The 115788-nt window shown below is 53.1% G+C and overlaps 2 protein-coding genes and 1 long non-coding RNA gene across 12 annotated transcripts; 2 read left to right on the top strand and 1 right to left on the bottom strand.

Annotated features, from left to right (window-relative positions):
• The first annotated feature begins 23850 nt into the window (after window positions 1-23850).
• Window positions 23851-37857, top strand: Bgn (biglycan). 4 transcript variants are annotated; one of them, XM_026412793.2, is made up of 9 exons: window positions 23851-23964; window positions 24485-24617; window positions 32680-32931; window positions 33250-33362; window positions 33906-34119; window positions 34748-34858; window positions 35002-35095; window positions 35197-35335; window positions 36704-37857. In XM_026412793.2, exons 3-9 carry the CDS (start codon window positions 32691-32693, stop codon window positions 36899-36901), a joined length of 1110 nt encoding a protein of 369 aa, XP_026268578.1. In that variant the 5' UTR covers window positions 23851-23964; window positions 24485-24617; window positions 32680-32690; the 3' UTR covers window positions 36902-37857. The 4 variants fall into 4 exon arrangements, with proteins under 4 accessions (XP_026268578.1, XP_026268579.1, XP_026268576.1 ...); XM_026412794.2 differs by having other exon boundaries at window positions 23867-23964; window positions 24465-24617; XM_026412792.2 differs by lacking the exon at window positions 24485-24617 and adding an exon at window positions 30675-30803 and having other exon boundaries at window positions 23888-23964.
• Window positions 37858-44985: 7128 nt separating this feature from the next.
• Window positions 44986-114608, top strand: Atp2b3 (ATPase plasma membrane Ca2+ transporting 3). Of its 7 annotated transcripts, XM_077794050.1 has the most exons (24): window positions 44986-45216; window positions 62690-62878; window positions 63295-63628; window positions 69363-69560; window positions 69671-69928; window positions 70364-70489; window positions 71125-71250; window positions 74149-74190; window positions 75980-76144; window positions 76749-76963; window positions 77570-77812; window positions 78331-78572; window positions 83363-83597; window positions 86977-87156; window positions 87280-87367; window positions 87827-87933; window positions 89129-89320; window positions 91352-91565; window positions 91860-92071; window positions 93409-93516; window positions 95802-95984; window positions 96772-96910; window positions 100305-100371; window positions 100685-100763. In XM_077794050.1, exons 3-23 carry the CDS (start codon window positions 63421-63423, stop codon window positions 100349-100351), a joined length of 3528 nt encoding a protein of 1175 aa, XP_077650176.1. In that variant the 5' UTR covers window positions 44986-45216; window positions 62690-62878; window positions 63295-63420; the 3' UTR covers window positions 100352-100371; window positions 100685-100763. The 7 variants fall into 7 exon arrangements, with proteins under 7 accessions (XP_077650176.1, XP_077650180.1, XP_077650177.1 ...); XM_077794054.1 differs by lacking the exons at window positions 96772-96910; window positions 100305-100371 and adding an exon at window positions 111256-114608 and having other exon boundaries at window positions 100685-100798; XM_077794051.1 differs by lacking the exons at window positions 96772-96910; window positions 100305-100371 and adding an exon at window positions 111256-111372 and having other exon boundaries at window positions 100685-100838.
• Window positions 95838-108773, bottom strand: LOC113199735 (uncharacterized). Its single transcript, XR_003302983.2, has 3 exons — window positions 108483-108773; window positions 106053-106150; window positions 95838-96023 (listed from the first exon to the last, which is right to left on the bottom strand). It is a non-coding gene; the product is annotated as an uncharacterized LOC113199735 (long non-coding RNA).
• Window positions 114609-115788: the final 1180 nt, after the last annotated feature.

Raw genomic sequence — 115788 nt, 5'->3', positions numbered from 1 at the left:
GCTGGCAAATCTCCTTAAGGCACCCTTCCCCCCTCCATATGTTGGCTGCCTAGGGCCCTTTTGGAAGAAGAGAACTGTAAGAGGCTTTGGTTATGAAGATTTTTTTTTTACTCCTTTTCCCTTCTCTTTCTGGTTTTGTTTTTCTTCCTTTCTCTTTAGAAAATTTCATTTCAATCACAGCCCCAGCTCAGACATTCAAATTCTTGTGGGTTTTTCTGTGGATCTTTCCTAGGACTGGGGAATTTGGCGGGAGAAAGCACGGCAGTGTGGCCGCCTGCCCCCGCCCTCCCCATATCCTCTGCTCCTGAGGATAGGGAAGAAACCAGTCCCTGTGTATTCTGGAAGAAAATCTCCCTTCTCCACCCAGTTCCAGGGAGCCAGTACACTAAGCAGACCTTTTCCTGACTCAGCAGCTCTGTCTATGGCACAGGGTGGGGCATGGAGGTATTGACAGGGTCTGGAGGGGCCAAGACCATCCAGAGAGGTTATGGAGGCCATCCCCCTGCATGGAGAAGCTGCTGTCCAGCCCATGGAGATGCCTGCTAAAGACAGGTTGCCCCCCCACCTTACTCAAGTCATAGCACCTCCTGGGCATCCTCCACTGGAAAGGCTGGAGAGAAACTGGTGTGTGAACAGAAAGAGTGATGGGCCTCTCAGAGAGGGGAAAAGAGCCCAATAGTAAAAGCTTCTGGAAACAGACTCAAGCTCAACACAAGGAAGCACTACTCCCAGGAAGCACAGTCTACATACCAGCTAGCTGCCTTGAGAGGGAGGGAGCGCCCTGACTTGGCAGGTTTGTGCACCTGGGCTGGTAGGCCCATGGAGGGAGGGAGCAAGGTGGAGGGGTGGATGCTTGCAGTGGAGGAGAGAGTGGGCAGATCTCTAAGGGGCATTCCTGCCAGAGACTGTGGATTCTGTGAGGGAGGGCTGCATGAGTCAGGGGCCAAAAATGGGGCTGAAGGCCCCTTTGACCTGCAGGGGGAGGCTGAGCTTTGCAGGCAGCAACAGCCAACCTCCTGATTGAGGGGGAAACTTGGCCATGGGTCCCAGCAGGGCCTTAGCCACGTTTCGGTGCTTGGCAAACAGGCTGGAAAATGAGAGCAGTTGACAGGCACTGGCCCACAGTGCTGGGGATGGGCTGGAGGGCAGTGGAAGAATGTGAGGCCCCTCTGTTTGTGTGGTGGGCTCAGAAATGTATGGCCAAGCTGCCGGGTTGAGAATTAGCCTGAGTGCCTTGGAGCAGCTGATCATCACAGGAGGCTTGGAAGGCATCAGCACAAGAGAAAGTCATCAAGAAGTCATGTCTTTAGCAGCTGCCCTCACGGTCTCCTGGTGGAAGACACTGAAGAGGAAGGTGAAGTCCTCTTCTGCTGCAGCCCTCAGGGGCTAGAGTTAGGCCTGATGAAGAGCTCCCCTCCTGAAGATGAACAGGCTTCACAGTGCTGTGAGAGCCGAAGCAGCAGAAGCCTTGCACCACCCAGGCTCATCAACACCTGGCCCAGAGCCAGGAATCCCAGGCAGCTTTCAAGGGGCCAGGAACCAAAGCTCCCTTTGCGTGCACTTTCCCCACCCCTGGGGTTCCCTAGTAAGACAGCAAGCACCAAATACAGGCTCATGGGGGAGCTTGTGGGGGAGGGGATTGAGAAAGAGAAAATACTTCAGAGGGAGAATTCAGTTATGGGATGAGAAGTTGTGGGACTCGCAGGTGTGGGCCTGCCATCACTATAGCTGGGGAATCTGGTGATTTCTGGTCCTAGCTCTGGATAAATAAGACTGTCAAGTCTGGAGCTGACTAAAGTTCTGGTGACTCGAGACTGTGTCCACCTTGGGAGTCTACTGGCACATGAGAATGGGAAGGCTGCCATTGGACCTTGACCTCCTTTTCCTGTCATATCTAGTATCTATGCTGGGGCAAAGGCAGCTTCCCAAGGGGAGTCCAAAGCAGTGCCACCCTAGTATCCTACAAGAATCTTTCGTAAGCCTCTTGCCCTAGCCTCAAATCTTGAATTCAGGGGTGCTCAGAGCCAAGGAGATGCCACCCTCACCTGCCCTCACCTGGCTACAATTTCCTACAAGAGCACATTCAACAACCCAAAACTCCAGTGGGATCCCAGCCCACTCCCAGAGCCAGCATGGGTCCCTAGAGTCTGTCCACTTTTGGTCAGGATACAGACAAGCCTGGTTGTGTGGGCTCAGTGGAACCAGTGGATGGTACCTGGCCTGCATGCATCGGCCTGGGAAGAAAGGCAGGGGCAGGGGAAAGGTAACCACTAAGGTATTCATTCATTTTCTTGTCCCAGGCCCTATAAATGGGGAGACAGGCTGGGCCTCTGGGTATGTTTGCATTTGAATGACCCCCCCCACCCGCCGGTCTTCACCCCACCCAGTACCCCACCACCCACACTCCCTCTTTGCCTTGGTCCTGGTGCATGATGGGGTGGGGAGTGGGGGACATGCCGGGGACATCTGGCCGCATGTGTGCAGGGCTCAGCCTGGGCAGGAACGAAGGAAACGGCGGCGGGAGAGCCCCCTCCATGGGGAGACTCTTGGGTCTAGACGGCTTGGCAAGGCCAGCAGGGCTGAGTCACATGTGTCTGGAGCTGGAGAAGCGGACGCCAGGACTGGAACATGAACGTGCCCGCTCTGGAAAGCCAGGCCAGGCTGGGGGAAGGGGTACTCAGTCTCACCTTCTTATATCTAGTGCCCTCCCCAGCCCAGTCTGAGCCCCAGTTTGTGCCGGGCCTCTGTTCCTTGTCTGAGACTGCCTGAAGGAGCAGGGCAGGACAGCTTTCACTGGGAGTCAAGTGGAGCCCACGTTTTTTGGCAGGAACAAACTGGAATTTCTGTCCAGGAAGAAGGATGGGAAAGTGGTCCCCATCTGGACCACACGCCAGCTCCCTCCACCCAGCCACACGGGCCAAGTGGAACCTTTGCCCCAAAGCCCCTCTTGTGCATGCTTCCCTCTCCAGGTCACTTTCCACTGGCACCCTCCCCAAGGATGCCCACACCCCAGCAGCTGAAGGCCTAACAGTCCATATGCCTCACTCACCTCCACTATGTCTCCAACCATCCCTGTGCCAGCAGAGGTGCTGTGTTCCTCTGTGTCTGTTCTATGTCCACCCCCAACCAGGTCTCAGGCAGGGAAGCCCCAGGGTAGGTCTGAACCCAAATCTGCTGCTGTCTTTGGTGCTCACAAAACATCTGCCACAAAATTTATTTAATTGGGACCAGATCTTCTGAGGTTTTGATGGCACTAAAATGAGATGTGTTTCCTCTTGGGAAGGATCATAGGCAACAGGAAGAGGGCATGGAAAGTTTGGCTTTTTCTTCTCAAAACAGTAAGAAGAGAAAGGTCCCCCATACCTGTATTGCCATAAAACATAGCTACAGGCACATGTACCCGGGGACCTGCCCACATGTGCAAGTGAAGAATCCACATCCATGTGAGACATACACTCAAAGTTTGGAAAGCTTGAGGATGGGCCTGTTGCCCCTCTCTGGGGAGTCCTAAAAGTTGTGTCTCACTCTGCCCACTTCCCCCACCTATGGCCTCCATCCAGGGCCAGTTCCTCAGGCTGTCCCCTGAGCTACTCAGCAACTCCTCACTGACTGCTACCTTCTGCTCCCTGTCCCAGTGAGTCTGTGCTCCACCCTGCCACCCAGGGACCACTTTATAATAGAAGTCAAATCCTGCGACTTCTGGAGAGCAGCACACACAGAGAGGCTTCTTGTTTCTTTCAAGGGCAAAGGCAGAGGTGACCAGCCACCCTTTAACACTTTACTCTGGTGGGCTTTTCTTCCCCTCCCTAGTCTCGACCCCTCATTTAGCCTATTCCACCACCCTGGTCTCCTTGCTCTTTCTCAAATCAGGGCCCTCCTTTACTGGAGCTCTTTTTACAAGACTACATCTTCTTCATTCACATCCCTGCCCAAGGCACTTTCTCATGGTCCTTATCTGATCCTCTGACAAAAGTGTTCCTCCCTCTAACACTATAGCCAGCCTCTTTCTGACGGAGTCCCTGTGCTCTCACAGCCAGCATGCTAGAGCTCAGGAATGTTCCATAAGCAAGAATTCCATTCTCTAGTCTTCTCTTGATGAGAGGGGACCTCTCAGCTATGCAACTGTAAGGAGACTTAAAGGACAAAAAGCATTGCTTTGTCATCTTCCCCACTGCCAAGTTGAGTGAGTCCTGACTTACAGAGGGTTGTATGTACTGGTGAGCATGCTGGCTGCATGGAAGGGAAGGGGCAGGAATTCCTTCCTTGCCCTTAGAATCCTGGGATTATACAGCTAGAAGTGATCTTGATCATCTAACACAGCTTTTTCTCTTTGCTTGTTCTCAGATCCTAGAAGAGCCCATCTCCACCATATTGAGAAGGGGAGACTGAAGCACTGAGCAGGAAAGCTTGCTCCTGAGATCACATGGCCAGTCAGTCCATGGTGGAGCAGGGAGCCCACAGCTCTTTCCAGCAACCCCCAGGCCTCATTCCTAGTTCCTGGAAAATCCCAATGCCCCTCCCACCCTCTGCTCCAGACACCGGCTCCAGGATCAGTGCTGGCCTGGGGCCCTGCCTGGCTCAGTGGAGTCCTTCCGCAAGTGAGCTCTTGAGGAGAGGCGAGCTGGAGAGGGAGGGCAAGACAGAAACTTGCTGGGAACCTCTGTTCTGTTAAGGCCCCCCATGCCCTAAAGGCTGGCTTTGCTCTGCGGGGGTTCCTTCAAAGTCCCAGGATGGTCAAGGTGGCAGGGCCCCCTGAGACCAGAGTAGGTGACAAGCATACCACTCACTTCCCATGTGCACACCTAGGTGGCCACGGGGTCCCCAATCCTGGGAAAGGGCAGCCAGGACAGGGCTCTGTGGGAGCTAGGGAACTGAGAGCACCCCAGGCTCCATCCCCTCCTGCCTAGGTGGGTAAGAGGAGGGATTCCTTCTTCTTCCAAACTGGCTGTGCCAGAGAAACCTGGGAGCAGGCTTCCCCCCCCACCCCCAGCCCAGCTAATGGGAACCAGATGGCAGGATGTTTAGTCAGCGCCTGGGGAGCAGTGAGAACAGGGGAAATGGGTAGGGGGCCAGGATTCCAGAATCCATCCCCAGTCAGGGGGAGGGGCAGAGCCAGGGCTCCCATAGCAGGGATCTCCAGCCCCCGCCCCCAGACCACCTCTAGGCCCACCTCAAACAGGGTCCCAGCCCCTGGCTCAGGCAATAACCTGGACCGGGAGGCAGGAGGCACATGGTGACTGAGTGAGCCCCACCCCCTCCACGTTTTTTCTCTGTAAAATGGGAGGTTGGTGGTGCTTAGTCTCTCAGGCTACCTGGGCAGACTTCACTCTGTCTCAGACACACCTCAGGCCTCTCTTGCCTAAGTGCTTCCCACCCCTGGCTTCAGCAATGTCCCCCCATCAGGCAGGATGCTGGGTCTAGGCCATACTATGTCACCCACAGGGTGCACAGTCAGACAGTGGCCTCATCCCTGGCTTCCAAGGCATTTGCTCATTCCCCAGACAGTCCTTGTTTCTGCTCTGTGTGTGGCTCAGTCCCAAATTCAGATCATAAACCAGAGCCCTGCATGGCAGGGGTGGGAGGGGCATCCATGGACCCTGCATGGCTCATACATGGCTGTCAGCTGGTGTGGGGGCTCCTCTGGGACAGCAGCTCCTACGTACCCCCACCGCCTTCTACATGCAGTACATCTGCTGTTTCTCAGACCTGAGTGGGTAAATATTGAGGAACCCGATGAGTCTCCCCTTGCCGGAGTCTCCTCACCACCTCGACTCGCTCCTGCACCCCTCCAAGGTCTCACACACTGCCCCCAGGCCTGAGACAGAGACTCAGACACCCAGACAGAGATGGAGACTGTGGCCTCTGCCCCTCCCCCTCTGCCTCACCCACAATTAACTCACTTTTTCAGATTGCTTCCAAACATAAGTCAACACTGGACAGAGCTGTAGGAAAAGCTTCCTCAATTCTGGCCCCAAAGAGCCGAGCTGTGGTAAGCTCAGTGCTTCTTGCCAACTCCTCCGCCTGCCGCCCTAGGATCCAGGACTTGGTGTGGGGCTGGGGCCTCAAGGACACCCTGGTTGGTGTCCAACCCCAGCCACTGGAGCAGAGACTGCTGGCAGCCCTCCAAGGGCTATTTCTTTGCCTCTTATTCTGTCACCTGCCCATCTGCCTCCACCTAGCCCTCAGTCTAGCCTCCTTTCTGCCTGCTTCATGCCATCCTGACCCACGTGGGACCCTTTGATCCAGTGTATAGAGGAGGCATGGGAGCATCAGGGGAGTGTGTGAGGCAGTAGTCACAACTGGGACCTGGGCCTCTTGGCCAAGAAGTCTGGGGGACATAGGCAGAGCCAGGTATATGCAATTTGAATGGGGGTGCCACAAGACATACAAACTGACCCCCCCCAATTTACAGAGGAGGAAATAGAGCCTAGAGGGGAGGGAATTGCCCAGAAGCAGGCAAAAAACTAATAGAAGAACCAGGAATCGGTTCTGTCCCTAGGCAGGCCAGTGCCTAGGTAGTACGGGGGCCTTGAGGGCCAGACGGGCCATGTTCATAGCCTTCATTCTGCCCATGTGTTCTGTTTCCTCTGGGATTGGGAGTCCTGCTACCTGTGGCATAAACCCATGAGATTAGTAGGTTCTGTAGAAGCCAGGACCACCATTGCCTAAGTAGCCCTGTATCTGCCCCCTTTCCAGGGGACCCAGGAGGCCCCTGTGCCTCTCCTTTTCCAATGGAAGTATGACCTGGCAGCCTGTGGTGGGCATTTTGCTCTGTGATGGGCCTCAGAGGCCTGCTGTGTGTGGAGACAGAAGCTCCATTCATGGGGGCCACTGGGCCTGGGCCAGTGGGGAATCAATGCAGGTCTTACAGAAAAGGCACAAGAACTCAGGTCCAGGAAAGAATCGGTCTGTCTTTCTCCTCAGGTGAGAGCAGGGGACACAGGGGACTTGGAAGCAAGGCCTGGGGAGGTGATTGTTTGGCAGAAGGGAGTTTTCCAGGGGGAGGGCTTGGGTAGGTGGGGATGACTCTCAGCGCCACAGCCAGGACCAGAAGCTCAGGGAGCAGCACTGTCACATGCCATCCAGTCATTACTCTGTGTGTCCCTGTGACTTGTCCTTCTGTGGCCACCATTCTGCATCTCCATGCCCTCCACTGGCTGCAGGGCCTGCCTACAGGGGCCATGAAGGGTGTGATGCTCCTCATCCTGGCTCTTTGGTTGGGAAGGGTGCTACTCTGGAGGGGTCCTGGCCAAACAGGGGCTGAGCCTGAGAGACCCCATGGTTCCATCAACCCCTGTGGGCCTGCCTCCCCTGCAGCTGCCGCCCAGGTCCTCTACTGGTGAGTAGGTAGAAAGCTGGTCCCCTTGAGGCTGCCTAGCTGGTGCCCACCTGGCATGCTCAAGCAGGGCTGAGAGGAACCTGTAGGCCCTCAGAGAGGCCTCCCTGGCAGGCAAGAGGGGATTGCAGACTCTGGGAGGCCTTGTGCTTACTGCATAGGATGTGGCAAGGAAGGGGACGGCTGGAAGAACGGATCAGGGTTTGTTGGGTAGGGAATTTATCTGGTTGCCCCAAGACCTACTGGGACCAGGAGAATTTGGGGGGGGATGAAAGGATAGGCCTGGTTGGGTGGGGTGACTGGTGCTCTGGGGCTTCAGTGACTCAAGGATGAGGGTTATGGGCACAGCCTTTGTCTCACAGGCTTGTGGTTGATGCTATGCTTTGATGTTCCTGCCACAGACCTAGACACAAGGCAGGGGGGGTGGTTGGGTGGGTCCAGGCCCTTGCACCATGAAGACAGAATAGTACCCCCTGCTGCTGGGCTGTAGAGACAGGAGAGGCCCCAGAAGGTATCACTCCTTTTAAATGGCCAACAGTCCCTCAAGGTGGCCTCTGGGCTTGCCTAGCCCCCAACAACCTCTGCCTCCCAGCAGGTACTGGGGCTGCCACCTCCAAAAGCAAACTGTGCCACGCAGCTGCATTCCCTTCATCTTCTCAGATCCACATGTGAGGCCCCTGCTCACCACTGGGTACAGGGCAAAGGGGGCATCAAGGCAGTGCCCTGCCAACACCCCCCCCCACATCTTTAGGAGGTACTGAGATAAGTAAGGGGAGGTTGGAGCCAAGGTCCCCTGATCAGGTGGAGGTCCTCAGCCTGAAGCAACTGGAGCTGTGCTAGGCCCAGCCCCTATGAGCTGGGTGGTGGGAAGCCTGTGCCTCATCCCAGTGGTCTTGGAGAGCCATAGCAGAAAAGAAGTGCCTCAGTTCTGACCTGCTTGTAACATTGGGAAGCACTCTGATCTCTCTGGTGCTCCTCATGAGAACAAAGGCAGAGCGAGGCCGAGTAGAGAGGGGGTTGATGGGCTAGCCTACCACGGATACCCCACTTGAGGGGAAGGAGGCAATATCCCTTAGCCACACCAGCCTACACTGACTCCTTCTGCAGGTCAGGAGCTACCCATCCCCAAGAATGGCAGCCCTGACAGGCCTAAAGACTGGCACATGGACTGGCTGCAGGCTTGGCCATGCCCAAAGAGAGAGCCCACAGAGCCCCCACCCAGCCCTTCCCTCCGACTGGAAGGCCCCGGTCAAGCCAGGGATGACTCTGAGTAAAGGGTCAGCCCCAGTGGCTTCAGGGCAGGAGTGGGGTCAGAACAGGATGCTAGACACCAAGCAGGCTCAGCTCCAGGTTACAGCTGTCATTAGGGGTGAGAAGTTTAGGCTCTTGCAGGCCAGCAGAGCCCCTGAAATGCAAGAAGGGACAATGGCTACAGAGGAGGTCCAGTATAGGAAGGCAGGAGACTGGGAAGCCATGAGAAGGGAAGGAGCCTGAGGCCCAGGAGGCCTCCCAAAGGTAAGGAGTGGCCAGGACAGATGGTGCCCAGATGGGGCCTACTGGGAATGGTGGGGCCACCCAGGAGTATCCAAAGTGGCTGAGGTTTTGTCCATTCTCCACCACATCATCAGCCACTCAAACTCAGGGGTCAGGAGGGGAACCCTCCAATGTCATGTCCCCTCTCAGCCTCAGTCACTGGCAAGACCTGCCCCTCAGTAGATCCTTGCCACTTGTGACCAGGCCAAAGTACTATCTTTTCCTCTAGGAGCCTCCCACCAATCCCAGCACCAACAGAAGGACCACAGCAGAGGCCAGGGCAGCAGCAGCAGCCCCTTGGAGACCACAAGCCATGGGCAGAAAAGGCCTGGGCTTGCAGACTTGGACACCATGAAACAGGCCATGCCCTCCCTGCCAACCTCGTGCCTCCTGGCCCAGACAGCTATAGCTGCAACAACATGAAGATGAAGCATGTCCCTGCCCTGACTGACCCCAGTCTGACCACATTCTACTTGGCAGGTGAATGACCCCTCTTCCAGGTTTGTGAGAAGGTAAGAAGGACTCGCCTGGGTTCTTGTCCTGGTGAGTCCTAGGCCACTGTGGCTGCCTCACTGCACTGAGGATAGTCCAACTCCCTGTGGGTCCTGGTTGGTGGCGAGAAGATGCCCTGACCTGGGACAATCAGAAGAGTTGGCTTCTTCAAAGAAGTGGCAGGTACAGAGGGGAGGGGGCAGGGGCATGGAATGTGTCTGGTCCTTTGTGTGCACAGAAAATGAAATTGCCAAGATCTCAGCCCACACATTCCTGGGGCTGCCCAACCTGGAGTGGCTGGCCCTAAGCAAGAATAAGCTGGATACCCAAGGCCTGCACCCTCATGCCTTCAAGGTGCACATGACTCTTCTACCTAATCTCTGGGGTAGCCCGGTCCTAGAGACTCTCAGGTCCTGAAATATGTTCCTCTGAATTGGTCTTCTGGGTGGAGCTGCTGGGGGTCAGGTTTGAATGAGGCACTGCAGTGGTCACCCAGCATGGAAGGCTCTCATGATTGGGGTATGTAGTCTATAGCTGGGACTGTGGGGAGCAGCACAGACCCAGTGCCTCATGAAAGAGTAAACGATACCCCCAATAGGCCTGGTTCCATTGAGAACTGGGAAGCCACAGTGCAGTCAAATCGGGTGTTGTCATGTTCATCAGCCACCCCAGTCCCTAGCCCAACCCTTCTCCCCTTCCCCCAGAATCTGATGTGGCTGAAGTACCTGAACCTGGACAGGAACTCACAGTCCACAGTGCCAGCTTGGCCTGACTCCCAGCAGGAGCTCCAACTCAATGACAACCTCCTACAAGGCCTGCAGCGCAGCAGTTTTCAGGGTGTGGTCAGACTCTAAGGGTGGGGCTGGAGGAGCTAGGCCTGGGAAGCTGTGAGGCTGGAAGGCTGTGAGGCTGGGAGACTGAGGAGATGTGCTGGTAAGAAAGCACCTCAGGTCACTGAGCTTGTCTGTCTGCCTTGTAGGGCTCAGCCATCTGCTGACACTGGAGGTGGAAGGAAATCAGTTGCATGATAGGGACATCTCCCCTCTGGCCTTTCAGCCTCTGCACAGCCTTCTCTACCTAAGGCTGGACAGGAACCTACTGTGGACCATCCCACCTAGCCTGCCAGCCTCCCTGCAGGTGAACTGGAGCCTCAGGATAGGGAGGTGACATCATTACAGTCCAATAACCACAGGGTCTGAAGAAGGGCATAGTGCAGCCCCTCAGGGGAATTTTTACAATGAAATTCACAGGGCTTTGGAGGCAATAGGCCTCTCCTCAGCCTGAGTTAACCTTCCAAAGCCCAGAGTTGGACCCCCTGGAGTGCTCTGGACATATTGAGCATCCCTAAGTAAGGCCCATATCCTCTCTAAGCCACACAGATTCCTGAAAAGGTCACTACCATTGGTGGTACTCTCTGAGGCTGTATCATGGGGACTCCCAGAATCCTTTGCATGGATATCCAGGGACCTGAGAGTAGCCAAGACGATGGCACCTGGATCCCACAGATGGGGCTGGGTGGAAGGGGGCAATGCTAGTAGGCAATGGAGACAGCCAGAACCAGAACCTGGCTGAGCCACCAGTGAGTGGCAGGTGGGCCCTCACGCTGATCTCTGGCTGCATCTTGCTACAAACCTCATTGAGGAGGTGACAGAGAGTGTGCTGAAAGGCAGCCACAGCCTCAGCATGCTGGTGTTCAACAACAACAGGCTCCAGGAGGACCAGCTGGCTCCCCGTGCTTGGATAGATCTCCCGTGAGCACTCAGAGAGGAAAGAAGGGATCAAGGAGAACCAAGGGGGAAAGTAAAGAGGGTAGTATGGAGCCATAAAGTCCAGGAGAAGCCAGAGAAGGCCTGAGACACCAAGAGGGAAACTTGTTGCTTGGGCCTGGTCTTAGGTGGGTCACTCAGGTCACCTCCCTCCCTGTCCTGTAACTATCTGGTCCTCTGAATTGTTGCCAGCTTCTAAGGCTTTCCCTCCGGCTCTCCTGCCCAGACAGCCAGCCTCCCTCACAAATCCATGCCCAGATCTGCCCCAGCCAGTACCCAGGAAGCCCACCAGAGGCAGTGGCAGCAGACAGAGTTGGCCTAGGGTTAATTTAGCTATGAGGTGACAAGGACAGAAGGGACATGGAAGGGAAGGGGCAGGGCAAAGAGAAGAGTCTGTTTTCTTATGGCTGCCATCACAAAGCACCACAAACTGGGTGGCCTGAAACAATAGGAGTGGATTCTCTCCCTGTTCTGAAGGCCCCAAATCTGGAATCTAGGTGTTGGGGTGCTGTACTCCCTCCCAAGTCACTAGAACAAAATCCTCCCTTGCTTCTTTCAGCTTCCAGTGGCCCCCAAATTGTTCCTTGGTTTGTGGCAGCATCACTTCAGTCTCTGCCTCTGTCTTCATTCTCTTCTGTCTCTTACAAGGACACGTGTCTTTGGATTTAGGGCTCACCTGGGTAATCCAGGATGTCCTTCCTCATCTCCACATCCCTACTTTGACTATATCTACAAAGACCCTTTAGCCATATAAGGTCATAGTCACATGGTGTGGGGAGACATATCTTCTGGGAGCCACCATTCACTTCACTCACTACAAGAAATGTCTAGGATGACTCCCCAGATTTGGTGTGGACAACTGGGTAGGGGGTGCTGGCACTTACAGGCCTTTCCCAGTGACCAGAGGCTGCATGGTTAAGGAACCAGCACCTGGTCTTGGGAACAGTGGGGAAGGCCGAGAGAGGCTGAGTGCCAGGTCACAGGCTGAAGAGGGTCGGGTGACTACCAAGACAGGGTGGGGCTGGAGTGGGGAGGGGAGGTGGGGGTCCCCAGACAGTCCTACCACCATTCCCCGAACCAGAGCCTCCCGCCCTGCATCCTCATGTTCCAGGAAAAAGTTACCAGGACGTTTGGGTTTAATTATTCCTTTTTCCTCTCCCCCTCCTGCCAAGGGGGCAAAGGAAAGCAGACAGCAGCCTGGGAGGGGCCGCCCAGCCGAGTTCCACTCCTGCTGCCTGCCTGCCTGCCTGCCGCGGGGCCTGGGCAGGGGGCTGGCGGCCAGTCAAGCCCAGGCAGCACAGCCCCTGCCTCTTCTTGACTCGTCTTTTCTCTGCTGGTGGAAGGGGAGGGAGCTATGGGTCTGCAGAAGCGGAGGCAGGGGAGCTGCCCACAGGGCTGAAGCACTCTCTGCTTCTACAAACATGCAGGATCTAGGTTTTTCTCTCTGCTGAGGTCAGGGCCTCAGGGGTCCACCATGGAGCCACAGGGGGGCTCACAGTGACCCTGCAGATGGTTTCACTCTGAACTTCATCATCAGCTTCCCTGCATCCCTATGCACCAGTGGACACTGAAGTCTACATGATCCCTCAGGGTCCTTCTGGGAGCCTGGTTTGTCTCTCCCTGTCCATCTGCCTTCTGCATGGCTGATGATAAGACTGGCTGAGGCCTGAAGAGGACAAGAGGAGAGAGGGAGGGCTCTGAGGCCTAGGATGTAGAATAGGGGGTTGGGGGGTAGCAAGGCACAGAGGGAGTGGAAGGAGTGGGAGAAGAGTCTGCTGTCTCTGCAGAGGTTGGTGTAGCTAGCCCTGCAGAGACAGAGGAAAGCCCCACCCAGTTCCCCTCTCCCTAGGCTTTAGATGACAAAAGGTGAAACAGAAGCCACACAGGGTCAGGCCTGACTCAGAGGTTGTTTGAATCCCTGCTGTGGAGAGGTCCAGGTGGCAGCTTCCATCTAGGGTCAAATCCCCAGGATCCTTTTGGGTGTGGGCCCAGGATCCTGATTTGGAGTTTTAGTCTCTGGAGCTCTTGCAGCTGGGCATGGCACATTTGAGCCACCAGCTCCCTGCACACCTGTGTCTTGCTCCACAGAAAGTTGGGGACCCCTCCACCTATCCCATAACTGGCTGGTGCACGTCCCCCCTTCAGGCCTCAGGGCCTACAGTGCTTGATGCTGCATCACAGCCTCATCGAGTGCATCTCTGGCTATATGTTTGCACACATGAAACCGGGCCTGGGGTTCCTGCACCTGTCCCACAACAGGCTTTGTGCTGATGGTGTCCATGGCATGTCCTTCCATGGCCTGCGTGCCTCTCTGGCAGAGCTGCTGCTGGACCACGACCACCTGCAGGCCATCCCGTGAGGCCATCTGGGCCTCAAGGGTCTGCAGGTGCATGTGCCTGAGCCACAATAAGATCAGGTACGGTTACCTACCTGTGACTTTCTACCCGCAGTCCCCACCCCCAGCCAGGGGAGGAAGAGGCGGCCTTATGCCAGGAAGTCTTTGGCCTTATGTCAAGCTGCCTTTCAGCTTGGCTAGAGTGGTCTCCTCACCCACAGGCCTTAGAAGCCTAGGAGAGGCTGAGGACAGGAGTAGGGTTTTCACTCCCTCCCCATAATCCATCCATCAGTCCATTTTAGTTGTCATGATTGGAGGCTATGCCCGTGACTGCCAGGCCCAGGCAGCCAAGGAAGAGGGCTGTAATAGGTGAATCTGGACAGATTTAAGCCACATGCACTGGCTCTCCAATGTCCATGAAGTCCCTGAGCCATGCCCTAGATGCTGCTTCTTTGGCAGGGGCTTCAGAGTGCCTGGTTCCCACCTGCCCTCACTAGGATCCTGCAGTCCCTTGCAACTGGCCTCCCTTGCTGTACCTGAGCAAAAACGTGAACAATGGAGGGCAGGGCTGCAGCCCAGAGTGGCAAGAGCAAGGGCTGGGGTCTAGTCTCAAGTGTTCAGCTGGGTCGAGGCCAGGAGGGAGTAGCAACTGCTGCAGTGTCAGGAGCCCGCCTGACCTTAGCCCCGGGTTTTGGTCTCTAGGCCTCCATCGTACCGCTCCTTTCTATGGGTCTCTCTCCTTCTCTCTCTCTCTCTCTCTCTCTCTCTCTCTCTCTCTCTCTCTCTCTCTCTTTATTTTAATTGTAGTTGGACACAAATACCTCCGTTTCTAGCCAATCCCTAAAAAACAAATACCAAATGTCTTCTTTGATATAATGAGAGCAACTAAGAACAGAGCAGGGAGGAAGAGCAGGAAGAAAAGATTAACATTAAACAGAGACATGAGGTGGGAGGGAAAGGGAGAGAAAAGGGAAGTTGCATGGAAATGGAGGGAGAACCTCATTGTTATACAAAATTACATATAAGAGGTTGTGAGGGGAATGGGAAAATAAACAAGGAGAGAAATGAATTACAGTAGATGGGGTAGAGAGAGAAGATGTGAGGGGAGGGGAGGGGGCAGAGTAGAGGATAGGAAAGGTAGCAGAATACAACAGTTACTAATAGGGCATTATGTAAAAATGTGGATGTGTAACCGATGTGATTCTGCAATCTGTATACGGGGTAAAAATGGGAGTTCATAACCCACTTGAATGTAATGTATGAAATATGATATGTCAAGAGCTTTGTAATGTTTTGAACAACTAATAAAAAAAGAAAAAAAAACAAATACCTCTGTTTTATTTATTTATTTATATGTGGTGCTGAGGATCGAACTGAGGGCCTTGCACATGCTAGGCGAGCACTCTACTGCTGAGCCACAACTCCAGCCCTCTCCTTGTCTCTTTTTGCATGGTGCTTTCCCCTGTTTTGGGGACTCTTCTCTCCCCTGATCTGCCTTGCTACCCGTTAACAGTTATGTGCCCCTGAATTCCATCTGTGACAACATGTGTGGCCCAGGACTCCAACCTCATCTCCACACACCTGGAAAACAACCTCATTGATCAGTGCCGCATTACGCCCACTGCCTTCTCTTGCAGGTGACAGGCATCAGAGCATGGTCCTCTAGCCCCAGCAGGGGAGGAGGGTTCCTAGCCCTGCCTTACCCACCTTCCTCATACGTACACTGCTGATTATGTGGGGAGTCACCAAGGGCAGGCTCCACTTAATCTTTACAGACTAGGAGAAAGATCCACTTCTCATTGACTGATGGAAACCCCTTCACTTAGCAAATGTCCCAGTGGAGGGCAAGAGGTTGGGGAAGCATTGGTTTGTACTTGAACTAATAAATGAATTTCATTGAAGCCTGAGGCAGGCCTTCCTCCCTCCAAGATTTAAGCTGTAAGTGTTGGCTCTGCAGTGTCCATGGAGTTCCTGGGCCATGCATTAAATGCTGCTTCCTAGCAGCGGGTTCAGAGGACCCGCTTCCCACCCACCCTCAACAGGGTCCTGCAGTCCCTTGCAATTGTCCTTCCCACCAACTGAACACTCTTATTCAGCAAGCATCCCTGTTCTGGGCCAGGATCCAAAGAGTGGGTTCAACTGTCATTGCAGGCTAGTGCAGAGGCCCACGGCTCCTGTCTTTTGTCCTAGAGGCAGTAACTACTTTGAGGAACCAACATTGCTTCTCCCTCTCCCACCTTTCCAAGTCGCAGGACCCTATTTCTGTCCTCCCATGCATCTGTAACCCCACTCAGCCTGCAAAGTCCCCAGGGCAGTAACTCCAGCTCACAGACAAGAGGCTAAGGTGTGGACAAGTCCAGTATCTTGCCCAAGGATGTACAGCTTGCTTGCTTGCTGTGGGACCAAGTTGTGCCCCAGTGTGGCCTGGTGCCTGAGAAGTATCCATTCAGTAATTATTGGAGACAGAACCCTGAATCTATACAAGACCCAGACCTTGCCCTGGGAACTCGGTGGTCACTGCTCTCTGATTAGAATTGCCGTCTGTCTGAGCAAGGTTAGCCTGTGGTGCTAAGAACAAGAGTCTCTGACCTGAGGACAGGACTGGGCTGCTGTGCTGGATAGAGACCCCAGTCTGCAGCCCTTGAAAGCACAGAGGTGGTTGCCCTGTGCCTGTGTGAGGGGAGCCACAGGGGTGGACTTGAATCCCTGGGTCAGCTTCTACAGCTCATGATGCCAGGTGACAGGCAGGCAACTTGTGGTGGGGAAGGGACCAGTGCCTGCCTTCAGGGATGTGGATGGAGGAAGGGCACAAAGATGTGCACTGGAGGGACCACACTGCCACTGGCTCCAGCTGGGCTCTGTGCCTGGGAACTTTATCTTGCCTCTGTCCCATTCTGTGGCTGATCCGCCCCTGCCCCCGCCCCCAACCCTCTACCTCCACCCCCACAAGAGTGTTCTCAGTAAAGAAAGGGCCAGACTCTGGCAGGGGGCGGGGAAAGGCCTGGGAAGCTGGTGGAGTGTTTGCTTTGGACTCATCCCTGCATTCCTTCTCTGGGGCCTGGGCCCACAGATATGGCACTTCCTGTTTGGGCTGGGTCGGAGGTCAGCAGCCCTCAAGGCCCTGGCCCTACTTTCTCATCTCTCACGACCCCTACTCCCTGGCCTGGGGGCCCTAGCCCCTGCCCCTGTCCCTCCTGCTCCAGCCTCCTCCTACAGCCCCCACCCTCTTCATAGTTCAGGCCTGGAGGCACAGGAAGTGTGGGTTGGGCAGCTCCAACATCCTCTCCTCCCCATTCTTACCTCTGCTGAGCAAATGAGGCCAGGAAGACTGCTGTGTGCAGGGGCAACCTGGCCCCAGGCCCCGCTCCAGACAAGGGGGAAAGAAAGGGAGAGAGGAGCCCCTGCCAGGTAGAGGAGGACAGGGGGCAGGCACTCCATGGGTGGTTCCTGGGCTGATTTCACTTCTCAGATGGCTTGTCCTTGTGGCTGCTTTCCAGTGGCAGAGCCCAGGGTGGGGAACACTCCCTCTGTGACTATTCCCATTAAGGGCCAGCCCAACTCCCAAGTGCTCACAGAACTGGCTGAGGACTACCTAGACCTGTATTGTCAGTGACAGCCCAGTTTCTCACTTGGCCCTGAGTTGGGAAGGGGAAATCAAGCCTTTATGTCCTCAGGTCATCATTAGCTAGGACACATAACTAGGGAATATGGGGTACTCTGTCCAGTCCAAGAGATTCCCCAAGAGAACCAAGAGGTCAGTATGGGGGTGAGTCCTAGCAACTAGGGGCCAGGGGCTTCAGTCATATTGGTGGTGTTGATAGGGTAGAGGTGACTGGGTTCGGGTGGTGAAAAGGGAAGCATTCATCAGTACCCAGATTGAGATAGGGACACCAAGATGATGGGGCAGTGGGAGTGACGATAAGAATAGTGGGGACAAGAAGAAGAAAGGGGTGGAAAATGGAAATGGAGAGTCATGCATTCCTTGGGATGGGGCCTGTGTCTCCTGCTAGGGACCTCAGCAAGACCTTGCATCTCCACTCCACTTCTGGCCCCAGTTGCAGAGTCCTGTAGTGAGTTCCTCTCTTATACCCTCTGGCAGGGCAAGCCTTGCTTAGGTATCCTCCTCCAGAAATTGTCCCAGGAAGGAATGTCTAATGTGTTGTGCCCTATGTCTCTACCACCATGCAGTCTACACCCATAGGAATTACCACCATGGTGGCCATACAGGGACAACCTGGGACATGCTGGTGAGAGCAGGAGATAGAAATGCATTAGGCAGACAGGGTTAAGCATTCCCTCCAGGAGTTTATGAATGGGGTACACAGGTTGTGACCAGTGACTCCATTGGAGCCAGAAGGTATGGGCAGGAACTTTGAGCCAGACCCTGAGTGAAGTGGTACATGATCCATGTCCTGTTTGGACAAGGGGCATACAAACACCAGGTGCCCTGGTGTGACTGGACTCAAAGACCAACTTCTTTAAAATCTCTAGCCCTTGGTCTTCCAGATCACCTAACTCCCCTCTAACATTATTGTATAAACCCCTAGACAGTAGACAACCAGCAGCAACCCTCCTTGGGACCCCTCCTGCTGCAGGAGCTTTGCCTACTTTCTATTTCTTCAATAAATCCTGTTACTTTGCTCTCAACCTTCATGTCCATGGATCTCATTCTTCAAATTCATGAGACAAAGAACCCACAGATCCCTGTCTCTCACTGAGATGTTCAGCCTTCAGGCCAGCACTGGCCTGTGTCAGGCACCTGGACCAAAGACTGCTCCAGGTTGGAGTCATGCAGGGCTCAGGACAGGGCCAGAGCCTGACCTCTCCCTGCCCCTACCCAAGCCTCCTGGTCCTGAAGGCTGCAGGCAGAGCCAGGCAGTGTTACTGGGATCTGGCCTTAACCCAAGGGAAGAGCACAGGGTCCTGGGGTGCCTCCCAGCCTCTCTCTTTACTTGTCGGCTTTGAAGGCCATCCACAGAGGCCACGGCACAGCCCCTGTCCACTTTCCCTCCTCTGGCCACGCCCCAGACCAGGTCTCTAAAGATAGCTAGACGCTGGCCAGGCCTCCAAGGAGCCCCCTTCAGGCCCTGAAATTACAGCCCTGGTGGCCCATAGGGGAGAGACGCTGTGTGATTATGTCCTCAAGGGAAGGTCAAAAAAAGCTCCTGGCGTGGAGACTGCCAGCTTTCACCAGCCACGCCTGGGCCATCAGCACTGGGAAGCTTCCAGACACTAGAGGCTCAGCTCACTTGCACCACCTCAGCCACCTCTTGGGCATGTTGGCATGAGTCTTGTCCGTAACTGCCCCCCAATCCCCACACCCAATAGGTCCTCCTGGATATCTGTTTCATGCTGCCTTGGGACTTCAGATCGTCACTCAAGGGCCACTCAGCTGGTGGCAGAGCTACCTTCTAGAGTCTGTAGGGGGTGTGGGCAGCAGGCCTGGTCACAGCCAGCAAGCTGGGAGGGAGGACCAAGCAAGGCTGTGAACTGGGATGCTCTTGGCAACATTGCTGTCTTCAATGTGTCCATGGATCTCATTCTTCAAATTCATGAGACAAAGAACCCACAGATCCCTGTCTCTCACTGAGATGTTCAGCCTTCAGGCCAGCACTGGCCTGTGTCAGGCACGTGGACCAAAGACTGCTCCAGTGACCCTGATGTACCTGTGACGTGTCCCTGGCTGGGCTTTTGTCCTAGAGGCTGAGGCATGAAGTGATCCTATGGGAGGGACTCCTGGCTGGGCTGGCTTTGTAGGGGCCCATGTTAGCACAGGGTGCTAAAAGGCAGCCCCTGGACATAGCCTTTTCTGGAATCCCTCCCTGCCCCTCAGTCCACTATATACATTCATTCCACTTGGTCACCTTCTTCGGGCTTGGCTTTGTTTGTGATCTGGCAGCATGGGGTCAGGGCTACTGCACTTCGGACTTGCTCACTGTGGTTCCCACTATTTCCCAGGTTTCCCCTCTATCTCTGGCCTTTCTCTTCACGCTGTCAGAAGAGATGTGAAGGAGTCATGTGGAAGGTTCAAGAAGTAGGTGGGGCCAGCTGGACATACTCAGAAAGCAGGACAGAGGGAAGCTGGGAAGAGACACAGAAGGGGATTAGCAGAGGGTCCCTGAAGCTCAGACCTGAGTGATTCTTCTTTCCAGGCTCCTGAAAATTATGGGACAAGTAGCTGTATGGGCTGGAGATCTTGTGGGGAGCTCTCTCTGCAGCTGTCACATTTGCAAGGGGCTTTCCACACAAAGGGCCTGCACCTTGGGCTACCTCCCAGGCTTCCATGCCCTGTTCTCCAGGGACTCATACCAAAGCCCAACTTTTTGTTCCCAAAGGGGACCAGAAGGCTCACAGCCTTCCCTCTGGGTGCCCTGCTTCTTTCCTGGGCCTCCTCCTTCTAGCTTTGAAGTAAGGGCAGAAACAGCTGCAAGCCAGCTGTGGGGGGACAGGCTGCAGCTGACGCCAGGCCCTTCTCCACACACAGGCCAAGGGGATGGCAGCTGGCTGAGATTCCCCTGCCCAGCAGAGGTAGTCTCCCCTCCTCTCAGTTCCCTTTCTCTTGGCCCTTGCTCCCCCTCAGATATGGACTTTCTGCCCTTGCCTTGTCCTCCCCTCCCAGAACCTTCCCCATACTCTTCCATGAGTGTGGGTGGGCTGGGGGAGCAGTTGCCCAAATGGGCTGGAAGAACTGACTGCTCAGAGCAGGAACCTGGGGCAGGAGGGGTAGGACAGCTTTCCCTGAGAAACCAGAGCCAGCTACCCAGGACTGCCCTCTCCACATGTCTGAGGGGCTGGGCTCCTTTTCAGGCTGAGAAGGCTGAGTCCTTGGCTCTGAGAGTGAAAAGAAGGGGCTTCCTGGGCTGATAGGCAGGCGACTGGTACCAGCAGGATGACCCGACCTTCTCTAATCCTCTGGGGAAATGTCCAGGGCTTCAGAGGGCTGTCCAGTAGTGTCCCACAGTCATACACAGGACATGCTGCAGGGTTATGGGCTCTGCCTTCCCCACCCCCCTGGCGCCCTGTCTGCCACTGGTTCCTGGGGAGCTAAGACAGCTGTGCATTTTGGCCTCCTCAGGAGCCCTGGGGGCCTCAGGAAATGCCTGTTCTTCCTTCCTGCCTTGCCCCCAGCGCCTGCCCCCTCCTACTAGCCCTGGGAGGCCACAGGGCAGGAGGCTGCTTGAGGCTCCACTCCATTAGCCAGCAAGGACACACTGTTTCTTGTGCACTTCAGCTAGGATCCAGGTTGCTCCTGCATTGCAGAGAGTGGAGGCCTGGGGAGGGGTAGAGGGAGGAGGAGGGGAGAGAGGCAGGCCCAAGGACCGAGGTGCTGCCTGGCTGGTCTGGGAGTGGCCCCCAAATTAGAGGGCCAGGCCGAGTGACTCAGTGGGCCCTGGGCTGGGCATGCAGTTATAGCTTATTGCAGACTGCAAACCACAGAAACAAGAACCTTCCAGGCACAAGAACCGTATTTACAGCAGTATTGCCCCCAACACATCCCCCAAATGTGAAGACAAGCTACAAAGGTGAATATGTGTCCCCCATCCCCAGAAATATGCCTAGCTGAGACCTGAGGGTCAGGTCTTAAAGGGAGACAGGACAGCCACTGGTTAGCTTTCTGTTGAACTACAGGGCGTTCTCTCTCTGCTGCTCCCCACACCCTCTGTAAGGCCATGTTCCTCTTCCCTACTGTCCATGTCACCTCCAGGAAGCCTTCCTGAGTCTCTGGTGCTGTATGTGGCCCTGGCAAGGCCAGAAACAAGAATGCCCCTGTCCTTTCCTCGTGGCACACAGAGCCCAGCCCTAAGAGTCCCAGGAGGGGGTAATGGAAGCTCCTTCCAGGACTTCCACTGCTCCCTGACCACTTTCTTCAGGGCTGTTTTACCCCCACTGGGGCTCCTGGAGGCCAAGGCTCTGAGTAACTGCTCCAAGAGTCCTAGCCCCCAGAGCGGTACAGAATGAGGCCAAGTGGTGCCATATTTGATAAAGAACTTAAGTATAAGCATCTCTGAAAGTAGGTGAATCTTATATATTTGTTTATTCTTTTAAAAAATAGCTTTATTAGCTGGGCATAGTGGCATGCTCCTATAATCCCAGGTGGATCATATTTGAAGCTAGCCTGGGCAATTTAGCCAGATCCTGTCTCAAAAAAAAAAAAAAAAAAATTTAAAGGGTACCAGGCAAATTGGTGCATGCCTATAATCCTAGCAACTTGGGAGACTGAAGTAGAAGGATCACATGTTCGAGGCCAGCTTCAGTTCAGCAACCCAGCAAGGCCCTGAGTAACTTAGAGAAACCCTGTCTCAAGATTAAAAATAAAAAGGGTTTTGGATGCAACTCAGTGATAGAGTGTCGCTGCCTTCAATTTCCTATACCAAAAAATCAATCAATTAATTAATTAAAGGCTGGGGATGTAGCTTGACAGTAGAACATCCTGGGTTCAATCCTCAGTACTGAAAAAAAAAGTCCAAGTTGATATTTTTTACTCAGTAATTATATATTCTCAGTTATGAAAGCATCACTACAGAAACTTCTAGAACATTTTCATCACCTTAAAAAGAAAGCCTTTAGCTGTCACCCCTATCTTTTGCCATTGTCTGCTCTTATTGAGCAGATTGTTCTTATGTGCCTTGGACCCCCCTTTGACCTTTGCAGCCTGTACCCCAGTCTCTGCTGACATGTGTAGCATAAATGAGTACATATCAACAGTCAAAACGTAAAACACGGGGCTGGGGATGTAGCTCAGTGGAAGAGAGCTTGCCTCGCATACTGGAGGCCTTGGTTTCCATCCCAGCACCACAAAAATAAAAATGTAAAAGAAGCCAATCAGCAGGCAGACAAACCAACAGCCCTGGTCTGCAGGGAAAGTGATCTTCAATCTCTTCCCAGCCCAGACCCTGTTTTGCCCACTTCACTTCGTGGCCTGGCCAAAAAACTTCTTACAGATGGCATTCCAGTTGGGCCCTGCACTGATGCTGGCTCCAGGCAAGGTCCTCATGAAAGCATCTGCTTGGGTCTTGGGACTTTCAGACCCCACCCCATAACTGAGTGACAGCATTTAGGTGGGTGGGAACCCTCATCCCTCACCATAGTCCTCTCTACAGTGGACCCCCACCTCTTCACCTCTGTCCACTTGGAGCTTGTCCTTTCATTCTTCTCCTCTCCAATTCTCCTCTTGCAGATTTCAGAGTTGCTTCCCGCTTTGAGTTCTCACTCTAAGACCTCACTGTGATGTCTCGGAAGCTGCTCTGGCAAGGAGGGGATGGGACATGAATGGACAGGGAGTAGATGTTGTGCTGGGGACTTCCCTAGCTAGACAAAAGAAAAGCTGGACTCTCTTGGGCCCTCAGGAAGTGGCTGAGGCTTGGCGGGCTGAACAAGTTAGCCCCTGAAAGTGACCAGAGGAAGTGCCCCCCACAGAGTGGTTATCACATCCTAGGGGGCCTGCAGGGATTGAGCAAGAAGATGACTCTTCTCTGAATCAGCTTTCCCACTCTAGGGAGGCCGCCAGCAGGCTCCTGCCTGCTGTCACACAAAGAACTTTGCCTCTTTTTTGGCAGGGGGGGGGGGTGTTAACCCAGAAGCACTTTACTACTGAGCCACATCCCCGGCCTTTTTTATTTTTTATTTTGAGACAGGATCTTCCTAAGTTGCTTAGGGCCTCAGTGAATTGATGAAGCTGGCCTTGAATTTGTGATCTTTCTTCCTCAGCCTCCTGAATAGCTGGGATTACAGGCATACCCCACCATGCCTGGCCCATAGCCTCTCTTTGAGGAAGGAAAGACTGAAGTTGCGGGAGGTGTACAGAGTGCCTGGGAGTCTAGGTCAAGTTGTTCCAGAAATCCACAGGAGCTCCTTCTCTGATTCCAGAGAAACCATTTCCTTGTTGCAGCCTGGGTTGCAGGAGGTTCTGGGCAGGCTCAGGACAGAATTCCAGGGGCCACTGGTCTTGCAATCTGAGGCCATCTCCCCACCATCCCCCTTCCATTTTTCTGTCCTCTCCCTTTCCTCTGCCTAGGGACATGCCAGCACATGCCTCAGTGTCCCTATCTGGTCAGCAGAAAGTCTAACTCTCTGAGGTATTGCCTACCCAGAGATGCCAAGGGTCCTTGTGTGAGTGTGTGTGAGTGTGTGCCCTTTCACAGTGTGCCTGAGGCGGGGGCTGGGGGGTCGAGGAGGGGGGTGCAGCTAGCCCAGCCGTCTACAAGAAAATTGCTCCCTTTGAAGCTGCCAGGGGGGCGGGAAGCCTGCGCCCTCCCTCCCTCTCCACGCCACCAGCCCCCTCCCTCCTTGCTTCCCTCCCCGCCCCCTCCCCGCTGTCCCCTCCCGTCGGCCCGCCCGCCCAGCCTTTAGCCTCCCTCCCACCGCCTCTGTCTCCCTCTCTCCACGAACTGCCCAGGAGTGAGCAGCTGCTCTCAGTCGGCTCTGCCCGACAGACGCACGGACGGCCCAACATCCCAGCCCACCAACTAGCCAGCCCGTACCTGGCTGCTTCCCCTCCCCAGGTAGGGCCCCACGCCAGCCCCACGTTGTCCCCACTATCCTGTACTGGCCTTAAGCTGCTCTCCCTGTCTCATCCCTGGCTGTGCTGTCCCCTCACCAATCTAGAGATGTCTGCTGCTTCTGCTGTCTCAGCCTAGGGTCCTGCTGTCCTCCCCAGTGTCCGTGGATCCGCTGCCCCCTTACTGCCCTCTCTTGCCTCCAGGGCACCCATGGATTTCCAAGGCACCCACTTCAGGATCCTGGTCCACGCCCCTTCAATGCCACCCCGCGGCCCCCTTGGTTCTTGTCCCATTTCTGCCTCTTCTCCCCACCTTCTTCCAGGCACCTTCCTCCCACCCCTTCCCTTCCCTTGCCCCTGCTGACCTCCTTCAGCGGCTAGGCTCCATCCATCTCTGCCTCTGGGTGGGGGTGGGGGTGGGAAAAGGGTGCTTCCCCTGGCTGCCGCCTGCCTGGAGCATCTCTGAGGCCTGGCTGGGTGCTGACACCCTGGATCAACCAACAGCTCCATCCCTTTGCTGCAAGTCCCAGGCACACTCTCTGGAGCTTTGCTTCTGGCCTGGAGGGAAAGGACCTCAGACACCCACCAGCTCAAAACCGGAACTCCCCACTGCCGGAACTAATCCTTGGTGTGGGTCTAGGAGACTCAGTTTCCCAGGTACAGCCCAGTCACCTTGCCCAGGTAGTCCTAGCACAGCACAGGCTGGTGTCCTGCCTCTACTTCCTCTTAGGCAAGGTGTGGGTCCATGGAGCCACAGCTATTGTGGCCCTGAATGGGATACCTGGGTACCTCAGAGAGTCAGAGGCACAGAGACAGAGAGTCCTGTCTGTGCCCAGAACTCTCTTGGATTGGGACACAAAGTGGGTAGAAGACGGGGAGGAGAGAGAATTTGGCAACTGTGTCATGTTCCCTGGGGAAGACCTGGCTTGGGTTCCCAGAGGGGCCTTCCAACGAACTCAGGAGAGAGAGCAAGAGAGAACAGAGTCATCTGTGTGTCCACCAAATTCTCTGGAAGGTTTGGAAATGAGAGCACCCCTACCCACTGCTCCATGGGTGGGACTTGTGCCGTGGACTCGAAGCAGGAGGCCCAGGGCCCCTCAGGGCAGGGGTGCAGGTGGGGAGGAAAGGGCAGATCTTGCTCAAGCCAGGGACATTCCTCTCCAACAGTCTTCAAGGGCAGGTCCACTCTCCTGGCCACACAGGAAGCTCAAGTTCTGACCTTAGGAAGCTCCTGCTGCTGTGCCTTTCCTTTCTCTGGCCTGCCAGCTCTCTGCTCCAGAGTGATGTTTGGATTGAGACAAGCTGGGGATGCTCCATAGGTGCTGGGAAGGGACCTGTATCCAGAGGTGCATGTGAGCACCTCCTGGTGACATGGAACTGCCTGTGCCACCCGCACCCTGGGAGAGCTGGTGGGCAAGACAGAGGTGACTTCATGTGGAACATGCCCATGTAAGGCTGCTGTGGGTCACTGTGGGTGAGCCTTTGAGGGCAGGCCTGTGTGGGAGTATTGACAGGAAAACAGAGATGCCTCCAAGCCACTAGGGCTGGGTAGCAGTGGTTGGCTTGGCCAGGGAGCAGAGGGGGCGCCTGTGGCCAGTTGGGCATGGTAGCATGGCCTCCCTGGGCAACCTGCACATAGGCAAGACCTGTCCCTGGAGCACACTGCTTTGGCACACTGCATGAGGCTGGGGCCAGCCTTCCATTGTGTAGATATGGAGTCTGTGCCGGACCCACAGAGGAAGGATGCCAGTCTCCAGCCATTATGCAGGGTGCCTTGCAAGCATTGGCCCAAACTCCTCCCCAGCCCTTCCAGTCCTAGGATATTGGATTGAGAACAGGGAAGGACAGGAGAAAAAGGGATATTTTCAAGGCAAGAAAGGGTTTCTTTCAGCAACATTCCATAGTCAAACAAGACCATGGAGTATCCCTTCCAGAGACAGCATCAAGTCCCCAGAGGAGGATTTTTAATGAGGCCACGCTTGAGAGTTTGCATCTGGAGGCTTCCCAGAGGATTTCTAATTCCTTGGCACTCTGCAGGGTGGGGAACAGGGACAGAACTGCACTCTAGTCTCCCTGCTTCCTGAGCCTACCACCACAGTCCTTCTCACACCCTGGAAAGACAATACAGTACAGACAGTCTATCCCAGGAGTCACTTGTCCTTAGTCTTATGGGACTTCCCAGCATGACCTCCTCTCCAACAGAGCCTCAGCCTCAGGGGTCTCTGATGATGCACTTGCTGGAGCCCCTTAACTTGCTTGCTCACCCCCTGACAGCCTTAATTGTTAGAAAGGTCTTCCCAAACCCATCATGACCCCTCCCACTCCTCCTCGTTAGTCACCCCAGGGCCAAAGAGTTTGGTCCCTGCCCCAACTAACCCATCCATCTTCTAGGCTGGCCATTGTATCCCCAAACTCCTGGCAATAGGCCTTCTCTGTGCACCCTGAGACCATGGTGGAAGGAGGACCTAGCAACACGAGGATTCATTCACACTGAGGGGCTGAGGGTGGTAGTGGCTCTCTTTGGGCACCCAGTCATGGGCTAAGGGGTAGGTGGGCCAACCTGAGGTCCTGCAGGCTCTGGTTCTGCCCTTCCTGTGCAGTTGAGAGCTGAGGCTTTTCTGTTTTGTCCCCCACCCCTCTGCCTCCAGAGACCTCCTGTCCCCTTATGCCCCACAGTGGGCTGAGGGAAGCCAGGGGCCACACCACCCTTGGCCACCCACAGTACCCTTTCTGCAAATCTCACAGGGACAGTGGGGGTGATGAGTAGAGGGGGGCAGGAGTGGCTCAGACCTGCTCCATGTTCAGGCCCTCCTCCAGCCTTCCAGAAAGAATGAGCTTCCCAGCCTTCTCTGGGGAAGGCATGGGGCTTGCTGGGCCACCTCTTCTGGGATGGGAGTTGTGCTTTGTCCTGGAGTGTATAGCCAAGGGGCTTCCAGGGCCTCCTTGGATACCTCTGGGATGCCAGGTGACACCCACCTTCTTATTGCTCTGGGTTGGGGCAGACCCTGGGGTGGCCATGGAGCAGGGAGCCTTCTCCCCTGAGCCCACCAGCTTCGGTGTTTCCAGATACTACAGAACACAACCCTCTGACTCCCCCTGCTCAGCTGCAGTTGCAGCCTGAGGGGCAGGAGGCTCTCTGCTTCTGGCCAGGTCCACACCACATCGCAGACATTCCCAGCCCAGGGAAGACACCGCCCCTCCATCTATGTGGTGGCTTATCTCTCAGATTTAAAGTCTTGGGTCTCTACCCAGCTTCCTTACATTGACCTCTTCAGGTGCACTACATCCTAACTCCCAACTCAGCAGACACCCAGCCTAGGCTGAGCAGGGGCTTGAAGACGTCCTGTGATGCCCCAAGTTCCCAGATTCTGAGTGGGGTGACTCTTGAACTTGCCTCTGCTTCCCCCCGTCTGGTCTCCAGAGGGTCAGCTGGCCAAGACTGAGGCCTGGGTAACCACAGGTTTGGGATTTTGTGAACAGTTCCACACAAAAGAGGGGTGGAGGGAAAATTCAGGCTGGGGCTGGCAGCCCTGTCCCTGGGGCCACTTTTATCCTCTCAAAGTCTGAATCCCTGGGAATCTGCCATGACTGTGTTCCCATGGGCTTGAGGGGATGCTGAGCCGCAAGGAGGCATTTGTATGCCGGACTCCAGCAGCCCTGGGGGCCTGAAGATGGGCAGGATCCTGGCCTCCCTGGCTGGCTGAAGAGCATTGGGTCTTACATCATCCAGAGTCCTTAGCAGATAGAAGGGGACCCAAATGCAAGGGAGGGGCTGCAGAAAATCCCAGGCCCAGAAAGAGAAGGGGTTCCCTGACTCCAGACCCAGGTGCCTGGCTGCTGTCCTTTTGCAGAAGTGCATCCCCGCAACATGGGCAGGAAGACACAGACAGATAGAGGAGTCCTGGATCTATTTCCTCATTGTGTGGCCTTGGCCAAGAGATTTTTGGTTTTGTTGTTGTTGTTTTGTTTTTTTTTTTGTTTTTGTTTTTGCTTTTTGGTTTTTTTTTTTTTTTTGGTACAGGGTGCTAAACTCAGGGGCACTTTACTACTGAGCTACATTCCCAGCCCTTCTGTTTTTAATTTTGAGACAGGGTCTTTCTAAGTTGCCCAGGCTGACCTCAAACTTGCCATCCTCCTGCCTCAGTCTCAAGAGTCAATGGGATTATAGGCATGCACCACAGCACTGGGATAGGCAAGACTTATGATCAATAGTGGAGAGCAGTGGCTAGGTAAAGAAGTCACTTGCATCCCTACCCCACTGCTCAAGATTCTAACACATGATAAATAGGAGTCCAAATTTCTTCAGTGAGTGAGAGATGGGATGGCATGTGGCCCCGGTACAGAGGGACCATAAAACTAAGGACCCCCCAGCTGACCAGGGTCATCTGCTACTGAGTCCTTTCCAGAGGTTTCTTGGCAGGGTACAGAAGGAGATAGAAAGTTAGCCTCTGTCACCTACATTGGGGTAGAGTCTGTCCATCAAATCTGCCCAAGTACAGGTCCCAGCTCTGTCCAGTCACTGCAACAGTGCCAGGGCCACATCAATAAAGAGCTGCCCCACAGCTATGCTTGGGCATTTGCTCCCCTTGCAGTATAAAGGGCATGCTGGGGCAATGGCTGTGGGTTCAGGGTGGAGCCAGGTGCAGATGACATGGAGTTCAGAGTCCCCCCTCTGGCCCCAGCATCCACATATGCACACCACATGGCCTTTTGACAGACCCATGGACAGCATACATCCCTTCTGTCTGGTTGACACTTAGCATAGGCTTGATTTGGCTGGTGTAGGGGTTAGGTGTGCTGGGACCAGGGAGTAGGCCAGGTGTCAGCTGGCTGGTCGAAGCTGGACCCAGATGACTTCAGTGACCAGAGGGGAAGGAGGAGAGGTGCCCAATGTCACCTGTCTCCCTCTCACCTCTTTCCAACCATGTAGTTCTAGGGGTCCAGCAGGGCTGTGTGAAAGGCAGAGTTCAGGTCGGGTTGCTCAGTGGAGCCAGATGCCCCAGGCTGAGGCCACAGAGACTCCATCCGAAGTCTGCTCCTTGGCAGCTGCCAGCCACACATCTGCAGGCAAGCTCCAAGCACCCGCCAGACCTCAAGCCCTGCTCCCGCCGCCCTTGGCCTGGTCTGAATGCCTGGCACAGCCCCTCCATGTTCTCAGAGGCTGCCAGCGCATCTTGTTTGGCTGTGACCTGGAGCAATCCTGCATGGAGGACTGCACTGGCTTTCAGAGGGGCAGACAAGGAGGGCCCTATTGTGGTGGCGTTGCAGGCTCCAGGAAGCCCAGCCCCTTCCCTCTCTCACACCTGCGGTCGTCCAGTCAGGGCTCACCACCATGAGCACTTCTTTCCTTTGCTCTGAGGAGGTGGTGTCCAGCAAACTCAGAGCATACTTTGATGGGGCTTAAGGACACACCCAGGGAGGCTGATGAAAGGAAACCACCAGTGGTGGTGGGGAGGTGGGGATGGGAGGAACTTGCTGGGGGTCTCACAGTTCTGCCATGGGAGGCTCCAGCTTCCTGGGCTATTGCCTGCCTGTCTCCTCGATGTGAATATGTGGGGAGAAGGGAGGCAGCCAGACACATCTACAGCACCCATCACCACCATGGCCAGACCCAGGATTTCTCCCTAGGCTCTCTGCATGGCCCACTTGTGAGTCAGCCAGGCCCAGGCCCCCACCTATAGCTGAGGGGCAGGGGCAGGGCTGCTTCTGGGCCGAAGGTTCAGCACCTGGAATCACCACAGCCAGGCTCCAAGCCTCAGGCTGAGTGAGCTGAGTGACTTGGGAGAAATCAGTTCCTCTCTCTAGGCCTCAGTTTTCTCATCCATAAAACGGGGATACTAATTGTGCCTGCACACTCTGGGGTCCTCTGACTGTGTGAGGGTCCTTTGCCATCTCCTAGAGACTCAAGGTCTGGCTTGCCTCCTTCCCTGTAGAGTTCTGGGCCCTGAGTCTGGTGCCAGTTCTCTGAGGGGAAATGAGGGCTGTGCTGGGAAGGCTGCCCGGCCCCCACCTCTTTAGCCAGGAGCCAAGGAAAACCAGCCAAATGTTGTCTTGCTTCTCTTATAGGGCCTTGATGTGCAGGCCTCCAAGCCCTTTGCTCACCCCTTGGGGTAGCCTTGAGCTGGAACTGAGGGGCAGAGGGCTGGGCTCTTCCCTGTACCCCTTTCTCAGCCCTTTGGGGACCCCCAGACTTACTATGACATCAAGCACTGCTGCTCTGAATTGGTGAATTTCATCTAGGGCCTCTAATCCCACAAAACTGGTCCCATGAGCCCACCTGTGCCCCCAATGGCCAGAATTTCCCAGTGCCTATCTGTCCTCTACCTTGGTGGGGACTCTCCACCTTTCCCAAACTGCCTGTGAGGCAGACTTAGAACCTGAGTATCTGGAAGGAGTCTCAAAAGAGACCCTTTCCTTGGGGTCAGGGGGTGGGGGTCCAGGCTGGCCACAGGTTGGTCATCTGCTACTCCCCCACCTCTGCTTTGGCAGGGCTAGACCATCCTACTCCCACCTGCCCAGGTGGACTGGGTCCCAGAGCTTCCCAGGGCTCTGCTGGGCATTCCAGCCCTGACTCATCCCCCTGTGAGGTAGCAGTTTGGCAGGGGCAGTGAGGAGGGGCTGGGGCAGCTCCTCCTTCTTTCCCATTCCATCTTGTTCCCCTGCCTTTAGCCTCCCCTTCCTGTTCTCTCCCACTGCTCCTGCTTCTCCTCCCAGCCCTTGGAGTCCAGCAGCACCTGGGCAAGGACTCTGCGCGTGGCAGCAGGCACAGGAGGCCTTGCCCAGCCCTGCCCTGCCCTGCCTTGCAGGCTGCAAACTGAGGGAAAGAAGGGGAGCACGACTTAGGTAGGCGAGCTCGGATCTTTCTATCTACTCTGGGGCTAAGACCTTTGGGAGAGGGGGCCATCTCTGGGGGCCTCTGGGCAGCCTGGGGCAGGCAGGCCCTGGGGTGAGAATGTGGCTTGAAGGAGCAAGGGAGGCTGGTCACTCCTTTAGCAGGGCACTTCCTTCGACCCCAGGGATAAGCACCAAGTCCAACTCTCCATGTGAGAGAAAAACTGGGCTAGACCTTGGGCTCTTCCCCCATTGTGTGACCTGCCGGGCTCAGGAGGGCTGCACCACTCCCTCCCAGCAGCAGCTGCAGCTCTGATCTCCCTGAAGTCCCTTCTGTCCACAGGTATGGATCCAGGCCAGGGCCAAGTCATGCGAGCCCTCAGGGAGATACATGCCTGTGCCTGTGGAATGTTCGAGGAACACTGTAGGGCCAACAGGACAGACCTCCATCCCACCTTTCTCCTGGCATAGGTGCAGCAGGAGGTGCAGTGCTGGCACCCAGCCAACCAGGCCAGGAGGACCCCACGCCCCTGGCCTACTGGTGGCATTGACTCCAAAGGAGCAGCCCCCAGCCATGGGGCCTATCTGGGAAAGCTGCTCCCCAAGAGCCTCATACCTTTGCAACTAGCATCTAGACTCAGGCTTACCTAGCCCTGTGTAAGCCCCAAACAGTGCTTCTCCCTGCTGGATTGGGCCCCAAGTGAGGGCCTCCTTGGACTGGAACTGATTCAAGTTGGCAGGCGGGTCCTGGTGCTCAGTTGTGCTCCCTGTCCACAGATGCACCCAGCCAATCCTAGAAACCCAAGCCTGGAAGACAATCAGGGCTGACATATTTATTCCCATTTAACAGATAGGGAGAATGAGGCTGAGACTCAACCTGGGCCTTTGCCAAGGAGTCATGGCAAGTGGGGTTGTAGGAGAGGTGGGGGCTCTGGTCTTTTCCTCTGGGGTGTGTTCCAACAGGTACATGGGGGGCAGTGTCTGATGAAAGAGGAAGAGGCAGGTAGATATGGGTCCAGAGACAGGCTCAGGCAGGGTAGCTTCTCCTCCACCTCCACCCAATTGCCTAAGCCTGGGGGGTCTCCAGACAAGCCTGACCCTGCCTGCTACCTTGGCAGCAGCCTACTCCTGTCAGGGGCCTCTCCAGGATGCCAGGGCCATGGACACAAAGGAAGGGCAGGGACAGATCTGGGAGCCACAAGCTCTGTGGGACAAAGTCCTGGGGAGCAAAGGGAAGGGAAGGCAGTGTGCTTTCTGCCTCACTCCTGCCACCTCCACTTAGCGCTGCCCAAGCTTCAGAAGACACCGTTTCTTTCTCTAGCTTGTTTCCCATCTCTTGACCTCTGGATCTTGTCAGAGAAATGTGGGCATGGTGAAGGGGGGCTCAGGCACAGAAGGAAATGACTCACGGTCAACTAATTTAACTAACTGCGTCCAAACTGCTGAGCCCCAAACTCCCTAAAGGAATTGGCCCTGGCAGCCTGCAAGGCCAATGGCTAGATTTCCCTTTGCTTCCTCCACTTGACCTTATTCACCACCCCTCACCACCCAAGGCAGGTTCTGGCTGACTTAGTGGATGGGTGGGAGCCATAGATCCACTGATGGGAAGGCATTTCATCTTCCAGTGAAACCAAGTCCTGCCTGGAAGGAAGGGGGGCAAAGAGGTGCCCTTCTGGCCAGTGTGTACCCCCATCCTGCCATGTGCTGTCCACACCCCCTCAGTCTGCTATCCCCTCCTCAGGTCTGGTTGTCTGGTGAGGGATGGGGGACACCGTGCCAACACATACACACATGACGCTAGCCACTGGTGCTGGGAAAACAGGCAGGAAAGGACTCCGAGAGTGGTCCTGGTGCTGATACATGGCCCTTCCTTGCCCTTGGATCACAGGCACACCCACCATGCGGCCCCTGTGGCTCCTCATGGCTCTGCTGGCCCTGAGCCAGGCCCTACCCTTTGAGCAGAAAGGCTTCTGGGACTTCACCCTGGACGACGGGATGCTCATGATGAATGATGAGGAGGCTTCAGGCGCTGACACCACCTCAGGCGCCCCAGACCTGGACTCCCTTCCACCCACCTTCAGTGCCATCTGTCCTTTTGGCTGCCACTGCCACCTGCGGGTTGTTCAGTGCTCTGACCTGGGTCAGTCCCTGGGCAGTTGGGGTGGGGAGTGCAGAAGGCCCAGGCCCAGCCTGAGAGCCCCTACTAAAGGAGATGCACATGCATCCTGTGGGACCCGTGGGGATGGGAGAGCCTGGGGGATCATGACATGAGTGCATAAGGAGCAAGCAGAGATTCTGCAAGCTCTGCAGCCTGCACCCAGAGCCTGTGTTTGTGCCAGTATCCGTGTGTGTGTGTGTGTGTGTGTGTGTGTCCCCTTGATGTCCCCACCCTTCCACACCAGCCATGCTAGAGAGTTGGGTGGCTCTATGATCACATTGTTGATGGTGCTGGCTCCAGGTCTGAAGACAGTGCCCAAGGAGATCTCACCTGACACCACACTGCTGGACCTGCAGAACAATGACATCTCTGAACTCCGCAAGGATGACTTCAAAGGCCTCCAGCACCTCTATGTAAGCCCCACCTTTCTGTGGAATGGGAGGGGTCATGAGCTGTGTAGCTAGAGGGTATGTGTCAGATGGATGCATATTTGTGGGGATGTGACAGGGTACTGGGGATGCATGGAATCCTGAGAGAAGTCAAGCCAGCCATGATGGGAGCTCCCAAGGTCATGGGTCATGGGTTGTGGGTCATGTGTGTGTGTGTACAGGACAGGATCACTCAACTCAGTTCCCTTTTTGTCTAACAATTTTCATTTTATTTGTTCCTCCAAGCAACAAATAAAGAACAGATTTAATGGTAGCCAGTGTGATAATGGGGAAATTGATGTGCAGAGAAATAATGACTGTGCTGGGCATTAGTTGTGCCTGGGATTGGAACTGGGCCTGCGTGTTGGCTCTCACCCTGCACTCTGCCCATGAGTACAGACAGAGCTCCTTGAGACCAAGCCGGTTCAGACACCTCTCAAGTGTCATAGCAGCAAACTGGGAGGAGAAGAGGAGGGTAGTTGGGGTAGGAAGCTGGGGCATTCACTTCCATCACCTGCCCTGCCTCAGGCCCTTGTCCTGGTGAACAACAAGATCTCCAAGATCCACGAAAAGGCCTTCAGCCCCCTGCGGAAGCTGCAGAAGCTCTACATATCCAAGAACCACCTGGTGGAGATCCCTCCCAACCTGCCCAGCTCCCTGGTGGAGCTCCGCATCCATGACAATCGCATCCGCAAAGTGCCCAAGGGTGTTTTCAGTGGGCTCCGGAACATGAACTGCATTGGTGAGTTCAGCCCTGGCCTGTGACAGACCCAAACCTGTTAGCACTGATAGCAGACAGAAAGGAGTCAGAGGAAGGAGCCCTCTTCCAGCCAGAGTAGCTGGGTCCTGGGTCCAGTGCAGCCAAGTAGGGGGCCAGCAGACCTCACAGAAGCTCCAGATATTTGTCTCAGAGCATGGTGAAGGAAGACTGGGGGTGGCTTTAAAGGCTCAGCTCAAGAATCTTGAAACAGTTGAAAGTCCAATGTATTTCTTGGTGAATCACCAATTTGGGCAATCACTATGGCTAAAGAGAACATGGAGGGCGACTGGGCTGGCAGAGGAGAACTGAGAAGGGTTTGGGCATGGAGGGGCTGGGGAGCATTTCAGGAGTCCTGTCTTCATCTCTGGGTCTCCTCCCTTTCTGCTTGTTTCCGTGCTTCCAGAGGGCAAGGCCAGGGCCAGGGCTCTTGGGGCTAATGGTATTGAACAGCTAGGAGTTTGCAATTAGCCAGATAAATTCATGGAACACTTTCAGGAAAGGGTAGGGAAACTGGCAACGTGCAGATCCATCATGCAAGACTGACCTCAGAAGCCCCAGTGGTGCCAAGCATCACTAGCTGGCTCCAAGGCTGAGAGGGCCTCTCTCCTAGAAATGGGTGGGAACCCCCTGGAGAACAGTGGCTTTGAACCTGGAGCTTTTGATGGGCTGAAGCTCAACTACCTGCGCATCTCAGAGGCCAAGCTGACCGGCATCCCCAAAGGTAGGAAGGTGACCCTTCCTTTGCATCCTGCTTCACCTTCAAGAACACAAATGGGGTGGGGGGATGGGACTGAACCTGTACAGTCTGCACATGCATTCACCCAGCATTGGTGTACATCTTCGAGCACCCTCTTTTCTGGGCAGATCTCCCTGAGACCCTGAATGAACTGCATCTGGACCACAACAAAATCCAGGCTATTGAGCTGGAGGACCTGCTCCGGTACTCCAAGCTGTACAGGTGGGACTGGGCATGGGGCAGCATCAGAGAACCCCCAGCACCCTGTTCCATAGTCCATATCCACTCCAGCTTCTGAATACCTCTCATTTGCCCATCTGCAGGCTGGGCCTGGGCCACAATCAGATCCGGATGATCGAGAATGGGAGCCTGAGTTTTCTGCCCACCCTGCGGGAGCTGCACTTGGACAACAATAAGCTGTCCAGGGTGCCTGCGGGCCTCCCAGACCTCAAGCTCCTCCAGGTGAGAGTTGGGTTTAGGAAGCCCCTGGGCATCAGCTTCTCTAAGACTTGAGTTGGAGTAGTGTCCCATGTCTCCAGGGCTGTCTTTAGGCTCCCTGCCTCCTTTTGGGGGGATCCAGGGTACAGAGCAGGACAGGACCTGGACATGCACCTGGCCAGTCATTTCTGCTCTTTGGGTCCCATCTCCTCATTTGGGAGGGAGAAGTCCCCATTCTCCCTCCCTTGGCAACAAACCCCCTGTTTGTTCTGAGACTATGCCACCCTCCATCTGTAGGACCTCTGTCCCTATCTTGGCTTCCAGTCATAAGGGATAACCTGGTCTTACCCAGCCCTGCTCTGCGTTTAAAGCTCTTCCTCAGCCCCATTCAAAATGGTAGGAGCATTACCATCCCATGCAATGAAGCCCATGCTGGGCTGACTGTGCCCTCTAGTGGCCGGAGACCTCTTTGTCACCACTGGGCTCCTCAGTCAACCTTCTGGCCTTCCTTGTTCAGCTCTGCTCCTCCCTAAGAAAGCAGCTTCAGGGATGGGCTAGGGGAGGCTTCTGCCAGAGGGCAAATGCTGCTAAGGCCTGGAGGAAGGGAAGGGGCACCCTGAGGCTCTTTCTCCTCTCACACCCCATGGGAATCTGGAGTGAGTGGGTGCTTTTCTGGGGACAGGTCTGGAGCCCGGGGAATCCAAAAAGAGAACCATTCCACCTTTCTTATACACACACACACACACACACACACACACACACGTATATATTTTCACACATATATGTGTATATATACATATATATATTTATAGATGGACACAATACCTTTATTTTATTTATTTATTTTTATGTGGTGCTGAGGATCAAACGCAATGCCTCACATGTGCTAGGCAAGCACTTCACCACTAAGCCCCAACCCCAGCTCTAGCACCACCTTTCTTGCATGCACATCATATCAGGATCAATTGTTGATTCCTACTGCCCCGCTCCACCCAACACAGCCCCCCATGACCCCTCTGGCCCAGCCCCCAGCCCCACCCCCACCTATCCCCATCTCCCACTCACCACACATGAGCCCCTCATGATGGTCACACATCAGTGCCTAATCCTGACCAACACCCACCCAACATATCCAAGCCTCAGTTTCCTTCTCCCATCCATGGGGAGAATCCCAAACTGGCCCTGAAAGGGTGGTGCAGACATACTACAGTGAGATGATACCTGGGAAGCAGCTGGTGGGACTCGGCATGGAGGCAGGGCCCAGCCCCTTCTGTGTCTGCCCTCCATTTGGCCTTTGACCCACAGCACCTACCCAGTCGAGCAGACTGTGGAGGGTGGCCTGGGACTACTGGGCCCTGACAGCACACCTCTACCTCCTGTCTGTGCCCCCAGGTGGTCTATCTGCATTCCAACAACATTACAAAGGTGGGCGTCAACGACTTCTGCCCGGTGGGCTTCGGGGTCAAGCGGGCCTACTACAATGGCATCAGCCTCTTCAACAATCCTGTGCCGTATTGGGAGGTGCAGCCAGCTACCTTCCGCTGCGTCACCGACCGCCTGGCCATCCAGTTTGGCAACTACAAAAAATAGAGGCAGTGGCAGCCACCACGGTGGCCTTGGTTGGGGTCTTTGGGGAAAGCAGCCAGATGTCCCAGAAGGGAAGGCAAAGCAAAGAAGCGAAGCCTCACATTTGGTCTCCAACCCTGACTCACTACCCCATCACAGCCTCTTCCTGGCTCCCAAGCATGCAGGTGGACATAAGGCCTGGCCCCCATCACCTGTCATTCAGCTCCTGAGCTGCCCTGCTCACCCACCATGGCCACTCAGAGGCACCCCTATAAAGCTTTCTTGTTCACCTTAAAACCCAATGATTGGAGGCTCCAGCCCTAGGAAAACAATCCACGGATTTGTGGGGCAGGAGAGGTTAGCAGGGATGGAGACAATGGACTCTGCCACGGCCACCACCCTGTCCAGGCTTACATCCTCCTCCTCCTCCCCATCTACTTCCAGCCTTCCACCTCTCCTGGGCTCATCTATTGCACTTGGCCTCTGGTGCCCCCACTTCAGCAAGTTCATGGCCTATCCATCCCAGTTCCTTGCTCTATTGGTCCCTGGACTAGTCCTCTCTCTCTCTCTCTCTCTCTCTCTCTCTCTCTCTCTCTCTCTCACACACACACACACACACACACACACACACACACACACCCTGACTCTTCCCTGGGCTGTCTCTTCTTTCCATTTCAGGCCCTGCCCAGCCTCTGCCTGGGATGGCTGCCTCTTTCACTGTCCTACTGAGGTCTTGCCCCCAGATTGGAGGAGGCTGGAAGGTCAAAACCAGGAAGGTGGCCATGCTCCACTCTCAAGAGCCACCAGAGTCCTGAGCACCAGTTTTCATTGGCTCCCACCTCCCCGCAAGATAGTTGGGTCTCCTTCCCTCACCTCCTGGTCCCTGCCGCAGTGGGCTGTGAGCAGTCACACCCAGCTCAAGGAGGGCTGCTTTTGAGGTTGGTTGTCTTTCAATTAAAGAAACACTGTGCAATAGGGCTCTGTGTGCCACTGCTCTTGGGGCAACACTGGGGACCAAGCAGAGAGTAGAGACATGAGAGACTACCTCTGCCATCTCCCAGACTCTGCCTCTCAGTGTCCAGTCTGAGCTTCCTCAGAAGAGGGTCCTCCATCACCCTTGGGTCCAAGGCTGGAAACATAGGCCTCAGGCGATCAGGCAGAAGGCCCAGGGGCAGCCACTTCCCCTCCCTTCTCTCTGTCCTTAGGCCAGGCCTGCCCTTCGGAATGGAGCATTTGTCAAGCACGTGATGTCTGGGTGGCACCAGGATGAACCTTCTCCCACCAGTAGGGGAGTCTGGATATTCAAGAAGGACTGCCCATCTGTTTCAAAGAGTTGGGAGATCAGAATATGCTGGAACTTAACTGTTGTCAGGGCTGTGCTCATGCTTGGGAAGATCAGAGGGGAGAAGGCATATGGAATCAGGGCACTATGCTGGGGTGCTCAGTGTGCTGGCCTGGTCTGGCTTCCCATCCAGCACCCCCATAAATCCCATTGGGTGCCAGAAGAGCCAATTTCAGATTGCAGTGCATGGGCCCTGGTTCCAGAGACAGGGTCCAGCTCAGAACCAGGGTAGCCTGCTCAATGGGGACACAAGGCTGCCCTGGAAAAGGACAGTCCCCAGAGCAATGCCCACTTGGAAGCTTGCCCAACAGGTTGAGGTGGCCCCAGGCTAGGCCTGCGGCTTTCCCTCTGTCCTACATGAGGGGCCTCCCACTCATCTGGCAGGAGCCAGAGCCTCCCTGGGTAACCACGGGCAGCCAGGAAAAACAGAGCAGACAGGGCCTGTGTGAGTGACAGCCCAGGAGAGGCGGAGTCTAGAGAAGCTGGGCAGCGTCTTGTACAGTGCCATGCCCTTATGCCTGGCCTGGCACTCGGGACACCCAGCGTCCCCAGGTTTCTCCTTTTTGGGACGGGAGGCGCCGCTCAGCGTGGTGGCCCAGCGATAGAATGTCACCCGGCAGCATCATAGCACTATTCTGGGGCATGTGCTCCACAGCCCGGCAATCTCTGCTGAGCTGGGCATGCACAGGGCAAGGGCACTGGCTGGGGGCCAGGAGCTAGGGCCTCCGTCAAGTCTCCACCCTGGTGGGGAGGAGGGGCAGTCAGCACCGGGACCCGGCAGAGATAGAAACATGGAGCCTTCAACCTGCTTCTCTGTGGATGTGTTTGTAGTGCAGGGTCCACGTTCTGTGTGTCTACTATAACCCCTGGGATCTCTATTTTCTTTTGCTGCTGCCCCCTCAGTCTTCCTAGCTTCCCCTTTCCTCTGTCTCCCTCTCACCTTTATTCCATCCTCTGTGAGTCCCAGCTCAGGGCACAATGGGGCAGTGGTGTCACGATAAGCTTGGGGGACAAGTTTTACAGAGATAGCAAGTGCAGAGGAAGGCAGCACCTATACCAGAAGCCATGAGCTGCTCAGGCAGGAGCCCTGGGTGAAGAGGGCTGCACCCCATAGGGTTTGTGGGCCATGGTAGAGGGGAGGCTCCATTCTCAGATCACCACAGTATAAAGATGAATCCCTCAGCTTCTCTCTACTACTAAGTGTGTTGCACACCATTCGACTATAGTAATTTACTGAAAATCTACAGTGAGACCAAGGTTTTCCCTGTAAGCCGGCAGCTTCCCCCACACATGTTCACATTCACGCTGCTTGGAAAGTAGAGTTGTGTTCTGGTCCCTGACTATGGTCACAGGAAGTCCCAGGGTAACAAAGCTCCAGATAATGTGCCCTGAGCTAGTGGGGCAAGAAAGGTAGAGAGCAGGGAACAAGTTCCAGTCCAACTTTTGCTGGAGTAGGAGCCTATGGACTTGGGGACAGATTAGATATGGAGTGAGAGGAAGCAAGTGGGCAGGGTGTGGGTATAGGACCACCAGGTTGGTTGTGGCACACTGGTGCCTAAGTCTCCCAGCAGGGCAAGAAATGTTGAGGAGAATAGGACCGTGAGGAATAGTGCCTGAGGGTACAGCTCAGAGCAGGGCCCAGCTGGGGCAGCCATTGGAACATGTGCATGCACACACACAAGCACAGAAATACACTGATGCACACTCATAAACATGTGTGCACACATGAACACTCACATGTATGCACACATGAGCACAGCACACACAGGCAAACCCAAATGAGGGGTCTAAGAGAAAAAAAAACAGGCATGAACACAAAGCCACATGTACACAAGCACTCACACACACAGGCACACATACAAGCGTATGCAAACACATGTGCACATGCATGCATAGAGAAATGTGTGTGCAAGAACACAGAAAAATGCAAACACGTACACGCACTCACAGCACACATGAGCACACACACAAAAGCCCTCATGGCAATGTCATGTGAGCTGCTCACTTGGGGAGGGCTGCTCTGTGAAAGGGGTGGCTGCCAAGGAATGGCCTTTGAGGGGCATGGGGCAGGATAGGGGAAACTTCCAAGCACTTACTGGGCCCTGCCACATCCAGAAGGTCAGGTGCCTTCTGGATGTGGCAGGGCCCAGCTGGAGCCTAAGCCGAATCCACTGCTTGGGTTTAGGCAAGTCAGGGCTTGTCAAGGGGCAGCCAGCCAGGTAATCCCAGGCCTGAGCCCAGAGGAGGCAGGGCCCCCTCTGGGACACAGCCCTTCCTTAAAGGGCCTGAGGGAGCCAAGGTGGAGGGGCTGCTCTGAGACCTTGAAAGATAGTGTTCAGTGTTGAGTGTTCATCCCCTGTGGCTGCACCCCTGCACCTCTGACTCAAATGGCTGGTCTTCAGGTTTGCCCCCATGGGTTCCAAGCTCTCACCTCAGGAGGATAAGGGCCACAAGGAGAGGCAAAGCCCCGTCCATTATGGACATGCGGCACAGGGCCCATTTCTGGGGAAAGTCTTTGTCTCCCTTGGCTTCTGGGAGGAGCACAAACCCCCTGCAGCCCTGAAGAACCCGGGGATGCCTGAGTACTGAAGTTGTGCTGGTTCCCACTATACAAGGGGCAGCCAGGGCAAGGGGTAATGGCCTGAGGACTGAGCTGGCCCCCAAGCCTGGAGCCTTGCAGGCAGCTGTGGTGCCAAAGGGCCATTGTGTGCGCACACCCCCCATAGCAGACCAGAGCTTTCCAAAACTCCCAGATGTGGAGTCTATTGAGGTGAACCAGGCTGGGAGGCAGGAGGTATGCAACAAGCAGGGCTCTATAGGATGGAGCTCCTTGGTGTCCAGCTGGAGTTGCTGTGATAAATGACCACAGACCAAGTGGCTTCAAACATCAGGAATTTATTTTTTCACAGTGCTGGGAGCCTGAAATAGAGTCAGGATGTGGGTAGGACTGTGCCACTCCTGAAGTCTAGGGGAAGACCCTTCCTTCCTTTTCTAGCCTCTGGTGACTCCAGGTGTCCCTTGGCTTGTGGCTGCATCACTGAACCTCCACCATCACAGGGCTTCCTACTCTGGATGAGTGTGAAATCTCCCGCCTCTCTCTTATAATAACTTATTATTGCATAAGGGCCTGTCTGGATAATCCAGGATAATCTCCCCCCTCACGATCCTTCACTTAATCACATCTGCAAAGACCCTATTTTCAAATGAGGTCACATTCCACTTCTGGGGTTGAGGACATGGACAGATCTCTTGGGGCATTTTCAGTCTGCCAGACAGGGCTGCAGGCAGACATTGACCTGGTGGTCCCCGGAGCTTTCAGGGAGAGGGCTGTGATCTCAGCCATGGAGAGAGCAGGGGTAGTAAAGAGAGGGCCCAGGCTCAGCCAGAGGGCCCTTCACTTCTAGGCCAGGCCAAGGAGTTGCTGTCCCAGAGGAGGCTGTGACAGCCACACCAAAAGTGGCAGGAGGAAAAGCAGGCAAGGAGGGGGCATGGGAGGAGGGGCAGGCAGCTGCAGGGCCCACAGAGAGGAGGAGCCTTCTGGTGACAGGGCAGTAGCTGAGGTTGGGGGCAGGGGAGTGAGGGCTGCAGGCAGTGAAGTGAGTCCAAGGAAAAAGAGAGGGGGCAGGGGCATAGCAGGCCGGGCTGCATGGGGAGGGACTCAGGTGAGGGTTCTCTGGGGGTTTTCTTAGGCTGAGGTTGCCTGAGAGGAACCATTGACAATGTTAGAGGCCTAAGGTCCCTGAAGATGCAGGTCCAGGGCACAGTGGGGGTAGGTGCAGGACCAAAAAGAGAGAAGGAAAAGAATGGGGGAGGGTGTAGGGAAACAGGGAGGTCTGGGCTACTTGGCCAAGTGGTCTGTCCCTATCACACCTCCAGCCTCAACCATGGGCCTCCCTGGGGTTGGCTCCATAAGTATTTCCAATGCAGAGGACAGGGTGTGGTATAAAAAAGAACTTTCTAGCAAAGTGCCCCAGCCCACCTCTTTAAAAATGGAAGAACTAGGATGGGGCTGGCCTTGAACCAGGGTCACTAGTGACAATGGCGCAGTTGGTCTGGCACCCAGGCCTCATTCTCAGGCCTGGGTCCTCCCTTTTGGTCTCAGGGCCCAGGCTGGGGACCAACCAACTGGAACTACAAAAAGGAGAACATTAGCTATTTGAGGACCACAATTTCTAGGGACTAGGGACTTCCATGCTACCTTGTTTCCTGGTCATCTGACCTTGACCTTGGTGGAACTCATCACAAAGTTGTATAGCATGGTTAACTCTTAACTGTGCCAGGCCAAGGCAGTATCCCAACTCAGAGGAAGAGGCAAAGAGGCATCAGTAGGTGATCCAGCCTTGGATTTTTTCCCCCCAACTTGCTTCTTCCCCTGGTAAGAGAGGCTCTGGGCCAAAGGGCATGTTCATTGAACTGATGGCCGCTGTCCTCATGGGGGACATAAGTACTCAAGCCTTACAAAACAGCTTGGAGCTCAGTGATCAGGACAGACTTCACAGGCTGATGCCAATTTTCCCATATGGACAGCAGCCATCAATTTAATAAACATGCCCCCAGAGTGATCAATATGTTCCCTGGTCCCTGAGAGAATGCAGTGACACAGCCCCAAGAGAGTCTTCTCTGGTTTCTGCTCTCACAGTCACTTCCAAGCCTTTAAGTGGAAGTCTCTCCCTCCCATCTCAGCACCCCCCTCCTCTCCATAGGGGCCCTTTCTGGTGTTCTATCCCACTCCTGTCCTCCCAGAGCTGCCAATACATGTTTGCTAAAGGGCAGCCAATAACTGAGGGTTTTGTCATCAGCCAGAGTGTACCCCTTACCCAAGGGATGGTCCTGCTGGAGCCACCAGAGGAGGCTGACTCATATGCCTTTGCCTACCTCCTCTCACTCTGGAGCCAGGGCCTCAGGACAGGGAGGGAAGGACAATGACCCCAGGGAGCCCACCACACTGTAGAAAGCCAAGAAGGGGGCACAACCTGAACGTGCTGGAGGAGGGAGGCCCTGGTCCCCCAGGACATGCTCTTGTACTCAAAGCTGTTCTGTCCTCATGAGGGGAGTGGGGATGGCCTGGTGCCCCATCTCCTAGCCAGGGGCAAAAAACCAGTTTCACAACCTGTTCCAGGTAGCATCTAGTGACCCCCCTGAGCTTCACTTCCCCAACAGGAATGTGGGGTAGTAAGAGGAGAAACTGAACAGTAACACATAGCTCAGAATAGGTGCTCAGGAAGATTGGGGATCCCTCCATTTTTTTTTAATGTAAATGTGTGTGAGAGTAAATGAGTATGCCTGAGCCAACATGTGTGAGTGTGAGAGAATGTCTGTAAGTGTGTGTGTCTGTGTGTGTGTCTGTGTGTGTGTGTGTGTGTGTAAACCTCTGCTCACACTGAGAAGTGCCAGGGGCTTGGCTCTGACTCCCTGCAATGCCAGTGCTCATGGGCTTTCCACAGAACCAGCTGCTTCCTGTGGGAGGGGGCAGGCTATAGCAATTGTGACTGTCCTCTGGCCCTTGGGGTGGGGAAGCAGTATCTTTCTGTCGTTGAGATATCTGGCACAGTGACAGCTCCTCAAAAGAGGCGTTCCCTAGCTCCCAGCACAATCTTTTGTTGCCCCTGATCAATGGATCAGTGGTCTCCCATGGCCCTTACCAACTGTGTGGGCAGTCAGTCAGCCTGCCACTACCTTTTATGGAATCCTTGCTGTGTCCCCAGCACCCAGACCAGCACACAGGACACCGTAGGATCCTCTGTATCCTCCCACCCTCATGTGTGTGCACACGGGGGGGGGGGGGGGGGAGAGAGAGAGAGAGAGAGAGAAATGCTGGTATGCTGCCTAGGGACAAGTCCCTTCCCTTTTCCACACGCTCAGCCTCAGCCCCATCCTGGGTCCCCAACCTGAGTATGCCCACTGCTCACAGATCACAGCAAAGACCGCATCTGGGGTCAGAGGACTCTGCTGTCACTGGAACTGGGAAGCTCTAAAGACTAGTGGCAGAAGCTAGTCCCAGGGACACACACTTTGGTGTATTTGCCCATGTATCTGAAGGTATATGTCAGTTGGGACAGGTGGTTGTCTGCACTGCAGTTTCTCTGCGTGTCTGTCGCCACTTGTGTCATCAGATGTGTGTGGCTGGTGTGTCTCTCTGGATGTCCATCTGTGTTCAGTCTCCCTGTGTGTCCTGTAAAATGATGTTCATGAGATAACCTTCCTGGGTCACAGACTTTAAGAATTTGTTGTAAGCTCCAGCTTCTTTCTGGGAAAGCATTTGGATGACTGCACTCCCAACACAGACAGTGTCAGAGGACCAGCAACCCCTTGGAGTCCACCTGGGGCTCAAGGACCCCATGCTACAAGTCAGTTCACCCAGCTCCATGCCCCATTTTACTGTTGGGAAAATGCATTCAGAGGGCAGGGGATCTTGAGAGGCAGTGGCAGCCTGGACTTCCAGTCGCATGCTTGGGGCACTTTCTCTGTACTTGCAGGTGGTGGTAAGCGCCCCCAGTTTCCAGCTGATCCCACCCCCACTGGGCCAGTGCCCATTGGGGGGGCAATGTCAGGCTAGGAAGGACGGGCAACCACTCGCATCCTGGGGGCAGAAGGGCACGCACTGGACGCGAGGCTCCAGAGCCCGGTGTCCCCTGCGCGGTGCACCGGTGCACCGCCCCCCGCGCCCGCTCCCTCCTCCCTCCTCCTCCTCCTCCTCCTCCTCCTCCTCCTCTTCCACCGGCTCCCTCCCTCCCCCACCCTCTCCCTCCCTCCCTCCGCGCTCAGAGCTGCGGCTGGAGCCGAGCGCGCCGCGTCGCCCGCCGCCGGTGCGGAGCGTGGGGAGCACTCGGCCGCAGCCGTCGCCCGCCGCGGAGGGTGCTGCTCCGCGCCGCTGGCCAGGCCGCCCTGTGCCCGGGCCTTTCCGTCCTTGGAGCGGATTGTTGCCCGCCGGGCGCCCGCCTAGAGCGACAGCACTCGCCAGAGCTGAGGCCGCGGTGGCGGCTGTGCCCATGCCCGGGTAAGTGGTGCCCCGGGCGCACGGGCGCAGGCGAGGTGGGCGCGGGCGGGGGCGGGAGGGCAGCCCAGCAGGTGGCGCGGCTGCAGGTGGGGGGACGCAGGTCTGCTGCTGAGGCACCTGCGCCCAACGTCAGGCCTGCGTGTCCTTGCCGCACCACGGCCGCGCGTCACCCCGGGGCCCCGAGGCTGGCAGGCAGCGCCCCACACCCGCACCTTGCGCCCCGCATCCCGCGCGCACGCGCATCTGCGTCTGGGGAACAAGGCCGCTGGGGGCTGCGGGCGGGGGCTCAGGACTAGCACTGCCAGGGGCGCCGGGCCTGGGCCAGGAGCCCCGCCGGTGAGCACGCACCTTCCAGGAGCCTCGCGGCACCCCTCCCCCCCGCCCCCCCAGCGCCCTCACACTGTGTCATCTTCCCCCTCACACGTTCCCACACTGTCCCCCTGCACGCCCACATAGCTACCCAGCCGACCCCGCTGCTGGCATGGACAGTGCCTAAGGCAGGCGGCCCCTGGCCACACTTGGGTAGTGCCTTCTCCATCCCCCCCCCCCCCCCCCGACGATTGTTTCCCCCCTTCTCACCTGTGTGACCTTGGCCAGAGGGCTTCTGCATAGGGGGCCTCAGTGTTCTGAAAAGTGAAAGCTCCAGGCGTGGGGTTCTGGAATTCTGAGCCGCTGGTGCAGCATCTCCTAAAGCCTGGGGAGACCCACCCCTCTCTCTAGGACCTGGTCTCCTTCCTTCTGCTGGCTTTCTGCAGGGCTTAGTGGCCTGACCAGCCAAGGAGGAGTGGAAGGTAGGGTGGGGGGCCTGATGCCTGGGCAGAGCAGCCCAGGAAGGAATCTTGGAGAATCCTGGGAGAGGTTTAGGAGAGAGTGTGCAAACACCACTTGCTGTCTTACCTGCTCCAAGGGCAGTCCCCTCCACTAGATGCTTGCCACTTCCTGGGCTGGGTGGGGGAGTGAAGCCACCCCATCTTTCACAGATGAGGCCTTGGGGCTCTGACCTAAAGTGAGCCCCTGCCTATTGCAGGATTAGTCCAGCTTGTCCCTAGCTGGCTCCCATCTTCATCTCCCCTGGCTCCCTACAAGGACTTGAACGTCGGCTTGGAAGGTGCCCCCTGCACCTACTCCCCTCACTTAATCCACTAGCACTGCAACCCTCAAGCACAGTCATGACTTCTCCCTAGTCTATGAGCATCTTAAGGCAGGGGCTTTCTCTTAACCTGCATGGGCTGCTCAAGTGCCCAGCACAGGCCTGGCAGAGTGGGCAGTACTTTTCATATGGCACATTCATGACCTTGACCTCACTGAATCTGTAGACTCACCAGAGAATAAAGGCAAGGCCTGTATTTTTGTCCCCATTCTTCAGATGAGATGCTTGAAGCCCCAAGAGGGGTGGGAACTCAGCAGTGCATTGAGCACATGGGTGGAGGCCCCTTCTGTCTTGAGCAGGTGGCTGGGGCCACTCCCATGGACTTGGTGGGGAGGTATCCTAATAAGAAGCCAATCCCCTTCCTGAGCACCTACTACAGCCGCGCGTGGTTCTAAACATGTTCTTGGACCTCCATCTGAGTCTCACCTCAACCATATGTGTGAGCTGCTGTTCTCATTGGCCCCCTTTTCACAGATGGGGGAATCAAGCCCAGGTGGCTTGTGAGGAGAGCTAGGATGCAGAGGAGAGGCTGGGAGGCTGCCCAGGTCCCTAAGGGACTTGGCATAGCAGAAGGACCAAGGGTGAAATTACCCCTTGAGTTTGCATCTGAAGAGTGAGCCAGTCGGAAGGGGCTGGGCTTTGTGGTCCCAGACCATTGATTGTCCCTGCTACTAGCCTCCAGGAGGGGGAGGGCCAAGGACACAGCTAGTCTTGATCACATCAACCTGGTGCATGCCCAGCACTGCCAGGTGGTTTGAGTGAAGGGGCAGGCATGCTCTGGCACAGAACAGGGGGGAAGGCATGCAGATGGAAGTGGGACGGGCGTGGGAGGGGGCTCTGCACACAACCAGAAGGAGAGCCAGTCCTTTGGGGAAGGAAGCCCCCAAGGCTGAACGTGCTAGGGAGCACTCCAACAGCAGGCAGCGGAGATGCTGTAGCCAGCCCCAGGGGCAATAAGGGGAAGAGGAGGCTTGTAGGAGGCATCTTGGGCTCTAGTGACAGGATCTCTGGGGTTTGGTGCCAGCTCTGTGCCTGATGGTCTTTGTGACCTTGGCCAAGTCCCTTCCCTGCTCCAGATCTAGAGACAGTGGAGGTGTGCCCTGCGGACTCTGCACTGACATTTCAGGATTTGGAGCTGGAGCTTTGGAGTGAGGCTGAATCCTTCCCAACCAAGCAGGAGAGGCCAGGTCTGGGAATCAGTGAGCACTCTCTAGTCCAGTCCAGACATGCAGCCGGAGGGTGCTGGGGTCAGCTGTAGAGGCCTCTCTGAGCATGACTTGTAGAGAGGGGCCCCATGCTTCCTGGTAGGGGACAAGAGTGCCCCCGGGGCCCCAGGGCTTCTGAGAGCTGAGCTCAAATGGGACTCTTGGAGCCAGCACAGTCAGACCCAGCTTCTCTGGACATTTGCACCTCCTCCCCCACCTCATAGAGCAAGTCATCAGCACACCTGTACTCCCTTCTGATCTTACACTTATGGCTCATATATTTCATTGATGGCTGCTATCTGCATCAGAGTTTACCCATAAAGTAATGTCAATCATGACAGTAATAATAACAGCAGTCACCTTGTGCCATACTGGTTTAAGTTTTTCACAAACATCTCCTCACTTAATTGAAACAATAATCAAATGAAGCAAGTGTTGGTATTATCCGCATTTTACAGCTGGTCACATGAGACCCAGAGAAGTTAGAGAGTTTAGGTAATTTGCTCAAGGTCGCACAGCCAGTAGGTGGTAAAGTCAGGATTGCAACATAGCAGTTGGGCCCCTGAGTCTGCTCCCTGCCTGTAGCCACTTGTTCTCTAGAAGTTTGTCTCTAGAAGTGTGCTAAACTTGGCAGAAGGGGGCATTATGCACTGGCTGGAGCTGAATGTCCAAGGAACCCTGCTGGGGTGAGGCTAGGGATTCTTTTGAAAACCTTGCAGCTCAGAAGCTGAAATACCAGCATCCCCACCCCCATCTTCCCGCTGAAAGATCAAAGGTGATTTCTACCCATCCCAAAGTAAGCTCCTTCAGGGCACCCCTAAGAAGTAGCAGTTCATAGATGGGGACCTGGGCTGTGACATGAGGCAGATCTTCAATGTAAGCACCCATGAGCCCCACCAGTGCCATCTCTGTGACTGCAGCAAGTGCCCCAGCAACACCCCAGGCTAGGCATGGCAGGCAGAGATCTGGGCCACGCAGATGGCTCCTCCCTGTCCCCTGTCATTTCCCAGCTCCTCACTGTACTTCTCTTCCCTGCCCTGGCTAGGCTGGCAGAAGCCAGGCCAACCGTGCCTGGCTGGAAAACCCTCCCCTGCCTGAGCACCTTCTGTTGGGTGGGTGGTGCTGGCAGTGGGCCCGGAAGCAGCCTGGGGAGAAGGGTCTGAGCCACACATCACCAGGACAGAGGGAAGAAGGCTCTCAGATCTGGGGGATTTTGGGCATCTGGACAGCGCAAGGTTGAGAAGGGGATAAGTCCAAGGTCACAAAGCTGAATAAATGGCAAAACCCAAACCAGAGCCACAGGGCATGGACAAAAACATTGAGGCTCAGGGGCTCTTGGGGCTGGTGGGAGGACTCTCTGTGAGCACAAGTGGTTTCCAGAGACTTAGGTCCAAATCCAAGTTGTGCAAAGAGGTCCTGAGTCTGCTTCTGTTGTGCTGAGGTGGGTCCCTCAGCTCAAATGAGTTCTTCCTTGAGCCTATGGTCTTAAGGCACTTTCCAGAGCTGCATTGTCCTATGTAGTAGCTATAGCCACAAGTCAGCCACAACTTAAAGTAAAATTACAAATTTTGTTCCTTAGTTGCATGACTATATTTCAAGTGCTCAGTATCCACAGTGGCCAGTGGCCACCATATGGGATGGTGCAGGTAGAGAATTTTCCAAAATGTACTATGTATGTCACCACTTCAGTGAAAATAAAGGGTTGATTCCTCCCATGGATCTTGAAGTCACCCTCAAGGCCACTCTCCTGTGGCATATGGTCATTGATGGTTTGAATTTGGCCAGCCCCCATGGTCAGGCTCCCCTAGGTAATCACCCAGAAGAGAAGCCCTCAAGGAATTCTGGGTGCTCGTGAGCATTTGAAAAAGTGTCCTGTGATTGGCCAGGCTCTGATCTGAGCATTTGACAACTGGGGGAAACAAGGTGCTTGGGTAAGTTGCCTTTCAGAATGAATGTACCCCCTCATCAGAATGTGGCCTGCCATGCCAGGGTCCACATCATATGGGTGTGATGACCACTGGGGATTCTGGCCCTTAGTTATTCAACCAGATTTATAAGGGCCCATGCCCTGTATTAGTTCTGTGTATACAATGGAAAGGAAAAAGCAAAATGTACTTCCTGCAGCAAAGGAAGTACACTTTGCTAAGTGTTCATCTATGGCAACCAAATACAAGTGCTGGGGTCAGGAGGATGCGTTGAGACCATGAGGCCAAGCAGCGTCTTCTGGGACTCAGGCCCCCACAGCACCTTCACTGGCCCAACAACCCAGATTCAGCCAGACAGTCCTGACCCCTTACTCCTCAATGGCCACATATGGCTGGTGCCTGCCATATCAGACAATACTGAGACCTTGCACAGATCCTGAAACCACTCCTAAGCCACTCCCCCATGGCACCTTAAAAGGGAATAGGTGAAGGAGTTGCAGATGCCTCAGGGAAGCCCGTCCATCCCCTGGGGAGTCTGGGGCTGGTGGGAGGACTCTCTGTGAGAGTCAGTAGAGCCAGCGCGTTGGCATCAAGATCCAGAGTTGTGCTCCCCAAGGGCTGGCCCAGATGCCCAGACACCCATGGAGAGGGAGGCATCCTTCCAGGCACAGCCTGACAGGCCATGGGGATGCCAGGCCTGGCCTCAAGCTGACTCCAGCAGTCCTCCCATGTCCAGCTTGGTCCTGATTAGGTCCTGCCATGTACCCAACATGCTGCCAGAGCTTGAGAAAGAGCAGGGAAGAGTTAGGGCTGGGGTGTAGCCTCGGAAGCGGCCCAGGTCACCCCCCCCCCCAGATGGGCAAGGCAGTGTTTTTAAAAAAATAATGTTGATTTCTTCCTATTAAAAATAGGAAGCATTATAAAAATAATTCTTTTACTGGAAACAATGGCACATGCCTATAATCCCAGACACTAAGGAAGTAAAACAAGAAGATTCCAAGTTCAATGCTAGCCTGGGCAACATCGTGAGACCCTATCTCAAAATAAAAAATAAAAAGGACTGGGGATATAGCTCTGTGATAAAACACCCTGGGTTCAATAGCCAGCATCAAAAAAAAATAATAATGATGATGGTGATGCTCTTAACATGCATGCTCTTTATAGAATACTCACACAGAGACGTCAAAAACATAGAACCTCCCCCAGTCCAATCCCCAAAATGTAAGCTACTGTTTTCGTTTTATTGAACTTGTTTCTGCTCCCTTTTCTTTGCATAACCTATTTATTTTCACATTACTGTAATTATACCATGGGCTCAATTGTGTAATCTAGTTTTTACTTCACATAAGCATTTTCTTTATTAATATAATCCCTTCCTAAAAGAACATATTTTACAAAATGGATGTAGTTTAATTATAGTTCAATTTTTAAAAGATTATGAAAGCAGTAAATACTTATTGCAAAAATGAAGAATGAACTTGAGTCGTGCAACGAAGAAACTCCAAATGATCACTCACTCATTTGACAGTTATTTATCAAGCACCCAGGCTATATCAGGGCAGTTCTCAGTAATTACAATTTTTAATGGCTGAATAGTATTCTCTCAAGAGATCCTAATTCACTTAATTATTTGGCTATTTTTGGAAATCCAGGCAGTCAAATTTGTTTCGCCCTTATACACAAGGCTCTGCTAAGCATCTTGGTGCGGAACGCTCACCCTGTCCTGAGGAGAGTACCCAGACACAAGACTGTTCTGCCAAGTCACTATCCAAAGGGGCTGTTTGAGTGTGCCAGAAGGACTCGCATATGCACCCTTGCCAGCATTAGGTATTACAATCAAATAACCTGCCATAAGTATCTAGGTCAGCAAATATCTCCTTTAGTTTGTGTTTCTTTAATTGCAAGTGACGGTGAGCATTTTTCCATGTTTATAAATTATATCTTTTCTTTTAAGTGAATTACCTGTTCCTATACCCAATTTACTGATGACTTAGTGTTTCTCCTTTGGGGCTGAATGAACTTTAGACATGAAAAATAGCAACAATTTAATATCTTTGTTGCCAAAAAAAAAAGCTTAACCTCTTTGTTCTTTGACTTTTCTCTCATGTAAAAGGTAAACATTTTTTGTCACAATGTCTTGTGGTTTCTTCCATTGCTTCTGGGCTTACAAAATCCCTTATGGAAATTTTTGTGCTTTCCACCTGTGTGTGTGCATATGTCTGTGTGTAGTTTGCATGTTTAAGATGTTTAAATCTTGAACCCAGCAGTCAGCAACTTCTTTTGCAAGGGCCAGACAGTAAATATTTTCTACTTTGTGGGCCACATGGTCACTGACTCAAGGACTAGACTCTGCCTGAAAGCATGAAAGGAGCCACAGATAATAAGATACATAAATGAATGGGTGTGGCTGTGTGCCAATAAAACTTTATTCACAAGCACACTGGCTGCTGGATTAGGCCTTTGGGCTGTAGTTGCCAAACTGTTTAACTCAAAGGAGATTTGTGTTGGGGAAGTATGAGGTGAAGGAGGTAAGGTGTGTCCTTTGCCACTTGTCCCCATTTCCTTAATCAAATTAGTTGTCTCCTGGAGGAAGGTCCCCCTTCCTCTCTCCTCCCAAAATCAAGCACTCTGGACATCTTTGGAGTTCCTGAGCAGCAGGAACTCCAAAGTGTCCCCACAGGGTCAGGTGGCAGCTGGCTCAGCAGACCCTGTGTGTTTGCCCAGAGTAGGTAGGACAGGCAGAGGTGATGGCCTCTTTGCTCCTCTTTTAGGGAGGTGCTGAATGAAGGTGTTTGAAAAAGAACTGCCACATCTTTATTCGACTCACCTGGGAACCGTCAGTCCCTGACTGTCTCAACTCTCTGAATTCTTTGCACTCTGGCATTTTTGACACAAACCTGAAACCGGGTTAAGACACGCAGAGTGGCAGGCTTGTTGCTGAACCAACATTTGCACGGATGGCTGGCCAGGGGCATGATGGTGGCACAGGGCATGACAGAGAGGGGAGGAGCTTTTTCTCCAGATTAGACCAGCCCTGCTGAAACCACTGATGCCCTCAGAGCACAGCAGGACAATATAGCTAGCCCCACTTCCCTGGCAAGGCAAGGGTTCTGGGCCATACCCCAGGCCTCTGATTGCCTCGTCAGTCACAGGGGACCTTGCCTACCTGCTCTCCCATGGGCCTCATCTACATTTCTCTTGGGAGAATCCAAAACCAGACATACCATATTTTGGTGTGAAGTCACAGGCCTGGGAGGGATGGCTGTGACCCAGAGGTAGCTGGTCTGGGCTCCTCTGGCTCCTGGGGTCTCTGAATACTGCTGTAAGTGGGAGGCAGAGTCTGTCCTCTGTGCCCCTCCCACCCAGCCTAGTCTCCCTCACAGCCTGGGACTCATCTGCTCACAACTCAGTGACTAGCAGTTGGGCCTTTGCTCTTAGAAACCTCTGCCCTGAAGAGCAGATCAAAAGTGTCTCCCTGTAATGTGTCCTTTGAGGCGAAGGGTAAGAGTGGGCTGCCCTAGAGGCTGCTGCCCAGGATCCCTATCCTGACAGCCCCCAGAGAGACTCACATGGCTGCACTTGTAGGTGAGACAGGGTGGCAGGAGAGGGTCCGGGCAGGGCCAGGGACTGTTTCCTGTGGCCCTGCCACTCTCCCTAGGAGGAGGAAACAGCTCCACAGCGCTATCATCAAAGGTGAGGCTAGGGTGACAGGTCAGGGTTTCCCCCAGAGGAGTGGACAAGGTATGTGTGCTGTAAAGAGGACCCTCTAGTGTTCTCATCCACAGTCCTTGCTGCACTCTCTTCCAGCTTCCCAGAGAGGAGACTTTTGTAGCCACTTCATGACCCACTAACTCCCCCCAAGCTCTTGGTCTCAGACGTCATCTGCTCATGAGCACACAGAGGCTGGCAAGGGAATCTAGGAGAGGGATGAAGCTGGGTATGTGATGGGCTGTGGGGCTTGCTCAGGGAAACACTCAGACCCCACATTGGTGTTTCATCATGACATGAGATGGAGCCCCCCAACCCTAGTCCTTCTGGGTACCCCAGACCCTGCATGAGCTTTGTGGTGCAAAGCTCAGTCTGTGTGATTCAGATGGCAGGCAGACCCTTGGCGACCTTCAGGTCTTGCCATTGCAGCAGTTGGGGTTGGCAAGGATGCTGGAGCAGGTCTTGGCAGCCTTTCGGGTGACCCTCCCTGGGCTGCAGCTTCTGAGGCATCCTCTTTCGGGGGCGTTGTTGGCCACTGGCTCTTCCTCTGTTGCTGCATTTGACAGCTGGCATCTGGCCTTGGTTAGCCTGGAGAAGTGGCACCAAGGTTTTGTTGTGCTAGTTCTTTGTGTCTGGGTCACAGAAGGGCAGCAAGACTTGTCTCCCATCTTTAGCCTGAACTGGACTTTTCTGTCTCCACTCCCTGCCTCAGCATCCTTACTCATCCCCTTCCAAGAGTACCATGGTTAAGGACTTTTCTAAGGGCTCAGAGTGGCCTGGTACCAGGGAAAGTGAGCTTCCAGACCCCCATCCTGTGTGCTCAGAGTTCCATATAGTTCACCTAGTGAATTCTTTCTCTACTTTGTGTTGACTTTCTACCATCAGTCAGGTCACAAAAGGGACTCAAAGAGGCTAATTTGCAATCAGTTGAAGAGAGCTGGGGACTCACACAGCTCTAGCCCCTGACCTTATCTCCAATGAATGTCCCCAGCCTGTCCTCTCAGACCTCAGACTGTTTCCAGAAAACAGCAATCACCTCCCCCTACCACACATACCAGGCTCACTCTGGGCCCTGTGGAGCCCAGGCTCCCAGAGGACCCAAGTGTGAACTGGTAGTCTCCTTAACTAGTCACTGCCTGTCCTGACTGGAAGGACTTAGCCTATGGCCTGTAGCCCCCCTGGCCTCCAGCTGTCTGTAATTTCCTTAATTACCTGTTTAGACCTTGGCGGCTTCCGTCCTTGGAGCTGACTGTGGGATCAGAAGCTGGCAGGGGCAAACACCGTGGTACCTCGGACAGTGCTGGGGACACTTGGGTACCTCTTATCCTAGCCACGTGATCTCTGGCTTCAAAAGGCCAGAGGACAGGGACCTGGCCCTCTTGGAGCCAGACACAAGATCTTGGCCCCTTTGTGAGCTGGCGTCTTCCACAGAGGCCAGCCACAGTGTTCCTGGGTCCCCTTGCCTCTCCTGAGAGCACAGACTGGCCAGGGCACCTCTGCCATCAGGGCAGGAGAGGCGTGGGGCCAGCGTGTGCGGAGCGCGTGCGGGGGCGGGGCACGGGGCTGGCTTGGTCTCCTGCTGCAATGCAGCTCTGCCCGCATAGCTCACTGTAATTGGATAATTAGTGTCATTACGCTTCCTGCCCATCAGCTTCTCCAGCTCCTGCTCCCTCGCTCTCCCTTTCTCTAGCTCCCGCCTTCCCTGGCAGAAAACAAATGAACGTTCTTTCGCTCCTTCTGCATGGAGTCATGGCCCCAGTAATGATACTTCAAGGCCCCATCCTGAGTGGGGCTTCCAACTTTTCTCTGGGGCCCAGGGCCACCCAGCACTGTGAGGGCCACCTGTGTGGGAGTTTTTGACTTCTCCCTGTCCTAGGTAGCCCAGAGTGAATAAATGGAATGTTCTAGCCTCACTGGTGGAACCTGGCTCTGCCCTATGAACTCTGGGATTCGACTGGTCTAGGATTCAGAGCAGGCAGAGGGAGGGGAAGGTACAGTGAAGTGACCCAGAAGGGATCACATGGCCAGGCTTCTCTGACTCCAGCGCCTGCACTCCCAAGCCCTGAGGTTTATAGGAACAGATTTCCTGTCCAGTCACTTTATTGAACTCTTTTTTAATTGGTTCTAATCATGTGTTCATTGCTTTCTGGGATTTTCGGGCAGTTACTTGGCAGAGGAACCGCATAGAATCCTCTGCAGCCAGACCACCTGAGTTTACCTCAGCCTCTGCTCCTTGCTGCCTGTATGTCCTTGAGTAAACCTCTTAACCTTTCTGTGCCTCACCTGCTTCAACTCTACAGTGGGCATAATCATTCATTGCCATAGAGGCCTAGTGTAGTGCTGCCCTGGGCTTCAGGGCAGACAGAGGGAGGGGATGATGGGGTGACCCAGGAGGGGAAGCTGGACAGGACTAATGGACTCAACAAAGAACACTTCATGGCTGGTCGTTCTGGCACACGCCTGTAATCCTAGCTTCTTGGGAGGCTGAGGCAGGAGATCACAAGTTCAAGGCCAGCCTCAGAAACTTAGTAAGACCCTGCCTCAAGATAAAAATAAAAAGGGTTGGGGATGTGGCTCAGTGGTAGGAAGCTTGCCTAGAATACACAAGGTGCTGGGTTCAATCCACAGTACACCCCACCCAAAGAGCAGTGTCATGGTTCCTTTTCCTGGAGGCTCATACCACCCTGTACACAGAGCAAAGTGCCTGGTGGGGCTTGTTTGTTTTTTGTATTGTAGTAAAATACACCACTTAGGCAGATAGTCCAGTGACATAAAACTCATTCTCATCACTGTGCAAGCATCTGCACCATCCCTCTCCAGTCTGGGTTCATCTTACCAAACTGAAACTCTAGTGCCCCTTCCCCCAGCCCCTGGCACCCACTATTCTACTATCAGTCTCTGTGATTTGGGCTATTTTAGGGACTTCCTAGGAAAGCAGAGTCAGACAGTATCTGTCCTTTTGTGCCTGGCTCTTTTTGCTGAGCCTCATGTCTTCAAGGGGCATGTGCATTGTGAAGTGTCAGAATCCCCTTCCTTTTTAAGGCTGAATGATATTCCATTGTATGAATACACACAGTGTGTTTGTCCATTGATCTATCCCTGGACACCGTAATGCTGCTGTGAACGTGGCTGTCCGAGTATCTGTTCAAGTCTCTGCTTTCACTTCTTTTAGGGATGTCCCTAGAAGTAGCACTGCTGAAGGCTATGGTAATTCGATGTTTAATTTTTTCAGGAACTGCCATACGGCTTTACACAGTGACTGCATCATTTAACATTCTATGGTGGGGCTTTCTTTTTTTATGATGGGACTTATTTTAACTGAAGAATTCGGGGCCTCCTCAGAGCCTCTGAAGGCAGACAAATGCATGGTCTCAAGCTTGGCTGGGCATTAGATATCCTTGGGGATAGCTTCCCACCCTACCCCTTCAGGATGGGCAGCTCTGGGCCCAGGATCCTATATTTTTAAAGTTCTCCAAAGATGGGAGGGGCCTATGCAGGGCTGGCATGGACTGTTCTAGATAAAACTGAAGTGCTTGGCCATCCATTAGATGTTTACCTACCCAAAAGCAAGGGTGGAATTGGGTAATGTCCCTGTCTCTGTCACCTCCAGGAATCTAGACTTAGGTTTCTCTGGATTCCAGAATCTTGCTTGGCTGGACCCTTGGTAGCAGGGACTCTGAAGTCTGTGCATGTGTCTTGGTACTGGGTGTGCAGGGCCCCTGTAGGGTGGCTGGCCAGCCCCTAGTGGATCTGCCAGGTGCCCTTGTTGCGCTTGCAGGTCCCCAAGGGACTGCCTTGCAGGGGCAGAGCTTTAGGTAGGTGGGTGGGTGTGTGAGTGGGGTGGGGGCACTATGGTGGCAGTTGACCCTTTTCTGTTGTTATTGTTTTTGCCCAAAGCTGTTCCCTACTCAAGAGCCACTTGGCATGTGCACAGATTGTACCAGGAACGGGGGAGGAAGGAACGGAGCAGCAGGGGGCGGGGGAGCCTGTCCCTTTAAATCTGTTTTCTCGGTTTTATTTCCTTCTCTTCTCCCATCCTCCTCCCTCCACCAGAGCAAGTGGTGGGGCTGTGAGGGCCCAGAAGCTGCAGTGACGGTGCCTCTGAAATATTAATGAGGCTGTTCTCTGCCTGGCTCCTTCCCTCCCCCCTCCTGGGCTGCATGCAGGCCTCGTCCTTGGAGCCCTCCTTGCCCCTCCCTGGTGGTCACCAAGGTGCAGCAGGCAGAGGGGAGGGGATGGGGTGGGCAGGAGGGAGGGGGCCTTTGGAGGGGAGGGGAGGTCAAGGGTTAAAGGAGTTTCCCTTGGGGTACACAGGCCAAGTCTGTACCTGTCCTGACCACACCAGGTCCAGGAGAAGGCAGGGCAGTTACTAGTCAGGGTCCCCTCCTCCCACACCTTCTCTCCAGTTGCTCCCTACCTGGTTTCCAAAGCCCACTCCAGTCTGCAGGTGTGCTGCTAAGCCAGGCAGTGGGGAGGCCCTGGATGTGTGACTATGGGGCCTGGAGCTGGGCATCTAGCTGTCCCTCGGGCTTGCTCTTTCTCTCTCCATTCCATGGGGCCAGGTTCATATTAGAGGTGTCTGGAGGTGGAGAGAAGCTGGGACTGTTATTTCAAGGAATCCCCGTGTGAGTCACACAGCTGAGTGATGGGCACTTCTGGAAGGCAAGCCTTACTTGGTGGGTCTGCAGGCAGATGCTGATGGGCAGTTAAGGAGGGCTCGTGGTAGAGGGCATGTGCCTGGCAGGCTCCCAGGCCTTCATCTCTTGCCTGTGAACCTGCTCTGCTTCTGCTTCCTTCACATCTCAGGGTCATGTCGTCTTGGGCCTGGCCCTGGCATCAGGACAGTGGAAAGCCCCAGGTAGCAGAATCTGACCATTTTCCTCAGGCATCCTCCCTGTGGACTAGTGCAGGGGTGGGATGTTCTTGTTGGTGAGGACCCAGTGACTACAGAGCAATCTGGGGCTGGGACTTCTTGGCTTCTAGCTCATGCTGGTGGCTAGCTCCTCGACCCCAGGGGAGGCAGCAGCTTTTGGTGGCAAATGCCCATTATGGGCATGGGGATACATGCCCACACGAACTTGGCTGGTGCCAAGCAGGTCTGGCCCTGGGGCTGTTTCCAGACTTGAGAATGGGATGAATTCTAATGCATTTTTGAGCTCTGACTTGGGGATGGTGGTGGACTTCCTCCCACCATTCACTGTCCCCTCTGAAGATGAGGCCAGACACCCCACACAGAGCAGGTGATCAAGGGAGTACTGCCTGGGTCTGCTGGAAAAGTTGCTCAGGGTGTCCCATCCTGGGTGGCTGTGACTCACTTCAGGCCACATGGAAGGCATGTCCAAACAGGAACCTGAAGTTCGGCATCTGTGACCCTCAGGCAGCCTCAGTTTCCCTGTGTGCTATGGGTATCTGTGTGTCTGCTATGAGGGCTGTATGTAGGCATTGGCAGGTGCTGGGATCCCATAGACACTAGCAGCTCAAAACTCCATGTTGAGAGTGAGATAACAAGAGCGGAGGCTGGGGACAAAGGTGTCCCTCACTTGGGAACTTTACAGCTCCTTGGAGGGCAGCCCAGGACCTTAGGGGAGTCTAAGGGGATTAAATCAGAGGAACTAGGAGGTTCCCCAAAGCCTCATTAGAGATGGTCAGAGAAAGACATCACAGGGACCCCAGGGTTTTGGTTTGGGATGTGCACTGTTTTGCCCTGAGGGGGAGGTGAAGGTGTCTGGGCCCCATGAGGGAAGATTGTAGAATGCATTTAGGTGATGGGTCTGGACTTAGGTTACATCCTTCAACAATCCTCTGAGGTAGCAACCTGTTGACAGTCACATAGTGAGGGTGAGGTAGGCTAGGGAACCCAATACAGGTCTCTGTCACTCCACCCCATGATGCTGGCCAATTTGTGCCAGGATGGAGCAAGTGCCGGAAGGTCCCAGTGCCCCTCTGTGGAAGTTCTCAATTCAATTAAGCCAATTAAGGTCTGAAAGATGAAAGAGCCCAGAAATGGTACGTTCCCTGCCCTTTTGGTGCCTACAGGCCGTTCTCGGCAACCAGCCCAGGCCGGAAACTCTGTCAGGTCTGCAGAACTGATAGGCCTGGTCACTTCTGTTCTTGGCCATTTCAGTGATGCCTGTTGTCCTTATTCAAACTGACGGAGGCCATTTCTCAGGTTTACAGAGACCTAGAGAAAGAAGAGTATATGCTGTTTGCTCTCTATGGTAGCCAACAGTTACTCAAACATGGACCTCACCTTGACTGATGGCTCCTAGCCCATGGCCTATTAAGTTCATAAAGACAAGGTGGGTAAATGTGAGTGCCCATCCCAGTCTGCCTTACCCCCATTCACTCATTCCTCAGCCCTGTCCCCAGCTAGGGCTGACCACACAGTAGACTTCCTGCCGACTCAATAACCACCCATCTCAAAGAGCTAATGACTTGGAAAGTGGGAGAAACAGAGTCACCAAGTATTGGTGCTGAGCAGAGCAAAATAGGAATTGCCATGGGATTCTAAACTCTGCAGCAATCAATTTTGGCTGGAGTATGAACTGGCAGAGATGTTTTGGAGAATGTTCCACTGGAATTGTGAGTAAAAATAAAAAAAAATTCATTGGAGGTCAGCAGGTGGGGATGGGAGAGAAAGATGTGTGCTCAAGTCTCAGAGCGGTGCAACTGTGGCAGAGTGAACAGTGGCCATAGGTAGGCTAAAGTGGGGCACAGTGAACAGGCAGGGCGTGGGGGCAGGAAAGGATCCAGAAGGTGCTTTGAAGGAAGTAGGCCCTTTGCTTGATGGAACTGGGGAATTGAAACAGGGAGCATGGCAGGACCAACATGTTTTGTTCTAGAATGATGGTGCCTGAACAGGGGAAGATGGTGACTCAGAGCAGCATGGTGACCAGTTGCCTGATAGGGCAGAATCTCTCTGGCTGCAGGGAGGGGACACAGCTTGACCTCATCAGAAGCTCTGGCCTTGCCTCTCTGTTTGGTGTCCTTACCATGAATCACCACTGGCCTAGTCAGCCACAGTGATGACAGTACACCAGTCAAGAGCTGCTCAAGGACCTGGTGTGGCTCTGCCTGGGCCGCTACTGCTGCTTAATTGAGGGCATGACCACACTGGGCAGCAGGGGCAGGGAGTGGAAGGATAGACATAGCCTGGTCAGAGGAGGGAGAAGTAGAAGACTGAGTAAAGGCCCCACACCTGGGTAACTGTGCCTGTGGCCTGCAAGTGCTTGCTCTGAAGAACAGGAATTTCTGTTGGGCTCATGCACCACCCAAGAGCCCACCCACTCAATATACCATTCACTCTGTCCCCTGCCCCGTGGTCCTGTAGGTACTCTACAACCCCCTCTACTCCTCCAAGTGTGTGAAGAGGCTGAAAAAATGAATGCACTCCAAAGGAACAAAATGATCCATCTTTCCTTTTAGAAACTGCCCATGTAGTGTCCCTAGGCAGCTCAGTTGGGGACATTGGCTGGAGCCTCCAATACACATGGGCCCCATTGTTTGGGTCTCTCACAGCAGCCCTTCCTGCCTGGGGCCTAGGAAGCTAGCTCCGGGATTTTGTATTGGTGTAAGCCAGTGCCTATGTGGATGAACCAGACCTGTCTATTCCTCAGTCTAGCAGCCAGCAGGCTGGAGGTGGCAGGGATGGGGAACAGCCCAAACCTTACAGATGCTGTGTACTAAGGTTGTATGGGGCACCTGGAACTCAGCTCAGAGAAGGGAGAGGAAAAGGCACACCTGGCAGACAGAGGCATTGTCCTAAGCCAAGTTCCAGGGCAGGGGTAGGTGGAGGCAACCTGAAGACAAGGAGTGCAGGTATCAGTTGAAAGCAGCCATCAGTTGAAAGCAGCCATCGCTGCCTTGAGCTGTCAGAGGCAGCAGATCCAGCTTCCTCTGGCACAGCAATTTCCCTTGGTCAAACCCTAGTTTCCTTCACTGACAAAAAGGAGAGTGGTTAGTGCCACCACCTCCTAGGTGGCTGGGGGTGTTCACAGGGCACTCCCGGGAAGAGCCCACCAGGGGCTGCCTGGCTTCCTGTACTCACATTGCTTGCCCTGGATATTCTTGAGCTCAGGGCTCACCTCTGCTGCTCAGTCAAGCAGAAGGGCCTCAGCCCCTCCCGCCACCCTTCCACCTCTCCTCTTTGTTTTGCCTCTTTCCAATTTTTTCTCCCACATGTCCCTTCCTGAAACTCTGTGGCTCTTGGCTCTTGAGCCTGACCTTATCTCTGTCACCCTGCTTGTTATGTGCCTACAATACAGAGAAGGAATTAGCTTAGTCTTGTAGACCCTCTGCCCCCACTTACACATGCCCTTGCTGGGCACACATAGATGCTCAGTAAATATTCGTCAGACGATTGGCTGGAGGAATGGGTGGGAAAGAGATGTGTGGGAGAGGGGGAGGATGGTGCAGGCATGTGTCAGTCATGTTCCCACATCATCCGGAAGTGAAGGCTTCTCCTCATGGCAAGTGTCTAGAAAGTTAACACCAGGTGTCCAAACTTTTCAGTTGGGGATCACTTGGGATAGGCATTTTCTGAAGCAGATCCCCTGACCTATGGCTTCTTTTGGATTTCTCTTGTATGGGCTGGGGCACATGTTGGAACATTGTTTCCCAGAAACTCTGGTCTTCTCCCCTGAGGGCTGTGGTACACCACATAGGGGCTAGTAGGATCATAGGATTGTAGGATGGAGCCTGCTGGGCTCTAAGAGGCAGGAGCTGTCCTGAGAGCAAAGGCCATGAACTTGCCCCACTCCCTTGCCTTCTCAAGGGCCTTTTTGCCTGTTTTTCAGGGGTCTGTCATCCTGGGTGGTTCTAGATCAGAAAACTGGAGCTTCCCCAAAGGTGAGGTCTGGCCCAGCTGAACCTTGTCACCAGGGGGGGCTCTGCTGATGGCAAGGCCAAGGCCATGTGCACTGGACTAGTTCAGTTCCAGGAGGATGTATCACATGATCTTGGGGGATGCACCCTCTTATGTGCAGACTTCTAGGAAGAAGATATAGGAAAAGTGAAGTCAGGGAGGGCTGTGACCCAGCCGAGGAAGGGGGCAAGCCCAGGACAGCCCAGTGTTCTCACCAGCAGTTCCTTGGCTGAGGAGAGGGGCACTGGTGTGTAGGGGACAGTATGAGGGATGACAGCCTCATGCTGTTCTCAAAGGGGGAAATGGTGTGCAGCCTGGCAGTGGCCTGGCTGCTTTGAGTGTGGAAGACCCCAGCTCCTTACTGTGTCCTCAGGAGGGAAGCGTGTTGGATGAGTATGGATAGCACTGTGCTGGGGGCAGGGTGTTGGCAGTCACCAGTGACCTGTGGCTGCTCTGGCCTTTTTCCCATGTGCCTTTTCCTGGTCACTTCCCCTTTACTTCCTTTATCCCTTCCCTCTCTCTCTCCCTTCCCTTCTCCCACCCTCTCTCTCTCCTTCCCCCTCATCTTCCCTCTCTGCTCCCTCCCTCTGGGCCTCCTCCTTTCATCCCTCCTGGCCCCCAGGTACCCTCAGGGCTACAGAAATACCTTGTGCACTAAGCCTTGACCTCGAGCCCAGCTGTCCCCGTCCATGGCTGGGCCTACTCTCAGGAGCCTTGCACAGCCCCAGGCCTGAAACTGAGTCACTGAGGCTGCACCAGAAGACCACCGGGATTTATAGCATGCCAGCTGCACCGGGCGAGTCTTAATCAGGCAAGAGCAGGGAGTGAGATGGGGGGACAGGCAAGGAGTTGACCATGGGGCACAAATAACTTACCCATACTAGGCAGGACTGGCCACTGTCAATCCCAATTCACTGCCTCAGATGGGTTTCCAAATGGATTTGGGGACAACAACAGCCTCTGTGCCCCGGCTGGCCAGTGCTGTTGTCAGGAAGGTCCCTGACAGGAGGCACTGACACTTCTTCCATCCTTACCTGGGCAAGCCCTCCCAGCTCTGGGTGCTCACAGTGGGCAGAACTGGGGGTGGCCTGGTGGGTGGGGCCTTGCAGGGCATGAGGGTCCCTGATGCAGCCTGGCTTATACTGAGTAAAGATTTATAGAGTATGTTCTGGAAGACTGGACCTTAGTTCTGTCTCAACCCTTGGCTTCTTCTCACCTCCTCCCCAGGTGTCCACACTAAACCATTTTCCCACCATCACCACACCTTGCCTGGCCACTGGGACTGCAGGTGGCCACCTATTCCCATCTGTGGCTGAGCTGAGGCTACTTCTGTGAGAAGGCCCGACAGATAGGATGGGTGATATGGCCAACAGCTCCATCGAATTCCACCCCAAGCCCCAGCAGCAGCGGGAGGCCCCCCATGCGGGCGGCTTTGGGTGCACATTGGCTGAGCTGCGCACCCTCATGGAGCTCCGAGGGGCTGAGGCACTACAGAAGATCCAGGAGGCCTACGGAGATGTCAGTGGGCTTTGCAGGAGGCTGAAGACCTCACCCACAGAGGGTAAGTCCCTCTGGCTGCGTGGGGCCACAGGGGAGACTGGGGACACAGGGCCCACTTACTCCTGAGGATGTGGTCAAGGGATCCATGTGCCCCTGCAGCACTTCCTAGGGGGGATCTGTGGAGGGGAGGCCCAGGTGACCCTTGAGGAAACCAAGACTAGGACCCTGAAAGTGCCCTCCTCTTGAGCAGGAGACACTGTGCAGGAGGTGCTGTTGTCCTTGAGTAACCTGAGTCCTAATGTGTGCGTGTGGCCTCACCCCCTCATCTACAACCCCGAATCAGCTCTTCTCCACCTTGTAGAGTAAAAGGGACAGATAAGAACAGTATGAGGTGTACACACACAGGCCAAGGGCCCCAAACTGCATCCCAGAAAATCCCTTCCAAGGAATGAGGCAGGGCTAGGTGGCTCCTAGTTGATAGAGAAGGAAACACAGTCCCTAACTGCATTTTGGAGGATTCCCTGTGTGCTCATCTCTAATGTTCAGTTAAGGAAGCCAGAATAGGTGGGAGGGGTGTAGGGTACAAGTCTTCTGGGACTGAGGTTGCAAGGGGATTCACCCTGGGAGAGAGGAATGGCCTAAGGATGGCACAGGGCTATTGGAGTCTGGTGGGAAGGGATGGCCAAAGCTAGGGCACAGTAGGCCCATAATGCTGATTGGAAGTGACAGTGGTCACAGGCAGTCCCAGAGAGGCAGTGCCACAGTGAGCCTCTAGGAAGCCTAGTGAGAATCCTCTAGAAGAGTCTGGGATAGAGACCTGACTGCCATCTTGGAACCCCACCTCCCTTTGCGGGAGGCAAAGCTCTGTCATTCCCTGTGTGGCCTGCCTCAGCCCTGCTGGGGTCTGCCACGAGGCAGGGACCACCCAGGAGCCAGGCACAGCCCCATATTCCAGGAGCTGGAGCACTTTCTGGTCCAGCTGGCACTGGGCTGGCAGGGTTGCCAGGGCTAACCCAGCCCAATGCCAGGCCTGCTCCCCAGCCAGCACTGATTGATTTCATCAGCTGCCTGTCTCAGTGGCGGCACCTTGGCCCACCCAGTGCTGCTATCCCTGGCTGTCACCCTGGGTTCCTCCTACTTTCTGGCACCCCCGTCCCATCCATCACCAGGCCCTGCCCACTCTAGTTTATAAATCAATCCCTTGATGCATTCCCTCCTGACCATTGCCTCTACTCTGGTCTAGGCATGGCCCATCACTTCCAGCCTCCTTGCTCTGCCCTCACCCCCCACTCAGACTTTAGGGCACAAATAGGATCCTGGTGCTGTGATCTCACCCTAGCTGGGCTTCAGAGAGCTCACTCTGTCTTCATGGGCCCAGGGGAAAAGCAGAGGTAGAAGGAAGGAAGCCCATAGGGCAGGTGAGGAATTCCATGGTGGAGTAGCCTCCCTGGGCCACCTAGGTCTCCCTGTACCCATGGACACCCTGTCCAGCCTACCGCACGCACCAGCCTGGAGCAGCATGCTATCAGGGCAGATGGCTGGGCTCTGTGCCAAAGGATCTCATTCCTTCCCTCCTCCTTGCCCACCCCCCTGAGGACTTGGGGCCTCAGAGGAGGCCAGAGTGGAGGGCCATTTAGCCACAAGGGCTCTGGCCTCTCCCAGATCAAAGGAAGCAGATGGGCTTCAGCTGGCAGCTCTTCCCTCTGCCCGTCAGGCCTTGTTAAATATTTAAAATGTCAAGGCCCCTGGGAACCTTCCTGATTCTGCCACAGAGCTCAGGAACTTGCCTGGTGTCTGAGGAAGGGGTGGGTGTAAAGAAGGGCAGGTGTGCAGGTGGGTGGCCCAGCCCCTGACATGCTTCTGAGCACCTGTGTCCCTGTAGCCCCAATGGAGGGAGCCACGAGGCCTGGCTCTTCTTCCTGCAGAATGAAGCAGCCTGAGAACCAGCCCCTCCTCACAAGCTGCTCAGGCTTCAGCTGTCTGATGCTAGGAGCAGGTGTCTCTCACTCCCCTTGTCCCCTCAGCCAGGCCATGAGCCACAGGAAAGCATGAAGTTTTCAGTAGGCCTACTGGATTGGCCAAAAGTTCTCACCCAGGCTCAACAGCTCATTCCAAATCAGAGACAGTGGCCTGAGCTGTAGGAGGGCTGGCTCCACATCAACCCCCTGGCAAGGTGGGAAGATGTGGGGGTGCCAGGAGGGGCTTTATGGGGAGGAGGGAGGCCAGGTAGGTTTGTGGAATGTTGGGGGAGAGGGATTGTGACTACTGGCAATCAGCACATCAATCCACTGCCTTCTCAGTCTTTGTAGAGATCCAAGGGGCTTCCAGAACCTGTCCTGAAGAAAGCTGCTCATGTTTGTCAGAGAACCTCAGTGATAGACTTTGTAGGGGTACTTGGGCCCCATGCCCTCCCCTGTCTGGTCTCCACAGGCAGTCATGGGAAGGAGGGGGCAGATTAGCTGAGAGCCAACACGATGTGGTCCTAATCCAATTCTGATGGCATCTGGCCTCTGCTCTGGGCAGACGGCCCATCTGTGTCCATGCCAACCAGCAGGCCCCTGCCCCCATGCCCTGGACCCAGGCTGCCCTAGGGCCTGCTGGGCAGGCATGTGCTCAGAACCAGAGGGGCCTCAGCTGCCTCCACCCCCAACCACAATGAGTATTGTGGCGGCAGCAGCAGCTGTTAGGACCCCCAATCCCACAGGAAAGGGGCCAGTCTGAGGGCAGCTGCTGGTTTCAGGCAATGGGAGAGAATTGCTGCAGTAGCAAGGGCAAATCAAGGCCAAGGGCAAGGTGGGGGAAGGGGAAGGGACCTCCAGGAAAGGGGCTCAAGGGCCCACTGCCCTTGGGGACAATCCAGGCATGTGCATCAGGACAGCAGGAGACAGACTCACATGGTGCTTTGGGGACCTACAGGCTTCGGGGGACTTTGGTCTCACTCTGGAAGCTCCAGGCCAGGAGCAGTAGAAACCCCAGGTATGTGGGAGGCTCCTGCTGCCTTCCTGGGGCATCTCTCATAGTTCCTATAGGTAAAGAAGATAAGGCCCGTCCAGAGTGATGGACATGTCCCTCAGCTAAATCCCTGGCCTCAGTCCCCTACCCTACCCAGTCCCCTATCCTGCCACCACAGAAGCTGAGGTCTGGATTTTCTCCCAGACGCCCTACTGGAGAAGCTGCAAGCCTTCTGAAAGAGGCCTTTGGCCCTGGCAGAAATCTGAGCCACCAGCTGGGCCCAGGCGCCATGAGGCCATGAGAAGAAAGGCAGGGACAGCTGTGGCCCTTCTGAGTGGGAAGGACACTGTGTGGCCATCACCTAGCTGGGTGGACGTGCCAAGGCTGTGTAGGCTGCGGCTTTTGCTCTTGTTGGCCCTTCCATCTCGAATGGGCCTCACCCTGCCCCTTTGCAGAAGCCCCATCGTCAGCACTTCTTGTTCTCGAGTCATCTGGGGCTGAGCCTTCCTAAGCTCACTGCCCAGTGAGGGCCCCATGGACCGGATGGCCCTTCTGCTCACCTCCTGTCCATGCAGCAGGTGGCAGGAGTTAACGCCAGACACTCAGGGCCAGGAGCCATAAGCTGCTGTCTGTCCACCAGGTGTCAGTGTGGGGTTGGGCATTGGGGGTGCAGCACTAAGGATTTGTGGGAACTCAAGGAGGGGCTGGATCAGCCTGGACTGAGAATCCTGAGGGCTAAAGGTAGGTGGTTAAATCATCTTACCTGCCTACCTCTGAATAGGTGTGCAGGCTCAGAGGCCCAGGGCTTGGATGCCAAGCCTAAATGGGCCCAAGGAGACTTGTGTCTCCCAGCCCACAAGAACTTGCTCAGGGTGTGGAGGTAGCCTGAAGGGCTCTAGAGCCATGAGTGGAGTACCTCTGAGCCCCTGGGCCTACATCAATTAAGGAGCTTCAGCTGCTTAGGACTGAAGGGGTCCCCCACCAGAACTGGTTCCCTCCCCTCAGTGTCCTTTGCCTGCTGATAATGTGCCATTATCACGAATAACTGATGATCTCCCAGCATCCCCACCTCTTGTCTTTAGGGATGATGGATGACAATTGGACTAGGAAAGGTAGCTGTCATTGTGAAGCCAAGGCCAATGGTGGGGCTCCTAAGAAAACTAACTGTGGCTCTGCCCATAATTCAAGTCTCCATGTGTGCACACAGGCTCCCAGTTCTAGAGGAGGCAGTGGGAGTCCACGTCCTACCCTTTAACCTGGACTTAAGGTTGGCACTACAGTCAGGCTCTGGGAGAGGTGTCCTGGAAGCTCAACATCTGGGAGGCTCCCTCAACCTGACCTGGCCTTCAGTCAAGAACTCTGACTTGGAGCTGGGGTTGTGGCTCAGTGGCAGAGCGGTTGCCTGGCATATGTGGGGCACTGGGTTCGATTCTCAGCACTGCATATAAATAAATAGACAAAATAAAGGCCCCTTTTAAAAAAAAAAGGAATCTCTTTAAAAAAAAAAAGAACTCTGACTCATGGGCTCAGGCCCCTTTTCATCTCCACCCTCGTCTGCCTCATTGAGACTGTGATGGGCAGGGCACCTTCCTCCCAAATGATGAGAAGCTCCCCACCCATCCCAGCCCAGGGGCCCAGGTCCCCAGGCATGGCTGAGCATATGATGCTGCCCACCATAGTGAGGTCAAGCAAGGCTTTACCACTGGGACTCTGGCTTTGCTTCTCCCTAGTCCACCCTGTCCCTCAACCTGGTTTTCTGGGTCTCTCTCTTCATAAGCCACTATTGGTCCCCCTGTCTGCACCCAAGAACTTGCATCTCCCACTAGTTCTCATATTCCCCCTCTCTGTTCCTTTCCTAAGAAACTTCTGGAAATCAGGCTTCCACTCCCTGTTTCCAGTGGCTGCTCTGTCCTCCTCAGCAGTTGTGATTCCAGAGATTCCCATATCCCTGGGCCCTGGATGTGCATGTGCTCCTGGTTGCCTCCATGCCCTGCTCCCTTTGCAAGTTAGGCTGTGAGACCTTACATTCTCTGGGACCAGCAGACCATGGGAGTAGGGTTATGGCCAAGGCCATTGGCTTTTCTGCTCTTAGGATGTCCATGTCCCAAAAGCACATTTTCATCTTATAGACCTATGTGGGGCCCAGTGACTAGTCTGCCCTGAAGAAGATAGGGAATCCATGTTTGGAGCTAGAGAGATCTTTCCTGACAGGAAGAAAGCCCTACTTCAGAAAGGGTTCTGGTAACTTCTTTGACATCCAGTTGAAACCAGGCTAATGTCACCCACACCCCTTTGACTGGTAACCTTCCCATAAACCCACTGAAGCTATCTGGATGCTTACTTTTCCTGGGGAGCTGCTTGCTGCTCTCTTATTCCTGTTTCTGGGAAACCCTGGTCCATACTAGGCCCTAATGGGCCCCTCTGTGCTTTTCACTTGTTGGGCATTAACCATCAGTTTCTTGCAAAGCCCCACTCAGAGACATTTTGGATGGAGCACAAAACAGCACAGGTGCCCATTTACTCATGTGTGTATCAGGAGGAAGCTGTAGCCCCTCTACCTGGCCCAGCATTCCTTCCTTAGACTGGGTTCTCTCAAGCTAGCTGTGGAGAGCCACACACTCACTCCCACGTGCTTGGCCCCCAAGGTCTGCAGAAAGGCTCATGGTGCCATGTCTGCACAGTTCCTGCCTTCTACAACCGTAGAGTTTAGAGGGAGAGGCAGCCCAGCCAGAGACCCCCAAAGCAGCAGGTCAGGCAGGGCCTCTTGGGGGTTCCTAGGACTAAAGGTGGCCTTCTCATCCTTTCCCTCTGTGTTTCTGCTGCCCTCCTGGGACACTGTGCAGGACTGGCGGACAGCACCAACGACTTGGAGAAGCGCAGGCAGATCTATGGGCAGAACTTTATCCCTCCCAAGCAGCCCAAGACGTTCTTGCAGCTGGTGTGGGAGGCCCTGCAGGATGTGACCCTCATCATCCTGGAGGTGGCCGCCATCGTCTCCCTGGGCCTCTCCTTCTATGCACCCCCTGGAGAGGAGAGTGAAGGTGAGGGGAAGGGCTCTGGGCTGGAAGGAGTGGAGGCAGGGTCCTAAGACGTCCCACCTGGGCTTGGCTCTGTAACTTCTTTTCCTCTTCCCTTCTCTCCTTGGGCAAAGCCTGCGGGAATGTATCCGGTGGGGCAGAAGATGAGGGGGAGGCTGAGGCTGGCTGGATCGAAGGGGCTGCCATCCTGCTGTCTGTCATCTGTGTGGTGCTTGTCACGGCCTTTAATGACTGGAGCAAGGAGAAGCAGTTTCGAGGCCTGCAGAGCCGCATTGAGCAGGAGCAGAAGTTCACAGTCATCCGGAATGGGCAGCTCCTCCAGGTCCCTGTGGCTGCACTGGTGGTGGGGGACATCGCTCAGGTCAAGTATGGTGAGTGTGCCAATCTTCACCCACCCCACCAAGGAAGCCTGACTCCCATTTGCAAGAAGCATGGGCCACAGGACACCCCCAGTGCAGGCTGTCCCCAGTACACAGGTGCTTTCACCCACAGGGGGCGTGAGGCAGCATGGAAAGGGAGTATTAGAGATGCAATCACACCCCAAAAAGCAGACTGTCTCCACATCCCCCCACTACTGCATGAGGGAAATGTTGACCCTGTCCACTGCAAGCTGGACAACATGGCTAGTTGTGGGTGGTTCCTTCCCCCACAAAGGAGGAGACTGAAAGAAGAGGGATTTTGACTCCCTTGACCACCTGGCCCATCATGTCTAGAGGGACCTTCCCTGGGAGAGCCGGGAGGAGGTGGTGGGGAGAAAGGTCCCCTAGACCCACAGCCTCTGGTTCTGGCTCGGGGCGGACCTGTAGGAGACCTGCTGCCTGCCGATGGCGTGCTCATCCAGGGCAACGACCTGAAGATCGATGAGAGCTCTCTGACAGGCGAGTCGGATCATGTGCGCAAGTCAGCTGATAAAGACCCTATGCTGCTTTCAGGTAAGGGCTGCCTTCCCAACCAGCCCACTGAAGTCAGCAGATTGGAAGCCATTTGGCCCAATATCCCCATTGAAGCCATTTGCCAGACTCACCTCAAGGAGGGCGATTTCCCTAAATAGGTTTTCCAGTTCGGGGGTCTGAGGACTGCACCCATCACAAAGCCAGAGTGGGCCACTGGAGAACTGATGGTGGTACCTACAGCCACAGGGCTCCAAAAGACCCTTGGTAGTCCTGAATGGGGAGGAAATTTCATGGGGATCAAAGTAGCACTTCTCCCAAATCTAGACCTTCAAGGAGATCCAAAAGAGGCAAGTGTTCCTTTTCCAGAAGGTTCTGACTTAGCCTAGCATTTATCCCAAGGGGAAATCCAGTGTGAAACTGGACAGAAAGGCCAGAGCCCCCTGGTCAGAGCCCCCTGTGAATGGCTCACCCATGTTTCTGCCAAGTACCTACCCCTCTGGGCCTATGGGTTTCCTCTGAGCCACCCGAGGATTTGGGTCAATACAGCTGTAGCAGCCTCTGAATGATGAGTTCTTGCTTCTGGGATTCCTTGGGAACCCTCATGTAGGCACTGAACATGTCTCCCACCAGGTGGTGCAAATCTCTGTCTCAGTCTCTCTGTGTTGCTGTGTTAGGCACTCATGTCATGGAAGGTTCTGGAAGAATGGTGGTAACGGCCGTTGGTGTAAACTCCCAGACAGGCATTATCTTTACCTTGCTTGGAGCTGGTGGAGAGGAGGAGGAGAAAAAAGATAAGAAAGGTAAGGCAACCCTGACTTCTAGTTTCTAGTGCTGACAGGGACAGTGGGACACTGCTCTTCTTCTTTGTCTGCCTATCAGCAGTCTCCTGCTGGCCAGTCCCAGGCTCCCAGGAGATCCAGCCCTCAAAGGATGACAGGCTATGTCCTCTCTTCTGATTTTTCTTGGCAATCCTTCTTCTAGGGTTTTGTCCCCAAAAGTCAGCAGGCCAGGGGCCCCTCCAAATCTGTATAAGGGCAGCTTCCCTGGAAGGGCTGCTTTCTGAAGGCTTTGGAAGGCGCTGCCTGGACAGGAATGAGGTCAGAGGGATACAGGGCTAGACTCGTTGGCTTCACTGGATGCTCTAGGAGCTTAATGACCACCCTCAGGGTGCTCAGCCCTTATACCCTTAACAGTGAATACACAATAAAATGCCAAGAATTGGGGGTCAATACAACAGCCAGGGAAACAGGGGTCATGAACTCAGAGGTGGAGGACTCTTAAGCACAGCAAAGAAGACATAGTAGAAAGGATAGGATTTCTGAAAGAACATTCAGGGTCACAGGATGCTGGGATGGGATAGGGGCAGGACCAGATCACAATGGGTGATGGCCCTTGCCCTAGGGACAGCAGTGTCAAAGGACAAATAACTTCAGAGAGCTCAGCTCCAAAGTGGTCGTGTCCTCCCTAGCACAGAGCTAGTCTGCTGCCCTGCAAGCGTGGCCAGAGTCTCCTTTGGTCCTCAGTCTAGGGCCTATAAGCTATGGAGTTGACCTCTATACTCCCTGACCCCCTGGATCTTGGCACTATGGATCAGGCTATTCCCTTCTGTAACTCTGACCCACATCTTTTTATCACTCCCTTGGTTCTGGCCTGTATTCACCCTCAGGCCTCTCCTGTAGCCCAAACCAAGTGGGGAATGGAGATTTCTAGATTGGTGCCTCCCAGCTGAGAGAAGCCACCTGGGCCCATCTACAAGTACAAAGGACCTGCACTGTGGGGAGAACTCTGCTTCCTGTGGGAAGCTCCAGCAGGAATCTGGGGCCAATGACCTGGAGAAGGGATGATTAGTCTTAGGCTGCCAGAGCCAAGAAAGCAGGTGAGACAGGTCAACATAAGGAAGAATGCTCTATCAGCCTAGTCGTGGGCCACCTCTTGAAGCTCTCTGCTCATGGAGGCAGTGACAGAGGAGCAGCATGAGCTGCAGTGGCCTGAAAGCTTTCATGGACCATCTCCTGGCCACCTGGGCCTGTGTGTCCCATGTGGGCACCTCCCTGCTGCTACCAGGCCAGGCCTTCCCTCCACCACCTCATGTTTGCTGTACTGAGGCCCCTATCCCTGTAAAGCTAGTTCAGAGTCCTCCCCTAGTGAGAAGCCTAAGGGTGCACAGGCAGGTAGTGAGCCCAGGCCTCATCTGGTCTGGGCTGGCCGAGGCTGGAGTCCCTAGACCTTTCTATGTAGAAGAACAATTGACTCTGCCTTGTGGCCTCTTGGTCCCAGCTGATTAGCAGGGAGTCCCTTTCCACATAGGGCCACCTTCCCCCTGCTAAGGTTCTCTCCCTTGGGCTATTGGAACATATATTTCCTAGTGTCCCCTGTGGTTCCTTTGCAGAATCCTGGCCTCTTGCTCTGTCCCTTAAATGTTGGTGTCCTTCACTGCTGGGTCCTAGGCTCTTCCTCTTTGAACATAAACAGACCCCCTCCAACCCCTACCAGGACCCTTTCTCCCACTCTCTTCAGCACCAATAGGCTGTGCAACTTAGTGGCCAGAGCTTCTTTGAGGAGGGGTACCCTGATGGGCCCTAAGGGGGAGCAGCAGCCACCATGCCCAATGTCTCCCCCCTCCTTGCCTCATTGACTCCCTATGAGTCAATCAGTCTGTTGGGCATACTCCAAAAGTGCCCCCTGTCCACTTGCTGCCATTTGCCTTTTTAAAAATATTTATTTTTTAGTTGTAGTTGGACACAATACCTTTATTTTGTTTATTTATTCTTATGTGGTCCAGAGGATCAAACTGAGGGCCTTGCACATGATAGGCAAGCACTCTACTGCTGAGCCACAACCCCAGCCCTGCCCTATAGTCTCTCCTTCCTTTGGGCCCTCACAACCCCAGGGCTTCCAGCAGCGCCTGCCCTTGTTGTGCTGTGTTATCATCTTACTGTCATCCTATGTCTATGGGTGTCTCTTTCCCCTCCACCTCAAATATCTCCCTTACCTCTGAACTATCCTCAGCCTCCACAGGAGCCCTGGACAGAGGCCCCAATCTATGTTCCACCTCTGGATAGAAGGAGGATCTTGCCATGCTTTTTGGGGATCCCAGATCCCAATCCCCCTGCCTGGGAGCCACCTAGCACCTTGTCTGTGTCCCTGGATCCCCAATGACATGAGCTATTTTGTGGTGACTGATAGATCAAGTCCCTCCTGCCCTGGTCAGTTCCCCTCTGGATTGGGGCCAGCGTAGGCATGGCCTCCAGGATAGTCCTTCTAACTGCCACCTACCTCATGCAGCCCTCAGGTTGGTCAGCACTGTGGAAAGGCCCTTCTCAAGACAGCAGTCCTTTCAGAAACTTCCCACTGCTCTCCCATGTGACTCAGGAATCATCCAGTCTGCCTTCAAGGCTTCACTGTATGCCTGGAGTCAAGGCCCAGTGGGAAGCCCTGGCCCTGGGTTTTGTGTGGTAACCACATTCTGGGAGGTGGTGGCAGAATGAGCCTGGAAAGTACAAGGTATGGAGAAGGTCTCTCTGTGGGCAGCATCAGGGCCACCAGCAATTAGGCGCATCCTCCTCCCGCCCATCCCATGTGGTTCCAGGCTGCACTGTCTGTGCTCCAGCTCTGCCTACTGTCCTGTGCATGTCTGTTTGTCTTGGCCATATGGATGTTCTCAAGTCTCCGTGTCTGTCATTCCTCTTCCATTGTAGGAAAGCAGCAAGATGGGGCGATGGACAGTAGCCAGACCAGAGGTAATGTGTACTCAGTGCTGCTAAGGGCAGCTGAGGAGCCTGGGGGTTGGGGCTGGGTAGAGTGGGTTTGCGGGAGGGGCCACCCACCAATGGAGCAAGAGCAGCACCAAGAGACCAGGTGAGTGAATTCAATGGTCCTGCCCTGGCCTGAGAATGGAGGAGCACCCCCTAGGGCTGCTCTGAGCCTCCCATCCATGGACACTTCTGGAAGCCCAGACCAACCACCTAGATGTTGGCTAGCAGACACCTGAGCTATTGGCCATTATGCACCTGAGATCTGTGCATAAAGATAATCTGTGATAGGCACCCTGGGTCCTCTGGCCAGAGAAGGAACCTGATATACAGAGAAGTTGACTTTCCCAAAGCTCTGGTCCTGGTCCTATGGGTTTCCCATGTCAGCTTCCTTCTGACTGACCCTGTGGGCCAGGGTGACAGAGCAACCCTCCAATGGGCAGAGGCCCAGCTCTCCTCTAAGCCCTGAGTCCCTAGTGGGCTCTGGCACTCTGTGGCTGGTACGTGCCTGGTTGTGAGACACTGGAAGAAGTAGCTGGACAGCAGATGGCATCCCAAGGAGGAGAAGCAATGGCAGGTCAAATCAGCAGTCAGTTCTGGGTATTGGAAGTGTGACCTCAGGAAGGTCGTGGTACAAGAGATGGACCTTGTCGAGGAAGTATGGTGTCTACTCACCCAGAGACCTAGGGACTGAGACTGGATCAGATAAGCCAACTAGAGCTGAAAGGATGATTGAAGTTGGGAGGAAATTTGGGGAAGGGCTATGGGAGCATGACAGTAGTTGGGGTACAAGGATAGAAGTGGCCCAGCTGGGCAGGACTTGGCATATCCCTGAGGCTACTGAGAGGAAGGTGCTATGGTGAGTGGCCTTGGGCTAGAAGGTGGGGAGGGGGGATACAGAGGTGATGGCTGTATGCAAAGAGCCCCATTGCATGGGAGACAGAGTGATGGGGGATAAAGACAAGTAGGGAACCCCCAATTGCTGGGTCAGTTAGCCCCTCCCTGCGGAAGAGTGAAGGTAGCAGGTAGAGTAGACATGATTACTTTGGGAATGCAGCTGAAGACCCTGGAGCTCAGGGAGTGCGTGAGGCCAGAACTTGGCAGAGAGGAAAATGAGGAGCCCCGGGGTGGGGACATACTACCACCATATCAAGTACAGCAAGGATGAGGAAGGAGGGGGAGGGGAAGGGGAGTCCTCTGCTCCAGCAGGGAGGCAGGGAGGCAGTTGGAGGGTCAGAAAAAGCTTGCCTACTGCAGCCCAGGGAGCATACGAGTGGGAGTAGACAGACTGAGCAGGGGTGGCTGGGATAGGAGGAGGGTCCACCAGGGCCCCTAAGCCTCCCAGTGGAGCAGGGAGGTGGCTTGTACACCAGTGAGCAGATGAGTCAACCTCAGGTTCTGGAATATTCCTTGGACCACAGACCTCTCCTCAGGTATTGAGATTTGGGGCATTCCAGGACTGGCCACCTGTCTGTGTGCCCAAGTACCTTGTTCTTGTGTCTGTCCTCCCTTTCCATGAGAGAACCATTTCTCTCTCCTACCTAGCACAGTGCTGGAGCTGTCCAGCCACCTTAGGAGGGTCTGACCTTAGGCAGCAATATGGGGGAGGTCAATAGACTCCCTTTTGCCATGTTAAGCTTGGGATTATATAAAAGAACCCACAGTGAATTTCATTTCATTTTGTATGGTATGGCATGTCTTCCCCTGTGATAGCCCCTTGTAGCTCTTTCATCCTGGCTGTGCCCTAACCTTGGCCATGGTATTCCTCTGTGTGCAGCTAAAAAGCAGGATGGGGCAGTTGCCATGGAAATGCAGCCCCTGAAGAGCGCAGAGGGTGGGGAGATGGAGGAGCGAGAGAAGAAGAAAGCCAACGTGCCCAAGAAGGAGAAGTCAGTTCTACAGGGGAAGCTCACAAAACTGGCTGTGCAGATTGGAAAAGCAGGTAGGGACAGCCAGAGGTGGCAGGCCAGGGGCCACCAATCATGCATAAGGGACCCTGGGATCCTGGAGATGGAAACATGACATGTAGAATCAGGATGAAGAGATATTGCAGGTGGTATGGGCCAGGCAGCCAGAGGCCAGCTAGAGCCATCAGGGTCTGGCCCAACTTTCCCCAGTGAGCATGGATTCCAAACCCTTCCCTAAGGCCCAAATCACAAGCTGACCTGTTACCCAGCATGCTCTGCCCATGGCATGGTCAAAAGGCAGCCAGCAGTATCGAGGGCCTACTGGCTGGAACTCTAACTTCTGAGGGTGGGCCAAACCTAGCCAGTCCCTACAGCTGTGCCTCTCATGCCTTTGGACATAGGCTCTCTGTTCTCCTTTCCACATGTCTTAAGGGACTTGACCAAAGAACATCTCAAGCTCTTATGCAAACAGGCCTTTCTCTGCCCCCACTGAGCCATCCCCCCAGCTGTTTATCCCAAAACTCAAACCAAATCTGCTTTGAGTGTCCCTTACCTCTTCTTCCCTCTTTCTCTCTCTTTCTCAACTATGGTGGCCCTCTTCCTCCCCAACCCTCTGTGGCCTCCATCATGACCGGACAGGGCTGGTGATGTCTGCCATCACCGTCATCATCCTGGTCCTCTACTTTGTGATTGAGACCTTCGTTGTGGATGGCCGGATGTGGCTGGCAGAGTGCACACCCGTCTATGTGCAGTACTTCGTGAAGTTCTTCATCATCGGTGTCACTGTGTTGGTTGTGGCTGTCCCTGAGGGCCTGCCTCTTGCCGTCACCATCTCCTTGGCTTACTCTGTCAAGGTAATAATAGTGTTTACAGTTGTGGGCTTTCAGCAAGCACCTGGGCTGCATTGAGGACTAGGGGAGGTTGGGTACACCTTGGGGAGGAGAGAAGGCATTGAGTGGGGACCAAGGGGCATCTTTGCAGATCTGTTGACACAGAGGGACTTGCTGTATTCAGGGGCGTTCCCCACCTGGATCCCTGGGCACAATGAGATAAACCAGAGAGCAAGTGGGTGGTGAAGTAGATCTGAGGGTTAGCATCTCTGGGTCACAAAAATAGAGAGGCCAGAAGGGTTAGGAAGTGAAGATTCCAGTACTGTTTGTGGAGATGGGAGCAGGGAGGCACTGGGACATGAGAAGACTATGGGCAGAGCATTCGAGAGTCAGGATGGCATCAGGGAACCTCAGGGCCAGTGGGTAACCTGAGAGGGGCCTCTGAGAAGATGAGCTCTGAGGAGAGTGACTGCCTGAAGTCTGACTGCTAGCTCTTTGACTCATAGGCCAGTGCTGATCAGGGGCTGTTAGTACTACAAGTACATCATATTTGTGTTGACCATTTCTTGTTCCCCTTAACCTGATGAGTGAACAACACAAGTGTCCCCACCCGATCTATGCCCTTTACAGAAAATGATGAAGGACAACAACCTGGTACGCCACCTGGATGCCTGTGAGACCATGGGCAATGCCACTGCCATCTGCTCAGACAAGACGGGCACGCTCACCACCAACCGGATGACTGTGGTCCAGTCCTACTTAGGAGATACCCACTACAAAGAGATTCCAGCCCCCAGTGCCCTGACCCCCAAGATCCTTGACCTCCTGGTCCATGCCATCTCCATCAACAGTGCCTACACCACCAAAATACTAGTGAGCTGGAGCAGGAGGGCAGGCTGACAGAGCTGCTATGGGACAAGGGAAGGGGCTGGGCTGGGGTGTGGCATGAGCTATCCTGAAGAGCTGACTATACCCCCTTAAGAACTTCTGAGAGGCTGGAGGCCCCTCAAAGGTAGAGCACAGGCTTAGAATGCATGAGGCCCTAGGTTCAACTCCCAGCATCACCAAAAAGATATTTTTTTGAGCAGAGTCTTTGGGTTCACCCTCCTCTCAGTCCCTGACATGACAGGGTGCTCTGGCTACTGGGTGGGGCCTGCAGCTTCTAGAAGACCCTTCTAAGTCTGGTGAATGATGAGAATCCTGCCTGCAAGGGGTCACTTTGCAGCTGGGGCATGGCCCGTCTAGTCCACATAGTCAGGGAAGCAGTCCTTTGCTCCCCTGACAACACACCCTAAAACACGGTAGCCACAACTGGGCAGGAGCCAGGCCCCGGGGGCAGCATGGAGGGTGCTCTTGGCCTCGGTGCCATCTTGGCTCTCCTCGCCCTGCAGCCTCCAGAGAAGGAAGGCGCTCTCCCACGCCAAGTGGGCAATAAGACGGAGTGTGCTCTGCTGGGCTTTGTCCTGGACCTGAAGCGGGACTTCCAGCCTGTGCGGGAGCAGATTCCAGAAGATAAGCTTTACAAAGTGTACACCTTCAACTCAGTCCGCAAGTCCATGAGCACGGTCATCCGCATGCCTGACGGCGGCTTCCGCCTCTTCAGCAAGGGGGCTTCGGAAATCCTGCTCAAAAAGTGAGTGGGCAACAGGAAGGAGCCAGGGGCTGGGTGGCTGGGGGCCAGTTTAAGGGTATATACAAGATTTCTTGTTTTATTTTTGTAGCAAAATAGACCTAATATAAAACTGACCATTCTCACCTGTTTAAAGTATACAGTTCAGTGGCATTAAGTACATTTACAATGTCATGCAACTGTTACTACTCAAGTTCACAAACATTTCCATCACCCCATAAAGAGCCCCTGACTCACTAAATAGCTACTGTCCATCTCCCCACCAGTCCTGGAAACCACTGATCTGATTTCTGTCTCTGCCTATTTTGAACATTTCATATAAATGGAATCCTGCAACCAGGTGCAGTGGTGCATCCTATAATCCCAGCTATTCAGGAGTCTGAGGCAGAAAGATGGCAAGTTTAGGCCAGCCTGGGCAACTTGGTGAGAACCTGTCTCAAAATAAAAAATCAAAAGGTCTGGGGATGTTGCTCAGTGGTAGAGCACTCCTGAGTTCAATCTCCAGTATTGCAAAGAAAAAAAGGAAATCATGCACTTTGTGGCCTTTGTGTCTAGCTTCTTTCAAGGTTCATCCATGTATCATAATTTCATTTCTTTTTGATGGTTGACTAATATCTCATTGTGTGTATAAGATCAATTTTGTTTACCCATTCATCTGTTGCCAAACACTAGGATTTTTTTTCTACATTTTGGCTATTGTGAATAATGCTGCTGTGAACAAGGTTGTGTTTGAATTCACATTTTTTAAAAGAGAGAGAGAGAGAGAGAGAGAGGATCTTTTCTTTTCTTTTCTTTTTTTTTTTTTTTTTTTTTTTTGGTAGATGGACACAACACAATGCCTTTATTTTTATGTGGTGCTGAGAATCGAACCCGGGTCCCGCCCATGCTAAGCAAGCGCTCTACCACTGAGCCACAGCCACAGCCCTTGAATTCACATTTTCAACTCTTTTAGATATATCCTATTTTAGTCAGCTTTCCATTATAATAACAAAACCTTAAGCTAAATCAGTTTATAAAGAGAAAAGGGTTGTTTTGGCTTATAGATCTGGAGGTTTTGGTTCATGATCACTTGGCCTCATTGCCTTTGGGGCTGTGGCAAGACAGTACATCATGACAGGTATGTGTGATGGAGCAAAGAGTCACTTATTTCATGGCTGGGATGAGAAGGAGAAAGAAGAGACCACAGTCCCACAATCCCCTTAAAGGGCATGCCCCAAGGACTTAATCCCCCCCCCCACTAGGCCCTACTTCCTAAATTCCCACCCCTCCCAAGAGTGCCAAGCTGGGGACCAAGCTTTTAACACATAGACCTTTGGAACACATTCTGTCCCTAACCCCCCAGTGGCTCATGTCCATCTCCCAATACAAAATGCATTCAATTCTTCTCCATGAATCTCCAGAGTCTTAACTATTCCCACTTTGCTTAAAAGTCCAAGTCCAAAAAAATCTCCTCTGAGACTCAGGGCAAAATCTTAGCCAAGAGCCCCTGTACAATTAAAAAAGAAAGTTACATTCTTCCAAGATACAATGACACAGCGTAAGCATTCTCATTCCAAGATGGGGAAAATAGGAAAATAATATGGAGGGTCTAGACCAAAGTAAGACCAAAACCCGGGAGGCAAATCCTAAATCTCCAGGTCTGGTGTCCAAAGCACACCACGTTAGTATGTGGCTCCCAAGGGCTTGGTCAATCCCATCCTAATAACTTTGCTGGCTGCTTCCCACAAGGCCACTGTCTTGAGCTAGCTTTACATACTGTCTGCAATTTCCTCTGAGCATTCCTAGCATCCTCTAACTTCATGGGGTCTCCATTACAACATGAGCTTCATTCTCATGGCTCCATCATTGCTCTGGCAGAGACTGCCTGCAAGGATGCCAATGCTGCCACACACTGCCTGGCTCCCAGGCTTTCCTTTGAAATCTTGGTGGAAGCCTCCATGACTCCATAACTCTTGCATCCTGCATGCCTTCAGAACCAGCATCACCTGGATGACACCAAGGTCTGGCACCAGTGAGAGCTGTATCTGGGCCCACTTGAACCATGATTCTAGCTGCCTCTGACTAAATACAGAGAAATAAATTCCAGGGAGATAAATCCCTAGTCACTTTTGGGTGAGCATGGCACCCTGGGGTTTTCTTCTCCAAAGACTCTGTCCTGGAAATTCTTTGAAACCAATTTACAATTCTACATTTCTAAGCATGAGATGCCACTCCATTTCTGCAATTCCCTCTAGGCATCTTTCCTATTATCCACTTGGCTTCTTTTTAGTTGCACTAGCAACCACATCAGTACCCTCTTTGGCTGGAACTTTACACGAACTTCTTTTTTGGCCAAACAGCAAGTTTTGCAAATCTATCCACTCTATTCCTGCTTTCTCCTGATTCTCACAGTAAATTTAGCTAAAAAGGATGCAGGAATAAATACCCATGCCATATCCTGAATGCTTTGCTGTTTCCTCCTTCACATGAACTAATTTTTCACGTTGAAACTCAGCCTCCCACAGAGTCTCAGGACATAGACAAAATGCAGCCAAATTCTTTGTCATAATGTAAAAAAGGATGGTCCCCTGTACCATTTCCAGTGGAGTCCTTGTTTCCATATGAAACTTTATGAGCACAGTCTTTACTGTCTGCATTCCCTTAGCATTCTGGTCCTCTGAGCTCCCAGGAGAATTGCCCACGAAGCTGTGCTTATAGCATTCTGGCCTTTCCCTAGCCTGCTCCTTCAAACTTTCCAAACTCCTCCCACCCATTCTCAATGTTCTTCCACATTGACAGGTGTGATCGCAGCGAGGACCCACTTCTTGGCACAAATTTTCTAGGCACCCTGCAATCCAGTCAGGTTGTCACTAAAATTAACCATCATGTCTACCTAGGAGTGCCATGCTGGGTCATATTATAACTATGTTTTTTTTTCCAAATTAACTCCATAATTTGATGTTCCAAGTAGCTATGTAGAAGAATTCTAACTTCTCCTCATCCTTCCAAATACTTGTTATTCTCTCGTTTTATTGTTGTTATTATTATGGTCATCCTAGTGTATGTGAGGTGGTATCTTATGGTAGTTTTGATCTGCATTTCCCTAAGGACTAATGCTGTTGAGAATTTGTTCAAGTGTTTAGTGACCAGTTTAAGACTTCCTTAGAGAAATGTCTATTGAAGCCCTTTGCCCATTTTTTAGTTGGTCTGTTTGTGTTCTTATTACTTAGTTTTAAGAGTTCTTTATATATTCGGGTTATTAGATCCTTATCAGGTATCGGATTTATAAATATTTCTTCCCATTGTGTTGGTTCTTTTTACTATTGAGAGTATCCCTAGACTCATGATGTTTTAAGATTATGATGAAGTTCAATTTATCTATTTTTGCTACTGTTATTTTTGTTGGGTTTCTTTTAGAAGTGATGAAAATGTTGGAAAGTTGACTGTAGCGATGCTTGTACATATCTATGAATACACTAAAAATCATTGAATTGTACACTTTAAATGGGTGAATTGTGTGGTATGTGAATAAAGCTGCTTAACAAAACAGAAAGAGGGAGCATGCAGCCTTGCGTCCAAGAACCCTTGCTCCCCCTGTCCTTTCTCAGTCTATACACTTTCCTTTGGCCTTGGCCTCTCTCTTTTCCCCATTCCTTCTGCCCCACCCACCTGGATCCTCCCATACTTCCCCCATGGGAAGCCTAGGGTTTCTTGCACCCCCAGGCTCAGCCTGCCCACTGTTCTCAGCAGACCTGATCACCAGGTGAGCCCCCAAATAGTCCAGGCACAGACACTGCAACCCAGGGCAAAAACCACATCCTCCCTGAAGCCCTGATGGGTTGGTAGTGGAGGCTGGACTTCAGGGCCTAGACCTCTTTCTGTGCTTCTCTTTTGATGGCCACTGTGGCTGAAAACCCAAATTCTATAGCAGAGCCTGAAGTCCAAACCTGACTCTACTCTTTGCTGGCCATGTGAACATGAGCAAATTACCTCCACTCTCCATGGCCACCACAGTTTCCCCTGATAACTTATTTCTTGGGAGTGTTGTGAGAATGACATAAGTGAATCCGTGTTCCTAGGAAGACATCAGTCTGTGCTAGCTCTTGTTATCATTTCCTTCTGTTTTGACAGCCAGTTCCTGCTTCATCAGTGTCCCTGTAGTACCTACCTCCTAAGCCCATTCACTTTTTCTATCACACCTGTCTTTAGCTGAATCCTCCCAGTCATATCTGTTCTGAGAAGCATCTGGGGCCATCAGAGCTTGGACTGAGATTGCTGCTTTTCCCATTCCGTGGTTACAACTGATAGTCTGTGGCATTTGGGTTTTCCTGATGATCTTCCTCCTTGTCCTGTGGAGTCCATGGGAGAACTGCCATAAGCCAGGAGTTCCCACCTGCCAACTGGGGTCTCTCAGCCAACTCTAATGTATGTGTGTCCAGGGGCTGCTGGAAAAAATGACCCCAAACCTGCTGGCTTAAAACAACAGTTCTGGAGGCCAGAAGTCCAATGTCAAGGTATAGGCAGGGCTGTGCTCCTTCTGACAGGTATAAGAGAGAATCCTTGCTTGCCTTTCCCAGATTCAGGTGGTGGCTACAATCCTTCATGCTTCTTGGCTTGCAGCTACATTACTCCAGTCTCTACCTCTGTTGTCACATGGCCTCCTCCCTTGTCTGTGTGTCTCTGTGTCCTCTGCTATCTATATAAGGACATTGGACACTGGCTAAAGTCCCACCCTATTCCACTGTGACTAGTGCTGCTTCCTCTTGTTTTCTCCCTGTCTCTACCTCACTCCACCACCCCTCCCCTTGCCCCAGGTGCACCAACATCTTAAACAGCAATGGTGAACTCCGAAGTTTTCGTCCTCGGGACCGGGATGACATGGTGAAGAAGATCATTGAGCCAATGGCTTGCGACGGCCTCCGTACCATCTGCATCGCCTACCGAGACTTCTCTGCAGGCCAGGAGCCTGACTGGGACAACGAGAATGAGGTGGTGGGTGACCTCACCTGCATAGCTGTCGTGGGCATTGAGGATCCCGTACGGCCTGAGGTAGCCACCCCTTGGTAACTGCTTCCTGGACCTGAGGTGTCCGATAGGTGGAGGGCCAGCCTTTTCCCACACTTAACCTCCACGGTGTACTTCAAACACAAGCATGCATGGCAAGAGCCACTTTCTCCTCACCTTCCCAGCTGTTACACCTCTTACTGCATAGTTACAGGTAGAGCAAACCAGCCACCTGCTGAAGTGCAGAAACACTGGATAAGGTGGCCAATGGCAGAGACTTGGGGTCCTCCTAGGGTCATGGCCATTGCACCCCAGATCACTCCCTCCTCAGTACACTTGATCTCCTTCCTGGAGGCTCTTGCCCTTGACCCACACAGAGATTCTGGGCTGCCCACAGGAAGCCTCCTCCTTCTTGGTCCTGGGGCATAGTCAGGCTTCACCTCCTACTGGGTGAGTGAGTGCAGCAGTGAGATCTTCAAACCTCACCCCCAGCCCCCTGCAAAACCAATAGGCTCAAGGGGATGGTGAGGGAGAGGGGGAGCCAGGGATGACTGAACTGGGAAGCCTGACTGATGCAGGTTTGAGGGACAGGGTGGACCATTCTTAGTCAAGGGTTTAGTTGGATCCAAATGATATTCAGGATATCCTCATGAAAATGTCAAGTAGGTCAGTGGCTATAGGAATAGAGAGCTCACAGCAAAGGTCCTGACTAGAGAGAAATTCCAGGAGCATCATTGTATGGGTGACATCACCGGCACAGTGTGCACTGCAACAGAGGCCAGACAGGGAATAGAAACTTCAAGGGCCATGTGTCTGAAGCAGGCACAGAGGAAAAGAGGGTGAGTTTGCCCAGTCATGGCCTTGACATTGGGAAGTCATTAAAGACCTTGAGCTGAGCAGGTTCCATGGGATGGCTGCTTTTTATTCTTTAAAAATGGGAGATCCTGCCAGGATTGTGGCTCAGTGGTAGAATGCTTGCCTACATGGGTGAGGCCCTGGGTTCAATCCTCAGCACCACATAAAATAAATAAATAAAATAAAATAAAGGTATTGTGTCTATGTACAACTAAAATTTTTTTTTAAAAATGGGAGATCCTGGAGAGAGGCAGAGTCTGGGAGGGCCTTCTGTCTTCACAGACCCTCTCTATTGCTGCCATCTCATGTCAGAAACCTGAAAACATATTTGTAGGAGCTGCAGTGGGGTGTGGGGTGACAGGAGAGGAGAAGTTTCATGCTTTGGACCATGGACCAAAAAAACTCAATTCAGAAGAAAATGCCCAGTGGCCATGGATCATTATCAATAGAGCAGCCCTGCATTCCAAGAAGAACCCAGTGTGAACTGGCATTAAGGTGAGCTCCTAGGCCTGCTGCAAAATATTTTTATGTAAGTTTTCATCTCAGAAAATGTCAAACAGAGGCAAGTTGTGGTGAGGATATAATAAAGGCCCACCTTCAGTAGGTGCCCTGGCAGGTTAGGGAGAGGCCACCCCAGGCTGGGCATTGGCAGAGGGGCCCAAGGAATCAGAAATGGCTCCTTTTTGGCTTGAGCGTAGCTTTAGATAGTCCAGGAGGCAGGTCACAGTGACAAGGTCATGTGGGAAGGCCATGAAGATTCTCAGGGAAATGGGCTAGCCAGGTAGTAACCAGGAAGAGAGCACAGAGGGCCCTGTGAATCCCTGGTGCCAATAGCAGGAGGGAAGGCACATGGGCCTTGGGTAACCCTGCTGTGGGCTGTGCCTGCAGGAAGCTTGGTGTGTGCCACCTTAATGACTGAGCAGAGCCTGACAGCTCTTCCACTGTGCTGCCCACCCTTGAGGAGGAAGCAGGGAGTGCCACTGAACAGATGACAAGGGAAAACTGTCCCATGAGAAGGGGGTCACCTTATAAAGAGGGACCTTCCTGCCTCCTGGTTGGGACGCTCAGAGTCCCAAGACTGCGTGAAGGATCTGGCAGCCCAGCCTCTGTCTGCAGCTCCCAGCTTTCAGGTTTGTCCCAGCCACTTGGTGGCAGCAGAGGAATGCCTTCCAGATGCTCCAGGGACAGGAGCTGCCTCATTGCCTTGCTGGGAGGGAAGTTATTTCCTGGTAACGTGGTCTTATTTCCTGGCACACCAAGGTCCTCAAAGAGCAGAAAGTATCAAGGGGACACATCACAGGGGGATGCTCAACATTCCTGGTCACTTTTAAGGCCATTTCCTTCAGGGATCATCAGGTTTCTCTGTCACAGCCTGAAATGGGGGCCCCTCTATTCTTGCCCCCACTCTCTCTGGCTGTTCCCAGGCAGCTCTGCCCCAGTCCCCCACAGCCTGACTCTTACTCTAGGATCCCTACACCAGAGGATTGGGCCACATCTGGGCCACCTGCACATCCTTACATCTTTCCTCCTTGGACTCTGTGTTTGTCCCAGGGAATCCATGTTTATCCCATCAATGCTCTGGATGGTTTTTCCTTTCTGTCACCCCTCCCTGCCAGTGCATCTGTCGGACCCTATCTTGTCTGCTTCCTTCCCCACTGCAGCCTCAGGGCCTGAAGAGCCAGTACTTCATTGGTTTGGGAAATGTCCTTTCCATCTTCCTCTCACTGGAATGATGCCATGACCTCCTGGCTCGTCTCCTGGCTTCCCACTTCTCAACCCTCGTTTTGCACTCAATGCTAGGGGGGTTCTCTTTCTCCTTGCCTTGTTCCAGAATTGAATATGATATTTGGAAATGAAATCCATGCTTTATAACCAAGCAATGTTCCGTTTCCCCCAGCAAATAGATGATGTAAGGCCCGTATCTCTAAGAAAAAGATTAATGCCCAGGCAGTAAGAGAGGAGCCCAGAGCTTAGTTGCAGTTCTGGCTGCTTCAGAGTAAGCTGACTCTGAGTCCTCACCCTGAGTCAGGGTCCCAGAAGGATGGGCCTGTAGCAGGCACTGCTAGCCACAGGAAAGCCAGTCAAGTAGCCAGGGTTGGGAGGCCCCTTTCTTATTTTTCTTTAGAGTCAATGTCCCTGCCCTGCCTGCTGCCTGGTGACCTGGACTGGTTCTGCTCAGCAGCCCTGGAGCTCAGTTTACCAGCTGGAAAATGAGGTTAACAGCTGGGTAAATCTTATGGCCACCCAGGTACCCCTTCCAGACATGAATATGATGGTGTTGCTGCACAGCATGAAAGATTCCAATGGCTTCTCCCAGCCCTGCTCACACCACCAGGGCCTGGATCTGAGTCATTGCTGGTCCCTGGTGTAGGTAGGCTGAGGATTGAGGGAGGCACCCGCCTACCATGGGCTGATCTCTATGCCTTCTCTGGGCCCACCCTCCACAGACACCTTGCCTGGGTACACAGGTTTGGCTTAACTACTAGCTCTGGATGTTAGACCCAGCACAGCCCAGACACAAAATAAGTTTTGCCTTACTGGCTTTGCTTTCTCTTCTTGTCTCTTGCAGGTCCCTGAAGCTATCCGCAAATGCCAGCGTGCAGGCATCACAGTTCGCATGGTGACTGGAGACAACATCAACACGGCCCGGGCCATTGCAGCCAAGTGTGGCATCATCCAACCAGGAGAGGACTTCCTGTGCTTGGAAGGGAAGGAGTTCAACAGGAGAATCCGCAACGAGAAAGGCGAGGTAGCTCCCTGCCACCTTAGTCCCAGTTTTGACTGCTTCTATGACCTTCCTTCCCTGCCCTTTTCAGTCCCTCCACTAGCCCTCCACCCACCTTACCTGTATAGTATCATGTGCTTCCCCCAGATAGAACAAGAGCGGCTGGACAAGGTGTGGCCCAAGCTGAGGGTGCTCGCCAGGTCGTCTCCCACCGACAAGCACACTCTAGTCAAAGGTAAACGAGCTCACTCAGCCCCTTCCTGGGGGCAGCATGGGTGCCCAGGCATGTCCTATCATCTGCTCATGAACACCTCAAGTCATGTTCCCATGTGGGTCTCCAGGGCCTGCTTATGAAGCCAGGATCCTGCTTCTAGAAACTTGTGTATAGAAAATACCCAAGCAGGAGGAGCCCACAGAGGCGGTCTCCTTACTGGAGCAGATCAAGAAATTGAGATCCACAGGAGGGAGACATTAACCCAAATCACACAGCACCGGCTCCCTCTCTTCTACCAAATGACACCCCCCTCACCACTGCCTGATGGGCCAGGGTGGGAAGAGAGGGACTTGACCCACAGGTGCCCAGGAGCACAAGGACAGCCTGCCCCACAGACGCCTTGGCAGGGCTCCAGGGGGACATGGTGTCTCCATATCTACAGATGGCACTGGCCCTGCCCTGCCCCATTCTGTGTTCCAGGGATCATCGACAGCACTACTGGTGAGCAGCGGCAGGTGGTGGCAGTGACTGGAGATGGCACCAACGATGGGCCAGCCCTCAAGAAGGCAGATGTGGGCTTTGCCATGGTAAGTCACCCAGGACCAGGCCAGTCACCTCAGCAGATGAGACCTTGAGTCTCGCAGACAGTAACTGTGCACTAGAGAGTGAAATACTGTGTTAGGGCAGGTTACAGTAGGATAGAAAGTTCTCTCACATCCTAGCACTTGGGCCTATATGAGCTCTGCCTCCCTTAGGTCTCAGTTTCCTTGGTTTGTTTAAAAACATTTGACATGATGACATTTGCAGTGAAGTGGGGCATCACTGAGAAGGGGAGTAGGCAGCAGGGGCTCATCAGTGATGGGCCCTGCCTGCCATTGCCCGCTCCTAGTCCACTTTAAGTGGATTCCTGGACCATGTTTCTAAATCATACACTTCCTAAATTGCAAATATGGATGCATGTAGGGAGTGGGGAGGATTTGATTGACAAATGCCTAAAAGTTACCTTCTCATTTCTATGACTTTCTAGTAGAATTGAATTATTTTCTATACTTGTGATTAAAAGTCCCTAGTGGGGTCTCCCTCTGTGCTGCTTTCCTGTTGCTTACATAGAGCTGGTTCTTCCCTTCAAACCCCAGGCCCACTGAGCAAGGAGCCTGCAGGTACTACCCACAGGGCTCTGGGCTTGGCCCTGAGGGCAGAAGCCTGGCAAGCCCTATCCCTACTCTAGCAGAAAGGAGCACCCTCAACTCAGCCCACATTCAATGCAGCCCACCAGGGGCCCAGTCCACCCCCTCCGGGCCCCCAGACCTGGAGGGAAGACCAAACTGAGCCTCCTGACAGCAGGTCTCACAGGGCCAGGCCTGAGGTGGAACGAGTGAGGGCTGGGCAGTTTTGCACAGGTATAGCCACATCTGCATTCTGTATTGGAGAAGCAAGGACCCACTGTTCCATCCAGGACCCCCAGGGCCTACTTAGATAATCAGTTTCTATAGAGTACCAAAGCAAACAGAAAGCTGGTGAGTGACCCTGTCATCAGCATCCTCTGAGTTTAGGAGCAAACTCCCTGTACTGTGACAGGCAATGACTCTCAGAGTATGTTTATAGCACAGATCATAATGGATTAAAACGAGTGCTGTTCCTAGCTGGGCCAACATCATTTGGAAGTGCAAGACAGAAAACCAGCCCACAAGGGCTAGGTGGTCAAAGGGGGCTGAGGGATGGACTCCATGAGCACTCTGGTTTGGACACTCATGGATTCTGTGTTTGTGTGCCATCCTCCAGGGGATTGCAGGAACTGACGTGGCCAAGGAGGCCTCTGACATCATCCTGACCGATGACAACTTCACCAGCATTGTCAAGGCAGTCATGTGGGGCCGCAACGTCTATGACAGCATCTCCAAGTTCTTGCAGTTCCAGCTGACAGTCAACGTTGTGGCTGTGATTGTGGCCTTCACAGGCGCCTGCATCACTCAGGTGGGCAGCACAATCCTGTGGAAGGTTTCTGAGGGCAGAGGCTCAGGCTGAAAAGCTCAGGCTTAAAGGCCAGGTGGAAAGCAAGTATTTTTTTTTATTTGTTGCAGATTCTTTTTAATTGAAATCAAATTCACATACCCCCAAATTCACCATTTTAGGTACACAGTTCAGTAGATTTTCTAGTATAATTACCGTGTTATGCAACCATCACTTGTATCTGGTTCCATAGTATGTTCATCAGTCCCAAAGGAAACCCTATACCCAATACAGTCACTCCCTATCATGCCCCTGGAAATCACCAGATCAGTGCTACCTAATACTATCCTTTGTTTTTAACATCTCACTGAGCACAATTTTTTTCAAGATTCACCCATGTTATAGTCAGTACTTCATTCCTTTTTATACCTGAATAGTATTTCATAATACCATCTGTGTATATATGCCACATTGTGTTGCTCATTCATCAGCCAGTGGACTATTGGGTGGTGCCAGGTTTCTGTTCTCACGACTAAAAGGCTCAGGGGTCACTCTAGTTAAACTGGGCTAACTGGGCTGCACGAAATAACCCCACAAGAGACACAAATACCTTTTTCTTTGGGGTCGCTGTGACGGCTCCTCTGACCTTAAGGGTCCACAGAAAGAGAGCGAGAGCAGGCGCTGACCCTTTTATTGAGAAGAAGCTATTCAAATGAGGCAAGGGGTCAGGTTTCAGGGGGCTGAGTCCATCTTCATGATGTCCACTCTCAGCAGGTTGACTGACACCTGGGTAGGCCACACCCAAGGTACAGTAAGAGGAGGGGACACACACAAGGCACTTCCATGGAAGATTCTATCCTAAACAGGGCAAGGGGTTATATCACAAGGAACAGGTGAGCATAGCTAAACCCTTGGAGCTGTAGCAAGACACACCCATGCAGGAGACACCGACCCTCGCACCCAAAAAGGGTGGGGGAAGCTCTGCCACATTTCTGTGACTGAGCGCCTCAGCACCCAGCTGGGGAGTGTGACTCAGTCACGTGTAAGGTTGGTCTCCCACAGGGTGATTTCTACGTTTTTGGATATCATAACTGGTACTACTAGGAATATTCATGTGCAAGTTTCTGTGTGGACATATTTGTACCATTCTTCTGGGGAACTCCAAGTTTCTCCCTTGGTGGAATCTCCTCCCCTTTCTCACTGTCCCATTTTCCCTATCGGCGACAGTAGGGAATTGATTTGTTCACTATTAGCAATGTCAAAGCTTATTGTCAATAGGTAGTTAAATTATTTGCTGATCAAGTTGGTCCTTTCAAAGATTTTTTATTTTTTTCAAATCACATGACACAAACTTCCCCATAATAATAATTTTAAAGTGTTCAATTCAGTGGTTTTTATTATATTCACAACATTGTAAAACTATCATCACTATGTACTCCCAGAATAGTCTGATCACCCCAAAAGGAAACCCCATACCCATTAGCAGACACTCTACTCCCTTCCCCAACCTACAGCTCCTCTAATGTGCTCTCTCTGTGAAGATGTCAGTTCTGGAAATGTCAAATGAATTAAATCATATGAAACCTTGTGATCATATGATCATGTGAAACCATATGATGCCTTGAAGCCAATTTTTAAAGAACAACTTAGGGGATGACAAGGCAAGTCAGATCAGAGTTCTGGCCTCTTCCTGTCCCTTGGGAATAGGAGAATGAAAGAGTGTCCATCCTTCTGTGGCCCCAAAGCTAGCCCCCTTTCACTGGTCTATTTTTTTTTAGCCTGGGATAACTGACTGGACCTTTCACACCTTCTAGATCACTGCCAGCAGGCAAGAGAAGGAGATGGGCAGAAACTAGAAGCCTAGCAGTAAACTCCTGCTAACATAAAGGACACCTAGGGCTGCAGACATTATGTGTTTATGGGAATGAAATTCTGATAGCATTGACCACAAGCTGAGTTCCTTCCTAGGAGCTACAGGTTTTTTCACCCCAGGCTGTCCGCAGTTGGGGAACTGGGCAGCCTGCTTACAGAAGTGTTTCCATCCCTTCTCCACAGGACTCTCCTCTCAAAGCTGTGCAGATGTTGTGGGTGAACTTGATCATGGACACATTTGCTTCTCTGGCCCTGGCAACGGAGCCTCCCACAGAGTCACTGCTGCTGCGGAAGCCTTATGGCCGGGACAAACCCCTCATCTCTCGCACCATGATGAAGAATATCCTAGGCCATGCAGTCTATCAGCTCACCATCATCTTCACCCTGCTCTTTGTCGGTAGGTTGGCCCCAGAGCGCACACATTGCAGCTGGTGTGTGCAAGGCATTCACGACACTGTGGCTTTCCCTCATGCTTGGGTGCTGTCTGGCACATGTCATCTGGATCCCCAGCCCAGCACAGGGTAGAGCAGGCCTGCTGCACACCCTTGGCCCTCACCTCCCTGCCAGCCCTCATTGTAGGTCTCCCACTGGACATCCCCAGGGTTGAGGTGGTAAAGACCAGAGGTGACTGATGCAGGGAGCACCCACACACACAGCCACATCCTCAGCCCTGCCTCTCTCCTCCCTCCAGGGGAGCTCTTCTTTGACATCGACAGTGGGAGGAATGCACCTCTGCACTCCCCGCCCTCAGAGCACTACACCATCATCTTTAACACCTTCGTCATGATGCAGCTCTTCAATGAGATCAATGCCCGCAAGATCCATGGCGAAAGGAATGTCTTTGATGGCATCTTCAGCAACCCCATCTTCTGCACCATTGTCCTGGGTACCTTTGGAATTCAGGTAGGAAGGGCAGTTCCACATTTATTCTGTGCTGCTTTTGAGGGGTGGGAATAGAGGGCTTCAAGGCCCTAGGACTTCCCTGGTCCTGGCTTTCCTGCCTCCAGTCACAAAACCAGTCTGGACCATCTTGGTTTTCCTCTTACCCATGACCTTACTGTGCCAGAGAGGGGTTTAGTGGACCTGAATCAGAACTGACTTTCCTCACCTATGGCAGAAGTAGCCTTCCCTGACTCCCTTCCAGTCTGCCATTCCTATATCTGGCATCTAATTCCTTGGTGTGAGGCTACTGGAACTCCAGAAGGTTCTTTTGGAGATGCCAGCTGTGCCCAAAGTTGATGTACTGAATTTTACCTGCCACAGTGCAATGGACAAGTTGGACATCTCAGGTCCCCAGCAGGGGCTGAATGTTCTAAAATACACTGTCTTCAAGGAAAACTTGAGCTATAGTAAGGCTCACAAATTGGAAGATGGTTGCCATCAAAAGATGATTATCTTTTATTCATAATTTCAGTGCTCACAGATCCCAAGCAGAAGGCATACCACACTACAGAGGCCACACCACAGAGGCCACTCAGAAGTGTCAGTCAGAAGGCAAAGGGAGAGAGAGCCATGGACAAAGACCTTTATTGTGGCTTCCCCAAGACAGAATGGGCAAAACAAGATCCACAGGCTTAGGACTGGCTGGTGTGAATCATTTTAGCCCACTCTGGGGCATGGGGGCTGTCTGGGTTGTCAGACACTGCCCTGGAAGGGAGTTCAGGAATGGGCTCTGAATTGGTTGGTTTGTACTTCTTGAAGAGCTTGCCCCTGGGAATAGAAGCTTTCTGAGGTGGAGAGGGAGAGGGAGACAGGAAGCCAAATCAAAGTAACCTTCATGTTATGGGTTACCCAGCCCAAGGGCGTCTGGCATGTGCATGTGGACTAGGTAATAAAGCATCAGTTCATGAAAGCTGGAAATGTGCTCAGCAGAGCTGAGCCTCATCCAGAAGCTGGAGTCAGTGGGGTACATAGCCCCCAGAGAGGATGTGGGGGTGGCCCATCGTGTAAACCTTGGCCCTGTAGTCAGCCAGTCTGTGAATTCACCTTCACACATTTGTTGAGGCAAAAAGGTAGGGAAAGAGCCCCAGCAAAGGAAAGTAAGGCCCTCTCCCAGGGTGCAGCTGGTTTGCCTGCAGGAGTCAACAGTCCTCTGACTCTGACCAGGATGGCCTGGCTCTCAAGAAAGGCCATCCTGGTAGGCAGGACAGGTCAAGGGCTGGGGTAGATGAAGGGCAGCTGGGATATGTACCAGTGGTCCACTGCTGTTGGACCCACCCCTTCCCATCCCCCTTCTGCAGATTGTCATCGTCCAGTTTGGCGGGAAGCCCTTCAGCTGCTCCCCTCTGTCCACAGAGCAGTGGCTCTGGTGCCTGTTTGTTGGTGTTGGGGAGCTGGTCTGGGGACAGGTGAGTGTCTTCCTAGTCAGCTTTCTCACTCTTCCATTTGGCTCTGCTGATGGCACCAGTGATGCCAGCAGTCCAGGCTGGCCTAGGGTCCCACAGACCCAATTACCTGCTCCAGAGCCTCAGAGCTTGTGCCTGGGAAAGTACTTGCATGACATGTTCATGTGGGGAGCTCAGCAAAGTAGGCTCAGGCCTGTGACATACCATGACTAAGAGGCAAGGCCTCAAAGTGACGGCATCAGCAGCAAAGGATCATGGCTGGGATGTCCCAGGGCCCAGGAAACAACCCATTGTTCCATTTTCTGCGATAGTAACCAAAAATTGCCCCTTAAGCCTGGGTGGCTTGGGAGCTGGGGCATAGCTTGGTGGTAGAGTGCTTTCGTAGCATGCATAAAGCACCGGGTTCCATCCCCAGAAACACACACACACACACACACACACACACACACACACAATTAACTGGGTGGCTTGGAAAATGCCACATATTTGAAATTAAACAATACCCTAATAATAATCTGCAGGGCAAAGAGAAGTTCTTGAGAAAACTTAGGAAGCATTTTGATCTGATGGAAAATGCGAGAACCACACAGTGATTAGATCAGGAAGTCTCAGCCTGGGTGGCAAGAGTGAGCTCCTCCTGCCATGGATGCACAAGAGATCTCAGAAAGCATTTCTCTGGAGTTCCAGAACACTGGCACAGGAAGCTGAGTGCAGGATCCACCTCTCTCTGTGTCTTAGTCAGCTCAGGCTGCCATAACAGAATATCAAACAGACAGCTTAAATTACAGATGTTTATCTTCTCATAGCTCTGGAGGATGAAAGTCCAAGATCAAGGTTCCAGCCAATTCTGTTTCCAGTGAGGGTCTTTTCCTAGCTTGTGGCCAGCTGCTTTCTCACTGCATGCTCACAGGGCCAAGAGAAAAAGCTGGAGCTCTCTGGTATCATTTAATTTAATCTCCTTCCTCCAAGTATCACGTACTTGCGGAGGGGGGGCAGTGGCTACGGATTCAACATATGAAGTTGGGGGACACAGTTTAGTCCATAGTGCTCTGGATTTTGTTTCTTGATCCACTGGCATCACCCCAAGCCAGCCAGAGGGAGGCTCCTTCAGTTGCTGCAGAGGTCAGACTCTGTTGGTACCTGGCATTAGTCCTCAGGGATGGCCTGCCCAATTCCTCCATCTTGTTTTTGGAATTCTCTTTCCATCTGCCACTGCAACTCTCTTCCCAGTCACACTTGGGCTTGGTCATCCTATGGAGTCCCTTGGCTTCCTATAGCCTGGATTCCATAGAGCCTAGATTCCACAGAGCCAGGACAGTGCCAGCACCTTTTTGATCTTTGAGCTCCCAGTTCCTGACACAGTGTCTGCTCTAGGCCTTTCCTAGGACAGGAGGTAACCAGCCGGAAGCTTTGTCCCATAGGCTATGCACCACTCTTTTTGTTCTTATGTTTTCAATGACAAAAAAAAAAAAAAACATGTTAAAACCAATGGAAAGGAACCTCTATGAAAAGATCATCAAGTCCCCTCTCAGCCATGTTTAACAAAGTTCAGACACACAAGATGAACAGAGTAATCCACTGTTCTCTGCCCAGACAGGGAAATAAAGCCAAGCCTTCCCTTCAGCCCTCCCTGGCTTTTCCTCCTCTTTCCCTTGCCAGTTGTCACCTCTCCCTCCCTGGATGAACCCTGATCTTGGCCCTTTTGTAGACTGAGCTTCCTCAGGAGATGCTGTCTCCAGGAGAGCCCAGATGTGAGCTTCCACGTGTCACTCCCTGGGAGTAGTATAACCAGCCACCATGAGGGACAGCATGTGTGGGGTATTGTCAGCTAGGAAGCTCAGCTCTGGTATCTAGGGTTTTTCTTTGGGGTCTGTCACATGGGCCTCACTCTCCAGCCCCTCTGTGGCTCAAGGTCCCCACTGTAAATTAAAACGTTTTCATAGACTAGTGGGAAGCCAAGGCCTCCATGCGCCACACTTCTTTGAGGCAGGATGCTCCAGGCTTCGAGATCCCTCCCAGGACCCATCTTTACTGCACAGCACTCTACAGATAGGCTTCTCTGACTACTCCTGGCCCTTTGGCAGGGACTCGATGGAGAAGTTGTCTGCCTGCAGGGAGGGACAGTTTAGGAAACAAGGGTCTGCAGGCCCAGTGGGGGTGGCCTGAGACACCAGACCTCAGCCTGTGTTGGTGGGAGGTGGAGCCTCTGGTCTCTTGCTGACTCCAGCAGAACCTGCTCTCATGGCCACCTCTGCTTGCTGTCTGTCCCTCAACTGTGGCCTCCACAGGTCATCGCCACCATCCCCACCAGCCAGCTCAAGTGCCTGAAGGAAGCTGGACATGGGCCTGGGAAAGATGAGATGACTGATGAGGAGCTGGCCGAGGGGGAAGAGGAGATAGACCATGCTGAGCGGGAACTGCGCAGGGGCCAGATCCTCTGGTTCCGGGGCCTCAACCGGATCCAGACGCAGGTAAACCGCCGTTTCTCTTGGCTCCTGTGGCTCTTCTCCCTTGAGAGGTTAGAAAGCAAGCAAGAAGTAGAGTGAGCTAGTGGCCTGAGACCAATGGGGAAGCCACTAGGTCTTGCCCCCAAGCATACAGAGGCAGTTGCTAGGCTCCCCTTTACCATCCTAGGTGTGCTCATCACTGGCTGGGGCACTGAGATTGCCTCTCCCTGACACCTCCCTCAATGCCCAGGTGACCCCCCATAGTGGTGCAGGTGCCAGCTAAAAGTGTGTGCTGGTGATCAGTGGCTGTGTCTCAGAGGCACCATCTGCTTTACTTGGTAGTGGCTGTCCCAGGTTGTGGACAAGTTGCTACTGTGCAAATGCTCATAGGTCAGGGCTGGTCAAGGCCAACACCATCAACTATAGCCCCTCTGAAGTCAGATGGGCATGACTGTAGTAGCCACTTGGGAAGGCTTCACAAGAGCCTGAGGGCTGAAACTACCCTGCTCTCTGTCTCTGTCTCTTCTTGGCCAGCCTTCCTGCCAGAATACTCCCTACTCACACACGGCCTCTCCACACAGTTCCCTTGCACACTCATGATCATACTGCATGCCACTCCCCAGAAACAGTTCTCCCTGTGCTCTGCAAGGTCTCCTTCTGGATGCATTATTACTGTTTCTCAGTCACCCTGTGGGATGCTGTTTGCCCTGCTGGCCCTGACACAGCTTGCTGTCCTATCTGTTCCTTGTTCTCTGTCAGCAATACACCTCCGGCTCAGCCTTGTACTGCCCCAGCCTTTCCATCCCACCAGGTCAGCCAGCCCCTGTCACACTGCAGCCTACTGGTCCAGCCTGACCCCCATAAATTCTCCATGGCCCACCCCTACCCTGCAAGCCTCCAAATAGCTCACCATCTCTTCCTCATGCAAGGCCCTGTCCACCTTGTCTCAGGTGAGAGTCCTACTGCCTCTAACATAGGCCCAGTTGCTTCTTCTCCTTGGGGTCCTACCCAGGACCACCCAGCTAATTCCCTCTTGGGGGTCTATTTGGGAAACTTCTTGGGGAACGAACTGAAGCCAAACCCCTCCTTGACAGTGTCTGCCTTCAACTTGTCTGTCAAACATGGTCAAGGGCTCATCCCCCATCTCTCTTTGGTGCCCTAGGTCTGGTATTCCCTCCCAGCACACATGGCTGCTCCCGTACAACCCTCAGTGGTCTGATGATGGGGCCCAGCCTGGCCACACACTTCCAGTCTCCCACCTGCTCCATTGGCTTTGCTCAGCTCAGCCTCTCTGGCACTACTCTCTGGCACTACTCTCTGCACTACAGCCTGCAGAACCTCTCTCTGTTGTCCTGAAGGCCCCTGAGCATGGCCTTCAAGCCCCTGCCTTTTGGCATTTCCCTCCTCCTCTCCATGCCCCATGAGTCTGTTTGTCTTGCCAACATACATCCTCTCCTTCCCCGTGCCGCTGTGCATCCCTGCTTGCTGCTGCACCCCAACCCCCATTCTTCCATCTTCATGCTGCAAAAGCCAGCTCAGAGGCTACCCAAGCCTTGCGAAGCTTCCTCACATTCTATCTCCCACCACTTCAGACCATCCATGCAACCAACCCAGAGCACTAGTCTAGGTACATCCAAATACCCTAGAGAACTTTCCAGAGCTAGATTCCCCAAGCCCACCCCTATGTAATAGGATTCTGCAGGGCTCAGTGAGGTGGCACCAAAGAAGTCCATGTTGAAAGAGTTCCCCAAGGGCCTGAGGGTTTTCTCCAGCTGGAACCTACCCCAGCTTGGCCAGGAAAGGACTTCTAGGTCTGCATCTGGTAGTGTCACCTCAGTCCAGAAGAAGGGGAGCAGCCATTGGAGCCATGGCCTGAGTCTCCTCTCCCAAATGGGAATGCTAATGCCTCAAGCACAGTGCCTGAGACAGGCCAGGAATGCAGCACAGATAGTTTTTTCTTATTCCTTGCAATGTAGATTTATGTGCTAAATTTAAAACATACCAAAGTTAGAAAACAGCCCTCACATCCTCTCCAGTGCCCATGTGGCCACTCAACTGTGCCATCTAGGAGACTGTGGTTATGAGTTCTCAGGACACCCTGCCCTGTTCTGGCCCAGGCAGGCACTTGTCTGTCATACTTCAGTTCCAATGCAGATTGCAGAGCTGGCCTGAGCTAGGGAGGGGTACAGCAGGACCTGGCTCCTCATTGGCTCATTTCCCTGCTGATAGCTTTTCTACCAGCTGAGACAGCAGCCCTGCCCTCATATGAGGTGTCAGTGGTAGCCTGGTCACCTGTGTGTGTGTGTTGTATCTTTGTGTGCTTGTGGGTTCCTGGACCTGCCACTGCCACCTGGTTACCAGCAGTGGGTCCCATCACTTGGAGTCTTGGCAGTCCATGCCATTCTGACTAAATGGTTGTCTGTGCCCATATAGATGCTTTACAAGTGAGGAAATGGGGCCCCAAGGGAAGAACCTGGCCCAAGGTCACCGATTGAGAGCCAGGTCTGACCAGGGCCCAGGCCTCTGTGCCTTCCCCCCAACACACTTTATTCTGTTTAATAAAGTCACTCTCATTCCTCCATGAGCTCTTGACACCTGTGGCTTTTCGATTTGGCTTTGTCATGTCAAATTCACCATGCCTCTAAAGAATGCTTATTTCAGCTCAGTTGTTTAAGAACATCTTCTCCCTTTGATGCAAAATACATGCTTGAAAAACAGAAATGAAGCCTGGGAGAGGCCCCACAGATTATGTGTAAACCCCAAACCAAGAAAAAGAGTTTCTAGGCAGCCAACCCCAGATTTCTGGATTTTGTGAACCACGGAATTGTTCCCCAGGTTTCAGAGGCCTGCACAACTTTTTCTGTTGCTAAGTAACCTGCTACCTGCTCTCACACCTGTTTCATACTAACATATCAATATACCAGATGGTAGAGTGTCATTGCAGAATAAAAGGAAGTCCTTCAAATCCAGAGCATGGAGCTTTTTGAATGTTCATGATATGATCTGTTTTTTTTTTTTTTTTGCATTCCATTATAAAACAATGAGAAGCAGCAGCAACAACTAAGCCTTGTTCCTGGCCTGGTGCTTGGGCTTCCCGTGGTAGTGGTGGGGTGATGATGCCACTATCTTCAATGATGCGGTTATCCTTTGGGGACACCGTATGGAGCCAGGAAAAGCCAATGTGAATTTGAGAAAGAAGGGCATGTTTCCTTTCCCTCTTCAGTTTTGCTGCAGAAACAGTCCTCTCTTGAGAGAGACCTGTCTCTATAGCCTAGAAACATTTAAATCTGAGAGGAGACCCCCACAAGAGATCCCGATGCCATCTCATCGATCATCTGCCTTCCATGTGCTGATTCACTGCGCGGTGCCACCCACCATGTGCGCAGTACACGTTCCTCACGGCTGCAGTCACAGCTCTGAGTTTCCCTTTCTCCCAAGGGAGCCAGCGGGTTGTGCTGTGTGAAAGGGGCTCTGGGTAGGTGGAGTCGAGGGGTGATGAGTCTTTTCCGCAGTGCGTCCAAGGTTGAAATGGCATCCATCTGCATTTTGGTTGGGGAATTCTGAACACTCAAGCTGCCTTCTTCTGAGAAGCCCTGGCCCGAGTCAGATGCTCAGTCAAATCTGGTGGCCACTAATGGCCACTGCATAGCCTCTGCAGGGATTGAGGGTGGGCGGCTCCCTTTCATTGGCCTAGAGCAGGTAGCAAGGGTGCTTTGGGCTCCAGAAATGCATGCTGGCTTTGCTGCTCATGTCATCCGGTAAACCACATGGTACTTTCCAGAAATCAGATCCACCCTCCAAGGCCAAAGATTCTCCCCAGTGAGGTCATTCCCAAACAGGTGGCCATGACTGTGCTAGGCTTCTGGTCTCCCAGAGTCTGGGCATGTGGTCTTTCAGTGGGTGGACACTTGATGTGGCCAATCAGCTGAAGTCCCTTGCACTGCTTATGTCTGATCCACCCCAAGCCCCAACTCAATAAATAAAAGTCCCAGGCAAAGACAGGGTTGGAGGTCATCCTGTGGGGTTTATCCACATTGCTCTCCTATAGGTCTCACTTTCCACAGACCCACTTCCCTTTCAACTTCTAGGAAGCTTCAGGGTGGAGACAAAGTAGAAGCCATGCCATCTTTGCTTCCCAGTCCTCCTATCCTAGGAGGCTGTGGGTCTGTGGGAATTGAGTCATGACAAGACCAAGTGTGTGCTTTGGGAAATGCCTTCCTCCTCCGTCTAAATCCATTCTTCTGCTTGAGGGTGCTAGTTACCTGGATGAGCTGCAGAAGCTAGGGTGATGCCCCCACCCAGTGGAGAGGCCTCTTCCTAATGGGAGCATGTCATGTCCCTCAGGTGTGTTGGGGCGGAAAGAAAGGTTGAGAACTGCCGAAGTAGGATAACAAAGTATTGGCAGACACAGGTACTGACTGATGAGTGGCTTGCAATGAGCATATCGTGATTGCAAATGACTACTTCCAAAATGTTTGCAGTGTGCCCTATCTGTAACCTGTCCCTCCCAATCTGATGACCACTAATCATTTGCCCAGCAAACCCTCTCTTTGTCATGGCCTGGTCAAAAGCATCAGCAGCTCCCAGTGAGTGGGGCTGACCTAGCTGAGGCTTTGCTGTCACGATATGTCCCCAGTGTGGCCCCTGTCCTCGCCCAGCCCCACCCCCTGCGGTAGCCTGGACCGCAGTACAAGCCAACCTTTATTTCGTTTTCTCTCCCACAGATGGAGGTAGTGAGTACCTTCAAGAGAAGCGGGTCATTTCAGGGTGCTGTGCGCCGGCGGTCTTCGGTCCTCAGCCAGCTCCATGACGTAACCAATCTTTCTACCCCTACTCACGTAACTCTCTCTGCCGCCAAGCCCACCAGCGCTGCTGGCAGTGAGTCTTGACTTCCCTTTTCTCTCATAAATGGCATCTCGGGGGAAGATAAAGCCTCCCCAACTCTGCCTTCTCTTTTTTCCAGTCTTGCACTTCTGCTCACCGTGGCTTTTCCGTTCCTTCTTTACTGCCCTGTCCAGTCCTTCCCGCCAGGCGGTGTGTCTCTCCAAAGCCATATTCTCTTATGAAATGTGCCGAAGCCATGGCACTGCCGGGCCTACCGTCCTTTGCTTTGTTTGATTTTTTGGTTTGTGTTTAGTGCTCCTTCTGCCATTGGTTTTCTTTTCTTGACCTTATCTGTATGTGCCGATGGTTCTTCATGAACTTGGGCCTCTTCCAGTAGTGTCTGACACCAGGCTGAGGCCTGGCTCCGTGTTCTGTGGGGAGTTTCAGGGAAGTATGTGTCTCAGGGCCAACCTCCTGGGGCTGGAGTAGGAGGTAAGTGCCGCCATGTGGCACCATTTGCAGCAGAAGAACCCAGCCCACCTCCTGGTGGACTAAAACAGTCATGTCCAGCATTCTCCTGGAGGTGGCTTCCAAAGAATGCCACTATCGCCTGTCCCCAGGCAGGCTCAGTGGTGGTGATGTGCTCCTTTGTAGGTGGCACCTGCCCTGTGTGGCCAGACCCAAGCCAACAGACATTAGAGGTGTTTGGAGAACTGGAGCTCAGAGGCCAGGAAGACACGGAGGGAACCACATTTCCATTGTTCCCAAAGCACCTTTGCTCTCTCCAAACAGGCCCCAGGAGTGGAAGGTCTTAACCCACTGGTCCATGCTCGCTCCTCCTTCTTCCAAGAAGCCAGGAGAAATCAATTCCCATCGGTACATTTCAGTGAAAAGGTCCATTGTGTTGCTCACATTTTAGAGAACCCAGGGGCCATCCTAAGTAGGTAGAAACTTCCATAATCACTCACATTTTTTACAAAGACAAAGGAAAGGCCACTAGACTGCTGAACCTGCCACCCTGGTTCACCCAACAGGAGAGACCACGGGAACCACGTGAGGTCCCCCATTCCCACCCAGGCAGCCTGCTATTTGTAACAAACTCAGGAGATTTCAAAACCAAACAGTAAGCCTTCAAACTATGATCCCACAGCCCCTGACGGGATGGTTGAATGCTACCTCTTCCTTGCCTTCCAGGGAAGCCCCGCAGCTCCCACGCAGACGCGAGTCCTTAACTATGCCTTTTTCTCATCACAGACTCTTCGAGTTTCTTTTTGCTTGATTTCTTTCTTTTCTTTTTTTTTAGGAACCCGTGAGAGGTCCCCGGTGGGGGGCACCCTCCTCTTGCTTAAGCTGTCCTTTAGGGCCACCCTGGGGAACAGTACAGGCGTGCGTGCACACACACCCCTTCTCCAAACCACAGGCCACATACCCTTCCAGTTTGTTGATACGCCCACTGGACCACCCACCTGGGTCAAAAATATTGGCTGAAGCCCATCACCCTTGAGTTGGAAAGCAGCCAGCGCTCCTGGCACACACAGTCAGGGGCCCCAAAGGGCCTCAACTCCACCCCACCCAGAGAGGCCATCAGCAGTCTCTGCCAAGTCAGTTAAGGACAGAAATGATGTGTGGTCTCCCAAGCACACTTTGACCAGGGCCCAGGTGGGCAACTGCACATTCCTTCCTGGGATGTGAAGGGCAAAGGTGGGTGCAAGTGTCCCCAAAGGACACATGTAGATCTGCCCTGTCCTTTCCTTCCCATTGACTTCCTACATATTTTCCTTTGTCTTCTCTGCATTTCCTGTCTGTCCATCTGCCCACATGTCGACTTGGGGGGGGAAGGCAGCTGGCAGAGCCCTACTCCACACAGCCCTCACACATTCTCCACAGCTCTGGCCTTGTCCCAACCCAGGGCCAGCCCAGTCTCTGTGGACCCCCTCACCCACCTCCAGTCTCTGGAGTGAGGCATGCTGTCTCTTCCCTTCCTCTGAATTCCTCCCACTTCCTCCCTGGGGGCAGCCTCTCTCTCTCTTCTTCCTTGGCTCTCAGCACCTTGCTTCTTTCCTTTCTTCCATGAACATCTGTCCCCCTCCTTCCCATCTCTGGAGCCCAGCAGTGCCCGGTAAGTACAGTGGGAGAGATGCCACCCTCCCGCTGTTCACAAGCTATTCCGGGGGGGGGACCCAAGCAGTGGCAGCAAGGGTTGGGTGGCAGGGCCTTCCAAGGAGGGTATTGGTATGAAGAAACAGGGGTCCCAAAGTCCCAACTGACAAAGGCTGGCCTAGAAATCTCAGCCCTGTTGAGCAGCAGCACCTCAAAAAGGACTGTGAAGGAAGATGCTGGCTCAGACACCTGGCAACTCCAAGGGGGAAGCTTCTGGAAGCTACTGACTAAAACCACTTCCTGCCATCATCACCTGTGGCAGACTGGTTTAGAACTCAGAACCTAACCCCCACCCTGACTTACAAGGACCCCAGGAAATCACTGAGCCCAGCACCTTCATCTTACAAATCAGGAGAAGGCAGGTGCCCACAAGGGCCAGGACCTACTCAGGGTCCCTTAGGCTGCCAGGCCTGGTAGAGAGGGGACTAGCCCCAGCCCCCCTTCTGTCCTTAGAACTTTCCAGAGGACCAGAGCTGCTCAGAAGGAAAGCAGGCTGAAGGCCATGACAGAGCTCCCCTAGACAAGAGGCAGCATTGTACAAGGTGTTATGGTCACAGGCTGAAAGTTTCCATAAGTCACACAGTTTCCAAAGGAAAACCATGGCTCCATACATGAGGAATTCCTACCCGCTTCACATGCTCCAGGCAGGTCTTCCTTTTAGCCCCGCAAGGAGTCAGGACTGTGCCTGCAGCTCTCAGAGCACTGGAGGGGCCTGAAGTTCAAAGTCCTTCCCACTAAGGACCCTCAGGCTCTCCAAGGAGAAGGGACACACCCTGTGCCCTCAGGGCCAATGAAAGAAGTGGCCAGAGGATGTCCTCCAAACCAGAGGGTAACCGGGATCCTGGGGGCTTAGTACACCTCCCCACACGCCTCTGCTGCTTCTGCAGGCAGCAGTCCTCACTCAAAGGATTGTCCAAACACACCACTGTCACATCATATTACAAATGATGTAATCTGCTGACTCCTAGCTATGACCTGTGACTCCTAGCTCCAGCGTAGCTTCTGTAGCTTCCTCCCAGCTGACAGCCACTCCTCCTCCCAGCCCAAGGTGGAGTGTGGAGTGTCTTTCCCTCCACTGCTGCCACCTCATTTCACATTACCTGGGCCATGACCCTGAGACCAGCTCATTGGGGTGGCTTAGGAAATTAGGGGGCTGTGAAATCCTGTTCCCAGTTGGGGTATCAGTCCCACCTCCAACTGTGCACTCACAAGCTAATGCAGTGGGAAGCCCAGCATCTCTTTTCCAATTGGTGTCAATATCCCCAAAGTGTGGCTGGAGATGGTATATTGAAGTAAGCCCAGGGCACTGTAATCTTCCTTGTGGTACGAACAGGTGGCTGTGGGATCTTTGGGACAGCAAAGCCAGGTCCTGGTACCAACAAAGCCTCTCTGTGGGCTCTGTAGCCAAGGATCCTTTTTCTTTGTTTTCCATGGCAACAAGCAGACACATCTCGGCCTCCCTGCAGCCACATCCAAAGTCTGTTCTGTAGCACCTCATGCTGATGGTCCTCCCATTCCTACTGATAGCCAAGTCCATTCCATCCTTCCTGCAGCAATGCTGGGCCTCTATACTTGAACTGTCACTATTGTAGTAGTTCAGGAGTTGGCTCCTGACTTGGTCCAGCAAAGGGACAGGGCTGGTCAGTGGGTTTGGTCCCATGTACACAGAGAAGCTTACTCTGGGCATTTAGTTCTGATTTGCCAAGTGGAAACAGATCACATCAATTGCTTTATTTTTCTTTTGCAACATGAAAACCCTTTTTCCCGTTGGGTCAAACTGGGCTAGATAAGCTGCCACTGCTTCACTTGGACATACTTCTCCAGAACCCATGGAAGCATGCTCATCTCACACTCATAGTCCCATGGTGGAAGGAACTGGCAAAGAAAAAATAGTCTTGCTTTCTGGAATTTATTGTCAGGAAGTTAACTGATGTTAAGCCAAATGTCCCCACTTGGGTTTCTGTGAATAGTATACTGAAATTTTTTCTTAGCTATCTGACATTGTGCATACTGCCTCCACAGTGGGAAATAATCAGGCCCCCAATGGGATCCTTTCCCTGCCCCACACCTCTCTGGAACCCCAGACCCTACCACAGTGGAACAACCCTGCAGGCAATTCCTAAAGCACACACCAGAACCAACCTAGGGAAAACCCTGGAAGACCTCATGAGCTCATGAGATTTTTTTTGAGGCCTTGCAGCTGGATGCAGCTGGTAATAGAGGCAAGGGCTTCCTTCCAGTTCCTCATAGTCTGACTACCTGAAAAGCCTGGGCTCAACTGTTGATTTCAGGAGCACAATCCTGGGATTTCATGGTCCTGGTCTTATGTGTGCATAGAAAGGGAGGCAGTTTTCACAAAACTCACCAGCAACATACAGAAAGCCATATCTTTAGTTTCTGGTGTGATCGCTTGGTGAAATGGCCAACTTTGGAGTTTGTATTTTCGTTTTCCTGATTCAAGCACACAACCCCTCCACAGGGAAGAAAGGGACCTTCCCCTTGCTGTTGCTGTTCCCCCAACACAGAGAAGTGAGGCCAAAGCTCAACTTTTCTAAATTTCCAGGCTTTCTGAGTTTGGCTTCTCATGTCCCAGATGGCAAGGCAGCTGACAAGTCCTTGCTTTCCAACAAAATTCTGGACTAATGGTTGGTACAGCAGTAGAAAGGCAGGGGAGAAGTTCAGTCAGAAAAATCTGAGCTCCATGAGCCTTAGAGGCTGACACCAAGCAGCACCCCAGCAGCTCAAGGAATTAGAAGAGGCGAGAAGGCATCAGGCAGTTTCTGTTGTTACTGTCGTCACTGTGGTTCAGAGGCCTTTGCTTTTATTTCTCTTCTTTTCATTTTCTTTTCCATTCTTTTCAATGGGGTGGGCATTCCCTCAGTCCCTTGCCTGTCTAGTCCCTCGCTTTCTCTGCTTCTGCATCCCTGCTCCACCCCACCCACCCCCACATCACAAACCCCAGCACTTGAAGGCCTAAGCAAGTTGTGCCCTAAGTGGGGTGCCTCCACACTGAGCATCCACCAATGGGATTGCATGCTTCCCTTATGCTGCAGCTTAGGGGGGCTGTGGGGGGCTTGGTCTGCAGCATCACAGCTGGGTAAGGCTCACCTCATTCATCCAGGTCAGCTGCCCACCAAGCTCCACGAGCCCTGTTGTCTAAGGCACACAGAGACACTGGAGTTTCCCCTGGGCAGATGATCCCAAGCCTCAGAAGGAAAGAGCAGAGAGGAGAGGCATGAGAAGTGCTCTTCTGGGTCCCAGGTCATCTGGGACAGCCTCTGCGAGAATGGTTATTTCAGCTGGGTTCTGTCTGGAGGAAGAACAGTCTAGGGCAGGAGTCACAAATCAGCAGGGGTAGGGGCTTCTGCTGGGGTGCTCTGGAGCAGCTCCAGCTAGCTAGTTATGGCAAAGTGTGGGAACAGCCTCAGGTAGGGGGAGCCAGGGGCCAGTGGGGTGAGTCCCAGACATTGTGCACCTGCTCACTGAGCCCCTGCTGGGTGCAGGCACTTTGCTGGGTGCTGGGGCCATCACAGAAGGCCACAAATCCCTCTCCCAGGGGACTTATGCTCCAGTGGAAGGAGACAGGAGAGACAATGTGGGGGGCATGTTTGAAGGGGGAATGGGCAAGGGAGTAAGGGAAGCCAAAGTGGGTGCAGGGGTGCTGAAGAGGCAGGAGGGGCATCCTGAGTCTTACTGAGGAAGAGCCTTCCTGGAAGAAGGAAGAGTCAGTGCAAAGACCCTAAGGAAGGAATGTGCTAGAAGCTGAAGGGCGTGAAGGGTAACAGAAAAAGCGAGTCTGAGGCAGTGCTGGGGCAGGACTTCTCTCCTTCCTCTGCAGGAAACACAGCTTTGGGAGGCTTTGCATTGATGGAGGCTTCCATTGGAAAGGATTTCTCAGACTGCTATGCTGACGATAGACTGTGGGGGTCAAGGGTGGCAGCAGGGAGATGAGGGAGGGGACCCTACAACAGCCAGTGTGTACCTGGTGTGGTGGTGGCTGCAGTGGTAGTGGAGGGGTGTGAAGTTGCATTCTGGATGTTATTTGGAGGGAGCAGTAGAATTGGTGAGGGCTGGGCCTGGAGCTTTGGGGTCAATTAAGTTTGAGACTTGGCTTAAATATCCATGTCTGAAATTGCAGAGAAAACAGTGGTTGGCAGATAGATGGATGGGAGGCCACAAGGGGGTGACAGGGAATGGTCAGGGGAAGGGGGCTGGCAAGCAGGCTGAAAAGGAGCTGAGGGGAGGAGCATCATTGAGTACCCTACTGTGTGGGGGACTGCTGGGGCATGGGAGGAAATAAAGTATCAACCTTATCAAGGCTACTGGCTATAACTGGGCATGGAAAAATGGGGCAGTAACTGGAAGGGACTGCAGGAATGAGAGGGAACAAGTGACCTAGACAAGGGCAGCAGAGTTGGCAAGAGTGACAGCCCACCTTACCCCCCTCTGCATTCCCAGAAGCCTCAGCCCTGACCCTAGGACTCATCTTTCCTGGAGTCTGTTTTATTTCTTTTCTTTAAAGGTTATCCTGTAGAAAAATGGACTTTGGGGAGTAGATGACTGTGGGATGAAGTCTCCACTCAAAGTGAAGACCCAGGCCTGACCTATCACCTTCTAGAATGTTTGGAGTCAAATGGGGAGTGGCAGGATTTAACTCAGTAGCCAGAGAGTGCCTGAAAATGCCATCTGCAAAAGAGATAGTGCAGGTGACCATAGACTCATCACACCTTAGTTAGGAGCCATGAGACAGGCGCTGAGGAAAGATCAATCCCCAGGCAGACAAGGTCTCTGACCGCGGGGCTTGTGAGTTCCCAGGGGCCTTGGAACCCCAGGTGGGACATGGAGGCAGCAGTGGAGGTGGAGAGGGGCTTGATGTGGAAGACATTTCATGTAAGTAGGGCCCACCAGGCTGCTGAGACAGTGGGGTGGGGATCAAGGTGCCTCCAAGCTTTGGCAGGAAGAGGGCAAGGAGCAATGGGGTAGAGATGAGACAGGAGACATCCAAGGGGAGGCTCCAAGAAGCCTGTGAGGGTGCCAAAGTCTGGCAATCTGGATGAATGTCCCTGCTGCAGGTATACAAGTGGACATGGTGCAGATGGCATTGATGGTGTCCAGATGGTCTGACAGGCTGTAGACAGCACTACCAGCCTTGAAGGTGGCAAGGTTCCTTTGGGAGGAATAGAGATAAGCTAAGGAACGTGCAGGAAGCCAGGCAAGAACCTAAGAAGAAGCCAGTGCAAGCCAAGGTACGGGGCAAGGCTTGGGCCATGCCTTTGCCAGGAACACTGAATTCCATGCCAAGTGGAGGAAGTCTGGGGCCATGGGCTGTCCATGAGCACCTGAGTGCAAGCTCAGTCCCCAAGAGGGGCCTGTCTTAGAAACACTCATTAGTTTTCACTAAAACAATTTCCCAGGAATGGCTTGCACCTTCCAGCTTAGGGTCACCTAAGAACACCCGCATAAAACCAATAAAAAGCCATTTTAGAAGCCCCAGATTTGAGTGCAGGGAAAAGAGGACCTGGACAAAAAGTGACTCACCATCAGCTGTAAGACTCATGATGACTTGAGCCTGCTTCGAACACAACAGCAGAATGTTAGAGCAGGGTGGCCCTCTCATTCCAGGACAGATCCCTCGTTCGCTCCTGTGCTTCCCAAGTGTTGGCTGAGAAAGTACTCCACTGGGCTGTGGCAGTAGGAAGCAAACATGGCAGATTACTCCCAAGAGGAGCACCCTGGACAATCTTTTAGGGCCAGAGCAGCCATCGCTATAGAAGCGGAAGCAGCAGGCAAGGACTGTCCTATGGCCTTGGCCGCCCTTTGTGGGGGAGGGCTTTGGAGTTCAGCCAGGTGCAATGAGACCTGTGGATAGGTTTGAGCAGGGGCCTGGCCTGATCATATGACCCAGATCCAAATAAGGCCTCCTGCTCAGCAAGGAAAAGGGTGTTGCCAAGATCATGGGTGCATTGCTGGCGAACTTACTAAGCACATCCCCAGGATCAAGGGCACCAGTGTTCAGCTTTTTCTCTTTTCTGTGACTTAATAGGTGTCCCTGGCAGCTGGAGAAGGTAATGTCCTGAGCATCAACACTCCAGTCCTGCACCAGAAATCCTAACTAACAAGGAAATATCTAAATTGGCTATAAAAAGTAAATTATAATCTTTTTATTAACAATGTCAAATGGGCCTCAATTTCTGTGATACCCCTATTTCAGAAACCAGTCTGGGATAAAGACCTGAGAGAGAATGGCTGACCATCTGCAATCTGGCAGATGTGGCTTCACCAAGTCCAGAGAAAATCCTCACTGGATTTCAACAGGGAGTTAGAAAACTCCCGTTTTATGGAACATTTTGGCTCCACTTTTTTTTTGCAATGCCCAGACTCCAAGGTCTGCCTCCTTTAAACTGATTTAGGAGCTCTGTGCTTGCCCTGGCTGAGCTATAGGCCCCAAGGTCCAGACTCTGGGGGCTGAAAGGGACTCATTGTAGTCAGGGTGATTCATTGTCTAAACTAGGGACTGGCCAACTGTTCAGAGAGTAAATATATTTAGCTTTTGGGGCCAGGTCTCTGTCGCAACTACACAACCCTGCTCTTGTAGCTTGACAGAAGCTGTGGACAGAACATAGATGAATGCCCATGGCCACTTGCCAATAAAAACTTATTTATAACCCTAGCAGAGCACTGGGGTTAACCCTCTGACTGTAGTTTGCTGACACCTTATCTAAAGCAAGAAAACCAAATTCTAGGACCTTGAACTTGGAAATGACATTAAGAACTTATAATATGTCCACTCCCTCACATAGGAAGGAGCTAACTGGGGCCAGGCAGTGTCCTACCTAGCAGGACAGCACTCTTCCCACTGCCCCCATAGAAGGGCGGCTGGACTGGCTTTGCTTATGTTGGCTTGTACAAGGCCTGACAGAAGCCTACCTATCAACTTCTGGCTTCTAGAAGCTGGAGGGAGACCAGCCTGGGAATCCAGCAAGGGGTCAAAGACAGGCAGTGGTCCTGTGGCTCATAAAACTGATGAGACTTGAGTCCATTGTAAGTAAAGATAGAGAGGTCAGAAGAGGGAGAAGCTAATTGTCAGAGCAGAGTCCTGCAGGAGATGCAAGGGGCTTTGCTGAGGGCTGAGGGCTCCAGTGGCTGGCTATGACAAAGTCCAAGGATGTCTGCATGGAAGAGTGAGGAGGAGGAGGAAGAGGGCAGAGTGTGAGAGAGGTTGGAGGGGAAGGTGGCAGTAGATTACAAAGGACTGCTGGTGGTCCCAAGCATGCAATCAAACCCAATCAGATACATCTAGCTGCTGCATGGAGCTGTGAGGAGACCACAAGGACCTCTGTAGTAGATGGGGAAGCCTGGACAGGGGTGGGTGATATATTGCAAATCAAAAGTGTGACCATTTTCACTCTTGGCCCCAGATTGGGGACTGACAGGCTCTCAGGCCTGGAGCTCTGATGAGGGGCCTATGCCACAGTCCCTGGTTCTAGTCAGATGGGCCCCAGCTCTGTGGCCAGGGTGGGGAGATATGGACAGAGGAGCAGGGAGAGGCCAAAGCTCTGGGGAACCCTAGGACAGAAAAGGGAGCAATAGAGGATGTGGGGCCAGAACAGCTGGTAAGGTAAAAGAAGGTCAACAGGAACAGTGTCGGGGAAGTTTCCAGAAACAAACAGGAGGTCAGCTGTGTTGAGTGTCCCTGAGGGATCAATTAAGATTAAGATACAGAAGTGGCTGCTGGACTTAGCAGCAGGGATTGCGGTGACCAGATGTGACTGGGCATGGTGGGTCTTGGCTGCAGCCACAGAAGCCACTGTGATGGAGGTGAGGGAAGATTATGAGGGAGAACCATTCCAGAAAGGCCAGCAAAGCACATAGGCTGGGATCTCTCTCTTATCAGAAAGTATTTAATTCTTTCAGGTAAGACACAGTAGAGAGCCCACTCTCCAGAAGTCTCCCTTTTAAAAATCATTCTTTACTACCAAATTGAAATTCAGACTGGACAGACCCCAGGAACCACCTAAACTAGTCCTGCTCCTAGATCAAGAGCAAAGTGTTCTAGAACATCTGCCCAGGTCAGCCATGTTTCCTGCATGGAGATCACTTAAGACCAAGGCCCAGACCTGCAAGCCCTTTCCACAATGCCAGCCCCATTCTGTGTCAGCCTCCCCCCCCCATGGATGAACATTTATCATGCGATGACCCCCAGCCATTGATGTGGGCAGAACTTGGCAGCACCAGCCATCCATTAATTGTTTCCTTTCCTTTCCCCCCTCCCTGCTCCCACCTCTGCCTTTCCCTCCACCTCCCACTCCAGATCCGGGTGGTGAAAGCCTTCCGTAGCTCACTCTATGAAGGCCTGGAGAAACCGGAATCCAAGAGCTCCATCCACAACTTCATGGCAACGCCCGAGTTTCTGATCAATGACTACACCCACAACATCCCGCTCATCGATGACACAGATGTGGACGAGAACGAGGAGCGCCTGCGAGCACCCCCACCCCCAGCCCCCAACCAGAACAACAACGCCATAGACAGCGGCATCTACCTGGCCACGCATGTCACCAAGTCAGCTACCTCTTCAGCATTCTCTTCCAGGCCCGGGAGCCCGCTCCACAGCGTGGAGACGTCCCTCTAACCAGAACTTCTCTCGGCACATGCACACTTGGACTCACATGCAGTCACACGCACACAGTCACGCACACACACACTGGGGGGGGGGAGCCCACACACCTGCCAAAGAGGGAAACGACTAAGGTGGCTGAAGAATATTCTTGTAAGAAGCCAAATCCATCCAGTAAGGTGCAGTCCGTCAGGCCTTCCACCTGGGACAGAGGAAGAGGAGAAGGAGGGAGTAGATGGGCAAGTGGAGGAGGAGGGGGAAGGTTCTTCACCCAGATGGGAAGAAGGAGAAAGGAGAGAGCAAGAACAGCTGTGCTCCCCACTTTTTTTCTACCAATCCTTTTTTAAAGAACACTACAATTTCACCATGTGTTCGCCATTTTGGCTGTGAGGTGGGAGCAGGGGCTGGTTTTGGTTTATTGGGAGCTTCATTGCACCCACCAGCAAGCAATCAGATCTGCATACCCCCACCAAAAAAGGCCAGCGCTCTGCAGGGTCAGGAAGGGTGCCACTGCCCAGACAGGCCACCGGAGGGAGCCGCCTGCAAGTGTACCTGCAACTGCAAAGCAACTCATTCTGAGTACACTAGACCCATCTGCAGTCCCTGCGTGTGCTTGTGCGTACATATGTATGTGTGTGTCTATATGCATATACATATATATGACAAGATGCATATCTAAAGAATAAGGAACTATTGGCATGATATTTCCATTCCTCTTATTAAGTGTTTTCCTTTTGAAATTTCATTTCTGAATGTAGCAAGGTTTTTTCAGGGAACTAGGCTGCAAGAATATGTTCTCAGTTAATATCTTTTCTTCCCTAACTCCTGGCCCCTCAGGACCCCACCCCCACCCCACTGCTTCTCCTTCCTAGCCCTGCCGAGATTCCCAAGGAGGAAGTCTGGGGAGGGATGCTCGAGGCCTGGAGGCCTTACAATTGGAACATTTGCACTTTGAGACCCCTGCCTATAGAGGAGAAAAACCTTTCAATGGGATTTTTTATTTAAAAGGAAAATACCAAAGTATTGATGAGAATGGACCCCCTCCAGTAGGTGGAAGGGGAATTTTTGTTTTGGCTTCCTTTGGTTTTGATTCCAATTCCAAATCCTTCATTCTGGCTGATGGTTTTCTTTGTCTAACTCCTACTTCAAGAGCATGAAGCACTGTGTGTGAGCTGTGGGTTCTACAGCCCCTGACCCGTCTAACCCAATGGGTGGACCCAGAGTCCTTGAGAGAAGCCCTGGAAGAGCAGAGAGTGATGGCCCCCAATGCAAGACCAGAGTCCAACAGAAAACAACTGAAGAAGAGGGATCATCAAAACCCAAGAAGCTGGGCTGGAGGTATGGCTCAGTGGCAGAGGCTGGCCTAGCATGACAAGACCCAGCACCAAACCAAACAAAAAAACTCAAGAAGCTGACTTGAGGGAAACCATCCAGACCCCATCACCCTTGACACCACTGCCTGGGCTCCCACTCTGTGTTTTGGCAAATGCCAGGAAGCACTCACTGGCCCGCCTCAGTGTCTCAGTGTCTGCTGCAGCACGGGTAGTGCCCCCCTGCCAGAGCACTCTCCCAATCCTGGTCTTCTCATCCAAAAGAAAAACATAACCCACAAAGGCATGGATCTGTGTCGCTGCCACTTCCGGCAACATTAGAGAAGCAAAGCCTCTTGGAGCAATGGCATTTTGTCAGTGTTGCTGTCAGTCTCATCATGCCAGTGATTCAACTGGGGCCATAGTGGTTGAACAAGGGGCAGGCAGGGCTCGGGACCATCCAGGCAGGCAGGGCTGGTCAGCAGGCCAGGAGAGCTGGGCCTGGGGTTCCTGAGATGGGTTCCCCAAGCGTCTCTCCTGGCAAATGCAGGCACCCAGCACACCAAGCCTCGTATTCCCCTAAAGAGCGATAACCCAAGAGGAAAATGCAGGGAACTCAGGAGTGAGAGGCTCCTGATGTCTGGGACAGATGCGCCCCTTTCCCATGGAAGGCCAACACCCCCCTGTGCCTCCAGGTTCCAAGTGTGGACACCCACAGTGACACCAGTGAAATGGGCAGCACTTTACCCATGAGGTTCCTTTACCTTCTGAACTCACTGCTGTCACCCATCACAGGGAGGTAACTGGGGTCTCACCACAGACCCCACATAAGCCTATTGCTTAGGGCTCAGCATCCGGGACACAGGTGGAAGCCAAGGGGTGTACAATGAGAATAAATGGAGCTCCCCAGGGAGCTGGGCCTGTCACACCCCCATCCTGTACTGGAAGCCCAGTGGTAGCCTTGCCTCACCTCCCCAGCATCCATGCAAATCCAAAAGAAAACATGCTCTGCCCCAGCATTCACACTAATGCCATGTCACCCCTGAGCAGGAGTAGTCAAATCTCGGGCAAAAGAATTTCAGTTAGAAGAGCAAATCCCACTTTCCAATGCCAGCTGCGGATACCTTAAAGCCATCCCTTTTTTCTAAAGGGCACATTGAGAATGTTACTCATTTGTAAATTGTTCCCTGATGTCCTTGTTCAAACCACCACAACAAAAAAGGGCAACTCAATTTGTTGAGGGTCTTTGTGTTCTTCAACAAGAAATAAAATTTGAAGCGTTTTGGTTGAAGAAGGTCAGCTGTATATGGCCACACTCATGGGCTTCTTTTCATCCTCTGTTGTAGACACATCGGTAGAGCAAATGGCCACTATATATTAAAAAGCAAACCCTCACTGCTGCTGTGTAAAGTTGCCTGATGTAAATGTTGACTGTGTGGTCCCTCGGTTGCCTTTGCGCTGGGCTGTGGGGTTCAGGAAAGGGGCACTGTGAGCTTGCATCTTTTGCTCTGATTCTTGTACAGTCTTCAGGCTGAGGGAAGCCCCTCTTTCTAAAGCATTATATTATATGGAATGGCTTGGTCAACTGTGTTCAGTTAATAAATATGTTTTACATTTTTATCTGCCTGTTATAAAGATAAACAAAAATATCTTAATGAGGAAGACCACAGATGCATAATAATTTTATGTCTGTAGTGGAATTTTTCCTAATTTAAAGAATAGAACAAAATTTCTGTGTATAAAAAAAAATGAAAGGCTCCTACAATCCTGGTCTGGGCAACATGTGTGATTTATTATTTGCTGAATTCTCTCTCGGCGGAAGCAGAGATATGTTCACGCGACTGGGCCAGAGCGGAAGCTGCGGGTGTGGCATCTCTCCCCAGGTATGCTTGCTGTCCTGTGGGGTCCTTGTCAAGAAGCAGCCGGTCCACCTATGGGATGAGAGGTGTTCTACCTGTGGGAACTTCCAACTGGCTTGACCATCTTGACTTCTTTTCTAGTTCTAGGGATAGAACCCAGGGTCTCATACATGCTATGTAAGTGCTCTGCCACTGAGCCATACCCCAGCCCTTAAACCATTTTTTAAGCACACAGGTCAGTGGCTTTGAGCACTTCCCATAGTATTGTGTAAACATCCACCATCCATCTCCACACCTGTTCATCTTCCCTCACATCATCAAACAAGTCCCAATTCCTCCTCCCCAGCCTCTAGCACCCACTGTCCTATTGTTTGTCTATGAATTTGGCTATAAGACTCTCATCTAAAGCTTCTCGTGGAAGTAGAATCGTACAATATTTGCCCTTTTGTGACTGGCTCATTTCACTGAGCATCATGTTCTCAAGGGTCATCCATGTTGAAGCATGTGTCAGAATTCCCTTCCTTTTCAAGGCTAGATAATAGTCCAATGTATGGACAGACCACATTTTATTTATCCATTCATGGATGGACACTTAAGTTGCTTCAAGCTTTTGAGCATTATAAATAATGCTGTTGTGGAACTGGGTATACACATTACTCTCCTAGACCTTGCTTTCCATTCTATTTGCAGCAGCTGTGCCATTTTACATTCCCATCAGCAGTGCACAAGGATTCCAGTCATAGACTTCCTCTTTACCCAGAAGCCATGAAAGGAAAGTCCTCATTTCACTCATGCATTTACTCCACATGCCTCATTCCTGCGCTCCTCAACTCCCTCTGAATACCCGTGCACATGGACATCTGTGCTTCATAGTGTTCTCTTTAGGCCAGGAAGAGTCAGGCAGACAGTTCTATAACCCACAATTCCAAGTCACCACTGTAGCGACAGTGCTAAGACTCCCTTATCCCATTTCGCTATGTTTCTATTTCCCAGCTCCACACATCTCCGTTTTAGACTTGGCAGCACCAGAGGACACATTTTGCAGGGCAGCAGCCAAG

This window comes from Urocitellus parryii, chromosome X (assembly GCF_045843805.1).
Source record: "Urocitellus parryii isolate mUroPar1 chromosome X, mUroPar1.hap1, whole genome shotgun sequence".
Lineage (NCBI taxonomy): Eukaryota > Metazoa > Chordata > Mammalia > Rodentia > Sciuridae > Urocitellus > Urocitellus parryii.
The sequence above is the reverse complement of the archived record's forward strand: the minus strand, read 5'-3'. Positions and strand labels throughout refer to the sequence as shown.

Excerpts from the sequence above, each read along its gene's own strand:
- Bgn (XM_026412793.2), top strand. The coding sequence starts at position 32,691 with ATGCGGCCCCTGTGGCTCCTCATGGCTCTGCTGGCCCTGAGCCAGGCC. Across the intron at positions 33,363-33,905 it reads AAGGCCTCCAGCACCTCTAT|GCCCTTGTCCTGGTGAACAA; the intron begins GTAAGCCCCACC and ends GCCCTGCCTCAG. Across the intron at positions 34,120-34,747 it reads CCGGAACATGAACTGCATTG|AAATGGGTGGGAACCCCCTG; the intron begins GTGAGTTCAGCC and ends CCTCTCTCCTAG.
- Atp2b3 (XM_077794054.1), top strand. The coding sequence starts at position 63,421 with ATGGGTGATATGGCCAACAGCTCCATCGAATTCCACCCCAAGCCCCAG. Across the intron at positions 87,934-89,128 it reads CAGATGTGGGCTTTGCCATG|GGGATTGCAGGAACTGACGT; the intron begins GTAAGTCACCCA and ends GCCATCCTCCAG. Across the intron at positions 89,321-91,351 it reads CAGGCGCCTGCATCACTCAG|GACTCTCCTCTCAAAGCTGT; the intron begins GTGGGCAGCACA and ends CCTTCTCCACAG.